Source organism: Ursus arctos, unplaced genomic scaffold, assembly GCF_023065955.2.
Source record: "Ursus arctos isolate Adak ecotype North America unplaced genomic scaffold, UrsArc2.0 scaffold_13, whole genome shotgun sequence".
NCBI lineage: Eukaryota > Metazoa > Chordata > Mammalia > Carnivora > Ursidae > Ursus > Ursus arctos.
Window position 1 is genome coordinate 31,128,864 of NW_026622797.1, and position 102,969 is coordinate 31,231,832.

General features: G+C 38.9%; 1 protein-coding gene across 4 annotated transcripts; it reads right to left on the reverse strand.

The window, feature by feature from the left end:
* Positions 1 to 30,531: 30,531 nt before the first annotated feature.
* Positions 30,532 to 102,732, reverse strand: ENPP3 (ectonucleotide pyrophosphatase/phosphodiesterase 3). Of its 4 annotated transcripts, XM_044386336.3 has the most exons (26): positions 102,502 to 102,732; positions 96,539 to 96,642; positions 96,393 to 96,468; positions 91,345 to 91,467; positions 89,497 to 89,622; positions 86,450 to 86,510; positions 81,956 to 82,053; positions 75,189 to 75,268; positions 71,716 to 71,835; positions 71,118 to 71,227; positions 69,811 to 69,876; positions 69,029 to 69,101; positions 66,207 to 66,315; positions 65,041 to 65,169; positions 64,505 to 64,536; positions 60,698 to 60,825; positions 55,583 to 55,646; positions 53,929 to 54,016; positions 52,228 to 52,406; positions 50,707 to 50,758; positions 49,461 to 49,615; positions 42,705 to 42,840; positions 40,359 to 40,436; positions 39,503 to 39,635; positions 37,745 to 37,901; positions 30,532 to 31,500 (listed from the first exon to the last, which is right to left on the reverse strand). In XM_044386336.3, the coding sequence occupies exons 4-26, from the start codon at positions 91,403 to 91,405 to the stop codon at positions 31,330 to 31,332; spliced, it is 2,406 nt and encodes an 801-aa protein (XP_044242271.2). In that variant the 5' UTR covers positions 91,406 to 91,467; positions 96,393 to 96,468; positions 96,539 to 96,642; positions 102,502 to 102,732; the 3' UTR covers positions 30,532 to 31,329. The 4 variants fall into 4 exon arrangements, with proteins under 4 accessions (XP_044242271.2, XP_048081912.1, XP_026360593.2 ...); XM_048225955.2 differs by lacking the exon at positions 96,539 to 96,642; XM_026504808.4 differs by lacking the exons at positions 96,539 to 96,642; positions 102,502 to 102,732 and adding an exon at positions 100,059 to 100,225.
* Between the last annotated feature and the right edge of the window lie 237 nt (positions 102,733 to 102,969).

A 102,969-nucleotide genomic window follows, 5' to 3' on the forward strand; every position in this document is an offset into this window, starting at 1 on the left:
AAGTGTCTCAAAACCCAAAGTCCCCATGGTTTTTGCATCAAAATCTTCCACCCCCTGTCCCTCCACCATGTCCTTGCTCTTATTTCATTGCCATCAACTTAAATCCATAACATTTACATAAAGTGAATCTCTCTTTATAAGTTTGTAGCATTCTAGAAAAGTTCTGATTTACTTTTTTGTGCAATTTTTATAAATCTCATTGTAAAGGCACATTGTCGCTTCAGACACACCATCTCGCTTGAAGAGCACAATTCATACATATAAGTAGGTATTTTAAATTTACATATTTATATATATTTAATATACATATATTATTTTACAAGCTACATTACAGTCACATGTCATGATGTCTCAAACTTTTTGAAATGTCATATTTAAGAAGAATATAATTTCTGATAAAATCATTTTAAATCTTGAATTAAAGTTGGTGGATACTTGTGGTAAAACAGTATGGTAATAACATTTGAAAAATTCCAAAATTTTTTCTTCTTATCTCTCGATATTTTCAAATCAACATCCCTCTTCTAAACCTAAAGAAAATCCATTCTTTTAACAAATACCAATTTATTTGATAAATATATATTGAGTAGTTGACATGAGCCGTGAGCACCTATCACCTGACAGAAACATTTGCTGGGCGATGGAAACATAATGAAGAAATGAGTACCAAAAAAGGTGATCCTTGCTTTCATGGAGTTGAGTGTCTAATGGCAGTCCTATCACCCCAAGGAATATGACTATAAGCAAATAAAGATGAAGGCAAGATATTTAGGACTTACCAATTATTCAAACCATTTATATGATAAATCATTTTATCAATAAACGACATGAGGGTGCTAGCAATTGTTTGGGAAATATCCAACTGGTTGCCCAACAACAGCACTTAGAGATCTAGTCAGCATATAAACCTCAATATGGCAAAAGTAAGCCCTGTATCTTGTCCCCAGACTTTCTTTTTTTGAGTTGATATCCTCTTTATCCTTTACCCTTTGCTTAGAACAAAACCTTGGTGTCATCTTGACTTTTCCTTCTCCGTCAATTTTTTTATTCAATCCTTCAGCAAATCTGTGGCTCTACCTTCAAAATCCATGTGGAATCTGACCACTTCTTACTCTTGCCACCAATCCCACTGAGGTCTGGAATAGCAGAACAGAAGTGATATCAAATCTTGCCTGGATTTTTACAAATACTCCCAAATGGCCTGTCTTTCTACATTGTCCCTGTAGACACTCAGTTCTGTAGCGTCCCTGCTAAAGTTTAAGTCACTCCTCTGCTCAAATGTTCCAGTCCACACTACCCACCCATTAAATTCACAGCCCTACAGAGGCCATTTTCACTCTGACCTCACCTCTTGCTCCTTTGCTCCTCACTCCCTCCATTCTACCATCCTGGTCTCTTGCTGGTTCCTGGACTGGCCAGGAACATTCCCTTTCTAGAGCCTTTGCTTTCCCTGTTCCTCCTGCCTGGAATGCCTCTCCTCATAGATCTGCATGGCTCACTCACTCCCTCACCTCCTTCAAGTCTTTGTTCAAATAACATCTTTCTAATGAAGCTCCTCTTCTATTTAACATGGCAACCTATACTGGTCCCCGCTGCCCAGCATTCCTGACTCCTCTGATTCTCTCTCCTTTTCTTTTCCCCAGTCCTAAGCACCCGTTAACTGGTATATAATTTTATATAAAATTACTCTGTTTCTTTGTCTTTCCCACTAGAATCTAAAATTCATAAGGGCAAGAAGCTTTGTCTTTCCTCATTCATGTATCCTAAGCATTTAGACACAGTGATGTATCATAGGATCTTCTAACCATGCTCACTGTACACACATTACCTTGTTTGAGCCTCATGACAACGCTGCAAGATACTGTTAATGCACCACTTCACAGATGAGAAAACAGGCTGTGGAGAGAGGTGGTTATTTACTTCCTAAGGTCATATGGCTAATAAATGGAAGAAGTAGAATTCAAACTAGGGTCTACTGAACGGCAAAGCTAGAGATCTTCTATAACCCCAGGATGTAGAACAGAAGTTATCACTATCCTCACCAAAAGAAAGGAAGAAAGGAAAGGAAAGGAAAGGAAAGGAAAGGAAAGGAAAGGAAGATCGCTGTGAGAATTACACATGACCATCCAGTGTGACAGGTTTTAAAGGTGTGGTTATCACTGATATCATCACAATATTTTTATATGAAATAGTTAACAAAACATATAATGCTATACTTTTTCAAACAATGGTCTAGAAGTCATAAATATGGCTTGAGTGCTCAAAAATATTTGCTCACTTTGGCCCCCTAGGCACTACTCAGAATGTGAAAGCTTATCAACAGCACGAGCTCTGGGTTTCTCTGTGAGAACCTCAGCAGGTCAGTTAGTTACTGGAAGGTATTGTTATAGGATTTTTGTCCCCTTAGCGCCCGTGGTTCTTGGTCATGCTGCCAAGGGGCCGGTGTCCCCAGCAAGAAAATATGGAGTCAGGACAGCTAAAATAAAACAGCACTGACGTCCTGTTTTGCAGCTTAGACAGGGCCACACCGACATTCTGCTTTGCCGCCCTTGCAGAAATGACTTCTGCAAAACATCCTAAAATAAGACAATTAACCACAAAGTATTTGTCACTATCACGGGCAAGGGGCAGCTAGGACATAAGCCCCCAGATGTCAGCAAAAAAAAGACCATCAGCACAGAGACATTAACCTAATAGGCAGACAGATATGTGACCAAAGGCCTGATTGGCACAACTCAGCACACCCTGATTGCTGAAGATAGTTCCACAAAAGAGCTCATAAAACCCCCTAAACTGAGAAACTCCGGGGGCAACCCTCTTGGGCTCTCCCTCTCTGGGAGCTTTATACTCACTCCGTAAACTTTGCTTTGCTGCCCACCACTCTTTGTCCGGTCTACCTCTTCATTCTCCCAAGTGGCATGACCAAGAACCACCGGCACTAAGGGGACAAAATTCCGTAATAATTTAACCCTCACTTTTAGCTTTCAAGTGCCTGATCCCTGATGGACACAAACACCTAACATCTCTCCCTGCGCGCAGGGAGAACAGAAAGGCATGTCTTCCGTGTGGCCCGTGCCATCTTCCCAGGCTCTGAACGACGGCTTTTGCGTTAGCTGATTCTCACTGTTTGTAGAAGTTCCAAGCAATTAACATCAGGGAAGATTCAGTAGAGGAAAAAAAATATTTGACCTTAGGGGCAAATGTTTAAGAGAGAGAGGTAGAGAAACCACTCCAGGGATCACAAGTGACTTTTCAATCCGAAAGGACACATGGAGTGCAGCCCGAAAGGCCACAGCAGTGCAATCCCACAGGGAAGTGTGCTGACGCAGGGCACGCACGCGCCTGCGCAGACCCAGCTGTTGGCTGACTTCCTAAAAGGGACATTGCGCCTTTACAACGTGGTGTCCACTTTGAAAATGAGCGCAATTGGTATGCCTGGGTGGGAGAGTCCGTTGGACTTCTCCGCTTCAAGAAACAGTTCTGAATCAGGCTTCTATTCCTTCAAGAACCAGGCTTACCTTCAAATTCGTTTTGGCTTATGGAGGCCCTCCTCACCCGCTATGGTCACAAAGAAAGGAATCCTTTCAGGGAGACCTCAGAAAATATATGAAAAGGGTCTTTGAAAGCTATCGCATTTTGAAACTGACTTTCAACGAGCTACTGCCACCTGCAGTGATCAGTTTAAGTAGATTCAATGGCTTTTCTTTATTTTAAGTATTTAGTAGTTCACTTTTTCCCACTATTCTCAAATAACCTAAATACTCTGAGCCTTCGATGTTCTCTTTACAAGGAAATTCACAGCATAAGGAGAAGCATTCTTTTTCCCTGGTGATGTTCCCAGCAGATTTCTGCACTGCCGATGGACTACGGTTTGTGGGCATTCATCTATAAGCATAACTGTAAGCACAATTCAAGAAAACAGACATCCAAAACGTCACCTTCATGAAAGGGCAGTGCTGTTTTAAGTACGATGTTTGGGAGTTTAGGAACAGAGAGAAGTGCTTTTACTGAAAAAGTAACATCCCCAGTGAGGCCCATTCGATTCATAAACTCCTCTTCTGTCCTTCCTCCCCGCCTTTCAAACCAGAATCAAGTCAATCCTTAGCTCCCCAAAACTGTTCTGTGCTTATGTCAACTTTTATTAAATACTTATTACATGCCAAGCATTGAAAGTGTGAACGGTGAAATAAAATACAGTCACTTAGGTCAAGGAACTTTAAAACAGAGCCGGGAGGCCATTAAAAAGCGGGCTGTAAGCACGTCTTTACCAGATGGGACCATGGACTTTTGAACTGGGCCAAACAGCAAATACTCCAAGGACTCTGCTCTGAACACCTGCAACTTGTTACAGTAACAGACTTTTGCCTCCCGAGAGCTTTAGCAACCAGTTATGTTTTGCCCTGATTAGTTGTCTGACCAACACCGATCAAAATTCTTTGTAAACAATATATACAAGTATTCCCTTTTTGTCTTTAAAAACCCCTGGCTTCTGCTCCCTAATGGGCCACAACCACCCCGAATTGTAATTCTTTGATCCCAAATGAATGCTTTTGCTTAATTATTGCCTCCTGACAATTTTAGGTGCACCAAGAACACAACTGAATTTAATTTTCACGGTAACCTCTTGAATGGGTACTGTTTATATTCCCATTTCACAAAGGCAGAGACTGAAGCTTGCACATTCTGCTTAAACAATTGGGTGGTAAGTGGTGACCCAGGCTCAGAGCCCTGTTCCTTCACTACTGACCTGAAATGCTTCTCTTGGCCTGGTTCTTGGCCCAGTTCCTTCCACCTCGTATGGGTCCGCAAGTGCCGAAATTTCATCGGAAGTGTTGTAATGAGAAGGATAATCCCAGGTAGGAAATGAATTAGTGGGACCTGGAATCTCTGGCCTCTAGAAAGAGAGAGGAGCCTCTGTGCAGGGGCACCTGGGTGGCTCAGCTGTTAAGCATCTGCCTTCGGCTCAGGTCATGATCCCTGGGTTCTGAAATCTAGCCCCGCATCAGGCTCCCTGCTCTGTGGGGAGCCTACTTCTTCCTCTCCCACTCCCCCTGCTTGTGTTCCCTCTCTCGCTGGCTATCTCTCTTTCTGTCAAATAAATAAATAAAATCTTCAAAAAAAAAAAAAAGAAAAGAAAAGAAAAAGAAACAATAGCGCACATTAGGTGTGAGATCAGTTATCTTGGCTCGTTCACCCCCAGCCATGGCCACAGCCTCACCCTGGAAGGAGAGGTCAAGACTGGCCACGTAAGCACAAGGGAGAGAATCTAATGCTTTATTGTTCTTTTTTATTTTTACTTTTTCAGACTTGTAGGCTTTGGAAATCTGCCAGAAAAGCCTGAGAACAGCCTTAGGAGAACTGTTGGCAGCACCCCCAGGAGCTGTTAGCCAAAAGCTTCAACCTCCTCTCCTCATCACGGAGACTTGTCTGTTGGGAGTAGCTCAAAGATATTCTTTCAACCAAGATAATTAGTTTAACAAAAGGGAGCCATTGTGGTTTATGATTACTAGGTCAAGATACGGATTGTTCCCTCGTTTTTCCCTCCTGAGACCTAAGATAGTAAAGTACTTTTGACCTTGTGCAATAGAGATTCTCTTTCCCTGTTAAGAATAACGTGGGGAGGTAGGAAGACGTCAACATTCATTGTACCACTTTTCGCGGCTTATGTTTACACTGTCGGCCTTCACTTAACCCACAACCATGTGGCCCTCACTAGTAGAATCAGGAGGAAAACATAACATCCTAAGACCAGCGATGGCCCTGAAGGGGTCAGAACATACCACCCTGAGATACGTAGCTTTGGCATATCGATTAAGTTGAGCTGACGGCACTTAACAAACAGCAGGTGCAGGAAGGCCCCCTCTTTCTACCTAAAGGTAATAAAATTTGCCATGAGAAAGATATCCTCCCTGCACCAGGAAGAGAACATTCTTATCACCAGAGATGAAAGTACAAGCAAACCTACTAAAATAACTCTCATCTTCCATTAGTTTCTCCCATATATTTTCTCATCATTGCCTCACAATTTACTGCCCCGAGCCCAAACCCCTTTGTCTTACCACATCCCCACAATTTATCATTCATTGTTTAAAAAAATATATAAGCTCTGGGGCCTGATGGCTTCTTTTGGTCACCGTTTTCATTTTGAAGACTCATGTGCATGCATAAAAATATTAAAATGTGTATGCTTTTCTCCTATTAATCTGTCTTCTGTCAGCTTATTTCTTAGGCCCAGCCACAGAACCTAGGAAAACAGCAGGAAGTTTTCCCTTCCCAAGAGCCCTCTTGGAAAGCATGGAAACTTGATGACAAAAACTAGCCAAACTGATGAAGTGCCTCCTTAAAATATTTTTCCACTTTTTTGTTCTTACACATGCGATTCACAATCATTTTCTTCAAAATCTAGAAAATAAAAACAAAAAGAAAATGGGTAAATTAAAACCACTCAAAATACCACTATGCAGAGATAATTACCATTTGTGCAGATTCTTCCAAGCTCTTTCCGAGTATAAACATACACTTCATCATATACACGACATCATTCATGCAGTTTTGAGCACTTGCCAATTATCTCAAAATCAATTGCCGATGCTGAAACCAGCACGTTTGTTAAGGTTTCCGAGACGCTGTCCTCCAGAATCACGGTATCCAACAACATTTTCCCTAACAGTGTTTGGAAGTGCCCTAAAGTCCTTTGCATAGCAAATCACTGGGCCCCTATAAGAATGCCAGGAGAGGGAAGAGGCAATTTTACTGCTTAGCCAGGAGGGCTAAGAGCCCCACCAGGGCTCTTAGACTTCACTAAGATAATGTAAACGATGGTCATTCTGTTGCCGCCATCCCTAACTTGCAAAATGAGAGCGCAGTAGAGTTAGGTCAGTATCCCAGAACGATGGAGAGTCCCAGGGCCTTCCGAGAAGGCAACGTTGCTATGTGCAGTGTGGTTAAGAAAATAGAGCAAAAGCCAGCATCTGGTGTAGAGACTCGTCTGCAACAGTTGGTAAGAGCTGATGCTTCAGAGGTGCTGAACCAATTTATTAACCTCATATTATACGGCAATTATTATATGCCAGCCACTCTCGGTGCTTTATAAATCTCATATCGTTTAATTCTTATAACAACCCTGTATTAAGGCAAATAGCACCTCTATCCTCATTTTAACATGGAGGCTAAGTAACTTGTTGGGATTAGTTTTAGAGTCTGTGTGTCTAACCACATAGCAATGTTGTCCATCAGGGAAAGTCCTTGATCGAACGAAGAGCATTCCCAACCTCTCCCACGTACATAGCACAGTAAATGCTCAATTTTTTCCAACCCATCAGAAAGCACCATTTCACTGGTATTAGAAAAGTAAAAACAACGAAAATGGAAATTTGCACACAAAAAGCCACATAATACCTAAAATAACTAAAATAATTTTAGATAGTAACATGCTCCCTGCCCCTGATTTAGCCCTAGTTTCATCTGTCATTTATTAATTTTAACTTTTTCTTTTCTGGAGCAGATTCAGTTTTTTTTCTTCAATAAATCAGAATTGAACTATTGAAGGCTGTGTTATTCCAAAGCCCTGTGACATATTTCATCTTACTGAATTCCCCAACCAGTTGGGAAGCTATCAAGGCTTAGAAAGGCTAAGTGATTTATTTGTGATAACAGAGGCAGGACATGAACGCATCTTCCAACTATTTCCCCACTCTATCACATGCCCTGACCTCTGTAATCTTACCAAGGGCGTTGAAACCAAGCAAAAATGTGAGGAAGTGTGCAGATATGTGAACAGACACAGGTAGTTACATAGACAAATAAATGTCTAGACACACACAACCATAATACTGCATGCATTTTTGGATTCAACCATCTGGTGAATTCACCTCCTAGAACTCAAGATCTCCTGATCATCTGATGTACACATGCACACACGGATGTGTGCAGTATGCGTGTATTTGCTCACTCCTAGCCAGCTTCCTCTTCATACCCCGCAGAATGGATTCTATTTTTTTTTTATCATGGTAAGTGTACTCTTTAATCCCCATCACCTATTTCATCCATCGCCCCACTCATCTTTCCCCTTGTAACCATCAGTTTATTCTCTATACTAGGAGTCTGTTTTTTGGTTTGTCTCTCTCTTTTTTTTTTTTCCCATTTGCTTATTTGTTTCATTTCTTAAATTCCACATATGAGTGAGATCATATGGTATTTGTCTTTCTTTGACTGACTTATTTTGCTTAGCATTATACTATCTAGCTCTATCCACATTGTTACAAATGGCAAGATATCATTTTTTATAGCTGAATAATATTCCACTATATATATATTCCACTAGATATAATATCTTCTTTACCATTCATCTGTTGATGAACACTTGGGCTGCTTCCATAGTTTGGCTATTGTAAATAATGCTACAATAAACATAAAGGTGTATGTGTCCCTCTGGCTTAATGTTTTTATATTTTTTGGGTAAATATCCAGTAGTGTAATTGCTGGATCATAGGTAGTTCTATTCTGAATTTTTTGAGGATCACCCATAGTGATTTCCACAATGGCCGCCCCAGTTTGCATTCCCAGTGACAGTGCGCGAGTGTTCCTTTTTCTCCACATCCTTGCCAACACTTATTGTTTCTTGTGTTTTTTATTTTAGCCCTTTAGACAGGTATGAGGTGACCACAGACCTGATTCTTAAATTTCACCATCTCAAGCCCTCTGGCTTCTTTTCTCTCTGCAGCTGACAGCGAAAGTTAAGGCCATATTTCATTCCTTCATATGTTTACTCATATGCATGAAACTGTGCTGGAACCTTCTACACAACTTATAAACACACCCTCACTTTCAACATAAACAAACACACACAAACACACAAGCACAGACACACATGCATACACATGCACACTCACGTGTGTACCCATGCACACACCTACCTCCTGCAGTCTTAAATTCCCTCTGGTTTCTATAGCTTATAGATAAGACGTCAATTCTCCTTTCATTCATTAAACATTGTATTATTTCAAGCATACCCCAAGGCCCCATATACTAATTACATAGGTTAGACGAATCTTAACATTTTACCTTATTTTTTTTCTTTTACTAAAGTAATACAACATTATAAATACCATAGGAACTCTTATATGCCTCTCCTTGACCCCTTCCTCACTGAAGGTAACCACTACCATGACTATATCATTTAGAGGTTGCATCTTTTATTATTTATACGTGTATTAATTAACACTTTTTAATCTTTTGTAGTCTTAAAATTTCCTTTAAATGGAATGCTGGAGAATCATCCTGAAATTTTCTTCATTCATCCAACACCGCTTTGGAAACGTATCCACAATGATACACGTAGTCATAGTTGATTGTAATGGCATTTTAGTAGTGTGCTGCTGTATGTATGTGTTATAATTCGTTTATGCTGTTGCCTCTTTATGAATATGTAGGTTATTTCTCATGTTTTTTTTTAATTGTAAGATCTCATCTCCTGCTGCTTCATGGAAATGAAGCTCCTGGCCCCAACACTAGTAAACTCTCCCGAGGCTGCTACAGAACCAGTTTGCACACTCCCCACTCCAGTGTTGAGTTATCCCTTTGTGTATGGGCCCTGGGGTATCTCTTACTTTTTGCAAATTTAGCTACACATTTAAAGCATGTTTGTCATATTTTATCCAACGTATTAGGTGTGACTTAGCAAGGATGTTTTCTAGTTTTTCTAGTTAGTAGGCCCTTCTTACTACCTGAAATGGGAAAGCCACTCCTTTCTTTTCTTAACTTTCCTTTTCATTGGTGTCACCACATTCTATTGCTTCTCTCTCTTTTTGCTCCTCTTCCCATTTCTTGTCCTTTAAATATCGAAATTATCATAAGGTTTGTCCTGACCCCTCTCACTCTAATGTGTACATCCTGGGTGATTGTTTTCATAGACATCACTGACCACCACATACTGATGACTCACAAATCAGGAACCCAGAATTCTCCGCCCAGAATCTTCCTGACTTTCGGATCTGTATATCCAATTACCTCCTCTTTATTTTCACCTGAATGGGCCACTGGCACATTAAATTCAGCACTTCCGAAACTTAACTCCTTCCTGCCCCCAAATCTTCTCTTTGTTTTGTATCTCTAAGAGACAGACAATGTCATCCACCCAAGTTGGAAAACTTAGTCACTCTACACTCCTCCCTGTCCCTCAAACTTGGTTTCCTATATCCCATTAGAATCATTAACCACCAAATCCACTCAGGTCCACCTCCCTTCTCCTCTACTCAGCCCTCCCCCCACCCTTTTTTAAATGTTTTAGGCCTTTGTCATCTCTCTTTGAGCAATCATAACAGTCACTTATCTCTGCCCTTGTGCTTCCCTTGCTAGGGTTGTCAAATTTAGCAAATAAAAATACAGAATGGCTAGATAAATTTGAATTTCAGATAAACAATGAATATTATTTTAGTGTAAATATTTCCCAAGTATGGGTGGGAACCTATAATTTATTTGGCAGCCCTACAAACACATCTTTAATATTGCTGTCAAAGTGAGCAAAAAAAGGATGCCTGGGTGGCTCAGTTGGTTAAGCATCTGCCTTTGGCTCAGGTAATGATCCCAGGATCCTGGGATCAAGTCCCACATTGGGCTCCTTGCTCAGCAGGAAGCCTGCTTCTCCCTCTGCATGCTGCTCCCCGTGCTTGTACTCTCTCTCTCTCTGACAAATAAATAAATAAAACCTTAAAAAAAAAAAGTGAGCAAAAAATTTTACCATAGTATTTCCAGCTTCATGTCGTCAAAGTTTCCTTGTTGTCCACAGACTGTCTTTGGACAAGTCTTGACCTGGCACACAAAACCTTCCATGACCCAGCTACTCTATACCTCTCCAATTTTCCTTACATATCTCTCCCCTCATTCACTGTGTTCCAGGCACACTGGCCTTGGTCCTGGACTGCATGGAGCTTTTTTCTGTCTTGGAACTTACAGGCCTATCTACCAGAATCACTGTTCCCCAGATCTTTATATGGCTGTCAGATTCTCATTTTTCAGAACTTAACTATCTGTTATTTCTTCAGAGAAACCTTCCCTGGGCATTCTATCTATAGTAGTGCCTGGTTACTCTTCATTTCATCCTTGTTTCTTTTCTTGATAACACTTCGACAATCTGAGAGTATCTTGTTTATTTGTTCATAATTTTATAACCTACCTTTTCATTAGAACATAAGTTCTATAAGATCGAAGATTTAACTTGTTCACCACTGTACTCCCAAGGCTTAATACAGTTCCTAACACATAGTTGGCACCCAATAAGTATTTATAAAACAAGTGAATAGGTGAATGAATAAACAAGCAAATGAGCAAATGGATGAATAGTTAAGCCCTCTAGCCATGAGTGTGTTTTGAGTCCTTGCTTATGCCCTATGCTTCCTGCCCTATCTTAGTCAGTTTGGGCTGCCATAACAAAATACCCTAGAGTGAGTGGTTTAAACAATAGAAATTAATATTCCCACAGTTCTGGAGGCTAGAAGTTGAAGATCAAGGTGTTAGCATGGTCAGTTTCTGGTGAGGACTCTCTTCCTGGTTTATAAATGGTTGCCTTCTCACTCAATCCACTCATGGTAGGGAAAGAGAAAGAGTGGGCAAGCTTTCTAGCATCTTTTCTTATAAAGGCACAAATCCCATCATAAGTGCGCCACCTTCATGACCTCATCTAAATGTAGTATCTCCCAAAGGCCCCATCTCCAAATACCATCACATGGGGGTGAAGACTACCATATCTGAATTTGGCGGTGACACGATTCAGTCCATAGTATGCCCCAAGTGTAGTACCCTCTTTTCGCTTCTGCGTGCTCAAGAATCACCATCTCTACACAGAGATTCCAGGTGGAATAAACCACTTCTTCCTTTGAACCTCACCAACATCCTATGTACCTATTGGACTTTATTATGACTAGGTTTTTACCCAACTGCCTTCCTCTCTGAGACTGTAAGTTCCCTGGGAGCTGTACCAACACACCTCCCTGGGCCGTGTCTGGCCTAATGCCTGGTACTGTATTCCCAAGAGTCAATACAGCTCAACAAATATTCATTAACTGCATAGATAATTGGATAAATGAATAGTAGCATCTAAGAAGGCAGTATAAAACAACTAGGGTTTGGATAGCCAATATTCATATTATAAAGCTCATAAAAAGCTACTCATAGAAAATATATTCTTGGACTCTCAAAGTCTATTTATAGTTAGTTTTCATGGTATTTATTAATTTGGTTACATGATTTTCAAGTCAACCTGTGTTGACTATTAGTTTTCTATTAGTTTTCTAGGGTGGCCATAACAAAGCAGTACAGACTGGGTGGCTTAAACAACAGAAATTTGTTTTCTCACAGTTTTGGAGACTAGAAATCCTAGATAAGGTGTTGGCAGGGCTGGCTCCTTCTGGGGGCCCTGAGGGAGGGATCCATTTCAGACTCTCTCCTTGGCTTATAAATGGCTGTCTTCTCCCTGTGTCTTCTTCCCTTTCTCTTCCCTCTGTAAGTTTCTGTGCCCAGATTTTCTCTTCTTATAAGGACTCTAGTCATTTGGATTAAGCCCACCCTAATGACCTCATCTTAACTTGATTACCCTTGCAAAGACTCTATTTCCAAGTAGTCACAATCTGAAGTATTGGGGGTTAGACTTCAACGTATAAATTTGAGGGAGAACACAATTCAGCCCATAACACAATGTCTGTAAAGCAAATGAGAAAAGTGGCAGGCAGGGCTGGTCTAAGCAGTCACATAACTGCAGAGAAAGAAGTGATAACCAATCACCTGAAACCAAAGGACAGAACATGGTGGACATGGGGTGGGTGGGGAGTGGTAGTGGAGACCACATTGAAAAGCTAGTACAAAGTATATTAAAAAAAAGAAGAAAAAAAAAAAAGAAGGACCAAAAGACAGAGTACATTGCTATTCAAGATAATAAACTGAATCTGTAGGACCATATCTGGTTATGTATAGAATAGTCGGTTTAAAGGGCCAGGAAGAGCTGTAATACGTTTTATAAAGTGGTCTTTCAAGCACAGTTCCATTGTTCTAAATACTGTTTCTTAAACGTAAACCTCCAGGCATATGAAAAGTTTCATTACTCAGCCCTCCAGTGGTCCCAGGGGTTCCTACTAACTCCCATCTCCAAGTGAATCACCGTAGATCGTAAAGTAGAAACGAAAAAACCAAAATATCAAGTAGTTCCCCCAAATGGGTTAAAATACCAGGAATATGCATTCAGGCGAGAAACATCATGTGTAAAATAAGACACTTTCTATCGTTTAATTCTTATGTTTACTCTTAATTTCTCCTTTGCCACCCACCATCTAGAGAATCCTGGAAGAATGAATCACCATGTGTGAAGGAAACTCAGGAGTATTGGTTTCTTGGAAGTCTGGCAGGTGACTCATTTCATAGATCTTGTCTTAAACAATTTCATCTGGGAAAAAGGTTTCACGATTCCCAAATATACAGTATATCTGTTAAAAAATTTAAACATAAAATAAATACAGATAAAATAATATATAGCTTGTAAAAGCTGGGAAGTGTTGTATACTTTTTGTAGCATAAGATATCTTCATTTCATTATGTTGTCTTCTACACTCATGTTTTTAACCATAACTACAATAAAAAATTGTATTAATCAGAGTAATGCTAACTGTTTCGGCAAATACATGACCAAAACTGTGTTCCTGTTCAAACACAATCACCTTGAATATTTTATTTGGGACAACTCAGCTCTGTCTTTGGTGATCCTAGCACTTCTATATTTGGGAAATTAGCCAAGTATAAGGATACTTTCTATTATATTTCAATCAACAGAGAGAGAACTCTGTACATTGGATATTCCTGAATTCTTTCTTCTCTAGATTAGAAGGTTTGGTTTTGGTCTGGATTCTTTTATATTCCTGAAATCGCCTTGTGGAATTTTTCAACTTAGGCCAGTGTCTGGACCGAAGTAACAATGGAGCTTACCAATTTAATGCACCATATGCCATAAATAAATAGTGTTTTTGTAGAACTCCCAAAGGAATTAATTTCTACTTCTTTAAACAGCCAAGTATATTCACAAAAATGGGATAGCATTTGTCTCCTGGTATAAAAAGAGGTTTAATGAAATACTGTCTGCAGAGCATTTAACACAGTACTATTATCTGTAAGAAACAGAGAATAATCAATATACAGAACACGACCTTATACAAGCAGCACTTAGAAGGATATGCATCCAGATATTAGCAGTGATCTGCTCTGCTTGGTCCTATTTTGAGTGTTATTTCTTTTTCCTATCTGTATTTCTCTGTGTATAGAAAGCATTTACAGCTTTGTAACAAGATTAATAAGTTATTTTTGGGTTTTTAAGATAATATTTCAAATTCAGGGCAAGTGTTCATTTATTCATCTTTTTACATCAGAAATTCCCCTGTTGATTGCTTAGTCCAAACGACCCATTTGCAAAATAGGTCTTATTTCTCCATTAAGAGTCATGTGTTTAAATTTTTGTTAATGACATAAAGATATAATTATAAGGCATGTATGAAAGGAAATGTTTTCTTGCCTACAAAAGCAGTCATTTTTTTTTGTTGTTTTTTGTTTTGCTTCATCAGGCTAAATTTGGAGGAAAAGTATTAACAGCAGATAACCTGATAATCATAACAGCATTTCCAATTAAAATGAGATGAATCACTGCCTGAAAGTCTAAATAACCAGATGTGCCTAAAATTCTGTGATGGCTCCCATTCTCATCCTGTGTCTACCCTGAAGCCAAACTCAGCTTTTGCCACATCCTCAAAATAAATCCAACACTACAATGCATTCATAAATAATACAAATTTTACTGATGATTTCTAGGGGAAATGACGAAAAGAAATTACATCACCTATCGCCCAGAAAAACTCAGTGAAAGTTAGTCTTCACTGTTTGTTCCCACATTCCCTTTTCTTGTCTGCCAATCAAAAAATTCAGATTTCTGTTATCTTAACAATCAAATCCAGCCTTTGGCTTGAATTCTTGGTTATCGGAAAGAAACCCAAGCGGGTGACCAGCAACGCCCTCCACAGACAACAGCCATCACCACCACAGTAAAAGAACAAAACAAAACAAAAACCAGATAAATAAATAGTGTTTGTGAAGTCTGGCCTGAACAGTTCATCAAAATATTCACCCACCAAAGCAGGTGCGGTAGTAATGAAATTCTACAGGTAAGAGAATGTTAGTTTCACCAGGTAGATAAATATGCAATATCGTCATAGATCCATAAACACAATATGAAAGTGACAAGGGCTCCTTCAATTCTGCTACCGACCTGTCTTTGCCCCCAGGTTTGACTTCTGATGAGAACGAGCTGGCCAATCCTGAGCTCCTGGTACGAGAGGTTGGGATGAGGACTTGGGACGGGGACTCTTTGTAAGTTCCCTCTGTGTTGGGAGCTTTCTGAATGCCCTCTCAGAAAGCACATAGCAGTGGCTTCTGAGGACACATGAAACCTCCCAGGGCAAGTATTTTTTAAGAAAACTCTTTTAAAACCTAAAAGAAAGTTTTCTCTATACTTTCATATAACACATTTGACTGATCAACATGAATTTTAATTGGACATACCCAGCAAACTTCTACTCTAATAGTCATGTGTCCTGTTGGAATATAAAGCTATCTATAACATAAGAGTAAGAAATCCTACCTTGATAGCTGTCATGAGTCCAAAATCAAGCTTTTTTCCAACTATTGACGCCATCACTCAGCAACCATTTACTAATTGCCTAGTTACTGTTTCCAAGTATGTGGGCTCTGGCTTGTAAAGTCAGAGTGGGAAAAGAGGAAAACCCAGCCTACAAAGTTTCCATCAAATAAGTCTAAACTCCAGACATGTCTTGAGTCACTCTGACTCTACTTGGTTATTGAAATTATATGGAAACTTTTTCTACCCGTTGGCACCGCTAAAACCTCCAGACAACTGGTTTCCAGCTTTATGGTGCGCTGTGCTGTTTTTCCCTAATTGCTTTTTGAAACGTAAGAGAGTCTAATTCTTCCCCTTTCTTCCTTGCTGTTTTGAGGTTTCCAAATTTATGCTTGCATATTATCTAAGGTATTTCTATTTTAAAGTAAAGATGATTGCAATTTTAGGTTTTAATATTCCACTTCATTTGGTGTTGCTTCTCAAAACCAAAGTCACCCAGCCAGTCTAAGGCGGCCAACATTCCATGGTTGTCCCAGACGTACCTGATGAACATGGCTTTCCCACAGCAATCTGGGGGGGAATTGCGTGTATCCTGGGTGGCCCCAGGCTCTCCTTCCCTATTACCAGCGTCTTACCCTCCAAGTTTTACCCAGAAATCTCAGGCAACTATCGTCTCTAGAGATCCCAGAAAAAATAAATTACGAATTGAAGGAGTTAATCTCTTAGGGATGTATACAATTCAAAATAAGGCGCATAGATTTAGGACGAATTTAGCAAATCTGGGGTGGGAATAGTTCAGACTACAAAAGGAAAGCACTTCAGGGCATACTTTTTAGAGGGGGACAGCACAGGGAAGAGGAACAGTGCTCTAAATTCTCTCAACTTTACTTGCTGCACCTGTACCTCTTCTCAGGACTGTGTAGAGAAGTGAGATCGTGAAAATATAAATAAGTGGTATTGCGTAAATGCATGTAAAAAGGAGTGAGATCTGAATGTGGCTGATAGGCTAGTTAACAGTATTATACAATGACATCTCCCAGTTTTGACCTTTTACTATAGACACGTAAGATGTTACCACTGCAGGAAACGGGGGAAGGGTATACTGCACTCTTTGTTCCAATTGTTCAACTTCCTGTGAGTCTCTAATTATTTCAAAAATACTTAAAAAAAAGTGATAAAGGAATTTAAAGTCCTCCTAGGAGGGTACAGTGCACTAAAGAAATAATATTAAAATCTTACTTGGCTCATTTTCAGTTATCTTCTATGTCCCAAAGTGCCATGTGCGTCATTTTAAAGGTAACTGATAACTGGGGCATGTGGGTGGCTCAGTGGGTTGAGCGAGCTCGACTCTTGATTTCGGCTTAGGGAGTGATATCGTGCATGGTGAGATGGCCTCCCAGGGCCAGCTCTGCGCTCAGCGGGGCGTCTGCCTGACGAGTCTCCCTCTGTCCCTCCCCTCACTTGCGCACAGGCACTCACTGTCTCTCTATCTCTAAAATAAGTAAATAAATCTTTAAAGTAACCAATAACTACCCCCTCAATACAGTTCATTCAACAAGAATCATCTTCAAGTCTCAAAAAAATTTTTTTGGAAAAGCATTAATGTGATTTTTCTCTTTTGCCTATTTTGAGCACATTTTTTTAATCCTGACTTGCCCAAAGATGGATGAGAGTGAAGTGGGGGAAATTAGTATGCTCTTCATTCTTTCACAAATATCAAGAGAAACACTGGAGATCTGATCATTCAAAACTAGGACTTCGCCCAGAGACATTGGCCTTTCACCACAGATTATTATTTGGGAAAATGAGTATCTAAATTCCTTGATCTCCCCTTCAACATACTCAGGAACTGACCTGACTGCCAAGACACGGAGTTTTCAGTGCAGAAGATCCAGAAGGAGGAAAGGTTGCTCTTTTCGGCCCTGTCGGGGGCCTTGTGAAAAGGAGGGGAAAATAGAAAGAGGCAGCAAACAGATGTGCCTATCAGTTTTTACACCGCTGGGCTACAGACCAGATGTGTTAGGTTCATGAGGAAATAGCTTTTGAAGGTACAGGGGAGGTGCCCTCGCCCTGTGGGCCTGGGGAAGAAGCTGCGTGGAGCTCACATAAGGCTGTAGGGCACGGTCCCCGAGACAGGGAGCAGATGGAGTTCCTGACGCTCGCTTTCCTGAGCCGCTCAGGTTCCCTGTGGCACGGATCCTGGTTTAGAGCCCGCTTGTGTGGGAGAAGAAATCCTACATTCGGGGGTGTGATCGGATGTCGAGGCCAGCTGGATGGAGAAGATGTGGTGAGAGACTCAGAGGCTGAGGTGCCTACGTCGGATGGAAGGACCTTGAGCTCAGCACCAGTAGATTTCAACACTGGGGACCCATAGCGCAATTCCACGGCCAGGCAGAGAAGAACGGAGCTCTCAGAATAGGAGATGCCAGCCAGAGCACACTCACGGACAGCGGGGAGCCAGGGATCTCCCCCCACAGCACCACAAGGTCACCAAGTCCACCTTGTTTTCGTTTAAAACTGGACAGCATCCAAGAAAGAAAAAGAGAATGAAATGTTTTCATCCTAGAGTGTCTGAACACCACCCAAAGAGATTGCTTCTACATTCTAAGGTCACACTAGGCTTTAAACAGGACTAGACTTGGGTTCAAGTTTTTCCCTGTCAACCAGTAGATGGTGACTTCTCTGCACATCTGAATTATAGCATAGTGAGTTGTGAGTTAGATTTTTTTAGTCTGCTGTCTATGTGTCTTGTAAATGACAGGCACTCTACAGGGTACCTGGGAAGCTAAAGAAAAGAAGGAAGATGAAAACTGAACAGAATTTATTCTCACTGCGATCTAATTATACGGCAGGACAAATCATGTTATTGTGTCCTTACGCGTAAAGTTTCTCTCAGCATAGCTTAGTGTAGCCAAAGCTGTTAGAGCTTTCCTAACACAAGTTTAAATGGGCCCAGGTAAGTTGACTTAGCATTTCCTGAGCCCCTTCTCAATCAGACACCCTGGTAGTCGCTGGTACAAAGATGAACGAGATAAGGTTTCCACTCACAAATTGCTCACAAGCATATAAATAAATAATTGTGATATCATGAATGTATGGGCTCAAATTACTTTCTTTTTTAAAGATTTTATTTATTTGTCAGAGGAAGAGATAGAGGGAAAGCACAAGTAGGGGGAGCAGCAGGCAGAGAGAGAAGCAGTCTCCCCGCTGAGCAAGGAGCCCGATGCAGGACTCGATCCCAGGACCTTGGGATCACGACCTTAGCCGAAGGTGAATGTGTAAATGACTCAGCCACCCAGGCATCCCCCAGATTACTTTGAAGAGCAATGGTGTCAACAGAAGTTCTGAAGTGATGGAATGAAATGAAAATCCATCAGGCAGCCTTTCACCAAGACTCTAGCCAGCCATGTTATTGAATCAATAATCTGCCTAGTAATAGCACCATCCGTAGTAGCTCAAAGAATTACATTTTAAAATTTGTGGACTGTTTTATATTTTTTAAAAATATGTGTTATTTTCCTGCAAGCTAATTTTTAAGACTAGACTAAGCTCTTTCACACGGGGATCTATAGTCCCATGGTAATTTTCAGAGCAAGTAACAGGGTATAATAACGGCAGTTTTCACTTTTCTAAGCATGTTTCATGTGTTAGCTCACTTAATCTTTACAGCAGGTATTAAACTGTCCAATTTTAGTGACGAAAATGAACCCCACAGAGTTCATGAAGTATGATACAGCGGCCCTGCCTTTTAACCATCGTGCTGTACTTCCCGTTCCCTGTGTTTTCTCCAAAGCACTTGGCAGGCCTTTCCATGTACTACTCATTTTACAAACTGGCTCCATCACTCCACATTTACTAAGTGTATTCTTCAGAACGCTAGCACTACATGCACAGGTTGCTGGCGCCTTTTGTTTTTAGTTACGAAGTTGTTGTTTTTTTTTTTAACTGAAAAAATCCTCAGAGCCTTTGCTGTATTAATATGCAGTCTATAGACTTCCAAAGGACGTGATCATGTTTAATGCTTCCCAAACATATAGACCAGCTGGTAATAGAACATCCCAGGTCTGTTAGGTTTCTCCAGAAATTCAGAACTAATAAGATACACACACAAACACACACACACAAATACACACACACATAGGTACCCACACATCTATATATATAATAAGATTTATTTGAGGGAAATGGCTCAATGTGGGGCACCTGGGTGTCTCAGTCAGTTAAAGTGTCTGACTCTTGATTTCGGCTCAGGTCATACTCTCAGGGTCATGAAATTGAGACCTGCATTGGGTTCCCCACTGGGCATGGAGTCTGCTTAAAATTTTCTCTCTCCCTCTCCCTCTGTCCCCCTCCTTCCCCTCCCCAAGCACGCTCTCTCTCTCTCTCTAAAAAAAAAGAAAAAGAAAAAGAAACTGACTCGTGCAATTATGGAAGCTAGAGAATCCAAAATCTGCAGGGTGTTTCGGCATGCTGGAAACCCAGGGAGGAGCCAACTCTCAGTTCAAATCCAAAGAACTAATATTGCAGATGAAGTCTGACACAGTCTTCTGGAGAATTCCCTCTTGCTTGTAGAAGTTTTTGTTCTAGTCAAGCCTTCAACTGATTGGATGAGGCCTACCCACATTACAGAGGGCAATGTGCTTTTCTCAAAGTCTATCTATGTAATGCAAATTTTATCCAAAAGCACCTTCACAGAAACATCCAGAATAGACCCAGCCAAGTTAATACATACAATGAGACATCATACCTAAAGATTAGGATTCCACAGACATTACCTTAGAAAACCCTGCCTTAGCTGGATTATCAGCTTGAAGATAAGACCTGAGTTTTGAGATTCTTGTATTCCTCGATATCATGATTAATTGACAGTAATACTGTAATTATGGTAAAAATGGAATGAGCACTGAACTTGCAGTCAAAAAAACATGGAGTCCAATCCTGGCTTAGCATTCTGGTAACTGTGAGGGCTTGAGTAAATAATTCCAACTCCATTCTTAACAGGTTTGTTATATGTGAACTGGGAACAATCACAACTGTGTCAGAAGATTGTGGAATTAAATGGCGAGACAGGTGTAAGTGTGTGGTGCATTTTATGAATTGGAAAGTGTTTCATAAAGTGAACAATTATAACTCCATGACAAAAGACTATGTCAAAATATAGCAATGTCAAAACACATTTCAGAAAATCAAAACACTCCATGTTATTTTATTTCAATGTCACCGAAACACGGTAGCGGTTAAACCATGTGAAATTGTCAATGTTTAGCAGCTTGTTAAATTGAATGGCAATTTCTTATGGCTTATCCTGATACTATAATATGAATAGAGGATAAAATGCAGAGTTATACTTGGCGTGATTGCCAACAGACTTGATAATGCAAACTAGAACTTGATATACCCTATTCAGTATTGTCTCTGCCTACAAGATTTTATTCTGGAACAGAGTGACTCAGAGTACCTATTAAACACAACAAAAGGAAAAAAAAAAAAAAAAAAAACCCTGAGCACTTTTTTGAGTTGGTTGCACCTTAAAAAAAATCTCCTTTATCTTTTTTTTTTTTTTTTTTGGTAAGGTGGATCCCAGGAAATGGTGAAGAGAGGTCCGACAGGATGAGAAATTTTTTCTAACAGTCATGCTGTCTTCCTGGAGCACACCAGTCATGTGCCTTTGTGATTCCGCCATGATCTGCATGGTTAACACCTCATTTCCTTCAAGTCGGCTCATGTCTCACCTTCTCAAGGAAGGCTGCCCTGACCACCCGATTTTATATTTTTAGCAACCTGCCCTCACAACCTATTTTCCTGATGCTTTTTACCCTGATTTATTTTTTTCTGTTTTTTCTTTTATAGCACTCATCACTTCCTCACACATATAATTTAATTTTCTTCTCCGTTATATCTGTTATTTCTTGTTTGCCTTCTTTGCTAGAATATAAGCTTCGCAAGGGCAAGGGTCTTTGTCAAGTTTGTTCATTGATTATCCAAAGCCCCTGGAACAGTGCTTGGAACATGGAAACTCAATAAACATTGGTTGAATAAATAGATTCAATGAGAAGATCTTGAATAGGCAAGACGAGTTGCCAAATGACTAGGAAAAGGGAATTGGTTCCAGATCCAAAATTGGTTCCAGATCCAAAGGAACAGCCAGACAGGAAGGTATTTAGTATCAAAGAGATCCATTAAAGATTTGATCCTAAATTTCTTTTCTGAATCTGTAAAAAACCTTGCTTAAGTGCTGGAAGAGGCGGAGGAATGCTGGAATCTGAGGGGATTCTTGACGAAATCTCTGTAGAGTAAGCTTATTTTCTGAGATGAGATCCACACAAATCTGGCAGAAACTCATGATTCTACCGCCAAGTCCAGTTGATCTGAGCCATTGTGGTCAATCCATTTCCGTTTTTTTGTTTTTTGTTTTTTCCCCCCTTTCCAATATCCCAGAGCAACAGGATTAACCATGCCATTGGTTCCTTTTTTTCCCCCTTAAATTACTTATGTGGCCATAACTTATAAAAATATTCTTGGACCTAACCAATGGATAGGGATTGTAATAAAAGCAGGCCAAATTTAAAGCTCAGGGCAACCACTAACCATGCTGGAGGATGCTATTCATGTGACTAACTCGTTCTGGCAGGAAATAGAGGAGTCAAACCTGCAAATCCCAGAGCAAAGAACAACCTGACACAATCCACAAATCTGAGTCACTGAGGCTGTGCCTAAACCCAAGTGAAGCAGAAGCAACTGCCTGGTTAGTTAAAATGAGTGCTTTCTATTTCCTTAGGAGACTAGCAAATCTCTTAAGCATCACATTAAATAGACAAGACACTGTTGTAATCATTAGGCAAATTTTTTTTAGTTTCAAGAAATGTGAGAACTTTTTCTACATCTTTGCCCATCCCTCAGAGACACAGACCATTATTCTTCAGTTGAGTAAGCCTTAAGGGAGGGGACTAGCTGGCCTCTCCAGATTTCTTCCAAATCTACGAGTCTTTAATTTCTACATTGACAAGCATAGTATTGTAGGAGAATTGAAGAAGCACAGCTCTAAGTCTCAGTCCTACTTTATTAGTCATCATTCAGTGGCCTTTATAACGTGGATTTGGGAGGCAGAGTTGTACGAATTCTCTGTCACTGGAAGACTGAGGTTTGTTCCTGTCTGGAAGTTTGTTCAAGCGTGAGTCCACTGATTGAGGGAGTGATTGTGGTCTGCCAAGGGTGCTGTGTAAAAAGGAAGTCGTTTCTTCCAACAGCCTTGTTTGTGTTTTCGAAAACTGTTTCAGTTTATTTTCTGTTTCCATTCCCATGCCCAGCCCTCCCAAAGTAAACAGATGACAAGGAGTGGTGGTGGGATAGTGGTGAGGCAGGGGTGGGGATGGAGGTGGAGGAAGGAAAGAGATGTCCCTAGGGCAAAAGGATTTTCAAAGAACCCAAATGTACTTTGGAAATAAACTCAAGTGCCAAAACCAGATGGGGTTTATAGCATCAAGATCAGCCCAATCTATAGGCATAACTACAGACTCCTAGAAATTCCATTTATTTATTCTAAAATGATCAAACACTGATGAACATTCTTATACTAAACTCCAGTGAAATTAGTGGCTGACTATGAATCTTGGACACATCAGTAGGTACACCTCTTTCTTCCATTCATCCCACCCACCCACTTCTACTTGCCCAGAAACCTCATTTGTTTCTCAGATTTTCTCGAAGAATAGACCCTGAACTCCCTTAATTCCATCTATGGCACTAAAAACTGAAAGGTTAAAAAAAAAAAAAAGGAAAGAATAGAAAAGAAAAGGATAGAAAAGAAAAGAAAAGAAAAAAGAAACAAATGCATTGAGAAAATAAGCTTCCAGAATTTTAACTAAATCTGGAAAATAAGCCAACATTTAGAATTTTCCTTTTTTCCAAGTCTACTCCCAAGACCTTAGCTGACCTCATTTGGATTAGAAAGTTCTCTTTCTACAAATTAAATTAATTGTAAACCTTGATTCAGTAACATTGGAACTGACAAAAATCTCCCTTTAATAGACCTATCTACCAAAATGCATACAACTAAAAATAGCAGTAATATGTGGTTCCTCTATTTAAAGGCAAATAATTCTATTGTATTAAATTATAACTTACATAGAAAGCACTTATCAAAAGTTAGTTGATCATGTATTTCTAGGTCAGCAGAATAAAAAGAAAAGACAATTACATTACCTGAGACGATATAGTTCGATTGTCCAAAAGTAAAAAAATAACTATATGTATATAGTTATAGTTATACAATTTATATAGTGTTACAATGAGTATGTGTTACTTTCATGATTCAGAAAGCATAAATTATTTCCATTTTTGGTGAGGGAGAACCATATCTCATTAAATTTGGATTTTGAATATGTCAATTTAGAAACTAAAGTTGTGCCAATACAGTACTTTTAGTTTCAGAAAATAAAACTACCAAATATATGTTTGCCCACTTCCAAGAATTTTCCAGAAGATATACTTCCAACAAAATTGCATATGCATAAGATTATTCATTGCTGTATATTTGTAACTACAAAACATTGGGAAAATCTAAGGGTTCTTACATAGGAGATTGATTTAATAAACTATGGTAGTCCACAAATTTGATATCCTAGATGAATCCGATCAATTCTCTGAAAGACACAATCCTCTGAAACTCATACAAGAAGGAATAGGTGATCTTAATAGACCTATATCTATTTTAAAAATTGAATCGATAATTAATGACCTTCTAAAACATAAAGCACCAGGCCTAGATGGTTCACTGGTAAATTCTACTCAAAGAAGAAATTATACCAATTCTCTACATTCTTTTTCAGAAAATAGAAGCACATCTCATGTTTCCCAACCCTTTTTAGAAGGCTAACATTACCCTAATACCAAAACTAGAGAAAGACATTACAAGAAAAGAAAGTTAAAGACCAATATCACACATGAACATAGATTTAAAAATCCCCAACAAAATATTAGCAAATTGGATCCAACAATGTATGAAAATAATTGTACACCATGACCAAGTGGGATTATCCCAGGTATGAAAAGCTAATTAAATATTTGGAAAACAATTAATGTAATCCATCACACCAAAAGGCTAAAAAAGAAATATTAATAATCATATTAATAGACAGATATTAATAGAAAAAAGAATAGAATAGAATAGAATAGAGAAAAGCATTTGATGAAATTCAATTTATGATAAATAGCTCTCAGTAAACTAGAAACAGAGAAGAACTTCCTAAACTTGGTAAAGAATATCTACAAAAGAGCTACCACTAACATCATACATAATGATGAGAAACTCAAAACTTTCCCACTAAGGTCAAGTACAAGGCAAGGATGTCCCCTCTCCCCTCTCGTTTCAACAACATACTGGAAGTTCTAGCTAATGTAATAAGACAGGAAAAGGAAATTAAATGAATACAGATTGGGAAGGAAGAAATAAAACTGTGTTTTATTTATTTATTCACAGATTCTTTGATTAGCTATGTAGTACATCCAAGAGAATCAACAAAAAAACTCTTGGAATCAATAAGTGATTATAGTAAAGTTGTAAGATACAAGATTAACGTGCAAAAGTCAATCACTTTGTGGGGCGGGGAGGGCAGCAAAGCAAGGTCTATTGAGTGGTAGCAAAGCGATAATACAAAGCTCCCAAGAAGGGAGGGGACCAGAAGGCGTTGCCACAGGAGTTTCTACATCAGCAGTTTTTATGAGCTTGTTGGTCGACTGTTTTAAACTGATTAACTCTCCCGGTGCCCAACATCCAATCAGATTTTTGTCACCTATCTATCATATCATATGGGAAAGGGCGGGGGGGCTCCTTTCAGGGTGGTGTAATCCTTTTAAGGGTGGTTTCCTCTTAGGGTGGGGGACCTCTTGTCCTTGCCTGACTGCCTTCCATCTATCTTTCATCATCCCCCCCCCCCCCAGGAGGTAACCCTGACTGCTGTTAGGGAAGAAGGGGACGACTGATCGTAGCTACTTCCTGCTGGTCAGGGGTGTTGGATGATATGGTAGTCAGTGTTCCTTTCATCCAGATCTAACAAGGGCTCCCCTGTAGATGTCTGGTTTGACCTCCACATGAGGCTCCATCTGAACCACCACCATTTGGAATTTGATGACCTTTATTGGTTAGTTGTCCTTAATGATGGTGGATATCCCAGATGAGTCCCCATAAATTTTGCAAGATGTTTTTCTCCATCAGTGCCCACAGTTCTTGGTCACACCACTTCAAAAAATGAAGAGGTCGACCAAACAGAGTGGTGGGCAGCAAAACAAGGTTTATTGAGTGATAGCAAAGTGATAGTAGAAAGCTCCCAAGGAGGGAGGGGACCCAAAGGGGTTACCCTCAATCACTTTTCTTTATGCCTGCAAAGAACAAGTGGAATTTGAAATTAAAAACACAATGCAACTTACCTTAGCAACCCCCAAAATGACATACTTAAGTATAACTCTAACAAAATATGTACGTGATCTGAATGAGGAAAATGACAAAAGTGGTGAACCAAACAAAGAACTAAATAAATAGATATTCCATGTTCATGAATAGGAGGACTCAATATTGTTAGGATGTTAGCTCTTTTACTTGATCTATAGATTCAATGCAATCTCAATCCAAATCCCAGCAAATTTTTTATGGATATTGACAAACTAAATCTAAGTTTATTTTATTTATTTATTTATTTTTAAAAGATTTTATTTTTTTATTTGACAGAGAGAGACACAGCCAGTGAGAGAGGGAACACAAGCAGGGGGAGTGGGAGAGGAAGAAGCAGGCTCCCAGCGGAGGAGCCTGATGCGGAACTCCATCCCAGAACGCCGGGATCACACCCTGAGCCAAAGGCAGACGCTTAATGACTGAGCCACCCAGGCGTCCCTAATTCTAAGTTTATAGAGAGGAAAAAGACCCAAAATAGCCAATATGATACTGAAAGAGAAGAACAGAATTGAAGGATTGTTGCTACCTGACCTCAAGACTTATTATAAAGCTGGAGTAATTAAGACAGAGTGTTATTGGTGAAAGAACAGACAAATAGATCAATGAAACAGAATAAGGAAGCTAGAAATAGACCCACGTAAATATAGCCAACTGATCTTTGAAAAAGGATCAAATGCAATACAATGGAGCAAAGATAGTCTTTTCAATAAACAGTCCTGGAACAAGTGGACACCCACCTGCAGAAAAGTGAATCTAAACACAGACCCTACACCCTCTACAAAAAACTAACTCAAAATGGATCATGTACTTAAATGTAAAATGTAAAACTATAAAACTCTTAGAAGATAACATAGGAGAAAATCTAGATGATCTTGAATTTAGTGATGACATTTTAGATACAACACCAAAGTCACAATTCGTAAAAGAAATGATTAATAAGCTGGACTTCAGTAAACTAAAAACTTCTGCTCTGCCAAAGACAGTATCAAGAGAACTAGAAAACAAGCCACAGACTGGGAGAAAATATTTGCAAAAGATACATCTGATAAAGGACTGTTATTCAAAATATACAATGAACCCTTAAAATCCAACAATAAGAAAATAATCTGATTAAAAAATGGGTTGAAAACCTTAACAGACATTTCACCAAAGAATATAGCAAATAAGCATGTGAAGGTTCTCCACATCATACATAATCAGAGAAATGCAAATTAAAACAATAATGAGATACCACTACATACCTATTGGAATGGCCAAAATCCAGAACACTGACAACACCAAATGCTAGTAAGGATGTGGAGCAATGGGAACTTTCATTCGTTGTTGTGGGAATGCCAAATGGTAGAGCCACTTAGGAAGACAGTTTGGCAGCATCTCACAAAACTAAACGGAGGTGCCCTGGGTGGCTCAATTGGGTGTCTGCCTTTGGCTCAGGTCATGATCTCAGGATCTGGGATCGAGCCCCATGTTGGGCTCCCCATTCAGCGCGGAGTCTGTTTTCCCTCTCCCTCTGTTCCCCGCCCCATGCTCGCTCTCTCTCAAATAAATAAATAAAATCTTTAAAAAAAAACTAAACATAGTCTTACCATACGATCCAACAATTTTGCTCTTTGGTATTTACCCAAAGGAACTGAAAATTCATGCCCACACAAAAACCTATATATGGATGTTCATAACAGCTTTATTCATAATTGCCCAAGCTGAGAAGCAACCAAGCTGTCTTTCAGTAGGTGAATATATAGATGAGTATACCCGGACAATGGACTCATGGTTTTTTGTACACATAGTTATAAATATGAATAGAGACACAAATAGAGAGATCCTAGACAAGAAGATGTAGACACAGATTGTTCTTTTGTTGACTAAAGGGGCAAAGATGCAGTGATACTCCAGAAGTAATTACAGAACCAGTGCCCACTAAATGGAATCAGGGCTCCCTGGAGAAATGGCTGATTCCAGAGTTAGCACAGGGAAAGTATAAGATGAGTCTAAACCTTTTTTATATCAAAAACTAAGGAGGTACTCTAAAAATGATGAGGATATATCAAAAGGACACAAGAGTCTACTTAAAGGAGCTCCCACAGGCCAAATCTGGGGCAATTTGAGTACCAAAGTAAGTTAACAATTATAGTGTATTTTAATTTATTGGAATAAAAAGAATCCATGAGTCTATAAAAATAACAAAAAATGAACAAATAAATGCACGAGGGAAAACGTTTCCTTACAGTAGAATGCTAACAAATGTAGAAGGAGTAATGGCAGTTTAAGAAATCACCTTTTTGAAACTATCATAGTAAATTTAATCAGCAAGAATTACTAATGCAGGTAGGGGGCCTTGGATGGCTCAGTTGGTTAAGCGTCTGCCTTTGGCTCATGTCATGATCCCAGGGTGCTGGGATCAAGCCCCGCATGGGGCTTCTTGCTCTGTGGTGAGCCTGCTTCTCCCTCTCCCTCTTCCTGAGGCTGCCCTGCTTGTGCTGTCAATAAGTAAATAAGGTCTTAAAAAAAAAGAATTATTAATGTACACTAAAGGCAGTGGGTGATTCAACAAAAACCAGGGAGTTTATAGGGTCTCAAGTATTCCCCACAAATAACATAAAGGGTGAAATACTATCTTTACAGAAAGGAAGCCAGGTGAACATGAACTTAACCAACTGATAAAATTTGGCATCATTAACAATGACATAATTGAACATCTTGTACTTCCGGATATAAAGCACTGAGAACACATCATCACTGATGGAGTGTTCCTGCCAAAAAGGCAAAACATTGATCCAATTACAAGGAAATGTCAGAAAACCCAATTTGAGGGACAGTCTACAAAATAAATGACCTGGACTCATCAAAAATGTCAACATTATTTGGTAAAGGCTGAGGAACAGTTGTACATTTCAAGAGACCAAAGCGGAAAGAAAACAATGCAATGAATATTGTTCTGGATCACAGAAAATGCTATCAAGGACATTACTGAAAATGTGAGAAAACTTGAATTAGACCTATAAACTAAATGTTATTGTACCAACATTCAACCTCCCAACTACAGTTGTATGAGTTAATGTCCTTGATCGTAGGAAATACACACTGAAGTTTTGGGGGTAAATGGGTGTGATGAGTAGCATGTACTCTCAGAAAGTTCAGGGGGAAAAAATAAGGATATTAACAATTAATAAAGCTCGGTGAAGGTTATACAAGAGTTCTTTATACCATTCTTGCAACCTTTCTGTATCTTGGAAATTCTAAATAATTAATTTTAAAATGCAACTAACATTGTCTACATTTTCCGATTTTTTTCAGAATAAAACAAGCTCACTGTAAAAAAAATTAACTACATACTTAAAGTTGTAAAGTACCAATTTCAAAACCCTTGTAATTCCGTGACTTGCCAAATACCTGGTGTCCTTCCTTCAAAGTGATTTCACACATTTGTATTTCTTTTTAATAGGATAATGATTATACAAAAGGAAGGTATAATATCACACAATCTCCATGCAAAAAAAATAACTAATTTTTCTGACTGAAATGTGTATTTCTGTGTTGAGCACCCATTTGACCTGATAATAGAAAAGAACTTAGTTACTTTCCAAGAAACTCAGAAGCAACGAGGACATTGAGTTAAATTCAGTTCAGGGGTATAACCACCCTCCATTTTTCTCCCCGTGGGAGTCTAAATTCAGGTGATCTTATCTATTTCCAGGCTGTGATGGGGTAGAGGAGTATGAATTGGAGGAATTCTATTTATATTCAGGGTACTAATGTTTCTGTCATGTGATTGGAAATAGTTTTCAACTTGTGTTTACAGTTTTCCCTGCACAATTTTTGAAACTAAATCTTACGAGTGGAGAAAATAATGTAAACACACACACACACAAACCCAACCCAGTGGCATTTAAACTAACATTTCAATTAGTTGTAATTAATGACCAATTGACCTCCTAACAGAAATAGTTTATTTTTTTGGAATCTAATCTTACGAGTGGAGAAAATAATGTAAACACACACACACACAAACCCAACCCAGTGGCATTTAAACTAACATTTCAATTAGTTGTAATTAATGACCAATTGACCTCCTAACAGAAATAGTTTATTTTTTTGGAATCTTGTGTCATAGGATTTTTCATCACTAGCAAAGCCTTTGTCCCCTGGATGAACTGGTCTTTATATCAGAGAATCTTTCGGAATGTTGCTAGTCTAGCAACCCAAATATCTAATCAATGCTATCGCCCCTCAAAAAGTATAGGGTCTCCTTGATTAATAAGTTTTGAAAAATTAAATATAAACAGAGTGACTTTTTAAAATTTTAGACAATACCAAAGGTCACAAAATAAATTGATCTCCCTCTCTACCATTAATTCCTACCTCTCCTCACCCCAGCTATATTATACAAATCAGGGATTGACAAAGGAGAGCCCATCCATGGTTTGTTTCTTAAAGTTTATTGGAGCCAAATCTAGATCTCCGTGGGTCTTGATATTTTTGTAAATAAAGTTTTATTTGAACACAATCATTCCAATTCCTTTTACGTAGTATCTATGACTACTTCCGCAATGTAATGGCAGAGCTGAGCAGCTGCAACTGGGACTGTATGGCCCAAGACATTTTATCATCCGGCCCCTAAAACATGATAGCATGCTATTTTACCTAGTCCTCTGTTTAACAATAGACATACCTTCAATATACAGATATGTTACTTTCTTCATAGTATTGGAATAGCATTCCATTCCATTATTTGTTTAAACAAATTCTGTAATTTGTTCAACCAGTCTTTTAGGTTGTTTTCTGGTCTTTCCTACTGTAAAAGATTTGTTGACACAGTTTTTACAAGTGAAGTTACTGAGTGAGGTAATGCGCTTATTTTAATAAATATTGTCTAATTGTCAAATGTAACACTTCTTGGTATGACGTTCACCAAAGTGACACTTCTCTTGCTCTCCCTTCTGTTTAGTTAATGCTGGGCAGAAAAATATAGCCCAAGATTATAAATGAGATAATAAATATAATAAGGTAGGTCTCACAGAGTACAATCTCTGTGCAAAAAAAAAAAAAAAAAAAGTGACTTCAAAATAAAGTTCACATTTACAGAGATGAAAAAGAAGAGAATGATGAAATTATGCCACATGGTTTTTTAAAGGAGTTAAGGAAAATGGAAAACTTTATTCTGTGATTATTTTACAGGAAAAAGTCATTACGTTCTGCCAGAATTCATTCATATATTAAGTTAAATAATGGTTTCAAATATGGGTAAATATGTCTTTAGTTGTAAAATTTCAGAGACAGGCTGTGATTTTTCCTGGTAAAAGTCCAGTCCAGTAAGAAGTTCTACATCGCGGACCCGAGCAATGTGGGCTTGCCATCTTTCTTCAATCCAAACAGATTCTGGTTTACCTTCCTGTAAAATGAAACAAAAGACTTGTTTTTCACAGGACATTATTTTTCATTAACAGAAAGATCTTTTATTATTTACAAGTTTTCCTTTTTCCTGGGGTTTTTATTGCCTTATGTCTTAAGATAGCCAAATGTTGTTGTTCCTTAAAATAAGAGGAAAACAAAAGTACAAAGTGCACTAGAACAAATACAGACCACCACAAAGTCATAGAGTTTAGCTATTTTTTTTTAAAGATTTATTTATTTATTTATGCGACAGAGATAGAGACAGCCAGCGAGAGAGGGAACACAAGCAGGGGGAGTGGAGAGGAAGAAGCAGGCTCATAGCGGAGGAGCCCGATGTGGGGCTCGATCCCATAACGCCGGGATCACGTCCTGAGCCGAAGGCAGACGCTTAACCGCTGTGCCACCCAGGCGCCCCTGAAGTTTAGCTATTTTAATATTCACTTCAGATAGAAAAGAAATAAGACCTTACAGATGAAGTTAAATCCCCAACGTCCTTCTACTCAGCATTCATCATTATCACGAGTTCATGTGAATCCAGCCTGTGTTTTTAAACTTCTGCTGCCCATCAATGTACAATATATGTTACTGACTTAGGAGTTTTCAAATTTGTAAGTGATATTGTAAGTGGTCTTCTATAATTACTTTCTCAGTCAGTATGTTTGCAATCTATCCATAGCGATATACCTAGAGCTAGTTAAATCGTGTGTTTTTAGCTGTGATTTATGGTGGCAGGTTTTTTTTTTTTTTATTGCCACATTGATAGTGCTTTTGGCCTTATAAATATACTGTAATGAACAATTTGGCACATGTCTCCTGTATTCAAGAATACGAGTTTCTAAGGTCTATAAACGAACTTGTTGGATCATAGAGTCCATGCTACTTTAATTTTACCAGATATTAGACCTTGCACTCCTCAAGGTGCTCCTATCAATTTACATTGCATTGGCAGTGGAGGATAATACCTCTTTCCCCACATCCTTGCCAAATCACAAAACACAAGAACAGTGTTCCATCTCTGCTTGATTTTATTACCCCAAGTATCATCATAGCTCAGCATCTTTTCAGACATTTCTTGGCCATCTGACTTTTAATAGGTTTTGTGCTATGTAAAAGTTAATTCGATTATTTAGAGCCATGGGTTTCTACATAATTTCTTATTTTTCATATAGCAATTTTCTGATATTCATACGGTACTGTTAATTTTCATTTCAATTTTTTTAAAGTAAGAAAATATAAAAGTTTGTTGAATTAGAAGAGTGTGTTCTAGTAACTGTCATTTGATTTATGATGTTACTATATGCTGGCTAACTGAACTTAAAAAAAAACTGTCATTTGACTTCAGTGTGGTAGTTTACCTGTTTTTTAAATACACAGGCTTAAAATAGGGAGCTATTATTTGAGCTAGAGGAAGTGTGAGAGGAAACTACTTCTAGTCTCTAAGCCCCTAAGTACTTCTAACCTCCTAAGTGCTAATGATGTACATTAATTTTTAGAATAAACAGCAGTGTATTAATTTGAGCTCATATATCCAATGGGAATCTAATGAATTCATTCTTTTTTCTGGCCTTTACTGGTCTTCCATTTCAGCAGCATTTCATGTTTCGTACCACGTTTTTCATAAAGTTCTCTCCGACTTGATTTCGAGTGCTCTGCTCTCTCATGGCTTCTTTGGTGTCTTGCCAACTAAATGTTTACTCAACACCTGACTAGGTCTACCCTCTTTTAAAATTGCAATTCAATGAATGGAAAGCACAACACGTAACTCTCTCTAGGCAGGGGTACTACTGACTACCAGCCAGTCCACCTGCACCAACCAATCAGAACAGAAGCCAGCCATGGACAACCCTCACTGTACCAGGGCATCCCATCAGAAGAGCAGCCTTACATACATACAGTTCTTATGAGCTCTATTTAAATACAATTGACCCTTGAACAACACCGGCTTGAACTGTGAGGATCCATGTGTATGCAGATTTGTTTCAATAAATACAGTACAGAACTGCAATGGTCTTTTCCTTATGATTTCCTTAATAACATTTTCTTTTCTCTAGCTTACTTTATGGTAATAATACAGTATATGATACATAGAAAATATGTTGTAATCAGCTGTCTATGGTATCGTAAGGCTTTCAGTCAACAGTAGGCTATTAGGAATTAGGTTTTGAGGGAGTGAAAAGTTATGGATTTTCAAATGTGTGGTGGGCAGCACCCCCAACCCCCATATTGTTTAAGAGTCAACTGTGTATGTGTTAGAAGTATTATATACCCCTAAAATATAACTCACTTTGCTAGGTTTTTGAGGCAATATCAGTTTCAGTATTTTTCCCCTAACTACTTCCTTATTTTCTCCCCTTAACCACATACAGTGTGGTTATTGCTGCTACCACACTAATGAAATCGCTTTGTCAAGGATCACCGAACTGACTGTGGAGTTTTTTGTTTGTTTTTTGTTTTGTTTTTTCTTTTTTGTTTTTGTTTTAGATCTTTCATTTAGTCGATCACCCCAAACTTCTAAAATTCCCTCTTTTTTCTAACTGCTTCCTTATTCACTGACACTTTGTTTCCTCTATCGATTCTAGTATTTTCCATCCTAGAAATATAGACATTTCCCTCAGTTTGATCTTTGGATCTCTTCTTTCCACCTTCCTCCCTTTGGCAACTTTATTTCACTCCCATAATTTAGTACCAAATCTGTCTCTACAGTTCTGATTTCTCTTCCAAGTTCCATACCTGTATTTTCCAGTATCTTCTGAACAAGCACAGTAATGATTGCCACTTGGACTCATGACAACATTCTCTTTTATCTGACAGGAATTTAACAACACAAAGTTGAGGGGAAAAAAAGAAAAAGGAAAAGAAGGGCGGAAAATATGGAAAGAACAGAGAAGGAAGAAAATAAATAAGGCTGTATGAAGCTAGTTCCCTAGCCCAGGTGTGAGGTGCAATTGTGAATCTATCATTTCTACAACAGGTGTCAGTTTCTTCAGATCTCTTACACTGGGGGTACCTCCCTGCACTGAGTGATTTGAGTATTTAAAAGTGCTGTTTCCACACAACGTGCTCCTTAAAGCAAGCCAACTATTTCACTGGGTGCCTTTTCTAATGCTAGGGGGAATATAGGCTGATTTAGACTTATTAAGGTATAGTTTGTATATATACAGTGCTTATTGGGTGATTTGATTAAAGAGGATTTTATTTGTGTAGAATCTCACTTTATGTTGACTGTAGAATGTGTAACTCCAAAATAAAATTTAATTTGAATGGTCACCATTTGCTTACTATGTGTTGAGAATTCTTAGGATTTTATGTGAAATAATTTAATGCTCACAGCAATATTATGAGGGAAGGTGAATTTTTGTATACAGTTGAGATTGAGATTCAGTTATTTCCTCAAAGAGGTGATATCAATAACTGAACATAGGATATCCAACTCCAAAATCCATGCATTTAAGATCTGTTCTATACCACTTCTCATGTATCTTCCTAGATATTCAACTAGTTTCTCAACAAGAGCAAATCCATCCTTCCCCAAACAGCTGATTGTCTCATGTATTTCATAGACAGTCATGCCTAAATTTTCAGTTACCTTCGACCCTTTCTCATCCTGCCTCTCCCCTCCCTCACGTCTAACGGACAGCACAATCTCTTATAATCATAGCTTGGTTTAAGTTTGCTTTATACTCACCATATTATTATGTGTCCTAATTATGTCATATCCTCATTACTATACTGCAAATTCCTTAAAATCTTAGATAATATCCAATTCAGTAGTGTTTATATCTTCTTCAGTGGAGATGATGCCCTATTAATTTTGAGATCATCTTTACTCTGGACGTTCAAGGCTTCATACCATTTGTACTTTACCTTGAAGCGTAGGTAGAATTTTTAGCAGATGGAAAAGAAGGGCATTCTAGTAAAGAAAAGCATGAGCAATGATGTTGAGGTAGGGAAACTCAAAATGCATCAAGCAGTTTGAAGGACTTCAGAGGGCCCACAACTTGGGTTTGTAAGGTCAACAGGAGGTAAATTGTGAAGAGCCTTAAGTACAGGCTAGGAGGTTTTTGTTTGCTTGTTTTCATTTTTTATTCAGGGTGGATAAAGTTTTGGGATGAGAAAGTATGTCATAATGAAATCCTGAAGTTTAAGGTAAGTTGGTAGCGGAGTACAGAGGTGAAGGGGAGGACAAGAGACAATGAAGCTACTGAGGATTCATTTTCAAAAGTTCTGATAGAAGGCAATAAGGGCCTGGACCAGGGATAGCCTACAGTTTCTTCTTGGCACACCCATTTTAATCAATCCATAGTAGCTACCTAGGACCTGCTATAAAGAACTATAATTCTGATTCAATGGTAACCAGCACCACAGTGTATTAGTCGCCACTGTCACCACTGGAAGAGTGAGTGAAGAATGATGGCTTACCCTTTTCTGGAAACCCTTGCCCACTCTAGGACTATGAGAGACCCACTGCCTAGCCTCTAACCTTTGCCCTCCATCTTTAGTCACTGAAAAATCATTCAAACATTCAAATTCAAACCCTATCTTCAAGACCCAGTTAGAATGTGACCTTCCCTACTAAGAAATATTTCTCCTTTGAAAACCTATAGCAATTTTATCTGTCCCTCTTCTCTCTCCCTCTTCTATTGTACTAGGCATCTAAGGGCTAGACTGTGAGCCCCTTTTGATAGAATTCATGTCTAATTTTTTGGTGTATCTCCCATAATACATAGTATAGTGAAGGCAGGTATGGGTTGAACACCTGAAAGAACAGAGATGAATTCCAATCTGGCCTAGAACCTGAGCTTTAATTTCCAGTCCTTACTAGCCTACGGGATTTTCCATGTGAACAGCCATTTCTACAACGGACGTGCCTAAACTTAACTATCTTATCTACCTGCCAAAATAATTCTCATTCCTAACTTCCCTCTCTGTTTTTTCCCTAATTACCTACATTTAAAATCTCTGATTCATCTTTGAGTCTCCCTTTTTCTTTGGCTGTTGCATCCAATCAGTTACCAAATCTTTTCTCCATTGAAGGTTCTTCTCCATCCTCAATTTGTTCAAATTCTGCCCATTTTCAGGACCTAGCCCTACTCTCTCCTCATTTTATATAACCCTCCTTTATTGATTACTCCAGCCCCATGTGTTTCAAATTGAAATACTAAATCCTTAAACATTTAGCAATTAATCCAACTTTGGATTTAGCAATTAAAGCAACTTTGTGACATCTCTTATTTTTTATTTTTAAAAAAATTTATATTATCAACAACCCATTTATGTGTCTATATTTCATTTATCCTTATTTATATCTCATTTATATGTCTCATTTACATGTCAAAGTTATATATGAACTCCTTGAGGGCAGAGATAATGTATTCCTCCTCGGTGCATTCTAAAAAGTTTCACAGTACTCTGCACTTAATGGGTACTCAATGTATTTGTTGAATAATTAGTAAAACCCAATTACAAGAATACATATTTTTCCTATAAAAAATAAATGCAGGTCTAAGTAACTATTCACATACAATTTTCCTTGATCCATAAAGATGTTGAAGTAGACTACCACATGATGCTTTAAAAAAGTGTTACTTTAACTCATTGTGTGTAGGAAATTAATTTCAGACCTCATATTTCAAGGTGATGGAGTTTTTATATTTATATATCCATTCAGGAAACACTGAGTGCCAACTTTGGCGCAGCACCTTCAAGTTTCTGTGTTAAGAATCAAAATATTAGGGGCGCCTGGGTGGCACAGCGGTTAAGCATCTGCCTTCGGCTCAGGGCGTGATCCCGGCGTTATGGGATCGAGCCCCACATCAGGCTCTTCCACTATGAGCCTGCTTCTTCCTCTCCCACTCCCCCTGCTTGTGTTCCCTCTCTCGCTGGCTGTCTCTATCTCTGTCGAATAAATAAATAAAATCTTTAAAAAAAAAAAAGAATCAAAATATTAATAAGATACCACCTCTTCCCTTAGGAATGTGAATAAAACGTGTATGAATAAAATACATAAGATATGCATATGAACACATGTTCATGTGGGCATATACATATTTAAATTGACATCAATTACATAAAGATCAATATAGTCTAAGGAACAGTTTAAAAATGAGGTAATTTAGTACAACTCTACCCATGAAACAACTAAAAAAATATGTTGGAGTCAAAGCCACTTTTATGAAAGCCTGGAAGGGAGCTCTGACTAATCATTTTCTCAGGTCCCGAGGACTCTCCGGGAGCATACTCACTGGGCAGCTCTCCACATTGGTAGGTCGGTGAGGGATAATAAAGGGCAGGACATCCAACCACCCAGGGCAGGCATCAGGGGTGTGGCTCTGATTTTTGCAACTGGTCAGCACCACAAAGTAGTGCGTTGGGATGGGAACACCAGTGTTCCCTATGTATCTAAAAACACAATTGAAAAGATTTCATGTTATACTTTTGCTTCTAAAGCATTATTAATGTCAATATACAGTTTTTAAATAAATGCTAAAGTAAAAATACAGTCAAAGAAAGTAAGCGAATAGAAAGTATAAAATATTATCTCATATTTTTACACTTCCATGAGCCCAATCAGAACTTTATAGAAGTCCAAACTTGGCCATTATAACATTACAGGAAAATATGAGAATACAAAGAAAAGCAGACCGTGACACTATGCCTCCTGTGTTTCCTAGTTTTGTTAACCTTATATTTTATACTGACAATTTGCAATAGGCCAGGAACTGGAAACAGAGAAGCCCCAATTCCAAGTCTAGCTGAGCACTTCGGCTAGATGTCTAGGCAGGTGCTAATCCTCCATGTTGTATGACTTGGTAAGTTTCCTCAACTTTAACATGGAGGTGACCTCTACTACCAACTTCACAGAGTGCACATGGGGATAAATCCATATAACCTATATGACAGTCCTTTAGTGTTAGACAATGAACATGAAAGTGCTTTTCAAACTTTTAAGTGCAAAATAAAGGTAGGCTATTATTACGAGCCCAGTAAAAGAAATACAACTGCTGTAAGTAGTTATATTACTGTGATTCTAGGATTTTGACATGAACTCAGATGGTTCATAGCCTGGATTTCCCACTTATTAGCTGTGGGACATAGACCAGATACTTAACCTCTCTGTACCTCAGTGTCTCCATCTCTAAATGGGAGCTAATAGAATCTAACGGTAGGAATGTTTTGTGGACTAAATGAAGTGTAAATGTTTAGAAAAGTACTTAGCATGCAGTAAAGTGCTATCCAAGTATTTGCCAGAATTATTAAACTGTGAAATATAGGATTAATAAGCACTAAAATAAGGACAAGACAAATGAAATGGAAAAAGGCCTCACACTGAGTTGTCATAAACATTACTCTATCAGAAGGTATGGGTAGAAACTGCTGAATTACACAATCTAGGCTCAGACAGCACCATTGTTTACTTTGGCCCTTCATACACTTTGATGATAAAGAGAAATAATGAATAAAACTAAAACTCTCTATTCCTGGATGCCACATTCAAAGGTAATTCTTAGCAATGCAGTATGACCAGATTTAGTACAAAGATATAAAGGTTAATAGAACTGGTTTTCTAGCGGAAGCCTCTATCCTCTCCTGGGAGTTATTTTACGAATCATCCACTATTGGACACTATTGTGAATCATCACTACTTGATTTTTTTTAAATTAATTGCTGGACTGGCTCTGTATTTATTGATAGTACAGTGAGTCTCTTCTCTTTAACCTTTACAAAATCACACTTCCCTTGTGCCCATTTGTTTAGAAATTTTCTAAATAAAAAGTTTGTTGAACTTTTCTGACAATTTCTTTGCCCATTAGTTTAAATTTTTGCCATATAAAAATTTTTGCAATCTATTTAGACTAGTTGAAAATAGTCAACGATAACATCTCTACATAAATATATTGTGTAATATTTAGAATACTAAGCTTTTATTTAGAGTACCGAGGTTTCCCCTCATGATACCGTATTGCTAAATCAAAAAGTCCATTTGTTTTCAAATTACTTACCCTGTAATTTCATTTGGAGCATCAAAATGGCCATCGTAATTATAATCAAATACTGGCCCACTAACCACATTTACTCCATTTCTTTCCACGGCATGTTTTACCAGAAGAACACTGTGGAAGTAATCCCACATTTCTAAAAATAACAGAATAAGATGTTTAAAATATCTACCTTTATTGAACATGGAAATATTTTCTATTAGAGAGGTACATTTAAATAGCATCAAATTCTGCTTCAATAATTGTCAATAATTGTCAGTGGGGTTAGGTAAATTCTGCAAAATAGTCCATGTAACAAAAATAAATAAATAGTCACATTGATGGTACTTCCTGTTGCTGATGTAGTGGCAGTCTTGACATTATAGTAAAATATGTTTCCGAATTACTTCCTAGTGCTCAGGTGCTTTGGGGACAGTGATATTCAATAAAGGTCAGAACATGCATACTGCTTAATTAATTACGGTCCTAGGGACAAACACCTTTCACTCACTTATGGTAAGTATCAGTAAAATTTCTTTTTGTGAATAGCCATTGAGAGCTAAATTACGATTAAAAAGAAATTACTGAACTTCTAGTCACAAGGCACCCAAAGTTGAAGTAAGTTGAAAAAAAAAAAAAACAAAACAAAACTATGTCAGAGATCCTTCCTATTTCTAAATTTAAAGCATTAGAACATAATGACTCAGTATCAGGGACAAATTGCAAAAAAGAAAGTGCTCAGTTTATAAGTTCATAAAGTCACTTTGATTTTTTTTAATGTTTTTTTATTATATTATGTTAGTCACCATACAGTACATCCCTGGTTTCTGATGTAAAGCACTTTGATCTTTTTAAATTAATAATCTAAATGTATACTTACGTTTAAATGCTTTATACATAGGGACCAAATTACTTGTGATTAAAGCATCATATTGACTATCAGAAGTTCTATTGTTTGCTGCAAAACAAATGGATTTGGTTAACTCTAGCCAGAAGAGAAAATATAACACACTATGTAATAAGCAAAATACTATTACATACTAGTGAAAATTTATTAGCAGTCAAAACACAGGGATACTAAGTAGTCTCCAGTAAAGGTTATCAATAATGCTGGCAGTTTAATGTATCTGATACCTATAGGTTGAATGGTGACCCTCAAAAAGATATATCCAAGTCCTAAACCCCCTGTACATTTGGGTGTGATATATAGGAAAATTCGGTCTTTGCAGATATAATTGAAGTAAGGGTCTCAAATGAGATTATACTGGATTTAGAGTAGGCTGGTGTCTTTTTAAAGAGAGAGGATGTTCAGGAGAGGAGCAATTCAGGGGAGAAGTCACTGTGAAGACATAGGCAAAGACTGGAGTAATGTAGCCATAAATCAGGCGATGCCTGGAGGCCCCAGAAGCTGGAAGAGGTAAAGGATTCTCCCTTAGATTCTCTCCTTCAAAGGGAGCACGGCCCGGCCAACATCTTGATTTTGGACTTCTGGTCTCTACATCTGGGACAATACATTTCTATTGTTTTAAGCCAGCAGGTTTGTGGTGATCTGTTACAACAGCTCTAGGAGACAAGCCCTGGACCAGTATGAACGCACAGTTACTGAATGTGCACAAAGTAATAATGCGGCTATACATAACTCTTCCAAAATCAAATTTCCCTAAGTGAGTTTTAACTCGATGAAGACTGCTGACGGCACCACACCGCACACGATTGGTTTGGAGGACTCCTGCATGTGCTGTCTAGCACAGTGGGTGCTGGCGTGTGTGCTCGAGAACCAGACTGCCGAGGTTGGAAGCCCAGCTCCACTGCCTACCAGCTGACCCGCTGGAGCAAAGTGCTCCGTCCTTCTGTGTTTCATTTGTCTCGTGACATCTACATCACGGAAATATCGTGAGGATTTAAAAAGGTGCAAACCTATAATTGTTTATTATAATGCTTTTTATATTTAAACTATACTTGGGCATGCTAATATTTAAATGAAAGGCCAATGGGTGGACACCAAAAAAGCAAGAAAAACAAGTTTTGGGGGTTTTTTTCCTTAAAATTTCACATGCTATTCACAGTCCTTAGAACCCTTAGAAGCTTTTTCTGCTTTTTAAATTAAGCCCTGAAAGTTGGGATAGCAATCCATATATTATCACCTCCATTTCAGAGAAAAATAAGGTTAGCTTCTAATGGAATTTCTAACAAACAAAATAGTGGAGAGTTAGCAAAGAGTTTCATTTCATCCTTAAGATTTTTTGAGACAAGTTGTTTAGTTATTAATTTCATTTCCTTGTTGACGCAAATATATACCAACCAACGCCTTATGGGTCAACAGATGCAATTTTATACAATAAAAAATTATGAATAAAACGTTGCAACTACTTAAGTTTCATCCTAGGGTTTGCGTAAGTTTGGGAACTCTGCAGATATTTTAATAAGATATATCAGTTTATGTATCTTAACTTTGTGTTACGGATTTAAACTGATATGCTACTTGTTTTTATTAAGCCTCTCCCCCCACTCTTAAGAATCCCTAAATTATAAATCTCTAAACTGACTTCTGAGGTCATGGCTTCCAGAAAAATGAAGCCAAATATCAGGAGCTGACACATTCCCAGAAGCTGAAATTGTTGAAAATCTCATGAGTGAGTTAATAAAAATGACATTTCCTGCTGAATAGGGAAGAGATTTGAGTTTAAGAAAAATAACCCTGGCTTTTGCATGTTCCCAAGAAAGATGCTTTCTAAAAAAAAACCCTGAAAACCAACAAACAAAAAATGTAAAGTTCATTCAGCTGCTTCATCCACGGTGTGAAATGGTTGAGCCTGACATGCTCCGTGAGCAGCAGGCCTGAACTCCAGCCTATTTCTCGCCACAGGCCCAGCGGCAGGCTCTGTGCAGGCCTTTGCTTGGCAGGCAGCCAGAAAAAATGTTTTTTTAGATGCTTTGTGTCCCTCTCCCAAGCATCTTCAGTTTTAAAATTCAACTTAAACCTGCTGAACTCTCTGAACATCTGGGCCAGATTAGAGCTGATGTGTGGTTCGCACTGCAAAATTTATTAGTCTTTATTATAGCCGTTGCTCTGCGTCGGGTCAGCCCACAACCACTGGAAGCCTCCTGGGCAGCGAGCTGAGCCCAAGCAGGTAGTTTCGGCCGGGAGCGTATGTTTAAAGCACATGCCCACATCCAGCTGATGAGGGCTTTCTAAGCTGCTGCCCTAAAAAAGAGTTCTACTAACCAGGAGGATAGAGGAAGCCGTGGGTGATATTCTCGTCTGCTAAATAAAAGGAACACTTTTGGCTTTCAGAAGGAGCAACCCTGACATCAGCCCGCAGACAGTCTGGGACAGTGGGAGGAAGAGGCGATGTGTCTCCCTGTTGAAAGAGAAAAAGAAGGGAAAAAAAAGTGACGCCCACAGTTGTGGCTAACCCATCGCCTTATATGGTTTATAACTTCCCTCGAATGTTTTTCATTTAACCTTTTCCTATTTTCTTAGTGAATCAGGTCTACGCAAGCAATGGAAATGGATGTCTTCAGCAATGTTTTCTTCTGTGGTTCCCTTCTGTTAGGGACACTGGGAGGGCAAATCAAATACATCTTGGAAAGGACTATTTGCAGAATAAAACTGAATTGAGAGCAAATGGATAACGGGAGCTACCACTAAAAAACAAAATTCTTTTTAGGATCTAACTTGAAGGTGGTGATATATATGGTGTGCTTATAAGCAAATATTGAAAATAAAATAAAAACAATTCATTTTTAAAACACACATTCAAACGAAGGATATTATTCTTCAGTTAGGCAATCTGAGATTAATTCAAAGAAGCTACAGTTGTGTGAACTTACTAACTTAGAGACCTAAAAAAAATTGGTAGCCATGCTTCATTTATCATGTAATATAGGAATATATTTTTTGCAATTTTCTTTGTAGCTATTATTTATTTATTTATTTAAAGATTTTACTTACTTATTTGAGAGAGAGAGAGAGCACAAGTGGCAGGCAGAGGGAGAAACAGGCTCCCTGCTGAGCAGAGCGCCCAACCTGGGGATCGATCCCAGGAGCCTGGGATCACGACCCGAGCCGAAGGCAGATGCTTAACCGACTGAGCCGGTGTAACTCTACTTAAAGACTAATACAATAACTTATCCACTATCAGGCACTAACTTATCCACTATGCTGCCTAACCCAAGTGTTTAAGGTAATGCAGTATTAAATTACCATATTTCAATTAGCATATAATCATGAGTAAGTAAACATTCTGCTATTCATTTTACTTTTTTCAGATTTTGATTCATATACCCACTACTGCCCACAATGTATCTATTTCTTAACAACAAAAAAAGGTTACATTAAATTAGGATGTTCTTCCCCTATTCAATGCATTGTGCTAAAAGCGAAAATTAGCTATGCTGTCTAAAATGTATATAGTGATCATTTTATAATATGTACATGTTGGAAATCATCACATTGTACACTTGAAGCTTATACAACATTTTATGCCAATTATATCTCAATAAAGCTGGAGAAAAATAAAATGTGTAAGACCAATTCACAAAGAAAAAGGCAAAATACACTGTACACTATATTCCTAGGCATGAGAGTACCATGACGAGGTACAGAATAGGTAGGAGATGAAGCTGAGCGAAGTCTGAGGAAAGCCAACCAGAGAAGGTACTACCCAACACACTACCCCACTGCAGCTGGAGAACACTATATAGAAGTTGAGGGGACTCCTCAACTTGGTTGAACACATTTATCTCTGCTCCCTTCCTAAATCCCATTAAAAGAACATTAATGATGAAAACACATAATGGATAATAAGAAATTTGCAGAAGCTGGAAGTCAGATCAACATTGGTTTACTATTATAACATGACTTAGTAGACCAGTAAATACTGACAACCAAAAGCCATGACTGGGGAAAGCACAAAGAAGTGGATTCTTACTGCCAAAACCCACGGGTAGAACTTGGAGTCTCCTAAAGACGGGTCATGTACATGGGGCCAGAAAGAAGAGGACAGGCTGCAAGTCTGTAAAAGAGGCTAGATAGAAAGTTTACTCACTGGAGAGGTTGAACCAGAGGGATGTTCATACTGAGGGACCCAAGACAGCCCAGATAGCAGGCGCATCATACTGAAAGCAGTGGGATTAAATAAAAATCCACATACTGAATGGTGAGACTCCCCCCAGTCTCATTGCTCACATGACGGCTGCCCCATTTTACATGCTGGGTCAGATTAAAAGTGTCCTTTCTTCGGGAAACAAACCAGTCCAAAAGGAAAACTAGATGCTTACAATTAGGAATCCCCAACAAAATAGCTAGTTCTTATTCTGATCAACCTATAGTGAAGTCTACCAGTTGGCCAGCCGCAGCCACACAGCTTAGTGCTTCTCCTTTAACATATAAAAGTATAACCAAGGATCAAACATTTTGTTGGGATTGAGGAGGAACCAAGATAAAAAAGAGACAATGCAGAAGAAAACTTGCTCCATAGAGAGATGGGAGTATATATGACATCCATATAAGAAGAGAAAGCAATAGAAAAACAAAAAGAGCTCTTGGGATTTAAAAAAGAATATGACAACAGAAATAAAAAATTCAATTAAAAGACGAAGCTGCAAATATCTCAAAAAGTAAAATTAAAGACAAAAGGTGGAAAAAATTAGGGAATGTAAAAAAACATTAGAGAATCAGTGCAGGAAACCTTATGTCCTATTAATTTGAAGAAAAATGATCTCTAAAATTCTAAAGCTAAAAACCATCAAATAAGTATATAGATGAAATAAGAATATTTTAAGATACATAAAGTCTAAAAAATACACCTTTCCTTCTTCCTTTCTCAGGAAGTTCCTGAGTGATAGAACCCGCCAAACCAAAAAGTAAACCAAGAAATATGAAGATATTTGTGTTAGAAGCGGTGGATTAGCTCTCACCATTCATTTCACTCTCCTAATGACAGACACTGGAAAGCTAAAACCATTTGTTTATATCCTTTCAGACACACATCAGAGCAAACAGTCCTGAATGACCAGGTTTCTTCATCTGACATCAAGGGGCACGTAAAGATGTTGTAAAATGGAGAATCAACCATATCGATTGTCAGCCCCATAGACAACCAGAATCTTGTGAGTTGATGTTTCCTACCACACGCCTTTAACATTTTACTCTAAAACTTCACGTTTTGTACGTCTTACTTGAAGAAATGTATGATACATAAATGTAGCCATGGATGTATTTTCTGTAATGGGAGGAAGATGAAATGCCTATATTCAACAGTTAAGATTATAAAAATGGGGACACTGGGTGGCTCAATTGCCTTTAGCTCAGGTCATAATCCCAGGGTCCTGGGATCGAGCCCTGCCTCGAGCTCCCTGCTTATTAGCAGGGCGCCTGCTTCTCCCTCTGCCTGCTGCTCCCCCTGCTTGTTCTCTCTCTATTTCTGACAAATAAATAAAATCTTTAATAAATAAATAAATAAAATTATTAAAATGTTAAGGAAGGAAGTGCATTGTAATTTCTAATGAGGCGGCAGCTGTAGAAGTTAGACTCACGTACCACTTGGGCAAAAATGCTTACTATTCTCTCAAAGTAGTGTGGACTTTGAGTCGGGGAACACGGATCAGGATGGCTTTAGCCAGAGTGTTACAAAAGGGTTATACTTTTTTTCTGTTTACTGAAAATCTTGTTTCTTACCTACCAAACTTGAACCCCTAATACAAATGCATTGAGACTAGGAAGACAGGATGTGGCCTCCTTTATAAAGGGGAGATTATGCAACAGGCAGCCCTCCAGAAGGATGGTGGAGAGGTATGATCACGTCATTTCTGAGTCCTGGGCTCCTGAGAGAAGGCACAGTGAACCATCCCTCCACCTCCACACACAGAAACAGCTTCCACCCGGCTAGCTCTTCAGAGCTCTTTAGAGTTTTTTAAGCCAGGGGATAGAAAGTCAGGAAAACAATAAATAGAACTCAGACACTCCGATAAAATCTGAACTCCTTAGCTCTCAAAATTGTTCAAGAGAAGTAGGTGATGAGCATAGACAGGAAAGCGAGATGCTTTCATTTCAGGTCTTGCATGGGATTAAAATAAAACTTGAACAGTTGATAAAATTATTTTATTTAAGTTATAGACTCTCTTTACCTGTAGGCTGAACATAAAAGCTAACGTTATTTATTTGAAGATTGGATTGCTACCATCTGGTCTTACGGTAAGGATAATAACTGTATACTTGTAAAATTATTGTTTTAGTTGTGTTTTTTTTCTATAGGGAAAATATTTCTTATACTTCCAAAAAATGTTTACGATACATAATAATGTTCCTAGTTTTTTAAAGAATCATAAAACATGATTGAACCATAATTTATAGTATTAGCGCTAACAAGCTTTGGAAACAAAAAAAGGCTATTCAAAAATCCAGTGATGTGGGACGTATATATACACATACAGATCGAGAGAGAGAGAAACATTTTTCAAGTGTGCTAGATTTTTTTCTCTGAAAAAGTGCTTTGATTTACATTACAATTATAAGGCATATATTCTAAAACGTGGTCATAATTTTTGCTCTTCATTTCAGTTTCTCACCCAGCAACAGAAAGAGCAGTTCACATAGTCTTACTCAATGGGCCCTGAAGCAAAACCCATATACAGTCTCATCAACCCTAATAGTTTGGAAGCTGTTATTGCAGGACCATGATTTCAAATCACAGCTACTTCTCCAGAACTCTCCTGAGATAACAACAACAAAAATCAGAAAACCCACCAAAACCACAGAAAAACAAAAGCTCCATAAAACTTAAAGGCACAAGCCAATTGGGCCCATGCTCCAAAAAGTGCTTATTTAAAGTCTGATTTCTCAAACACAGGGCAGATTTACAGCATTTTAATGTGAATCTCAAAACATCCTTGCATGTAATTTTCTTGAACCACAACATACTAACAGAGTAATTTCTGAATTAGAAAGCAGAAAATTGCTAGAATTCCATCCTGTCACATGGAGGGAGAAATACACAAGTAGTTCTGTGGGATCAGTGAAAGGACAGGAACTTTTGGTAACAAAGAAGCTAGTTTTAAAACAATAACAAAAAAGAATTGTACTGAACTCCTGGTCTGAGCCCACTCAAAATCTCTCCGCCTCTGGTTTCCGCTAAAGCTCATATAAATTCAGGAATGCAAGACTGCAGGGGAAAGTATTAAACCCATCAACATTCCCCTGAACTCCACACAATCCCTGGTGCCTGGACTTCTCAAAATAGAGAATTGACTAATAAGACTGGCCTTAAATATACTGCTCTTCTCAAAACCAAAAACAATTAGGAATTATCTTAAGGAATAAATAACATATTGTTGTTCCACAGTAGGTTGAAGAAAAACACAACGTGAACATTTTGCATAATAGGAAAGTGCTGTTGCCATTAACCATGCACATGAACTCAGGTAACTCTTGGTAAAATGTTTGCCCACATTGGGTGGCAACATCAGTGCACTCCTACCGCGGACCACAATTAAACGATTGTCAGCAACAGAGTTGGTGTTCAGAACACACAAAGCTTCAATTAATAGTGGGAAAATATTTATTTTTCTCCAGAAATCTTGAATTGGAACAAGACGAGTAAATAAACCAGATACAACCAATCACTTCCTGGCCCTAAAAAGGAGTGGAGTATCTGTACCCTTAGAAAGAACAGTAATAAGTTGAGTTTTGTCACCCGCAGAGTCTTTGGATCTAAGATATCAAGATTTTCTTTACAAGAACAGCTTTCTGATTATTTATGAACCCTTCTAGCTGAAGGCACTGCTCTCTCCTTTAGTCTTTAAAAATAATGGTTGGGATTAATTTAGCCAATGCATTCATTCAGGAAACATTTACTGGGCAGCTCTATTGTGCTGGGATACATTAAACAGAACCATCCCTGCCCCGAAGGGGTGTTTTGATGGATTTTTGGCAGACTTTGATTTTTGCTTTCATTTATGTTTTCCTGATTGCTAATGAAGTTCAATTGGTTGGCTCATAGTCATTGCCCATTTATTAACTAAGATGTTTGCCATTCTCTTGGTTAGTGGAAGAAATTTACTAGCTATTCTGGATCCTAATTACCATTCTGGATATTCATCACAGTGGAAATACATGGTCTCATCCGTAACTTTGTCTTTTTGTCACACATTACATTAAGACAGTCCAATTAGTGAATTTCCTCTGTATTTTTGGTGTTGTTGTTGTTCTTGTGTCCCAAGAAATCTTTCTCTATCCCAAGGTCATAAAGGTATACAGAAAGGAAAATATGGATTTGCTGTTCACATTTAGGTCTATAAACCCACCAGCAATTTAGTTTTGTATATGGTATGAGATAGAGATCTAACATTTTCTTTCTTTTGGTAGCCAAATGTCCCAGGGTCACTTATCGAAGGAGAGATTTCCAGACAGTGAAAAAGGAAGACAATTTCAACATTTGGATTCTGAACCTCAGCCTGGAGAGATCTATGATACAGCACATCTATACCTTTAAGTCTAGCCTGACCTATTAGAGTACTGGATCCTTCAGGGATGGATTACTTCTTATTCACATTAGGCTCCTTGTGCCTACCATAATACACAGCAGATAGTAAAGTATTTGTTAAACAATCAAATAAATAGCCCTTTATAATCTAGTTAGCATCAACTTCTGGGTGCACCCACCATGTACTTAGGATAGACAAAATAAATAGTGTGCCTCTGTATTTCCTGTTGCTTGTCTTGGAAAGCTTCTTTCCTACCTGCCTTACCAACAGGCCTGTGAACACCTTTTAACTTCTCCAGGCAAAACACGACATGTTCTCTTTTGCACCCACATAGCACCTATAAATACCTTTAAGAAATACCTGGGACATTGTTTTACAAGACACAGAGCAGAGAACTCCCTTTGGGATCTCTACTGAAAATCAAAAGTCAATTCTTAGAATATTCAAGAGCCATAAATTTTTTCCAGCCTGCATGGCTCAATGGACACAAACTCACTGGTTTCGGTACTGTATATGAGCTCCATATGGGCATCTTGATAGCTTTTCCAAATCCACTGACATATTCCCTGTGATAGAGAAGACAGTGTTCCTTGTTCTTCTGCATAACCCTGGGCCTCCCAAATGGTAAATTTAGTTTCTCCGTCGCGATTACTAAAATGAAAATAACATAAAATAAAATAATAAAAATGTTTGTAGTTAGCAAATGTTTTCTACACAAAAAAATATCATCTGATGACTATTACGTGCCAGTTACTCTGAGAAATGTTTCACATACTTAACCTCTTAATTCTTACAACTCTGAGGCAAGTGTTATTATTCCATTCTACATATTACAAAACTAGGGTTTAGAAAAGTAATCTGGCCAAGCAGTTAACAGTTCACAGGACATATTTGAAGAGATACAACCTCAAAACCAAAAGGACATACTTTGTAACAAAGATAACCTCCCTTAGCAATTATCACAGGAAAGATTTGGCAATTTTAAAGAACAGTATGTCCTAATGTATTTATTTATTTTTATTTGCCTATTGTACTCTAAAAATCCATCAATTATTGATAGTTTTAAAACCTACAAGGTATTCATGGCATGCAGTAACACTCTACAGATTATAAAAAGATTATCAACCAACCAAGACATTTACTAAACTCTTACTGTGTACCTGGCACTAATCTAAGTGCACACACATATTAACTCATTTAATTGTCACAAAAACTCCATGAAGAAGGTATCCCCATTTTATAAATGATGAAACAGGCCTAATGAGTTTAACACGAGAACACTTAAAAGATAATAGGTAATAATAATGCTGCTACAGGCCAGGCACTGGTCTAAATTCTTTCCACGGATTAACTCTTTCCATCTTTACAACTGCATACAGTGGGTGCCATTGTTGTAGATGAGGAGACTGAGACACAGAGAGGTTAAGTGACTTGGCCCAGTCACACAGCCAATAGAGGTAGGCCGTAGCCAATAGAGTGTGGGCGGTTCACATCTAAGAAAAGGAACAGGCACAACCATCTCAAGGAATTTGTTGTGTTCCTGGAAACACTGTAACTACCCAGGCTTGTGAGTGTTGTTATTTAGATCTAGTTTTGTGGGGGGTTTTCTTCTTGTATTATTGGCAATGCAATCTTCATGTTCAAAAGCCTCTGGGAGCTTATTTTAAAGAATCCCCCAAAGGCAATACTGTGTTTTGTTAGGGCTAAACACCAAAGACTTGATGTGTTTTCTACTGACTTACTTGCATCTTGAGGGAGATTTAGCATCTGGTTCACATGCTGCACAGAAACATTCTGCAAGACGATGTGGGAAAGACAGAACGGGAGTCAACACATTGTAAGAGGATTATTTCTACAGTAATGCCTGAATATTTTACTACTCAACAAACAAGCCAGACTAACTCGAGTTTTAATTCTAATTCTGCCACTTGCTCAGAAATAGGCTTGGGATACTTTGTGCGGGAGTTAACAAAGATACGATCGATAATGCGGCAAAGCACGGTGACCACAGCTAGAATCAACTACTTCGTGGGATGACAACATCCCTGGGCTGCTCAGGCTTTTAATAGGAGTACAGCTCACTAAGGGTCTTGCTGAAATGCAGATTCTGATTAGAAATCCTGAGCCCAGTGGGGCCTGAGATTCTGGATCTCTTACCAGCTTTCAAGTGAGGCAGATTCTATTCCTGTGACCACACTTTGAACAGCAAAGGGCATTCTTTACAAAGAATTTGGAGGTTTGCAGTCCGGTAGATCAAATTTCTGTGACCTTGGACAGTTTACCTACCTTCTCCGACTCTTCTTTTTTCCTCAAACGGAGACAAAAACGCCCACATTGTAATGCTTATTATTATTATTATTATTATTATTATTATTATTATTTTAAATGGAGGTTCCATCCAGGTAAGCTGTAGGTAAGAAACCCACACCCTACTCTGATCTGGGCTGTGGATTTGATTTTGATTGGGAATCTTCACTGGACTTTTATCCTTTAAAGCCTCTTTTGGTCAGCATTGATTTATATACTTATTGATCGATGCGGTGTAATGTTTTTGAGGATTAAAGAAAGTCAAGGGTTTGCTGACTCCTGGTTTAAGGAATAATTCTTACCCGAGGCAGCAGGTACTTATTTAGCTCTACAACATTTTGAACTCGGCATCCAATGCACCTTGACACTGGTTTTAACTTGATGGACTCCTGATAACTGGGCTCCGATTCCATCCTGAAATCCCAGCCCCCATCCCTGTGCCCTAGTTCTCACAGGTAGGGCTGGTCCTTGCATTATGAGCTCCTGTTCTGACTCCTTGCCCTTTTTTTTGGCCGGGGGGATGGGGGGAGACTCCTAGCGCTGGAATCTCATCTTACTGAGAGTCTCTTGGGATCTGAAGTCAAGCTCCCGAACTCGGCCAAGAGCCTGACCCACTGAAAAGACCTGAAAGAGGTCTTGTAGCTGTAAGAGGAGTAAGTTTATGAAGGAAATCAAAGAGTGGCTAAGATTTAACTGTTATGAAGAGTTAAGACACTCAGCTCACAGGGAATTATTAATGCCCAAACAGTGCTTCCCAGTTTACAAAGCATATTCATATGCTGGACGTTACAATGCATCTCTCACCTCCAGACAAGTTCCAGAGACACTGCATACATTCACTTAGTAAATGTCAGAACTAGAGCACAAACCCGGCAGTCAGCTACCCCAGTTATAATCCTGGCTATAGACTCACTTGCCCCTTTACATTCTTACGGATACGTGAAGTTATTACTTACATTTTGTAGCCCAGGGCAGGAACAATCTAGATCGTCTGGGGGCAGTGGAACAGTAAAGCCACAGACAGAAGGCTTTGACACTTCCTCTGCATGGGTTGGCTTATAAAAAGGTACCCTCAGAAGATGGTTCAAACTCCCATGGGTGCCATTGTTTGGTGCTGGTTGAATGTGTAGAAGATCTGTTTTTAAAAATAAATTTGAAGTAGTTTTAAATGAAAAGGCAACACCATCTATCTAGCAGATGGAAGACAACAAAACTTCCTTTAATAAATTCTGCTCTAATATGGTCTTGTACTGCATATGCCTTCAGGTTAGTGTCTCTTCCCACAGGGAATTATTATTATTATTATTATTATTTTTTAGAGAGGGACAGAGAGTTGGGGGGGTAGGGAGGGGCAGAGGGAGAGGAAGAGAGAGAATGTCAAGCAGACTCCCCACGGAGCACAGAGCCCAATGTGAAGTTTCATCTCGCTACCCTGAGATCATGACCTGAGCTGAAACCAAGAGTCCAACACTTAACCTACTGAACAACCCAGGCGCACACACTCCCCCACCCCACCCCCATTCCAGGGTTTCTATCACCTCCTCTTTCTAGACAATGGGAACATTTGTTATAAGCTACACGCACTTTCAGGAACTGTTTCTGCTCCTCCAGGGAAAAGTATCATAACTTAAATGCTCCCTTTGTTCCTTAAGCATATCCTGGTTTTCTAGCATAAAAAGCTATACTTAAATCAAAAACAATTTTGAAGAAGTTAATTTACAATCTTGCTTACAGTGTATTTACTTAGTTATAGGAAACTTAAGGACAGATACCTTTAAAAAATTAAACTCAAAAATTTTGCACAATATTTAGATAACTTTTTCTATTTTTTTATACAACACAATATACAGATTATTTTACAAGTATAGTTTTTTAAGCGGCTCCTGCTGAATACCACCAAATAGAGCTCTCTTAGAACTGAAATCCTATCTGATTCCTTCTAAGCCTCCCCACAAAGGGCCAGCATCCCTGACCACAAACTCAGCTTGGGAACCAAGAGTCAAAGTTGTTCAGGCTACAACACGTTATTTTCAAATGGATACTCTTTGGTTTCGAAGTCATATTCAATCACCACAGGCCTTTGGCAAGATTAGGAATGACAACTGTGAGTATATTTGCGTCAGAATTCCTGAAGCTCAAGGTGAAACTGCAACTTACCCATTGCCTTGCCGAGATAAACGATTTATTAGTACAATGCTCTGGAGTAAGCATGTAGGCAGAAAAGTAGGGGAGATCCCCTAAAATTCTAAGTCTTCAAGTTTGTTTTTTTTTAAACACTGAGTGTAATCCCAAGCATCTGTCCGAAAAGGACTTTCCACCATCTAAGAAAATACTTGTGCTTTTAGGGTTTTTTTCCCTGCTTTGAAAAGTTAGAAATGTACTTTTAATTATCTAAGTTTTACGAAATTTTCAAATAGTAACTAACAGATAGAAAAGTTGGTCTCCTGAGATCTAATGTTTATCGTTACCAGCAAACAGAAAGAATTCACCCTTATGGCTGAGTGCTTCTGAATGATGATTCATTCTCATCTTTCCTACTTTCTGTCTTCTTAGGGCAAAGCATCTGTCTCTGGGATTCAGTTTATTACCAATTTCAGAATACATACTTTACAAACTATGTCCACATTTTGATGTTAAATTTATATAGATATACTCACCACACATTAGGTTATAAATTTCGATATTTTCAAATGGTTCAATTTCAGTCTTCTCTTTGAAACTCGATCCATGTGCCAAGAAGAAAGCCTAGGTGGAAATAGTCCTACTGTTACTAGATGCCATCTAAACTCAAAAATGTTGGAAGAGACACAATTTTCCGTCTGTCCCAGCTCTCCAGTTGCGTCTGAGGCTACTGTAAGGATTTCTTTTCAGGTTTGAAAATGATTTTTATATCATTTGCACCTATGACTGGGATTCCAACCATCCCAATCAAATATAATATATTGTATTTACTTTTGCTAAATGTACCTGCTTCCACAGCACCTCGTATGTCAGGAGACAAGGAGAAACAAACAATAATGGACAACCAATGTCAGCACAGTTCTACCATATCTATATAGTATAAATTAGAAATTCAAATAACACTAAATATTCTTTTCATATCATTGTTCAAATGTGTTAATACGTGACAAAAACTGTTGAAGTCTCTAAATGCTGAATTTTTTTTTTTACGACTTCTACTAACCTACTGATTTCTTAAATATATCTCTCCTTTAATTTTAGGATAAAGAAACCTAAATATGTTTATTTACATTTAATTAATTCATGTTAAACATATTATTCATAACACATCTAATATTTTCAGATTATAAATAACTAGAAGAAAAGTGTCAAACATTAATAAACAATTATTTTTGGTAACAGGGCCGTGTGTGTGTGTGTGTGTATTATTATTATTAATGGAAATAGATAGGACAACCATGTTGCAAAAAATCATAAAAGCTTTACCTATGGGGGAATATCAGCTACACTTAACTCATGGACTGTACCAAATAGTCTCTTCCCTGGGCTTCCAGGAACACACTAGGCTCCTGGTTTTCTTTCCTTCCTTACTGGCTTTACTTCTAAGTGTCTTTGCTAGTGACTCTTTCAACCTCTTCAAGTAGATCTGCTTAAAGCTCAGTACTTGGTCTTCCTTTCTACCTATACTCAGTTTCTGAGGATGGTCTCTAGTTGCGGATCTTTTAAATAATTTACATACCTAAAACTCAAAGTTTTTATCTCTGCATAGACAGACTCTTTTTAGGTGTCTATATAACATCTCCACTTGCATGTCTAATAAATATTTTAAACTTAATGTACCCAACTGAATCCTTGCTCCTTCCTCTCAAATCGGCCCCAGTTTCACATCCTTCCAATAGCCTCCGAAGGTTCTCTCATCCCCAACATATCAGGCACATGCACCTTTAGGCCTCTGCACTGGTGGTTTCCTCTGCCTGGGACTCGTGTCCCCAGAGTATTTCAAAGGTAGATTCTTCCACCTTCTTCAAGTCTCACTTCAAACATCATCTCCATGACTCTTACCCTCTCCACCTTGTGTAAAATTGCATACTGTCCCCATGGTCCCCTGAAACACCCCCAATGTCTACGTACTCTGCTTTACTTTTATTTCCCAGGGCACTTATCCCCTAATATACCAAATAATGTATTTCCTAATTACGCCAATTGTCTACATTCCTCTGTTAACAAACTTCATGAGGGCAGGGATCCTTATCTGCTTTGTTCTCAACTGTATTCAAGGATCCTGAAGATTGCCTACAACAAAGCAGGTACTCAATAAATATTTGTTAAAAAAATAAAGCAGTAAGTTACCTCCATGCTCTTAAACTTGTTGTTATAACCATGATTGCCTCCTCCACATGAATATGCTTTACTCCTTTAAAGAAATAATATTATATTGCAATTAATACATTGATATAAAATCTTATTATAAAGCGAGCTTTAATGGGTTTTTATGTACCTTCTGGTTTTATATAAGTAAATTTTTCTATCGACAACAGCATAAATATAGTTCCTTTCATGCTCAAATTCATAACCACAGAGGAACAAACAGAATGGTAGGAGAGAAGGAAGGAAGAATTCCAGAATCTATAAATAGAATTCAAAAGCCTTTGACCCTTAGCCATTGACAACAAGATAATAACAAAGACATAGATTAAAAAAATAATTTGAATGTAACATTGTGTCAGCCATGTCAATTAAAAATTAATTAGAAATATAAAAAAGTAGTCTTCAAGCTTATCTTTACACATTAATTAATGTCTGTGTGATTAAGAATAGTTTGACTAATACTACTGAAAGGTTTTCAGTACTTAAGAAATAAGTCTTTGAAAATGGGAAAAAATACTGATTCCTATCAGATACCTAGGGAAATAATATAAAAGCATAAAGAATATGGAAGGAAAGTAAATTATAACACTTAGTAAGAAGAAGCTAGTATGTTCTTGTAAATTAAGAGTTTATTTTTAATTTTTGGACTATTCTTCCATAGAATGTTGCTCCATTATTTGAATGACTTTTCAAATATAATTAGTCTTTTGCCCACCTTCTTATATTTTAGTATTTGAATTGAGGAGTATTAGCAATTTTATACATAGTTGGTTTTTATACATGAAAAAAAAAGGCAATAAATAAACCTAGATTTTTTTTTTCGTAAAGCAACAATGTCATACTGGTTCAAATTAGGTCTAATGGAAAAAAAGACTCCTCTTCCCAACATTTGGCCTTAAGAGATTTTTCTCATTTGCTTTCCTACTCCCAACTCCCACTCCTCAGGCAAATACACACACACACACACACACACACACACACACACACAATGTTTTTGTTTGTTTTTATGTTGTAGGCAGGACTTTAATTTAGTGTCTCAAAAAATTAACTTTTAAAGCATTCATAAACGACTCCCACTCGGTTTAAGTAAAAATAAATCACAAAATAAAAAATAAATCACATCACTAAGCAGGCTACGCTCAACTCTACCCAAGAGAGGGAAGAAAGGAGAGGCTAAGCTGGAGTGGGGAAAACAAGAGGGGTCCTATTTATAAGGGGTTTAAATTCAATCACCCAAAGGTGCCAGTTCATTACCTTGGTTAAGCCCAATAAAATTTTTGGCATAAGGAAAGAGTTGTTTTAAAAATATTTTTATCTTTATTGCAGAGATATTTGGTTCCTTCAAGATTATTGAAACTATCTGGGGATAATTAAGTTTTAAATTCTGTGTGGGAGGCTAGAAGATTCAGTAATGAAAGAAAGAAAAAAGGTCTTTAGAAAGAAGTCATTGGTAAAAATTTTCTAAAATTGATCCTATCTTTATTTTCAGAAAAATATTTTTTAATATTTTCAACTTCTGACCCAACTCAATTAGAAACTTCAGTCAATATTAAAATCAATACTTAATCAGAAGTTAAAGATAAAAAAGTGTTTGAAAAACACTATTTTCTATTCTTCTCAAAATTTTAGAAATTTGCTATTCTAACTGCTTTCCAACCATTAATTTGACTCTGGAAATTACATATGGAAAAATAGAAGCCAGCATTTGGAAAAGATGAGTTGATTTTATCTGTCATAATTTAGCTCAACTTCCAAGCACTCTACGAAATCTTCTGGAACAAATTCTCTTTTATCTTATCTATGTCTAATTAATAAAGTTGAAATCAAGGCCAGGTTCTCCGCCACAGCTGAGTAATGACACAGGTGGGCGACGAGCAAGACTTCTTTCCTGACCCCCAGGCAGCTGCCAGGTCTTCTGCGCCTGTGTAGCCTCTTTCACATTTTCCCCTGCTCTCCTCTTCGGCCACCATTCTAAGCTAGAGCCTTATTACTTCAGACCTGAACAGAGTTCCTAATCGGTTATCCTGACTCTGAATTTCTTAATCTTCCCAGATCTCACACACACAGACAGACACACACACACACAAACTCTACTTATATTGAACACCGTGAGCTCTCTGAAATGCAAATCCACATATCCACGTATCCCCCTCTAGACACCTTGTATCTACCAATGGTCGGCTTCCTTTACAGTCAAAGTCATAGGTTTAATTCATGACAGGTAAGGGCCTTCAGGAGAACAGCTTCTTTCACCTGGTGCTCTAGCAATACAGAACTACTTGAAATTGCTGGAACCTAGTCCTTCTGCCTGCAAACCTATTTCTACCCTTGCCTGCCCCAGAGCAGCTGCTCTGGCTTTAAAAAGGTGCCCCACTGCTCTGGGCAGAGCATTTTGAGAAAGAAGCACCTCTGAGAAGATACAGCCTGGCAGTGCTCGGGGCTTGGCAAGCAGGTGGATGCCTTCCAGCAAAGAAAAGTGGTCTGTTTGCTCCTGCAGACATAGCTCCCCTGTCAGAGCTCAGTGAGCTGAGCAAGGGTTCTCTTTCCACTGCCTCTCATCTTGGCTGGGTGCCTCTGGGCAGTGCACTGACTGCACAACTGCCTGGGGCAGCCCTGCTGTATATGTGACAACATTTAACCTATCCCATCCTCAGTCTTCAAAGCCCAGAGCAGGAATCACACCCACCAGGAAGCATCCTCTGACGTTCTCTGACATCCACACCTGGGCTGTGTAATTACTCTTTGTTTCCTTGTACCTTGTACTTGATCCTCAAGCAGCATTCGTTACACCTGATTGTAATTGCTGTCTTCCTTCTTGCCCGTGCAAAGATCCTTAGGGTGGGGACTGTGTCTACCCCCATTTCTTAGAACGGTGCCTGGGAGGGGAGCCTGGGTGGCTCAGTTAAGCAGCTGCCTTCATGATCCCAGGATCCTTGGATAGAGTCCCACATTGGGCTCTTTGGTCATCAGGAAACCTGCTTCTCCCTCTGCCTCTGCGGCTTCCCCTGCTTGTGCTCTGACAAATAAATAAGTAAAATCTTAAAAAATTAAAAAAAATGACTTTAAAAAAAGGAAAGGTGCCTGGGAAGTATTTGTCACTTTCTGATCATAAAATAAAAAGCTATTATTGGGCACCTGGGTGCCTCAGTCGGTTAAAGGATGGCCTTCAGTTCAGGTCATGATCCTGGAGTACCAGGATAGAGTCCCACATCGGGGTCCCTGCTCAGTGGGGAGTCTGCTTCTCCCTCTAACCCTCCCCTTTCTTGTGCTCTCTCTTTTAAATAAATAAAATCTTTTTTTAAAAAGCTATTATTCATGTTCTTTAAGGGGGCACTTTAACAATACTTCTGTTGTAGTTTCAAATAATTGGGTTTCCCTAAATTCGTAAAATCCAACACATTTTAGGCAAAATAAGGATGATGATGGTAGTGATAGGTTTCAATCAATGATGAAATTTGCTACAATTCTGGACTTAATCAAATGAGACTCCTTGGTTGCTCTGGTTTGGGCTGTCGTCAACATTTCCTTTGATCTAATTAGTTTACTTTAATATCAAGAGAATAATAAAACCAGGCTAATTTTGTGTTACAGATGATGACAATGAAGTCCTGAGACATTAATTTGTTTAAGTTCTCACAAACCAGGTATGGAGGTGGGTCTTAAACTCTCAGCCTTGAACATCTCACTGCTAGCTGTTAAACACACAAAGCTCATAATTTGAAACTAGATATTAATGTGTAATACCCGGAGGTATTCTGGTGGCTGGACTCTCTTCTATAGGCAGTAGGTCATGTTATAGGATCAAGGGGCACTTGCTCATTTTGTACCAGTGGCCTCCTAACTTCAATGTCATACTCTCAACAGTAAATACTTGGAGAATTTACCCACATTTGGACACATAAGTGTTTACATATTACATACCCACATTACTAAGAGCCTTATATACTTAATATTAGTAAAGCTTAGTCTTTAAATTCTGGAGAATGCTATGTTGAGCCACACAGTGAAGCCACTGACCTTCACAAGAGGTTATGAAACTCCAATGCCAAGAAGAGAGGCCAGCGCCATCTAGGGGTCATGTTTGAACACGCACACTCTCTGGCCCAACCACCTACTGCTTGGGGTTTCCCGTTATCTCACACAACAGGCTCTGCCAAAACCCCAGTTCCTCATTCTGCTCCCATATACATTAGACCTCAACTACCTCATCTTTTTTTGTCTTCTCTTTGTTAAACGTATCTTTCAGACTCTGTATTCCCATTATCCTCTGTCTCCTCCGGCACTACATAGCATACAAATAAGGCCAGAAAACAATATGATCCTCATTCCATTTAAAACCATTTATGCACATGGAAAAAAAACCCAGAACACTGGAATAAAATATAAAAATAGGAAACATTAGTTAAACTACCAAAAAGCGTGTATATGTTTGCTGGCTTATTATCAGTCTTTGTCACTGGATTCGAATCCTGTCTGTATCCCAAACGCCTGGATCAAGGCCCAGCACTCACAGTAACAAACATCAATGTGATTTGTGAAACCAGTGAATGAATTGGTTATCTTGGGATGAAGCGATTCAGAATCGTTTTTTTTTTTTCTCTAAACAATGTGAATGGTAACTAGAAAAAGGAAATAAATATTAACACCTAATTTGTTAGCTTGGCCTTAGAGCCATAAAGGTGCTCTTCCATAAAAACCACAAAGATGACAAAGATCTCGAAGAGCCATCTAATCAATCGCTTACTACCAACCTGGAAGACAACTGAGATCATCTTTACATCCTGTCTACCACCTGAAAAAGACCCGAGTGGGGGTTAGGAATGTGCTGGTAGTAACAGTTTCTGGAATGGTCTATAAACTGTCAGTCTTCTTCCTCCCTCTTGTCTATATTGGGAGGGTCAGGTTGCTAAGATTGGCAGATTGGCCCCCTAATAACAGGTGTTTCAAATGCAGAAGTGCGAGGTAGCATAAGAAGTCAAGGAAGTATCAGTACTCAGGAAAAATGCCATGATCGTAACAGCACGGTAAAATGAAGGTAATCTGTATTGAAAGATGGTTGTTAAAAGTATCACGAGACAAGTAAATAGACACACAAACCTCACAGCCAGCCACTGCCGATCCACCAGAAGAACAGCTTGGTCAATTCTCACGTTTTTGGCAAAGTGTAGTCGTTTTGGCAAATCAGGAGTCAGATAGGGTTTGAAATGCTGATCAGGTTTCCTGCACTAAAAAATAGGTAAATTCTTTCTTCGTCTAAGTTACAAAATGTGCAAGCTAATTCAACAATTTCATCTTCTAAGACAATTAAGCATTTTTTTAAAAGTGGCAAAATTTATTGTGGTGAGCACTGTGTAGTGTGTAAGACTGATGATCACAGACCTGTACCCCTGAAACAAATAATACATTACATGTTAATAATTAAAAAAAATGTAAGAGGATTTAAGCTTGGGTAACAAAATAAGGTTATTAAACCTATTATCAATTTGGTCACATTCCCCAATTATGTTGTTTTCGTTGTTGCAACAACATTTAAATTACAATTAAAATTTTTATTTAAATTATGGTTTGGTGTTTGACGTTCTAAGTTTTTATTCCTGTGTATGTATCTTAAGCCACCACAACCCTCCCCTCTTTTTTTGACAGACAGTAGATGTCTAGATTTCGAGTGGCAATTATGACTTTTGAATTTAAATTATATATGAAAAGTATATAACACATTAGTAAATATTATTAAAAATTTAAAAAATCAGTTTAACTGCACCAAAATCCTCTTACAATGGATTCAATTTACCCTTGAAATAACCTATGTCGGCTTAATTCTCAAATCAAGTCCAAAGTTTTTGAAACTTAGGACAGTGAAAAATTCATGGATCTCTTAGAAACTGGAGTAAAATGTTATTTAATAATTATTGCGGTAACTTGATGGCATATTTTAAAACTGTATAAAAATGCAAGAGAAACAAGAGAAACAAAATACAGGTAAGAATATGGGGAAATTACATTTTTTTTCTACTTTCCCAATCATCTCATCAATATTTTAAGTTTGTGTCACTACTATTTTGTGCTCAAACTATTTAGTGCTCAATTTATAGACGAAAAAAGATACCATGAAATTGAACAAAAAACAATTGAAAAAGAAGTATGGACAATACAGCAAGGAGAGTTACAGAATGAAAAGGGGAAGGGAGGGGTGCCTGGGTGGCACAGCGGTTAAGCGTCTGCCTTCGGCTCAGGGCGTGATCCCGGCGTTACCGGATCGAGCCCCACATCAGGCTCCTCCGCTATGAGCCTGCTTCTTCCTCTCCCACTCCCCCTGCTTGTGTTCCCTCTCTCGCTGGCTGTCTCTATCTCTGTCAAATAAATAAATAAAATCTTTAAAAAAAAGGGGGGGGGAGGGATTATTGCAGATATTTCAGCCAGTTTTTTTTCTTGCCTATTTTGGTATCTTTATCAAGGCTTCTTCTTTTTCTAATTCATCATTACTTCCTTTTTTTGTTGTTGTTCTTTTAAGATTTTCTTTGAGAGACAGAGAGAAAGAGAGCATGAACAGGGGCAGGGAGAAATGGAGAAGCAGGCTCCCCACGGAGCATGGAGCCCAGTGCGGGGCTCACCCCAGGACCCGGAGACCATGACCTGAGCTGAAGACGGAGGCTTAACCGACTGAGTCACCCAGGCGCCCCCATCATTACTTCCTTCTGAAGCCGGTATTTCTGTAACATCCAGGCAAGCCCAAGATGGCAGCTGCTGGATGCGCAGTTTCACAAGGGACTAGACTGTGCCCTTGACGACCACAGGTCATGTGAGAGTCACACTTTCCTAGCCAGTGTGTAGCCAGAGTAAACCCCGAGGAGACTAGAGGCATGCCGCCAACTTCCAAAGAACGGGGTTATATTTTGCCTTTGAGAATTTAGGCTGAAGACTCTAAAGTTGGGAAAACTTGGGTCATTTTATTGCAGAACAGTTGATGCTGTTGTCTGGCATGCAGCCAGGACTTTGTTGGACTTAAAGAGTCACCCGTTCGTGTTTGGTTATGTTTGTCCGAAATAAGCTCAGTACAGGACCGTGGACCAGCGTTACCGGGAATATTGCACTACCACGTGCAGTATTTCCTGGGAATCGTGGACGACTTCACGACATGATGGTCCATTTCTTCGGGGCTCTGTCGCTCCAGGCCCAGCCTCTGTTGACAATGCCAGGTAATGGATTTCCAAAGCTTGTGGTATCCAATCCCCCTGCGCTACCGGGACTGTTAGAGATTTGCCCTTCCTCACCCAACAGGCCTTCAGCTATATGGCTAGTGACGTAATGGGGAAAAGAACAACAATATGGGGTTGTAAAGAGTCCACTTGTTGGAAATTAAGAAGTGCGCCTCCCATCAGCATGAACGCACTGCCTGCAAGCCCTTCGCCAGCGGGGGTAAGACTGCCTCCCAAGTGCACCCAAGATCACGTATCAGAAGGTGTAAGAGAGGGGCGCCTGGGTGGCTCAGTCGTTAAGCGTCTGCCTTCAGCTCAGGCGTGATCCTGGGCGTTCTGGGATGGAGCCCCACATCAGGCTCCTCCGCTGGGAGCCTGCTTCTTCCTCTCCCACTCCCCCTGCTTGTGCTCCCTCTCTCGTTGGCTCTCTCTCTCTGTGTCAAATATATAAAATCTTTAAAAAAAAAAGGTGTAAGAGAAAAAGGGAGTGATTAAGACTCTAAACTGCTGCTCTAATGGTCATTTCAAAAATTTTTAAATAGATTTTATTTATTTATTTGACAGAGAGACAGAGCAGAGGGAGCAACAGGAGAGGGAGAAGCAGACTCTCTGCTGAGCAGGGAGGGATCCCAGCATGGGTCCTGATCCCAGGACCCTGGGATCATGACCTGAGCCAAAGGCAGACACTAAACCGACTGAGCCACCCACACTCCCCTCTAATGGTCATTTCTACATCAGACGTGCGGTGGGTCCCAGGGTACAGTAACATTCTTCACCCTGCGTTTTTCTCACCTTCAGTCATTCATATTGCATCCTAACATTTTTTACTATAATTGCATGCCACCTATACTTAAATAATTGAGCCCCATCCCAAGCAATGATAAACTCATGAATCTCATATAATAGATAATATACTTGGGAATATACCTTAAATACAGAATCATGAAAACTACAACTACGAACATGTCAGGTCTCTCTAGGAGGGGTGAGCTCCACTTTGAAAACCCCAGATGGCCTTAAGCTACGTATCTAGAATTTATCCTGCCCCTTTACTCACGACCTGGAATGTGGGAACCAATCAAAAGCAGTTGCAATTATACTTCAAAGGTAAGGAGATCATTTTTCTGACGTGGATGAAGAGATCGGTAAGAGTTCATGATTCACTATTTTCTGACATTAAGTCATGCAAAACATGGGACAGGCAATGCAGCTTGAGGCGCACCGGCATGGCCCTTCCGCATGGGACGTCAGCCCACTCAGTGAAAACCAGGAGTCCCCCAGACTAATCTCCTGTAGGGGTGGCGACTGCAAATGGAAACACCTAAGATAAAAGCAACTGATATGTAGAGGCGCCTCGGTGGCTCAGTCAGTTAAGTGCCTGCTTCCGGCTTGGGTCCTGATCCCAGGGTCCTGGAATCACCCAGGTCAGGCTCCCAGCTCAGCGGGGAGTCTGCTTCTCCTCCCTCTGCTGCTCATCCTGCTTGTGCTCTCAATCTCTCTCTCTCCCTCTCTCTCCCTCTGTCAAATAAGTAAATAAAATCTTAAAACAAAACAACCGATACGCATGTAAAATAATGTCAACAGAGGGTTTCAAAAACAAATGACAAGTGCCCTGGGCTCGGAAATATAGAATATAAATTCCTTCCAACCCAGATTTTAAGGACATTATATTACCTTACATATATGTATTAGGACACTGTATACTTACGCTGAGGTTCCTAACAATTTCTTCAGAATTAACTGTTTCAAAAGACAAAAAAATGAATCAGATTACAAAGGTGAACAACTCAGATGAATCTGACATCTACATTTATTAATGACTATGATCTGGTAAGATTAAATAAGAATTTATTTTAAGAAAAGAACTATTTTAGAATTTAAGAATGTATTTTAACCTAACAATTAAGTAGAATATATTAAATCTTAATATTTTATGTAAGTAGAATATATGTTAACCTAACAAGTAGAATATATTAATTTTATTTATATTAATGCTTTGTTTTAATTAGTATATTATTAATATTAATAGGATTAGAATGTTTTAATCCAACAATATTAAATATTACCATAGACTTTATAGACTGATTATATTAAACAAGGAAGGGGATTTCTCCTTTGCTTCTTTGTAGTCTTCCCAAGAAGCTGGAAGAGGGGGACTGGCAGTCTCTACATACCCAGAATCAGGAAGTACGGTTATTCACTTTCGATTTTACCTTTTTTTCACATAGGCATCTTCATACTTACAACTATAAAAGTCATGAGGTATATTACGAGCCCTGATACGAGGGGCAGGCCCTTCATACATGTAGAAGTTTATTCGAGGAAAATAATTAGTCATATACTCCACCTTGTCACAGTAAGTCTGATCCATTCCTGAATTAAAAAAAAAATCCGCTGAATATATATATAGATAGTAACAATCAGTTGTCTTTGATCATGTCAAATAGGAGATATTCTGGGTTACAGATCTCAAGTTTCACTGACCACCTGCACAATTTACCCTATGATTTCACTCTAAATGGCAGACCTTGAAAATCCTGACAGTGGAGAAGGGTCATGTTTATAAGAGAATAAACAAGAATCATAAACAGATCATTTGTTCAACAGAAATCAACTAACTTCAAAGAAGAAAATCCTCTAGAGAAAGTTAATATCGCAAACATGTTATTTAAATTTATCTAAGCAGTATCATCCTTCAAAAAAGGTTTCCGTAGTTAAAACTTTACTAAAGATTCTTCAGACTACACATAACTTTTTATTTTCATATTTGTTCCTAAATTTATTTTGTTTTTAAAATTTCTTTTAACACAATGCACATTAAAATGATTCCCTTTAATTTTAAAACAGTAGGACAATGTGTTAAGAAAACATTTTAGGAATTTTTAAAATAAGTAGTTCTGCTTCTCATTATTTTGATGTCCTAAAATATGAACGAAAGTTCTGTAGACATAGTCCTTCGCCTCCTCTCCTCCACGCCTGGTTCCTTCACAGCCTTTGGAGCTTAGCTTGACTAACCTAGAGAGGATTACCCTCATCTGGAAGAGGCCCATTTCTGCTTAATGTACGTCCAAACACCCCGTATCTAGGAAAGTATCTGACATTGAACAGGCATTCAAAAAATATTTGATTGAACAACAATCCAACCATATCCCTGTTAAGTACTATTAACTCCATTTTTACAGAAAAATAAGTTTATGGATGGATTTTTCAGAATGAATGGTAGAATAAACCAGAAATTTTAGTTGTAGTCCTCTGTTCATCACAGCCTACCACAAAACTTGTTCCTTGCTCATTCAAGAGCTACTAGGTCTGGAAGTACAGACTTTAAAATATCACTATCCTTTTTGCATACTCCTTGAAGTGGTAATACATAATCAATGATAAAATATGATTTAAAAAGGAAAGTATACCATGGTCGGCCAAAAGGATTATATTGACACAGTTGTGTAAGTTCCGCTGTTTTAGGCCTTCCATCAACATTCCAAAAGCCTTATCTACCAACTGTAAGGCTTGAATTACCTGAGGGGGAACAAGAAACAGGAGTTAAGATTGTCTTCATGAATTAAAATTTTAAGTAATGAAATCACTACCTAAGGGAGTAAAAACTGAATACATTTCCTTCTCTGAAATTTCTGGATTTTGAAGTACCACGTGTATCAAATACCAATTCCCTAAATTTCTATAGACAAATAAAAAAAATTAAACCATGTTTTCAACAAAGGAAGATAGACTACTAGCCAATAAATATCTGAGAAAAACGTTCAACCTCCACAATGTTATTCAGCTGCAAAGGCTTTCATGATAATGCCCAGTGTTGGGGAGGGAAGGTCACGGACACCCCTATAGAAGTCTGCGTGGTTACACGCGTGCTGGGGGATCACGTGACAATGCCTAACTGCAGAGTTAAAAAGGCTATAGGCTACCCTATAACCTAACAGCTAACTTCTGGGCATTTGTCCTCATAAACACTTATAGTACAAATGGAGATTTATACTGAAGGCTAGTTATCGCTACATTCATTAATTCATTAATTCATTCTTTCATTCATTATTTCAATACAAGTAAACATAAATATGCCATATCCTTAAGAAGGCATACTTACATACTTAACGAACATTTTGAAATCTGTTTTAAAGAAGCATGGCATGGGGAACGGCTCCCAATACAATGCTAAACATAAAAGATGAAAGCCAAACTGTGTATGCACCCATACATTGTTTGTAGTCCTGATTTCATATTTTAAAAGAGTTCATTTTTTGGAGAGAGAGAGAGTAGCGGGAGGGGCAGAGGGAGAAGAGAAGCAGACTCCCTGCTGAGCCGGGAGCCCAATACAAAGCTTGATCCCAGGGCCCTGGGATTGGGATCATGACCTGAGCCAAAGGCAAGTGCCTAAGGGTTGCCACTACCCTAGTTCGAAACACAGTGATCTCTTTTCTAACCCATTCCTCTCACACAGTAAAACTGATCCTTAAATACACGTACATCTGATCGTGTCACTTCCCTGATTAAAGTGCCTCAGGGCTGCCATTACATATTACATGGCCAACAAGGACCTGCATGAGTTGGTGTCTGCCTGCTTCTCTAGGCTTCCTTTTAGCCCTCACCTCTGGGCCACTGCGCTCCAGATGTGTGTGGGACATAGTCTTCACACAGCATTCCAGCAGCGCCTGGCACAGAGGTGTACACGAGAAGAGTAACTGCTATTATTATTCTTAACTCTTATCATGCGGTCCATTCGTCTAACCATCTGTCCGTTTGCCTGTCTGCTCATTTGTCCATTTTGTGCATTCCTCTACCTGCTCAGCTCCTCCCTCAGCCAGGTCATTGATGACCTTTTTTCTTTTTTATTATTCAGAGAACTTTCTAACCACCCCAGTCCCCACTCCACCGCAGACTAGGTCAGGACCTCCTTAACCACCTCTCAGGGCACCTTGATCTTTTCCTTTGCAGCACCTTTCAAAATGATACTTAAAGTTTATTTGGAGGCCAAACTAGAGCACTTAATAGAAGAAAAAGATATGGTGCCTAATATAAGTCAGCAGTGGGTGTCAGGCAAATGCAGATTATAGTGTCCCCTCTCAAACAATCGTATCGAATATGGATAGGAATTAAAAAAGAGGGGCACCTGGGTGGTTCAGTTGGTTGAGTTTTCAACTCTTGATTTTGGCTCTGGTCATGATCTCAGGGTGGTGAGATCAAGCCCTGTGTCAGGCTCTGTGCTCATGGGGGAATCTGCTTGAGATTCTCTCTGTTCCTCTCGCTCCACCCCTCCCCTCCCCACCTCGTGCGCGCTCAAAAAAAAAAAAAAGAAGTGGTGAATATACTTCAGATAGTTCCTATGCCACTTACCCTTAAAATAGCCTGATTAAATGTTAAATTCTGGGATATAGTCAAAAGCGGTGTTGGAATGTGAAGGACAAAAGGGTTAAAAGTGGTAGGATTTGAGCGGGGCTTTGTGTAAGGAATCATTTTGGTTTAATGGGAAAAAGGTAAGAAGGGGGCTTCTGGTAAACCACAAAGTTGGGATGCCAGGATAAATATGCTTGTATTCCAACAGAAGACAACTGTGAAATCAGTTTCCATGAGGAAGGAAAATGCCATCCTCATGGAGGCCTTCCCAGCTTTACATTATGTCCAGGACGATAGAGGCTTCCATGGACTTCAGAAGACAGATGACTTCTTTATTTTTTCTTAAGTAGCATTTAAGTCCTATCTTTCTGTAGTAAAAATGTAACATAACGGTTTAGATAATAACAAAACTCATATTTAAAAGGGGACTTCAATGATAATAGCGGCCCAGGAGGAGAGGAAGAACTCTGCCCAAGGCAGGAGCATATTAAGTCAGATTATAAGGATCTTATGAATGGAACAAAGTGCACGAAGAGACCGCGGACAGTCCACCACTGACGTGCAGGTGACCCCGCTTGGACAGAGCTACGTTAACGTGCCGAACCGGCATGCAGTAGCTGCCTGGCTGCGCCCACCGTGTGAAATCACACAGCTGCATCTAAGTCCCCCGCAAATGTCTGTCAAAGGAATCAAGTTGTAGTTAGTAAAGCAGGTATCTTCATTTAGGCTTTAAATTATTTTGTGGTTTAATAAGGTAGACCGTTCACTATTTTAATGTCTTCAGGCTCACATCAAATACATTTTATGTAGTGGGAGTTCAGGAATATTTTATGTTGGAGGTTAGAGCTAGATGATCTTGCATTTTGTTCAATCGAACACTTACTTCACCACTGACCGGCCCGCTATTATGTCCTGCAGAATCAGGTTCTTCCACGTAGATGGTGTAGAAAGCAGGTCTAGGGGTAAAATGGAAACAGAGAAAGACATCATCAACTTGGAATACACCTGCTGGTTGGATTTGGGAAAACTATAGGTTTAGAACTTGGTGGCAGTTTCCTTCTTTTCCTCTGGCCCCCTTCTCTTCATCCAAGCCCAGTGGTTCTGCTTGGCCCCAGCACAGAGCTTCCCCGAACAGGAAGGAAGATAGATGTTCCTGGGTGTGGAGTGGCTCTAACTCTGTTAGGAACTCTGCCTTGCTCTTACTGCTGAGTCCTCTCTTGCTGTGCCCAGTCCTTTCTATCTCCCAGTCTCTGACTTGGGGCTCACTCTTTGGTCTGCCATTCTCGTTCTGTGAATGTCTGGTTTCTAGTGACCTGTTGCTCTCTTGCAGGATGCTCTGACTCCAGGCGGCTGCCAGGGCCTTGCTCCCACACCTCGGGCTCAGTGAGTCTGTGCTCAAAACAAAGTTTCAGATCCGCTCTGCATTCTGCCTCTAGGCTGTATCTGGTTCTGCGGTACTGGCCTCTACTCTCTGGTACTGGCTCTATCTCTATCGCCCCCTAGCGCCCGTGACATTCTCAAGAGCAAATCATTCTTAAAATTTTCTTAAAAAAAAAAGAAACGCCAACTTTCTTTCAGAAATGGTCATTTACAATTAAGAGATAATTTCATTTTAGACCCACTAATATCCCAGTGTGCCCGCACTTTTCTGATACTAGATAAAACCTTTCAGCTTTGGGCAGGTCCAGCCATTTTAACAATGTGGAGATCCTTTCTTCATATGGGATACTGCTGTAAAGAAAAGAAAAAATAATTTTCAAAAATTAATCAAATCAAAAATAATCCCATTATATTCCTACTCAGGAAGACAGGTTGATATTTGTAGATATCCATTTTGTGTTCATATGTGATCAGAATACTGAAGGGGATTTAGTATTACTCAAAGGGATTCCTGTTTTCACTACTTAGAAATAGATGTCTCAATATAAATTAAATGTATATTATTTTCTTTCCTTCTTAACCTCCCCTCCTTCAATTTTTCCCCCACCTGAAATAAAAGACCACTAATTATGATCCATTCATTTGAGTTTTATTTCATTCATTTATACATTTATGTTATATTGAGCACCTATTTCTACACACTATTAGTTATTTTAAATAAAATTTATCAGTGGGCAAACCAAAGATGCCTTCCTTTCTAGAGATGATATTCCAGTGAAGACAATGAACAATAAACAATAGATCTGATACATAAATACATTATCAGTATATCACAAGGTGACAAATACTATGGAGAAAGACAGACTAGAACACAGTAAGGGCATGTGAGAGCAGGGTGGGCATGGTTTGGAATTTGAAATCTTTGTTTGGTCAGGCTAAGAAAATATTAGGAAAATAATTTTTAAGCAACAGCCTGAAGGGGGTGAGGGAGCGGGTTGTGCAGATACATGGAGACAGTTATCTCAAGCAGAGGGAACAACCCACCCAAATGCCCTACACAGGGCAAGCCAGGTGGGTTAAGGTCCATCCAGGAGGTGAGAACCTGGTGGAGTAGTGGGAGAGGAGGTCTGAGACACAGGGGGGTGGTGAGGGTCATATGGACAGGGCCTTGCAGGCTTCTGTGCATGGGACAGGGAGCCATGGAAGTTTTTGGTGCAAAGAAGTGTCGTAACTGGACTTGTTTTTTTAAGTTACCCTTCTGGAATAGATAGATTAAAAACAGATGACAGGAAATAAGAATAGAAGCAGGGAGATGTGTCAAGAGGCAAGGGCAGTAACAGGCAAAGGATGATGATAGCTGCAACCACAGCAGTCATGCTGGAAATTCCAAGTTCTCAGACTGCGTGTATTTTGAATTAGAGCCACAAGCTTTTACTGACAGACCAGATGAGGGTTGAGAGAGAGGAATCAATGATTTCTTCAAGATTTTTTATCCAAACAACCAGAAAAGCAGAATTACTATCAAGATTAAGACCAAAACCATCCCGATCAGGCCTGTGTAGGTGGGATCATCTCTGCAAGCCCTTCACTACCTGTCATAATTCATATATATGGAAGGAAAGGAGCCGTTGATAGCCACGTCTGACCCAGGCCAAAAGAAGCTACCAGCTTTTAAACCTTGATACATTGCTGTCAGCCAGATCTAGAAGAAGAGAAAATTTAGGATAAGTGAAGAGAATAATTAGCTTGGGTAGACTTACAGGAATGGTGACATTTTTTAGAAACCACACAATATTAACAGCTGCAAAATTTAATTACCCAGGGATCTAGCTCGAAAATCAAAAACATAGTAAGCTAGTAAGAAAGATCTTTTTTTTTTTCAAATTGGTAAAATTGTACAGTTCCTCCTTCCTTTTAAAGAATCAGAATGAGGGGAAAAAGTAACAGAAAATCCTTCTGAGAAGTTTCTACATTAATATGTTTAGAATACTCAGCAGGTTTCAACAGAAGGCAAGTTAGGTGAACAATCATAAATATTTAGAAGATTTAAGTTGTAAGTGGTGAAACACCTTCCCAACACCCTCCACCCTTAGAAATTAGAAAGATAATGTAAAACTGGAGAGAAGAGTGATCCACTAACACACCGAAAAAAGGAGATTATTTTGGGGTCACATTTAGAATGCTACATACTGGTTGCCCTTGCCACCAAGCGGGATTATTTTTCTCCTTGGATGAAAGTGAAAAGTTCCTGTTGAGGTTTACATCATACATATTATTGTCAATGATGCCATGGGATTCTGGATATAATCCCTAAAATGATATATAATTTCAAAAAAGGTTTAGAATAAAATAATATATCAATAAAACACAGTTAAGTTGAAATAGCATAAAATCTATAACTCATATCTTGGAAAGATGTCATATGCCTTTCAAAATAAAACCTTTGGGTTAAACCCAAATACCAAATACATACATACATGTATATATGTATATACATAGGTGTAGGTGTAAGTGTAGGTATAGGGGTAGGTGTTAAGTATAGGTATTTATATACATGTGTAGGTATTCTGGCTCTACCATAGTCTAGAGCAGCAAATGAATGACTTTGGCAGATGGCTTGTGCTGATGGTGTTAATATAACTTGTATATGATTAATTACTGTTAGTTTAAGTTTCCTATATTATAATGATCGGCCACTGGTTACGTTTGCCGAAAATTGTAAGAAATATACTACTAGGAAACTTTTTCAAGTATCAAATATCTTGGGTAAAGGGGTTCAAGTGTGTTACCAGCACTTTAGAAGGGAGCCTGCCTCGTCTGTAACCATCTTCCCTTCCACTCATCAATCAACCCAATCATTCCTTCAATCTGATCACATATTTACTCTATACATTTCATTGAAAGCCTATGATATGCCATGCATTTGTAACTAATTTTAGGTAGATTTAGAGTCATTACATCAGAATATTTCTATGTATATGAATATGGACACACGTATGTATATACAGTAAATTAACAGCACTTATGTATATAACCCTTTATTTATACATACATATGCTATATATGTGTTATATACATAATGTACGTATATTTATGTATACGTAATTCTTTTTTTATTGAAGTATAGTTGACATACAATGTTACAGCAGTTTCAGGTGTACAACACAGAGATCTGACAATTCTAGACATTAACCTATGCTCACCATGGTTAAGCGTAGTTGCCATCTGTCACCATACAACATAATGACCTTATTGTTGACTATATTCCTTATGCTCTACCCTTCATCCCTGTGACTCATTTATTTTATAACTGGAAGTTTGTATCTCTTAATCCCCTTCACTTATTTTGTTGATCCCCCCAACTCCCTTCCCTCTGGCAATCACCAGTTTGTCCTCTGTATTTATGATTTTGTTTGTTATTTTGGTTTTTGCTGGTTAGTTTGTTCATTTGTTTTGGTTTTAGATTCCACATATAAGTAAAATCATAGGCTATTTGTCTTTCTCTGTCTGACTTACTTCACTTTAGCATAACACCCTGTAGGTCCATCCATGTTGTCACAAATGGCAAGATATAATTCTTTTTTATAGATGAGTAATAGTCCGTATATGCCATCTACAATGGAATACTACTCAGCCATCAAAAAGAATATCTTGCCATTTGCAATGACATGGATGGAACTAGAGGGTATTTTGCTAAGAGAAATAATTCAATCAAGGAAAGACAGTTATCATACGATTTCACTCATACGTGGAATTTAAGAAACAAAACAGAGAATAGAGGAAGGGAGGAAAAAATAAAACAAGACAAAATCAGAGAGTGAGACAAACCATAAAAGATTCTTAATCATAGGAAACAAACTGAGGGTTGCTGGAGGGGAGGGAGGTGGGGGGATGGGGTAATTGGGTGATGGGCATTAAGGAGGGCACTTGATGTAATGAGCACTGAGTGTTATATACAACTGATGAATCACTGAACTCTGCCCCTAAAGCTAGTAATACTCTAAATGTTAATTGAGTTTAAATTAAAAAAATGAAAAAGAATTCCATATATACCACATCTTCTTTATACATTCATCTATCAACGGACAGTGAAAATGCTTCTATAACTTGGCTGTTGTGAATAATACCGCAATAAACATAGGGTGTATGTCTTTTCAATTTAGTGCTTTCACTTTCTTTCTTTTTCTTTCTGGATCATATGGTATTTCTATTTTTAATTGTTTGAAGGAATTCCGTATTGTTTTCCACTGTGGTTGCACCTATCTACGTTCCTACCAACAGTGCATCTTTCTTTTTTCCTCCACACCCTCGCCACCACTTGTTATTTCTTGTCTTTTTGATGCTAGCCGTTCTGACAGGTGTAAGGTGATATCTCATTGTAGTTTTTATTTGTGTTTCCCTATTGCCTGTGATAATTATGTTCTATAAAGTTGCTGCAAGCACTGATTCAGTGAATACTGAACCGCTACTCCTCGGGAAAATACAGGGATAGGTTCCTGCAAGCCTCTAGTCACAACATTTTTGTCTGCTGATCAATACATAATCTTGTTTTTGTCTGTTTCTGTTTAAAGATATCTCACGTAACCTAGGTTGTTGTTTGGCTATAACTCGGGCCTGAATCAAGCTTATCTAACACACATGTATCTTCTCTATGAGGGACATCATGGCAATCCTGCTTTTTGGAATACTAGACAGCACTTGGCACTACGCTTGAGGGCTATTTTAAGCAGCGATTTAAAAATCATCAACAAAAAGCACAAACGTGAAAAATATGATACTGGATAGGCAGTAGACTGTGGAAACAACATTTGTTTACTGTATGAGAGCTACAACATGAACAGCAGAGTGTCACCTTGGTAGACCTCAGGTGGGAATATGTGAGCGGTGCAATTTTAGTATTTAGGAAAATCTGCAAGTATATATATGTATACACATATGTGTATGTGTGTATGTATACACACCCAAGCATACATGCGTACATTACATATTACTTACGAGTTACAATTTAAATGTTATAGTTACTGTTTCCCAGTAATAAAAGAACAAGTTCAAAGTTGCAAAGACACAATACCCTTTGGTAACAAAGGCTGAGGTGAAGGACTCCTTAGTATGTGTTCTAAATCTATAAATGTTACATAAATCTTATTTTGAGTTCAAATTGGTCATTTCACTTATGTCTTACCATACATGACAATTCACTTGGTTTATTTGTTTTATCTAAAGCGATCTAGCCAGAATGAATTTATTTAAAACAGATGGCTTTGTCAAGTTACAGACAACGAAAAGATTAGGAAAACAAGAAATTTCCTACATCAAAGTGGCTGTCCTCACACATAGCCTACCATAGCTGACTTTCAGGTAAGTGGAGGCAACTCCAAAGATCAAAGGAGAACGGTGTTTCTCACATCCAAGAAGCTACCCTGGCCTCTCGCACAGATGAATTAGCCTACTGCTGGGACATTCATCAGACTTCACACCACAGAGCACTGGACTGGCCTCGCAATGAGGTGCTACTTCCTAGCCTGAATTAAGCCATGAACTGTCACCACGTGTGCCTGTGAAATGTGTGGCATGGAGCTCAGTGTGGCCGTGCCTCAGCGTGTCCGTGGTGACCAGTTGCCTGTCTATGGCCTGTCGGTCTTGCCACTGGGCCAAGCACTTACCGTGACAATAGTGTAATGATTTGGGAAGGTTTTGGTTGGATAGACAGCTCTCATGTATTTCGAATGAATTCCACAAGTTTCTGCAACAAAGCAAAGTGAGAAATTAAGAAGCCCCAGCACCCACAAAACCGCCCCTACTTCCCGTGGCAGTGGCAGCAGCCCCCCGGACCCAGGCAGCCCACAGTCCCAGAGGCGAGGACCTGGGCTGCTTGGCAGGGGCAAAGCAGACCTTGACTGCCATCAACAGTGGGGAACTCCGACCACCACCATACTGGAGGGACTCCAATTCAAAAGATCCCTAGAGCTACCATTTGGTTTGAAGCAAGGGATCCATCATATTGTTCAGAGGCACCACCTCCCTCTCCTAAATCAGGCTGAGAAGGAACCAGCCAGCTTTTACCTCCTCCTGGTTATTTTTTCTTTCCCACCCCATGTTATTTTTTATCTCCCCTCTCACCCCTACCTTTGAAGCCATTTTATGAACTGTCACGTGTCACCTGCACCTCCAGTAAAAACAACAACAGGCTTTCCCCATGGGGGAAAAATTTGAGTTTATTTTATAAATAAAAACTTAAACATAACATTTTCCAGAGAAATAAAAAAGTAACTAAAGAGTGGATTAAAGATGGAAAGAGGTTGAAATTCTGATGCCTACAATTTCTCCATCCCAAGGAATGTCATTTTTTTGTAGAGAAGTGAGCCAAATCAAGGGTCTACATTTTTCTGTAAAGGACAGATAAATATGTTCAGCTTTGTAAATCCATACAGTCTGTTATAATGGCTCAACTCAGCTATTGAGGCCCAAAAACATCCGCAGGTGCTACGTGAACAAATGAGCATGGCTGTCCTCCAATAAAAATTTATGAAAATTGAAATTTGAATTTCATGTAATTTGTACATGTCACAAAATATTCTTTTCCCCCCAACCATTTAAGAATATAAAACAATTCTTAGCATTTAGCAGGACACAGAAAAACAGTTTTGACCATGGGTCACAGCTTGCTGACCCCTCAGCTAAGCATACCCTAAATTATACATTGCCATCAACTTTGTTTTTGCTGCTCCCCTCTTCCTGACCCCGGTCATTAGGATGAGAATGTCTAGATCACATTTGCATCTCAGCTAATAGTTCTTGTATGACAGTATCCAATATAAAAAAAGTCAACACAACTATCTAGAAAACTGAAAAGGAATTCGACTTGTATCAGAGCATACGCCCATGTCATGTAGTAACACAAAACGAGCTAACTTTACTACTTATTATTTTCAGTATAGTTTTCAACTGGATCACTGCAGTTTCCTGTGATCTGTTTTCCACAAAGCATGGCGTTAATTTTGCTCTCAAATGTCCTGTTGTTTTCGGTCTGTGCAATGACCCCGCAGAAGGAGGTCAGAACCACTGCAGCATTGCCGCTCCCTCTGCAACAGTGAAATGCGAGAAATTTTCCATACCCAAGTCCTGTCAACTCAAATTCTAAAACAAAGCTTCATCATTATCAATTCTATTTAGGTGAAAACAAAAAGCAAAAATGATTGTTGTCCAGAAAGTAACAAAGTTTGGAGCTAGAAATAATGTTTGCTCAACTAGGCTTGGAGTTGGTCCAATACGCAGTGTTTCCAATATGACCTGGGGATTACCTCCTTCAGAACCTTTTTGGGCTCCATATCAAGTTTACTGAACAGGACTCTGGTAGGAATGGAGGGGTAGGTGGAAGGTGAAGAAAAGGAAGTTCAATCAATCAATCAATCAATAAATAAATAAAATCTACATTTGTGGCAAGCATCCCTAGTGGTTCTGTTGTACCTAAGGTTGAGGCCTGCCCTGCGATTTCAGTCCTAAGTATAATTGAAGATTAAAATAACCTTCTTTTCTTTTAGTTAATACTACCAATAAAGAAATCTCATTCTCAATCATAGAAAGATACATTTCTTACTGTTACAAAGTCATATGATAAGAAAATAAAATGAGATCCAATTCATTATACAATGAAAAGAATTTAAGTAGGAGAAAAAACATACAAAATAAACAAATATAAAGTCAGTTTCTGTTTTTATTTCCTTTAAACATGGGTAATGTAATTAAATTCTTAAATGCCTAGAGGCACTGAGTATAAAATAAAATATAAACTAAGCTACTGGTAATGGAAGAACATGACACCTCCCTATTGCGAATGTCCCAAGCAGGACACACCTGCTGATTATCCATGACTCAGGCTACCATTTGGATCACCTGCCTTTGAACCACAGCTGTTGTAGAACAGCTCACAGAAAGCAAAATCTTCTACCATTGTTTCTCCCAGAATTTAATAATCTAAATTAAAACTAAAAAGAATCATTCTGGAAGGACACACAATAAACCGGTAAGAGTAGTTGCTCCTGCAGAGATGAGATCAGGGCAAGAGTTTTATTGTTTGTGGGTTGGTTGTAGTTATTCTATTAGATACATATTTTCCGCTACTATTTACATTTTAATATTGTTTTAAAAATATTATTGTTTATATAATTTACTCCTTAAAAAAAATTTTAAAAGGGAAGTACCAGCCAAAAAAATCTGAAAATATAAATGGAATAAACACATACTCCGAGTAACTACAAACTATAAGGAGGAGCAGAAAACGAAATGGATGAGTAGGTGGAACAGCCGAGAGAAGCAGCAAAAGCAGTGAGGATGCACGCGTATAGCAACAAACACCTACATTTAAAAAAACCTTCAAATAAACAACCTAACTTTACACCTCGAGGAACTTGAAAAGAACAAACGAAACCCAAAGTTAGTAGAAGGAAACCATAAAGATTACAGCAGACATAAATAAAATAAAGAATAGAAAAATAATTTTTAAAATCATGAAAATTAAACTTGGTTTTTGAAAAGATAAAATTAACAAAACTTTAGCTAGACTACACCTTTCCAGAGAAAATCCTAGGATTAGAAGTCTTCACTGCTGAATTCTATCAAATATTTTAAGAATTAATGCTATCATTCTTAAACTCTTCCAAAACATTGAAAACACTTCCAAACTCATTTTACGAGGACAGCATGACCTGATATCAAAGTCAAAGACACTACAAGAAAAGGAAACTGTAGGACAATATCCGTGATGAACACAGATGCAAAAATCTTAATATGATGCACCACATTAATATAATACGGGATAAAAATCACATGATCATATCTCAACAGATGCATGAAAAGCATGTGATAAAATTCAATACCCTTTCACGATAAAAACTGTCAGCAAACCAGAAGTGAAGGGATATTACTTCAACGTAATAAATGCCATATGTGGAAAGCCCACAGCTAACATCATTCCCACAACGAAAAACCAAGCTTTTCCAGTAGATGCTGGACCCTTTCAAACACCATAAAAAATAACTAACTCAAAATGAACTAAAGACTCAAATATAAAGCCTGAAACTGTAAAAGTCTTAGAAGAAAAGAGGAGGAAAGATTCATGACATTGGTTTTAGTAATGATTTCATGAATATGATACCAAAAGCATAATAAGCAACAAAAGCAAAAATAGACTAGTGGGACTGTATCAAACTAAAAAGCTTCTGTGCGACAGAGGAAACCATCAACAGAAACAACATGGAATGGAAGAAAATGTTTACAAGCCGTGTATCTGGTAAGGAATTGATTTCTAAAATATATAATGAACTCTTACAACTCTAGAAAAGAAAAACTAAAAACCCACTGAAAATTTTGCTAAGGACTTGAATAGACATTTCTCTGAAGAAGACCTACAAACAACCAACACGTGTAAGAAAAGATGATCAGGAATGCCTGGGTGGCTCAGTTGGTTAAGCATCTGCCTTTGGCTCAGGGTTCTGGGATCGAGTCCTTCATCAGGCTCCTTGCTCAGCAGGAAGCCTGCTTCTCCCTCTGCCTGCTTGCCCTGCTTGTGCGCTCGCTCTGTCTCTCTCTGACAAAAAAAGAAACAGAATCTTAAAAAAAAACAAAAAGATGATCAATGTCACTAAATCAGGAAAATGCAAATCAAAACCACAATGAGTTATCACTGCACACCTGTTAGAATGGCTATTGTCAGAAACACGAAAGGCGAGTGCTGGCAAGGGCACAGAGAAATTGCAACTTTTGTATGCGGATGGTGAGAATACAAAATAGTACAGCCACTGTAGAAAACAGTATGGAGGTTCCTCAAATAGTTAAAAATACAACTATCCTATGATCCAGCAATCCCACTTCCAGATGTTTATCCAAAAGAACTGAGATCAAGATCTTGAAGAGATATTAACACTCCCATATTCAGTGTAACACTATGCACAACAGCCAAGATGTAGGGAAAAAACCTCAATGTCCACTGACAGATAAATGCATGTTTTAAGTTATGGAACTTGATTCAGCCTTAAAAAAAAAAAAGGAAATTCTACAATATGCAACCCTATGGATGAACCTCGAAGACATTAAATGAAACAAGCCTGTCACAGAAAGACAAATACTGCATGATTCCACTTATCTGAGACATCTAAAAGATTCAAACTCATAGAAGCAAAGAATAGAATGGTGGTTGCTAGGGTCTGTGGGGAGGAGAAAGTGGAGAGTTGCTAATCAATGGGTATAAAATTTCATTTACATGAGATGAATGAAGTCTAGAGATCAGCTGTACAACACTGGGCCTACAGATAACAGTATTACATTATATACTTAAAAGTCTATTAAGTGGTTAGGTCTCATGTTAAGTGTTCTTCCCACAATAAAATTAAAGAGGAGGAGGAGGAGGTGAAGGGGGCAGACAGCAAATGGCGTCTGCTGTGGAGAATTTAAGAGTTCTATTATTCATGAATGTAAACCTTGCTAACTCTAATCTTCAAAACTCTGCAAACGTTGCCTGTCAGATACACCTGTTCTACTAGTCTTATTCTGTCCCCAGTTTCTCGCCCAACTTTCCAGGAAACCTGACTTGAAGTTCAAGCCAAATCACCTCTATCTTACCGGACAGTTTCCTGTTCTTGGGGATGACCCCTTTTTTTCTGTTCCCACCCACACTCAGGCAAGACAATGACCTCACCTGCTCACTAGAGTTGAGTCTGAGCCCTTTTAACCATCACAGATATGACTCATGGTGCTGTGGTATTAATTCATGCTCGGTTTCCATGACCACTGTCACTGTCACCCAACCCAGAGGGCTTGATGGGACAATGGAGATGGGGTTCTAGACTTCCTTAACGTGATGCCTGTTGTCATAAACCTCCCTCAAGCCTACCATTCCCAGGACATCCTAATCCTAAATCTTATCACATCTACTCTTAATCGGGTCTCCTGAAAGCTAACATCCCATTTTGCCTTGGTAGCTCTAGTTAGTGATGTTTATACCTTAAAGGATCAAAACCTTGTCTGCGTGACTTAAAAAATACATATTAAACCTTAGAAAGGGAACACTCTCCAAGGCCCAGTATTTTTCACTGGTGTCATTTCCAACCCTGAGTGGGATGAGCAAATCAAATAATGCCACTTCAGAAGGGGTTCAGCTCAGCCTGGTTAGCTAAATTCTCTTTGGATAGAGAATTTGATATCCAGATTATCAAGGAAAATGCAGATAAGGAAACAGAAACTGTGGGAGGTGTTCATTAACTTTCAGGGCTGAAGCAACTCAGCGTTTCAATGGCAAATCCCGAATTAGGAGCCAGTTCTGTCAGAACCCCAGACTCTCGATGTTTTTGCTAAGGATCTGCCTCAGAGAGCAAGAGAAAAGCTGAAGCGACAAAGCACCTTGTGTTAGAGGGGGAAGCAGTCCATCACGGGATTTTAGAGCTGGAATGAACAGTAGAAATCATTAGAGCTAATCCTCTCATTCTACAAGTGAGGAAACTGAGACCAAAACAAAGGAATGGCTTGTGTCAAACAGCTATTTTTTAGTTATCTGGAGAAAAATAAAAACAGGACACCGGAAAAATTGTTGATAAACTTGGGGGACCTTGGAGCCAAACGAAGGCCTGGCAGAAGGGGGAAGAAAGAAAGAATTGTGGGGCAGTGAAGACTATAGACCCGGGAGCCGACCCTCTGGCTCTAACCATACTCTGATACTTCTTGGCTCTGCCTCCTTAGGCACTTAATTTCTCTTTATTAATAACCTTATAAAATCGTATGAGGGCCGAGTATCCTGAATAGAAGTGTAACATCCTGATTAAGATGACAATAAAACCAGTACTTGTAATAGCGGCTAAAAATCATTCCGTGTGTACTTGCAGAATGCCCATCAGGTAGGAAGGGACGATTTTACAACTCAAGAGAATGGGTACCAGCAGGTGAAGTCAGCTTGCCCGCAGTCTCAGATCGCTACGAGGCTGTGGAGCCAGGTTCCCGGCAGCTGACTTCCAGAACCAGACACAGATACTGGACTTCTGCCTCCTGGAGCACTGGTTATGTGTCGGCTCTGTTCTGCCACTCAGGCTCCTTCAGGCTCCTGTCCCCGCTGGTCACATTCTTCTTGCTAAGACCCAGCACCCAAGTCTGACAAACACCACTATGGGGACAGTGTATGTGAAGAGATTTTCTTAGGATGGAAGTTATGTTCAAATACAAAACAAATCACAATAAACAAACAAAAAGATAAACGTGCTACAAAATAAGGAGAAGCTAACAAGTATGAAAATAGATACCATGAGTGATAAATTCCTCAGGATCTTCGGAGGACCTGGGAGAAGGCAAACGACTAATATGGAAGGTCAGGAAGGAAGGTACCCATCTACAGACTGGTGAACTAGTGTCCTTATCCATTGTGTGCCTGAGGCTGTGCAAGACTTACTCAGTTTATTAATATTAGGTATGAGGGTGTCCCATGTCTGCAAATATTCAGCTCTAAATCCATCCATGGAAAACAAAATAACTGGTGGCAGTTCAAATCTGAAAATGGAAAATAAAATATTAGTCTATTATTTTGATTGTAAAAAAAAATAAAGACAATTTTCTGTACTACTTACAATTCTCTAAATTAGAAAATGCTTAGAAGGTACAGTAAGAAAACAATCCTGGGTCATTTTTTTTTTCTTTTTAAAAATTGTTATCTCTTGGGGCACCCAAGTGGCTCAGTCGGTTAAGTGGCTGCCTTCGGCTCAGGTTGTGATCCCCGGAGTCCCAGGATCAAGCCCTGCATCCGGCTCCCTGCTCAACAGAGTCTGCTTCTCCCTTTGACCCTCCCCCCTTCTTGTGCTCTCGGGTTCTCTCTCTCAAATAAATAGAATCTTCTAGAAAAATTTAAAAAATAAAATAAAAATTGTTATCTCCCTTAAGAATCAGTACTTGCGGTATGTAAGGAACCCCTAATTAGCATATTAGTAATGTTAGCAGGTCAGTAATCCCTTAGCTTCAGTCTTTAGTAGCTATTGAACTCTAAGCAGTTACTCGACCTCTCATAACTCAGTCCCAACCCACTCACCTAATACTTTGGAATCACTATCACAGAACATTAGTATCATTGCCCTACCTCAAATATATTTAGTATTTTACAGTAATGAGTATATATGGAGCTAATTAACTGCAGTTTTTCAGAGGTCAGCAGCATGTGAGCAGAGCATTAACAAAACATCCCCAGAAATGGGGCTGTTAACTGCAGACCTTTCATGGACCTGACTTTGCTGAAGAGTCAAGAGCAATGATTACTGAATATGAGGCTCAAACTCAAAAATTGTAAAGGTTAATTCTTCTACTGTATTTTGGATATAATTATGATATGAAATTTAGGAACTCTATAGCTTATGAGGTTTTTTATTATGCTAAAGTTTACCCTTTCAGTTCTTTATTCTTTTTTTTTTAAGATTTTATTTATTTGACAGAGATAGAGACAGCCAGTGAGGAGGGAACACAAGCAGGGGGAATGGGAGAGGAAGAAGCAGGCTCATAGCAGAGGAGCCTGATGTGGGGCTCGATCCCACAACTCCGGAATCACGCCCTGAGCCGAAGGCAGACGCTTAACCGCTGCGCCACCCAGGCGCCCCTCGGTTCTTTATTCTAATCTCACTATGTTAATATTAACATCAAACACATTACAATGTTTTTAATATTTTAATATTTTAATCTTTTAAATTTAAGTTAAAGTGACAGAAGGTAACTCTCAGGGTATAGCCAAAGACTGTCTTTTCTTTGTTCAATTTTTTTCACTTTAAAAATTTTACTTGTATATATTTTATATACACATGCCCACACACATTTCATAGATGTATAGTTTGATAAATGTTTCCTAACTTCCTAACTGAACTCCACCCAGATCAAGAAACAGAATACCAGCACACTAGAATTCTCCCTTCCGGCTCCTTTCCACTCAACAGCCCCTGCAAACCACACCCCCACCAAGGGTAAGAAGTAGCTTGACCTCAAACAGAGATACGTTGTAACTGATTTTATATTTACATGCAAACATAATCCAACAGTTTGTATTCTGTTGTGCCTGGCTTCTTTTACTGAACCTTAGGTTTGAGGTTAATCCATACTGTTACATGTAGTTGTAGATCATTCATTCTCATGGCTGTCTTGCAGTCCAGTGAATGAATAAACCACAAGTTAATCATTCTACTGTTGCTGGGCATTTAGGTAATTTCCACTTTGGAGCTATTATGAATAGCAGCTATAAACACCAACATTTGTTTTAAATTCCAAATATACCGCATGCAACTGAGTATGTGAAGCTCTGTGCTCAAGGAGCTTCACATTGAAATATTTAAGCAGGGGGTATGCAGTGGCTGGTGATGGACACTGGGGAGAGTATGTGTTGTGGTGAGTGCTGGGTGTTACATACCTGTACCCCTGAAACAAATACATTATACGTTAATTTTTTAAAAATTGAAAAAAATAGTGCAACCCCCTAATGCTAGGTGAGGAAACATGCCTTTTATCCCTTATTCTGTAATACATCTGGTGCAAGTTTTTGCTCATAAAATATTTCTTCAATAAATAAATAGATAAGTGATGTTAGAAAAAAAAATTGAAAAAAATAAATTTTTAAGCAAAAACACACTTTTTCAAGAAAATTGCTTAGAGTATTCCTTAAAAATTCTGACGAATACTCAATATTATTATGGAGAAAGTTCTGAATGCTAATACAAACTATTTTTTTAAAAGATTTATTTGTTTATTTTAGAGAGAGCATGAGAATTCATGTGAACAGGGGGAGGGGCAAAGGGAGAGAGAGAAAGAATCTCAAGCAGACTCCCCGCTGAGCATGGAGACTGATGTGGGGTTCACCCACTATCCATGAGAGCATGACCAGAGCTGAAATCAAGAGTCTGATGATTAACCGACTGAGCCACCCAGACACCCCTAATATAAACTATTAATAAGAAAAATAACTTCTGTGTTTTTCAAGGTGCTGAGTAAAGCTAGAAAAATATCAGCCTGGCCATCTAATTCCATATTGTAAAAGAAACTGTTGAGGAGAGTCCAGAGGACAAGTCTATTTGGTTTCCCATAATACACAGTTATTGTAGTGTAATTCATTTAACAAATATTTGACTCAGACATTATGCTAGGTATTGAAAATAAAGGCATGAAGGAATTAAAGCCCTAATCTAGGGGATGAAACTGAGAAGTAAACAGGAGTGGTTGAGGGGTAGATTTGATTATAGGATGCTATTCAACTACGTAGGGGATGTCAGATTTGATGTTTGTAAGGTAAGAGCAGACATGTGTACTTGGACCTAAAGAACAAATAGAAATAATATGAAAAGAGAATGGGACCAATGTGTTAATCAAAAAAAAAATGGGTGTGTGTGTGTGTGTGTGTGTATACATATGTGTGTACATACACACACACATACACACACACACACACACACGCTGTGCAACAGCCCATGTGAGAGATGTGGTAAATACATGCAATAATATTTATGAGTCTCAAAATCATTGGATTAAGAGAAAAGACACAAGGGAACATATGGGATGATTGCATTTGTATGAAATTCTACAACAGGAATCTATGGTGATAGAAATAAGCACATGAGATGTCTTTCTGGGGTGATGGAAATATTCTTTATCTTGGAAATAATCTGTATCTCTGGGTTACATGGGCTTCTGAATTTCCAAATCTCATTATACTGTACATATAAATGTGAGCATTTCAATATATGCAGATCATACCTCAAAAGAAAAATAAAATGGAAAATTAGGATTGTTTTAACTACCATATATAGAAAACTCATCAAGAAGTTCAAGTGGTGCATTGCAATTTGCATTGGAAATACTTATTCTTCATAAATTCATTAGCATAAGGCTGTTAAAACTTTTATATTCAAATATCCCATCCAAATAACCTTGCAGCTTAAAAACAAGGTCAAACGTTTACCTATGGGATCAAGATGTTGACTTCTCACATGAAATCTTCTGAACTTGGCATTATTATTATTATTATTATTATTATTATTATAACTACTACAATTTTATAGATGAAGCTTAGAGAATTGACTAGAGCAAATATACTCAAGTATCCTTTTTATTCTACATTTTTTGCTCTTCCACCCAGAAGGCACTGAACAGGGCAGCTGGATCTGAGGATTGGGGTAAACCAAAGTAGCATGGTACAAAAACAGACATTTTCCACACACATTCTTTAAATAAAATAATGCAACCTAAAAATGACTCCACCAATTCTTCCTACAGCCAGATATTCCATTTTTCTTCTACCTCACCATCTTCCTTCCACTGTTTGGGCCAGAAGAATGAAGTCAGTGAAGGGCAGAAGGGGCAACTGGAGGGGAAATTCACCCTGACTAGGAGGTGACGTGGGGCATGCTTCCAGGGCTGGGAAAGGTCCAATAGCAGCCATTATAAATATGTGGAAGAGAGGCTTGAGAGGGGTGGGATGAGGTGTTTCACCTCATGCGTTCATCACTCATGTACACATGATAAAGTTCTCCTCATCCACTTTTCCTTGTAAGGCCTTCCATGGACAAACTTCTATCCCTTTCTTCAGTAACTGTAAATTCAAAGTTCCAGGATGTTCATAGGAATGAGTTCTGGCTAGAGTAATTCAGATCTAAATCCTAGTCCTGACCAGAGGACCTTGAAAATGCTAGTATTTAATACTTCAACCATTTTTTTAAGTCATTGTTTTAAGACATGAATGTAAAAAATTAATTAAAAATGCTTTGCAAATAATGACATGAACAGAAGTCTGAGTTTGAAGCCACCAAGAATCCTAATTGTTGGTTAAGTGTACTGTTTTAAAACATAAGTAAAGCCGAGGAAATGCCACCCTGCTTCTCAGCTACATTCCATGTAAAAGGAGGATAAAAACTCCCCGTAGTCTCACCCTTCTGGACACTGAGACTGCTGGGCTGTGCCACACTCTTCTTTCACCCATGAGGTTTCTCCTGAAAAACAAGATCAAAATCTTTAGACAGCTGTACCACAGAAAAGAGAAACAAATGTTCAATGAACATGATCTTTCCAAACTACTTCATTCATGTTATTCCAATGACTAAACTCTTCCAGAACATGTTAAGTGCTATTCCACATGTTGAAAAGATCAGTGTTTTCCCAGAGATTTGGACAGATTGAATACCAAGAAGCTCATCTTTACCAAGAAAAACAAAGGTGATTCTTTTAGCTGGAAAGAGACAACTAGAAAAAAAAAAAGAGTTTAATAAATATAGATATACCATCTAAAGAAAAGATAAAAGAAATCATTGTCGGGGGGCAGATGCGGCCAATGAGAATAATTGATTTCAACTGGGAAAAATGAAACATAGAAAGTTTTAACTTAACTAAGAAAATTTTACTTTATGAATGTTTCTGTTTATAGAACATTCCAGCTAACTAATGAAGTAGAAATGATAGAGTATAAGTACCATCACTTGTATCCCTTGATGGATATAGGCAATGATCATCAATGGCCAACATCCCAGAAAAAGCGACAAGCAGACAAGATGTGCCTCTTGATGGAAGGAACACCACCATCTTTGGAGTATGCTTGCAAAATAAATAAATACATTGCACCTGGATCTTAACAGTCCTCTAATTCTAACTCCCAATTTTCGGGAAATGCAGGCAATGACAAACTGCTTAAGTCACAGAGGATACAATCTGCAAAACAGATGGGAAAACTCTGCAGGACAAAGGCCCCATTTCTCCTACATGTAAATTACAAGGGGGTAAAAAAACAAAGAGAAACTATTTTTAAAGGACTCGAAGTATATAGCAGCCACTTGTAATGTGTGGAATCTTTTTGGATCCTACTTCAAACAATCTTTTTAAAAAAATGCTATGAAACAAGCAGAAAATTTAGAACACTGGATATTTGATGACAATAAACGACAGTTGAAGTTTTTAGATATATTAACGGTATTGTAATTTTGTTAAATATTTACATTTTTAGATACATCCTGAAAATATTTACAGATGAATGATATTAATTCTAGGATTTGCTTAGAAATAATCTAAAATTTGGGGAGAGAAGTTGGGGTGAATAAAGAGTATTTTCTTAAGGAAAAAAATCTAAAACTTGGAAATAAGCAAAAGGGGGATTGATCACTAAGCTTCATTTTAATGTCATGCTGGGCATTATCTAAAAAGCACACCTATTATCTAATTACCTAGGAGTATATACCCTTATCTAGCTTATTCCTTACCATTCATCTTACAGAGTAACAGTAACAGTTCATTGGTAGAAAAGTAATAGCAACATACGTGATTCTTGCCTGATAGCAAAGAAACTGTCATGCAGAAATGCAAATCCTTTCTGTCCCACCAGAATTTACACTATAATTTCATTCTAACGTTCTTTCAGTCATATATATACTTAGTCTCTTCATTCTCTTTGAGCCAGATGGACATTCCAGGAGGTTATCTCATGAATGACCTAATTACTCTTTGACATGTTCACGTTACATTTCTATGAGAGTTATGTTTTTATCTTTTTGAAAATTATACTTTGTCAAGAGGAGACAAGACTGGCCATGAGCTGACAGCTGCTGAAGCTAGGTGCTGGACATATAGGGAAATCACCATACAATTCTCTTTTATATACGTTAGAAATGTATCATAAAGCTTTTAAAATTTTAAATTTAAATTGTAGGAGAATAGCTGGTTTCTTGTACAAAAATTATTCAAATGCCTTCAAACTACGGCTTGAAGATTTAATTTTGGCAAAAATCATGAAACATCTTTAAATGAAGTGTTGAATCCTTAGAGAAAACATTTACATTTATTTGGAAAAATAAACTGAAATGATAAAATTAACTTCAAAGTACCCAGTTAGCAGTGGTGATAAATGTCAACACTGCTTATAATAATTACTGTTCTATTAAATTTCAGCAGTGCTGTGCAATGAATTTAGTGGGAAAATTTACCATATGACCTGAGGATCAGTCTTCACATAAAAAGTTAAGAGTTATATATTTGAGGGAGAAGGTGGGAAAATAGAGGTCAGAGGCAATGTGTCAGTGAACCTACAGAAATAAGCAAACAAGAAATTGCTTTCATGGATTTAGTAGAATTTTTAATGATTCAATATTAAATGTCAAACAATAATTATTTGAAAAAGAAGTTACCATTTCAGGCATTTATTTTTCTTTTTTGATAGCTCTTATTAGTTGATTTTCAATTATATTTTGTAATAAAAATTAATTCACCCATTAGTGTGAAATCTATTTTCTACTAAGAGATTATAGTTTTTACAAAAAAATCAGAATTCAACCTAATCTCTTTTTGGCCTAGAAATATTAAAAGTATAAGTTAGTTACCTTTATTGGGTGTGGCATTATGAAAAAGGGATTGATAAAACTTGAGGCAAGTGTGTTTGTGTACATTTTTCATAGACTTCATTACATGTTCGGAGGGTTCGGTAATTTTTTTTTTTTTTTAAACTGGCAGTATGTCACTTAGAGTTGGAACCAGGAGTTGAATAACCTGTATCCCAATCTTGGTTCTGCATTAACTCTCTGAAGGTCCTTAATCAGTAATTTGACCCCTCAGAACACAGTAGTTTCAACAGTAACATTGGTTTAACAGATTGATAGATGGGCCAGATAACCCCTTTCATCATGTTTTAACTTTAAATCTGCCATCCGGTATCTCAAACCACAGATATTTCTAGCATAGTCATTGGACTGGAGAAGATCTTATCAATGAATATGGAACTTTTGGAGTCTTTCTCTTCTTTTCTATAGTATCTATGCTATGAGCTCCCTCTCCCTGCAGGGCACTAGCCACATTTCCTCCCACAATAAACATGTTGTTGTTTCTTCTACATGGAGTAGCTCAAGAGTCTCTGAGTTACTTCAGTTTACGCAGCCTGGGTCAGCCAGCTCTGAGGTCAATGAACACACAGAAGCAAATGGGCCAACCCCCTCTGCTTACCTTGGCAGACACTCTTGTAGTCAGCACAGCAGTCTTTCCTCTGCAGACAATCATCTGAACAAGAGCAGAGGCTGGACTCTAGTCTGGCTTCCCCACAACGAAATCTATTGCATGTCCATATTCGAGCTGTAAAATTGCACAATTCAGAGCCCAACATTTAACTTACACTGAAGTACCCAATAGCAAATGTAAATTCCATGTCTTTATGCTTGTATTATTGTAAGGTCAAATTTTTGGCTTCTCTGCATTAATAAATGTAAATACGTAATACAAATAAGGGGAAACCCATCACTTTTCTTCATTTGGCATGAGTAGCAGAGAGAGATGCAGTTTTTTAAGCTGCAGCTCTGGTCTACCTGGCAGGTACACCTCTGAGTTTGGAGAACTCTGAACACTGGCTCTTTTCCCACCCAAAAGTAGGAGCTCCCAACGGAGAGGAACTACTAGTAATGGATGCCACCCAAGAGCAGTTTTGTTTAAGGACAGGCAAGAAGAAAGAGGCAGTAACAACAGAAGTTACAGGAACTCGGTCAGATCTGTGAGAAAGTAGGCAGGTCAGCACACCTCGCAACGGGGGGTAACAGAGCTAGAAGGGCCTCCACCACGCCTCTGCGCTCTCCTAGGCTATGTGCCCAGTACAGATCAGTGTAAGTAAACATCAGTGCTAAAAACAGCAAGAGGCTGTCCCATGACTGCTTCCTAGGGCCATCTGCTAGGAAGCAGTGCCTAAAATCAACATCAGCCCTCTGCTCAGACAAATGCCTTGGAAAGGTGACTGCCACGTGCTTCTGTTGTGTATAGAGCTCTTCATTGTCCATTAGGTATCATTTACTTAGAAAAAATTGGGGGAGATTAAGTAAAGGGAATACAGATCTTATCTATACTAAGTTATCCCTTCCCCTTTGCCCTTTTCGGAAAATACAATGTAAGAAGCTCTACTATTCTAATCGTTACCCTTTGAACTGCTAGCCACCCCCACACATACATGCCTTTGCTGATTTCTTAAAAAAATTAAACATTGAGAGCTGTCTCTTCTACCCAGAGAAGTTGTGCTCAGTGGAGTGCCGGCATCAGAATCGCCAAGAATCACCAGCTTTCCAAGTAAGTCTTATGCACCCTGACATCTGAGAACCACTGCAAATGAAACTGAGTAAGATGATTAACTTGAGCCGTAGTGAAACTGCTTTGCGACGCTCGTACCCCCGGCAACACGTACAGCGTTTCGTCTACTGGAGACCATTATTCCTCAACCTCAACCTCAATCAAATCAGGTGTGGGCTCTGTGTTTAGTACTGAGAAAGGGGAAACGATAATCCTGTACACAAGCTGTTGTGGGCTGAATAGTGTCCCCCCAAAATGCTGGAGTGCTAGCCCCCGTTGCCACGAATGTGACTTTGCTTAGAAAAAGATCTCTGTAGATACTCGAGTTCAAATGAGGTCATTGGAGTGGTCCTTATCCAGCGTGACTGGTATTCTTATAAAAGGGGAAATCTGGGTATGAACACACACACACAGAAGGAAGACGGTGAAGACACAGGGAAACTCTCCATGAAGACAAAGGCAGGGTTTGGGGTTATGCTGCCAAAAGCCAATGACCGACAGCAGAAGCTAGGAGAAGGGCAAGGACCGGATCTCCCTCACAGCCCTTAGACAGAACCAACCCTGATGAAACCTGCATCTTGGATTTCTAGCGTCTAGAACTGAGAAAATGAATTTGTTGTTTAAGCCCCCCCAGTTTCTGTGTTATGGCAGCCCTAGCAAACCAATACACAAGGTGTATGGTGAGCATCTGGACATGCGTTAATGACAACCAACATGCTATAATGAACTTATCCTCAGAATCCATACTTGGTTCCACACAGGTATCTTCAAAATCCCAGCAGCAGTCGCCTCTGTGTTTGCATTCCATATCACACCGGCAGCTCTCCAGTCCTCTGAATGAAGAATCAAAGCATTTCCTCCTGCAACTGCCTGTAGGGATGGAGGAAATGAAACCAGTGCTTAGAAGTTATCTGAGGGGCACCTGCGTGGCTCTTGATTTCGGCTCATGTCATGATCTGAGGGTCTGGAGATTGAGGCCATGTCAGGCTCTGTGCTCAGCGGGGGTCTGCTTGAGATTCTCTCTCTCTCTCAAATAAATATAATCTTTAAAAAAAAAAAGTTATCTGATATCTCAGAGCTAGATGACAGAAGCACAGAGAAGAGGTACCTAGCACAGACTAGGTCAGACAGATTTTTTTTTTATTGTGCTGTATGATTCATCAGGGCAAAGTGATACATGATAAGTGATTCTTCCTCAGGACTCCAGAGAGGCCCCAGACTCAGAAACACCAGGCACCATTAGGTGAAGATAGGAGGGACAGGCAGAGGCTAAATAAAGTGAAATTGGTTTAAAGGCTGGAGATGGAGCAGACACCACCCCACCTCCCACTCCAGCTGGAAGGCTCATAATCTGGAGGAATTTAGGAAAAGTAGCCTTCATCACACAGGGAGACATAGAGGATAGCTATGATGAGAAAAGATGAGCAAGCTGTACTCACAAACATGAAGAAATGGTTACCAGACATTTGAGGCTAGCAAGATAAAATCCAACATAAAAGACCAAAACAAATGAGAAAAAAAAAAAAGAAAGAAAAACTTGATTGAAAGGAAACAATGCAAGGAACATAAAATCATGACTTGAGCCAAATCATGAACACAAACACACACATGCACAGTGAGATCTTCAGAAAGGAAGATATTCTATCCATGAAATAAGAAAGAAGGCTATAATTTTAAAGAGAAATAATGTTCAGCGTGCTCCTTGAAATAAAAACATGAAAGCAGTAAATGAAAAAATGAAAAAAAAAGAGGGGTGTGGTAGGCAGAATGATGGTTTCATAGAAGATTTCACACCCTAATCCCCAAGACTGAACATACTATGCTGTTTTACATGGCAAAGAGATATTGCAGGTATAATCAAGGCTACATAATTGACCTTTAAAAAGGAAGGGAGTACCTAAAAGTGAAAACAGAGAAAGTGGAGATGATATTGTTAAACAAATCATATTATAAAAGGATCAGCACAACAGGGATAAAGAGATCTTGAAAGTTCCCAGAGAAAGATCATGAGCAATCTATCAAAGATCACAAGCCAGAATGGTATCAAATTTCTTAAAAACAACACTGAAAGCCAGAAGACAGGAAAGCAATATCTTCATATTTCTAGAGGAAAATTATGCTCGTCTCAGAATTCGGTATCTAGCCAAACTATCAAGTGTTAGGTTAGGGTGATGAAAATATCTTTAGACAGATAAGGACTCAAGTTTTATCTTTTATGTATCCTATTTTAAGAAGCTACTAAAGGATGTTCTTTAGCAAAATGAGGAAGTGAAACAGATATCCAAAAAATAATGAGATCCAACACAATGGAGGGTCTAGGGGAACACCAAACAAACCAAGAGAGCAACCAACACAGACTAGAGCAGCAGAGCAGAGAAACAAAAGTTAAAATAAAAGATAACACTCTATACCTAAGTTTACATTGCCAAAAATGAGAGAGCCAGATAATGCCAAGGGTTGGGGGGCGGGGGGGGGGGGGATGCGTGATAAAGACAGAGTAGGCTGTGGCAGCCATTCCAGAAAGCAATCTGGGGCTACTCACCCAAGTTAAAATACGGACCCTAAGACCCAGGAATCCTATTCCTGGGTAGATGATGAAGCAATCTCACACGGGTCCTTAAGGGAACCTGCAGGATTTATGTGATGTAAGGGAACTAAAGTCAACCTGGTTATCCAGCACCGGGAGGAAGGCATAGGTCAAACAGCCTATCACTATACATGCTAAAGAGTACTACGTAGTAAGTAGATATATGCCTAAGAACAGTTGCATGCATAACAATTTAAATGGATCTTAAGAAACATTCAGTAAAAAAGTAACCCCAAAAAATTTATATACCATTTATACAAAAGACCTTTACATTTTTATATGCATCTCCTACTTTGAAACATTGTCTGCACATGGCTTTCAGGACACACCAATCACCTGGCTTTCCTCCCACATCCCTGGCCAATTCTTCCTAGACTTCGTCAGTGGTTACCCCCTGCCCCACCTCATCTTCCCACTTTTTAAGGTAGTATGCTCCAGTCACATTGCTTTAAATCCACATATGACACTGATAACTGCCGCATCGCACGTCCATCTAGGACTTCCCTTTGAAAGCCAGCCTCATGTATCCAACTGCCTTCTGGCTTTTCCACTTGGACATCTAGTAGATATTTCAAACTTAACATGTCCAAAGCCGAGTTCCTGATTACTCTCCCGAAACTAGCTTCTTCTACAGTGTTCCCCATCTCTATTGTGGAAATTCTGTATTCCCAGATGTTCATACCAAAAATCTTGACGTTGTTCTTGACTTCCCTCTTTCTCCATATCCACTGTGTGGATAAATCGATCTACCACATCCAAAGATATCCAGAATCCAAACACTTCTCACCAGTTACAGCGTTACCACCCCAGTTCAAGACATAGAGCTTGTGTGGATTATTGCAGTAATTTCCTAATTGGTGTCTCCCACATCTCCTGGTTTCACCCTGCCATTTATTCATAACACAGCTGCCTAAGTGAGTGTGTGGAAAAGCAAACCAGGGCATGTCGCGTCTCTGTTCAAAACTCCAATCACTTCCCATCACTCTCAGAATGAAAGCCTATGGCTAGATTTGACTTGACAATCTTACTGACTTGGCTTCTCTTCAGTCCTTTGGTTGATCTCATTTTATGACTACCCTCCCTCTTGTCCTCTTAGTTCCAACTCACAAACTTTGATATTCTTTAAATGAACTTGCCAGGCAAGCTCCTGACTTAGGCCTTTGTCCTTGTTCTTTCCTCTTGCCTGGAATGTTCTTCCCCCAGATATCCCTATTTCTCCCTCACTTTAGCTCTTTACAAAAGTCATTTCACATACACATCCCCATCCCACCCTAACTCCATATATTTTATAATCCCTTCTCAGTCTTCCTTATCCCTTAGCCCTTTCCTTATCATATTAGGTATATTTGGCTTATTTATATTTTTAATGTCTGCCTTCCATGCTAGACTGTAAATTCTCTGAAGGATGTGTCTATTTTCTTCACCACTGTATTTCCAGAAATTAGCATAGTACCTAGCATACAGTGACCAATTATTGAAAAATAATTAAAAAGTGTGTGTGCATAAAAGAATAAATTTATAAGAACACTTAAAAACTCACACTAGAAAAAAAAGTACTGTGCCTATAAAAAGTGGGTTAATTGGAGTGGAGAATGGTGAAAATGGTCCAGGGTTGGGAATTAGGACTCAGTCATGGAAGAATGAGGGGATGAATATTTTAAGGATGCTGGTAAAGGAAGGGCTGGAGTTAAGTACCAATGCCCTGGGTGGGAAGGGGTGATGCCCCATGAGGGCCGATAGACTGAGATAAAAGGACAAGAATAAGGAACAATGACACTGGGAAGCCAGCCAGTAGGTGTACTAAAGTAAGGAAGGGAGAGAAAGAGCCAAAATAATCAGAGATTTTGTTCAGAGATTAGTATATGCCTCTTGCAACTGATTTCTGTGACTTGGGGATAAGAGAACAGGAACTGATGCACACCTGTGCACACTAACTTCAGAACAGTGCTACCGAAGTGGCGCACCTCCATCTGTTAGGTCTAGGACTGGTACTGTAATTCAGAAACACAGCAGCCAGGTGACCCCAAAAAAGACATTTTCCAGGTAAGGTCCACCTGTCCAGTTCCACCGTGTTTCCACGTTACACTAGGGGTACTGAGTGTTTGTTAATTCTTGAGTGAAAACAGAACTGGAAAATTGACTGTTAATCTCACCAAGAGTCTCCCTAACAAAGAAGCAATAAGACCTTCCCCAGGGGCGTCAAACTGTAAGTTAATTTGTTAATTCTTGAGTGAAAACAGAACTGGAAAATTGACTGTTAATCTCACGAGAAGTCTCCCTAACAAAGAAGCAATAAGACCTTCCCCAAGGGGATCAAACTAGAAGTTAACCAGCCAAATTAAAAAGGAGAATAAATTACCTTACATTTGACCTTCCTAAAAGTACCAAAACAATACATAATGAGATATAGAAAAGGCTTTTCATATAGTTACTTGTAAGTGGTTTCAGTACTGTTGACATTGATCCGATATGGCAAAAGAGATGTGTTTTGATACTTTGGGGCCTCTATCTCCTATTTTTTCTTTGCTGCTTTTTTTTTTAAGATTTTTATTTATTTATTTGATAGAGAGAGGGGGAGGGAGAGTATAGGGAGAAACAGACCCCCCGCTGTGGGGCTCCATCCCGGGACCCTGCAATCATGACCTGAGCCAAAGGCAGACGCTTAACCAACTGAGCCACCCAGGCGCCCCTTTCTTTGCTTGTTATGAGGAAAAATAAATAAACATGAAGCTTCTACTCTGCACTACATTTAAGAATGTGGCATCACCTAGCCAAGAAATAGTGCAATTTCGGGGAGAGTGCGGGACTAACACAGCAGGAGGTCCTCGGAGGGAAGCAACCAAGACTTTTGAGAGCAAGTTTATCAGCAGATAGGAGGGAGTAGAGTAGGTGCTGGGACAGGAATCTTTAATCCAGTTACCAAAGTCCTCTACGAAGGCGAGGACAAATGAGAGGAACACACAGGAATGATATGACTCACAAGGGAGCAGGGGGTGAAGGCAAAACGGTCAAGTCCAGAAGTGACAGTGGATAATGCTAACCGCAGATGTGGGCTCCTAGGAAGTGCAATGTGGGAGAAGGAGGAGCGTAACAGGGCACTGCTCCACGCACAAGAGAGGGGGCTCCAGAGAGGAGACAAGCTGCAAGGGGTGAAGGTGAGGACAAACGAGTAATAAGAACTGTGTTGAGAAAACACGGAGGGGTATACCTTGCTCTTCCTGTCGCCTGAGTCCAAGCCCCAGCCCCAATCCAAGTGACACAATCACCAACAAAGCAAGAAGAACCTATTGAGGAAAAAGGAAAAGTGACCTTTACAATTTTTTTTAAAAATGTAAAATGTACAAAGATACCGACCTTGCTCTCTCAGTGAAGAGTAAAGGCACGGAGTGGGCTAGTCACAGTGACACCAGATCCAGCAATGATAGAGGCATGCACAGTTGTTTTTTTTTGTTTAATGCCTGAAAATAAGAAAGCTTTACGAAGAATTTTAAAAGACTATTTATTACAGATCTTAAAATTCAAATACATCAGTCCTGGTTAGCTTAATCCCAAATGGAGTTAAAGTATGAATGAAACCATGGGAGCCATTTATTTTCCTTTGCCCATTTCTCATTCTTAACTAGACACCTGTTTGGAGATCATTTATCTAAAAGCATTCCTCAACTGTGAAAACTGTAACTACCTCACTCCTAGGGAGCAGAAGTCCCCCCACCAAGCCCCACTCCCCCCGCCTAGCTCTGGCCTACAGAAGGGAATGAGACTATCCAACACATGTAAAAATATAGCGTCCAAATAATTAACTGGCAAATGATCCACTTTGATCCCACAGCTCAGACCAATGATGTGGAAGCTCTGCGACCGAAGATTGTGTGTGTGTCATTCATTATTGCTACTGCTGACCAGGCTCTTCAGTGTACTGGACTTTATGCATGCCTGGAATTCTGCGGTGATATATTGGACAAACTCATGATGTACTGTATGGTGACTAACATAACATAAAAAAAATGAAAAAATAAACTGTGAGACAGTGAAAGAGAATTCTTCCCACTGACATTTTCCCCCTCCCGGTAAGTCCAATGATAAGTATCTGGGTAACAGAGCTTGAATAATATATAGCCATAAAACATGAATGGAACAGACACACAAATTACTTAGGAAGTATTTTATAACACGAATAACCTTTGTTCTGGCTTTAAAAAAAAAACACTTAAAAAACACACACCATCAAAATTGCTTAGATAATAAAAATCTACATAAGCATTGATTGTGTTTGTTTTCATTCTGAAAATCAACTGGAAAAGTTGACCCATCTAACTTTTACCATAGAAGTGGATTCAACGATTGGGAAAACATGTTAAAACACTGTAAAAACAATTGTTTTATGAAGTCTGAAAGTTAGCCCAAGTTTCAGTGACCTTCCAGCAGGCATGCATTCAATGGAGGGAATGGAAGGGGGAAAGCAAACATAAACAGTTATTAAGCAGCATCACTAACACTTAGTCCCTTGTTAAGATGCTCAAAAGCCACAGGTGACCAAGACTAGGAACACAAAGCAGCGAAACACAGGGAAAGAGCCATATGGTAAACCTCATGCATCTGATTTACGTCTCGGTACGGTTGGGTTTTACATCGTATCTTTGGTCCTTTTGCATTCAAACTTGATGGGAAAATACACAGCACCTAGCTGTCCTTAGGATGCTCTTGAACTTTCTCCTGTTAATTTTAATTTTTAGTGTCTGTTTCTTCATGACTGTACTTTTCCCATGTTTTTTATTTCTTCCCTGCATTATTCTATAAGTTCCTTAAGAAGAACTTACAGAATCTCATGTAATAATTTCCTCTAAATACGTAGTAATTTTTAATCTCATATAATCATTTCCTCTAAATATGTAGTAATTCTGAACAGGCTTCTTCTTTAAAGATTTTATTTATTTGGGGAGAGAGAGCATACAAGCAGAGGGAAGCAGCAGAGGGAGAGGGAGAAGCAGGCTCCCCACTGAGCAGGAAGCCCAATGTGGGCTCAATCCCAGGACCCTGGAATGATGACCTGAGCTGAAGGGAGCCACTTGACCTACTGAGTTACCCCAGGCGTCCCATGAAAAAGCTTGATATTGAGGTGCACATGTATCTTAAACTATTTATGCTACCAACAAAGTGGAGAGGGGAGAGCTCCGGAGTCAAAAACCTCTGAGACTCCAATATTTAGCTTTCGATGGCTGAATAAAGAGCGCTAGAAACACAGTAGATACATGTAAAGTTTTTTAAATGAAACTTGTGTTAAAATTTGGCAACAGGGTACTTTAGAAACTATGATTTTAAAATACTGAGCTATTATACATACTAGTAAACCGTTAGAAGTATACAAGGAAGGAAAATAAATGATGTACAAAATTTCACTTCCAAGGGTTTATAATTTCTTGAATTTGTAAGATGGGATAGATATAATAAATGGCACAGAAGCTAACACTCCGAAGTTCCCAGAAGGATAACGAATAAATAGAATATCTTGACGGTTTACTTTGTTAGTTCCTGGACTCAGCGCTTACACACATGGTTTCATCCACTTCTAGAAACAATGCTTGAGTGACAGAACGGTGGTGACATTAAAGAAAGTAGGGAATTAGGAGAAAATTGCAGCCTGATAGGTGTGAAACCAATTAATCAGCTGGTTTTGCCTTGAGACACTGGAAGAAGAGCCAGCAAGGCGGCTTTTGAAATTGTATGACAGAAACTCAGCAGGAAGTCAGACCTACTGGCTTGCTTGAAATTCTTGGTCGAGGATGTGACTTTTAAAATCATAAGATGAGATCGCCCACAGAAAAGATCTTTAGACTGAGTTTGGTGGGAACACTGTGTGCAATGTGCAGTGAGAAGATAAATCAGCCAAGAATGCAGATAAAGAGAAGTGTCATAAAAATGGGGGATATCAATGCCATCACGGAAGCAAGAGGAGAGAATAACTCAAGATGAGAAAATAATAATAATAATATGCGGGAGTATTATTGTTATGGAGGTGCAGTAGGACAAGGACAGAGGAGAAGGACTGACTTTCAGGGAAATGACTTCAGGACAGTAAAAACAAGCAGAACTGGGGGCGCCCGGGTGGCTCAGTTGGTTAAGTGTCTGCCTTCAGCTCAGGTCATCATCCCAGGGTCCTGGGATCCAGGCCCACATTGGGCTCCCTGCTCAGCGGGAAGCCTTGCTTCTCCTTCTCTCTCTGCTGCTTCCCTCTGCTTGTGCTCTCTCTCTCTCTCAAATAAATAAAATCTTAAAAAACTAAAACTGAAACAAAAACCAAAAAAAAAACCAAGCAGAACAGAGAATGGTTGGGTGGTGAGAAAACCAAGGTAGTGGATGGACCCCCCTTCTCCCCAAAAGTCTGAATAATCAAATCAAGGAAAGCTTTTCTTTTTTTTCCTTTGTAACAGGGAAGATCTTATCATATTAAAAAAAAAAAATCAAAGAGGAACTAGACATGAGACCATCTTTAAGAGTGAAGTAAACTAAGTTAAAAGCAACAGTCCAACGAAGAATAGAAGATAGGGTGATTTCAACTGCTCACTCTCTGGCCTTAAAGATACCCAGGCAGTATAAAATGGTGACTTGGGGGGGGGGATTATAATCATGCTAAAATCAGCACTGCTGAGTGTTTCAACACAGACCCCCACTTCTTAGATTGATCAAATATTAATCTGTTGTTACATTTCTTAGGCAAAATAGGATTAAAAATATTAACTTGGCATCGCATTTGTCAGACGGGTTAAACTGAATACGATCACTTAAAAACTTCACCCTGAAACAGCAACACACTGGGGATTTATACACTTAACACTGTCTTAAAGCTAGAAGGACTAAAATTTAAAATTGTACTTACAATACAAATTATTTTATATTTCTTAACACTGCTCCTCTTAACAGGTTCTTCCGTTGATAAAACCCGCATAGACTCCATTATCTGTATAAACCTGTTTTACTAGAAGACGGTAGTCCTCCCCCTTTTCTCCAGTCCAGCAAAGAGGAAATGAGTAAGGTACGCGGCTGTGACTAACTTTTAAGTGTTTGGGAAGATTAGAGGTCTTTAGTGATTGGACAATTAAAAGAGCGGGAAAATGTTGTAATAACAATAGCGTCAAGAGATGAAAGTCCTTTCCCGAGACATTGTAGACAAACACTAAATACTAATCAAAACGTTTGTAACAAGAATAATACAATAATCAAATTTTAATACGATCTGACCATTTGCTTTCTTCCAAAAATAACCCAAAACAAAAAAGACTTGTTAGGGAAATTCCAGGAGGTTTCTATATTTGTATAAACTTCATAGCACAGCTGAAAACCACCACATTAAAAAGGAGCTTTAGGGACGCCTGGGTGGCTCAGTCAGTTAAGCGTCTGCCTTCAGCTGGGTCATGATTCCAGGGTCCTGGGATGGAGCCTGGCATGGGGCTCCCAGCTCAGTGGGGAGTCTGCTTCTCCCTCTCCTTCTGCCCCTCCCCCGCCGAGCTCGTGCTCTCTCTCTCTCTCGCTCTCTCTCTCGCTCTGCTCTCTCTCTCTCAAATAAGTAAATAAAATCTTTTTTTAAAAAAACTATTTGGATACCTTTGGCACACAGTTCTCTGCACTAGATAAACTTAGAAACACCCAGAGAAGTCTTTTAATTTTCGTTTTTATTTTTGAAATTCGGAGGCCCAGGCTCCACTTCCACTGAATTAGAATCTTCTGGGTTTGGGGCTAAATTATCCCTCCAAGCCATTTTATATGTAGCCAAAGTCAGTATAGACACCTCGCTTTGAGCAGTGCATGCACTTTTGAATTCTTTTCTGCAAACATTTACTCTGGATTCTACCTAAACCTGCCAATTGTACAGATAACACTAGAGAACCTCTAGAGCTTGACTACGTGCCCAAGGTCACCTTGGGTAGCGCTGTCTCAGAAGTGAGACTCCACCTGGTCTTGAGACTCCCGCATCAGGGGGTACTGTTGTTACCATTGTTGTTGGGGCAAACAGAGGGTAAGAAAGAAAATCATGTCTAGAAAGAAAATCAACATCACAGCTGGCATAAAAATTAGATTCCTAGGAATTAGGGCTTTTATCTAGTCATCTGACATCTAGACATCTGACAAGTTATCTAGCTTCAATTTTTTCTATTTGCACTTAGGACAGTCTACCCAACCTGCCTCTACTCTCCTTAATAGTTCTACTTCTACCTTCCTTTCTATGGTGGTAGTTTTGTGTGTCAATTTGGCTAAGCTATCGTATCTGGTTATTAAATCAAATCTAATCCAGGGTGTTGCCACAACGGTATTTTGTAAACGTGGTAGCATCAACAATCAATTGACCTTTAGACAAAGGCGGTTTCAACCACTCAGTTTAAAGCTAAAAGAACAAGAAATTTTGCCTCAGGAATCTAGGGTGTTGCCACGATGGTATTTTGTAAACGAGGTAACAACTACAATCAACTGACTTTAAAAAAAAAAAGGGGAAAACCCTCAGTAATGTTGATGGGCTTCATCCAAACAGTTTAAGGCTAAAAGAACAAGAAATTTTGCCTCAGGACTATACCATTAGCCTACGTTTCCAGCCTATCAGCTTGCCCTGCCCTATGGACTTTGGACTTGCCAGCCAAAACAATCAAGTGAGTCGATTTCTTTCTCTCTCCCTCCCTATCCCTCCCTTCACCTTCACCTTCACCTCCTTCTGCTTATCTGGAGGACCTTGATTGATACATCCTTTGAACATCTTCTCACACCTCTTTTTAAGACTTTGCCCTACTTGAACTTCTCCTTATTTGTACCTCCAGAGTCTGTTATCTTGGTTTCTGTCTTCTTGGTTTTTTTTTTTTTTTAAGATTTTATTTAGTTAGGGTCACCTGGGTGGCTCGGTTCGGTAAGCGTCTACCTGTGGCTCAGGTCATGATCCCAGGGTCCTGGGATTGAGCCCCACATCAGGCTCCTTGCTCAATGGGGAGCCTGCTTCTCCCTCTGCTTGCAGCTCCCCCTGCTTGTGCTCTTGCTCTCTTCTCTCTCTCATTCTAATAAATAAATAAAATCTAAAAAAAAAAAAAGATTTTCTTTATTTCAGAGAGAGAGAGGGAGGGAGCGCATATGGGCAGAATTGAGGGGTGCAGAGGGTGAGGGGAGAAGCAGACTCCCCGCTGAGTGGGCTCAGATCCCAGGACCCTGAGATGATGACCTGAGCCAAAGGCAGATGCTTAACCGACTGAACCACCCAGGTGCCCCTCTGTCTTCTTGATTTTTAACTCTTTGTCTTGATACTTTCTATAATAATTTATATGCCTTGACTCCAGAATGCTTACCTGGTACTGATACCCCAGATGCACTCAGATGCTGCTTCCTGGTACTTTCCATGATGTCACTTGATTCTATACCGGCTTCGTTCACCAGAATACCACTGACTCTGGCTCCGTATTTTTATTATTGTCATGAGCACGCTATGAAGGCGCACACGATTTGTGTCTTTCCACGATGTCAGCTTTATACAATCATAAAGCAAAGTTAAATCACAATGATAAAGCAGGTTCAGGATTCCAAACTCAATGACAATTCACCATGTGATTAAACTTGGCTTCTTACACGGCACAAAGAGCAGGACAGAAGACAAGTCACATAACAAACAAGATAACGCAAGGGTGCAGGAAGTGAATGAACCAAATGCAAAGTCAGTCTGTGGGCGCACAGTTGAGATGAGGTCTCAGTCCGGTCCGGTCCGGGTCAGCTCTCGGCGCTGACTGCTTCTGATGTTCCAGCAGGCAAGGCTCTTGGTT

What these genes read in the sequence shown, in the direction of transcription:
- ENPP3 (XM_026504808.4), bottom strand. Translation starts at nt 100,136, where the DNA reads ATGGAGTCTATGCGGGTTTTATCAACGGAAGAACCTGTTAAGAGGAGC. An exon ending in CTTGGTGGCAAGGGCAACCA is followed by an intron (nt 71,228 to 71,715) that starts GTATGTAGCATT and finishes CTCTTCTTCTAG; the next exon opens with ATCTGGCTGACAGCAATGTA. An exon ending in TATGTATAAAGCATTTAAAC is followed by an intron (nt 39,636 to 40,358) that starts GTAAGTATACAT and finishes TGTTATTTTTAG; the next exon opens with AAATGTGGGATTACTTCCAC.